This window comes from Barbatula barbatula (genome assembly GCF_947034865.1).
Source record: "Barbatula barbatula genome assembly, chromosome: 20".
NCBI classification, from domain to species: Eukaryota; Metazoa; Chordata; class Actinopteri; order Cypriniformes; family Nemacheilidae; genus Barbatula; species Barbatula barbatula.
The window spans coordinates 13698651-13842829 of record NC_136783.1 but is presented as its reverse complement, the minus strand read 5'-3'; the positions used below and the strand labels follow the sequence as shown (position 1 = coordinate 13842829).

Below are 144179 nucleotides of genomic sequence, written 5' to 3'. Positions count from 1 at the left end.
CCTGAATAATTCATGAGCAATAAGTCATTTTTTGCTGCCCTAATTTTGAAAGGACAATCAAATTGGCTTTACAAGTTATTTCAACTTACTATTTTAACAGGATGGTTCACCTAAATGAAAATCCTGTCAGCTTTTACTCATCCTGTTGTCATTTTCAACCTGTATGACTTTCTTTCATCTGCAGAACACACAAGTAGAGATTTTGAAAAATGTCGGTAACAGAAAACCATTGGACCCCCTTGACTTGCATTGGTTTTAATACAATAGAAGTCAATGGGAACCAACGGTGTTCAGTTACCATATTTTTATAAATATCTTCTTTTGCAGAACAAAGAAAATCACACAGGTTTAAAATGACAACAGGGTGAGTAAATGTTGACAGGATTTTCATTTAGGTGGTGAACCATTGCTTTAATATTTTACATTACTACACATCAAAATTGGTTTAGAACTTTACATTAGTTCTAAGTTATAGCAACAAAATTTAATTTTATAATAATTTAGAGTGTTTATATTTTATAGATTTACATAACCCTATATATCATTACTGGAGGTTGCCCAAACACTCAACTATCTTTCTGTCCTAACCCAAATAGAACTGTCACATGCTGTGTTCTTATCTCATTGTTTGGGAACGCCTATATAGAAGAAGGCTCTTGAAAGTGAAGTTTTCAAAGTGTTGCTGTTCTATATCTGTTTATCAGAAGAGTTACGGTCCTATTAACCTTCATATAAGTGGCCAGCTTTTTTGAGAACTTTTTTTCAACTCTGATTGTTCCAAAACGCATACTGTAAATGCATATACCAGAGATCTTGGCAGGGTTTTGGGATTAATCGAGGACATCTCTGTTCCGTGTGATAAAATGCTGTTTGCTTCAATAACAGATGTCATCATGCACCTACTTATCTGATTTGAGGAAAACATCTGAAAAGATCTCTCTCCTGATGTTTGGTCTTGATAGTTGCAGTTCACGAATACTCTTCATGAGCTCTTTGTTCCTCTGCTCCAGATGAATTATTTCCTTTTAAAAGAACATCGATTTTTTACAGTTGATCAAACAGTTATAATTCTTTCTTAAAAATATTATACTATGCATGTGTTACTATTCCTTAACTCAGAAACAATGTAAACAAGCAATTACTATAACAATTCTATCACCTGTCTGTGCATATGGATCTCTTCCCTCATCCTGTGGTTTTGTGAGGCCATCAGTTTGACAACAGGAGGGACATGACATGCATGCTTCTGAAAATTAAACCACAAAGACATTTTCTAGAGATCCTAAAACATCAAATAAATGTAAAATAAGAGTTTCAAACAGTAATGGCTCTTCACCTCAACAAAAGCAGACAGAACTCCCTGTTCTTTTTCTTGGCGACGTCTCTTTAAATTGACCATTTCTTTCTCAAACACCAAACTCACATCTTCCTTCTCATTCTAAGAATATAAAAAAAGAAAACAATAAACATTATTAATAACTATATTTATTTAATAGAGGATTTTCAAAAGTACCTGATTTGTATTGATTTTGCTTATTTTATATTTATTAAATGTAAACTTTCAAACAGCACTTTGTCCTGTCAATATATACCTGCTGCACATCCCTCAGTCTTTTCAGCTGTCTCTCCATGTCTGCAATCTGCAGGGCCTTGACTGGGAACTTCATATCTTTGTATGTCTTCAGACTGTGCAGTTGCTTTTGAGCCGTCATCACTTTTCCTTTCACTGTATCCAGCTGCCCCTGCAAACCTGTGCTCACAAAAGATACCCGACTACTCGCAATGGTTTGGTGCTGTTTGTTTTTGCACAACAATTAATGACCACTGAGTGGCAGCAGATGTGCACTGTATTGAAACAAGTCCTCCCTGCTGGAAAGATACGTGTATTGAGGCTTGCTGGTTACTCTAGTTAAAAAAGCTTGCAGGGGCAACAGAATACAAACAAAAACATACACTGGGTGACATGTAATTTTTTTTCTTAGCAGGGATCATCAAATTATTTTGATGTAATATATTACAATTCAATTCAATTTTATTTATATAGAATTGAATTACAGTATGGTAAACTAACCAATGAGACGTGTATGTGATGTTTCATTTGCATCTGTCAGCTCCGCTTTGATACTTCTAATTTGACTGTCACTCCATCGCTTCAACACTACCGTTGATCTCTAGATGGAAGGGGTAGAAACGATTAGTCTATAACCTAGGGGAAAAAATGCTTGCAATTGAACACAAAGTATTTAAACTTAACAAAATCAAAAAATTTATTTCCACATTTAAACAGAAAAAATAAAGAGATAGACTTTTATACTTCTTGCTCACCCTCGTTTGTTCTTGCTTGTTAAGCAGATCTTTATCTCTAGAGAGCGAGTTTCGGTCTGTATCCATAATGCTCCTGGCTATCTGTTGGTTCATCTCTTGAAGTTGCTCACAGTGCTCCTGCAGATCTTTTATAGCCTCTCTTCTGGACATGATGAGTAACTACAATACAGTAGAATGGATTTCATGACATACATGCAGTACATAAGAAAAGCAAACATCTGCTTTCTTGTGGTACGCACCATTAATGTTTTAATATTTTTGGTTGTGGAAACTTGATCTTGCATCCTTGTTTCAGTTCCATTGCAGATAGTGCTTTGTTTGGGTTTTCCTGTGCATACAATTTAAATGAAAAAAAACCCCAATCCATTAAGCAGACTGTTAATCGTTATTGTAACGCTTAGCTTATAGTTATATCTTACCTGATGTACCTGTCTTATGTTGTCTGGTTACGAAAGTCTCTTTGTTATTCTGTCTTGCTAGTATTGGTTTGTGAGGAGCTGCCCAGAGCAGATGAGGTTCAGTAGTTCGCTGCCATTTGCTGTAATCCTAAAAACATATATGTAACACTTGTAATACTTATACAAACAGTGACCTTCAACAGGAAAGTAAATGTAGTATAGTTTACTTTTTCAAAACTTCTATAAAATATTGTGCCACAAACATTATTTTTCGTTTTAGTTGTAATAAAATTAACTGGTTATATGGGTAAACAATTCAATCATAAAAAGAATCATACCACCGGAGTTAAGTTGCTTGCACGTAATCTCAAGTTCAGTGTCATGATATCGTACTTTTAGCTGGTTGAAACAAGAAAGTTTCCATGAGTTTGCCATGGCAACCGCAGGTCCATGACCGCATACAATATGTCTGCCTCCATCTAGTGGACATGTTGAGCGCATGCGTTTTGCGATACATTTACTGTTTAAACTTCCTGATTTTTTTACCTTCCAAAACAGTGAAAAAATTACTCTATTAGAGTCAATAAACGTTTATTGTTGTATTGTTTATTGATGCATTTTCAGCTCAGATTATTTGTCATACTGAAAAGCAAGTTAATTGAATCACAATGTACAAAACGAACAGAAAAAATGTAAGACAGGTTCATAAATAGCATCATGAAATGATATAAATATCTTACATTATCAACTAAAAAAATCAACATTAAGATTTATATTAATTTGCATGATAAATTCAAAAAGCTGTGAATCAAGCAAAGTTTCCCCAAATAATTTATATCATACCGTTATTGTAAATAAACCGAATACCTTCCACTACACAAAAAAAATCAAACGTAATAAATGTTTTACATACACACATATTGAACAGCCCAGTGTATTTTAAATGTTTGTTGAACCAAATACAGAAATATCCTAGATCTCTTCCATGGAGTAAAAGATCATACAGAAAACAGATGTTTTGTACAGTCGTCTATAATAAAAAAGGTAATCATGTTAGCTGCAGGTTTTTCTGGAAGAAGGTTTGTATTGGCACAAAAAGCATCGGTGACATCATACAGTGTTGTTGTTGTTGTTCATGTCCATGCGACTGATCAACTCGGTGACAAGCGTTTGCAGAATCTCTGAGCGCATTTTGCTCACTTCAAGCACGGCTTCATGATTGACAGTCTCGTTGTCCTCATAGCTTTTCACAACTTTGTTAGTGATGAGAGAAAGGCCGAAGACTTTCATTCCACAATGACTGGCAACCAACACTTCTGGAGCAGTGCTCATACCTTTAAAGGCAAATATTGTTTTAATGAATAATGTGATGCATCTGGCTATCAACCAATATGACTTCCTTCTTAAAATTGGACCAAATAAACATGACCAAATAATGTAAATATAATGTAAAATTCAATTGATTGACAATATCCTGATGATATGATAATTAAATTGAATAAATGAGACATGTTTCTTACCCACTGCATCCACCCCCAGTCTGTGTAAAAGGCGGGCTTCGGCTATACTCTCAAAGTTGGGCCCTCCCACCATGCAGTACACACCCTCCCGGACATACTGAGAGACGCCCATGGTCTTACAGATGTCAAATGCCATCTTCTGCAAGCCTTTGTCGTACACCCCAGACATGGGTGGAAATCGTGGACCAAACCTTGGAAACACAAACAAACGATTACAATCCTTGTACTAATCTAAAAATGAATGAAAAGTTTCAATACTGCCTTGATATCAAACAAATAGGCTTTCTCAACTCACATCAGTCTTTTCACAAACAGATACTCACTTATCATCATTCGGTCCATTGAGTGGGTTCAATCCAGCTAGTCCAGGGAAGTTGATGTGGTCACGGATGATCATGAGATCACCACAGCTGTAACTGTCCGCTAATGATCCAGCAGCATTAGTCACAATGAGGGTTTCAACGCCCAGAAGTTTGAAAACTCGTACTGGAAAAGTGACCTGAGAAACAAACAGATTTTATACAGTATGTGTTGAATACTGTGTATCAAAATCCATTTTCACTTACAGTACATCATCACTAATCATCATAAGCTTGCTGCTGTACTATAACCCATATTAATCTAACCCTGTGTTATGCAAACCATACAAAAGTTTCATTGAATGCTCATTCGTGCTTTGGCATACAGCATGTGATTCAGATCAGCATGATCGGCTTGGTTCAAATGAAATGGCATTAAAACGGAAAAAGGAATCTGCCAGCTCTATCTTTATTTTGGAATGAAGCAGATGACACGGCCTGATTAGAGTGTGGTTTTGTACTGCAATGTCATACTGTATTGACTATTTGTAACCCAACATGACTTGACTTATCAAAGTGGACTACTGTCAAAAAGAATCATTCATAGTTTCGTTGTTTAACATTTGGTTTTAAAAAAAGGCAAACCTTGCTTAGTGAGTGTCCTTCATACATGTGAAATCGTCCCTGCATGCACACACAGGTCTTCCCTTTAAGCTGCCCGAAAACCAAACGTCCAGCGTGGCCTTTTACTGATTGCATAAACAACAGAAATTGTAAGACCTCTTAATGTTCCAAAAGGAGGAAATTAATGTATGGTTTGCGCTGTCTCACCGGTGCTTTGAGGAAAGTTGGGGATGTCTGAATATTTGAAGAAGTCTTGGCACTTGAGGGCATCTGCCAGCAGACCCAGTCCAGAGCCACAGATGATGGCCACTTTAGGTCTGTGTTGTGTATGGGAGAGCAGCCAGTCTGCTGTTTTCTGGTAGTCCTCGTGGCTGGAGATGACAAAGAACTGAACACTCACTCACTGTCTATATTCACTTAAAAATGAGAGAGCATTTATCCAATTTTAGCCAACAGTGACTGCATGTTTGCAAGTAAGACCAGGGTTGAAGCAAAGAAAAGATGAAAGAACCTAAACCTAAAGATGAATAAACTAATGAACAGAGTTACGATGTGAAAAAGTTGACCGTTTTGGGTTAGTCAGATGAGTGCAGAACGGGCGTGTCTTCATGTGTTTCATCATGGTTGGGATGTACTGCACAGGTTGGGCGGAGTGCTAATTCCACCAGAGAGGAACAGTAAGTTTTGTGGATAAGAAATTGCTCATGTAGAGATCATACAATGGCAAGAGAGGACTTAAAGGGATAGTTCACCCAAAAATAAAAATATTGCATTATTTATTCACCCCTTAATGTATTTTCAAACCTGTTTGAATGACTTTCTTTGGCAGAACACAGGATGTTGGTAACCAAACAACATTGGCCTCTATTGACTATGGTAAACAAAACCTTTTTGTTCTAGAGAAAAGAGTCATATACAGATTTTAAAAGACATAATAAGACATAATTTTAATTTAATGAGGTGAACTATTGCATTAAAGATGAGTGAGATAAGAGGGAACTATTAAATTGAATGCATGAATTATTCAAAAACGTACTGTTAGACGATACAGATTATCTGCGGCACACTGTGGTTCTAAACATAATAGTACGTTTTGAAATACAGCTGCAGTACCCAACTGTTGCATTGTTAACTGAATTCAGTATATATATATTCAGATGTATATAAAACCCTGTGGTTGTGTTGGTACAATTGGTTTTGTCATTCTGTCAAATTAAACGGATTACAATAAAACACTTTTAACTGCTGTATAAAATAGAATGGAAGTTTTAACCATGATTACAATTTCTTGCCTTAACAAATCAGTTTTCAACCTTTCCTAAAATAAGAAAATGTAACTTACCAGATCTGATCCTTATGCATGTTGTTCTGAGATCGTCCTGGAGAAAGTTTTAAACTGAAGACGTGATCCTGAACATAAGCAGCTTGTGGATGACAGAGCAGCTCTGTCCTGCTGCTTTATGTGTACCGAATGTCTGACATCACTAACACACACAAACCTTCTGATTGGTTACAACTCAGTGTTACAGTTTGTCTTGCCAAATCAAACTCCTTGTAATTTGAATGTTTGTCACAGGTTAAATATCAGAGAGGGAAATTTAACTTTCAACGTGATTTGGAGCAAGTACGCTTTTATGGATTTTTTTACATGCTTCAGACAAGGCTGCAAAGTTTAATCTCATTAGTTGTGACATTTTATGACTTTATGGTTCTCATATGCCAGTAATAATAAAAAAGTTGCTAATTATAGCAACAACATCAAACAAAACAAATTCTCTGGAATTTCTGAAACTGCCTTCCTTTTATGCATTTTTTTGAGCAGTACCAAATAAAAATAGTGGTTTATATCGGTTTGAAAGAGAACAGATTTTCACAACTGTTTTGATCAGTCTAATCCAGCATGTCCTGTCTCATATAATAGATCATTTGATTTAACAATAGATGGAAGATTAAAGAGTTTATGCATCAAATTTTAATCAACTTTTTGACACATTTGGTCTCGCTTTAAGCTGTTTAAACACATAATGTAGTCTTGTCTTATAAAGCATGTAGTAGTAGATCAGACTTGTGGAATGAGCTGCCAATGGGTCCAGATCATATTCTGCCACAGGACTCATGGCATGTGAGGCCCATTACCGGGGCGACAGACTCCACCCAAAATCTAAAGCATGGGACCAGAAAAATTTAATTTGGGTACCTCACAAGGTTTTTCTGATTGAAAGCAACTAATCACTTTCAGATGGACCAAATCCAAAAATGCTCCGGACATTATTGCAAGCGTAATATCTCAAAGAGTAGTAGTGTCAAGCTTCTATTTACTTCCTTTAGACTAGTTTCCATTTTTACTCAAGAGTGAAAAGTGCCAGGAACAGGATACTTAAGGAATAATATGAAGTCAACCATGAAATGAGGTCATATTGCCCCATTGCATAACCAGATAAATGTATTCACCTTCTTGTCCTTTCAAATCTGTATGACTTTCTTTCCTCTACAGATTACAAAAAAATATATTTTGAAGAACGTTGTTAACTGGGCCCCACTTGAATTGGTTTTGTGTTCATACAATTGAAATGTATGGGGGCCACTGCTGTTGGGTTACCAACATTCTTAAAAATATCTTCTTCGATGTTCTGCGCAAACACATGTTTGAAATGACAAGAGGGTGAGTAAATGATGACAGTATTTTCATTTTCGGGTGAAGTATCACTTGCACAGCTATGTGAAAATTGGGGACAATAGTCAATAGTACAGTTTGACGTCATTACACAAAAACATTTGACTGCAGAATTGAATAATTACAATCGTTTAGTGACAAGAACATCACATTTTTAAGGACAAAACTAAAAGATTCACCATAAAATGAAAATCTAAAATTATATTCTAGCACTTGATATCACATATCAAATGAAATACAATAAAACGATTTTACTGTGAAGGTTCTTACAAAACATTTATCTAGCAGTTTCACAGAAAACATTCAGCTCTGGACAATAATATTTACATTTTTGCCATTGCTAGCTCACATACCGGCAGTCTAGCAATGCTGAGGGAGTTAAGATCTGAAAACCTTTTGTCCCAAGTGGACGTTGTGGATCATGCATACCAGGTCACATCTAACTGGGCTCATGTGAGGGATACAATGTAATCAGAGAGGAAGACAGTTAGAGAGATAGACAGAAATTGACAGGCAGACAGTGTGTACTCCTTTCTCTGTAACTACATTAACAACGAAGAGTGCCAAGTATAACCAATACATCTCTCGCTCTCTCTCAGGTCAGAATAATCTGTGGCACATGAGACACATGTGATTTTTACCCACTGGAATCTCAATTCAGCCATTATAAATAAATTCTGCAAGGTAAACAGAGTAAAACATAGTGAAAGACTTTCAGTGCTCTAAAAAATTGATGTGCAAAGTAATTTTTTATCTGTGACTTAAATATTGAAAAGTCATAGTAAGCCACTGAAACAATAAAACATAAACGCATCACCCAGGGCCAAAAAAGCAGCAAAAATGTCCAAGACAATAAAATTAGCTGTATGTCGAATTAGAAAAAACTCCCTTCAAGAGGCAAATTTTGTAATGTAATAAAGAAAGAAAAATGTGGACATTACAGCTTACAAGCAATCTTATGCCATTAAAGTAAATATATTGATATAAACGTGCACAGTGCTACAGATCAATTTCTGATGTGCGAGACATTTCACATTCTTCACAATACTCACTCTATGAGCTCAGGCTGGCCGGTCATGCGGAGGTGTGCAGTAATTGGAGTTTAGTGAATCTTCTGGGAAACTTGTGACTCGTGGAATGGTCACGTATGATCAAGTCCATATCCTCACCCCTCACCTCTATTTATTGTTTGATGAACCAATGTAGAAGGGTAAGGTAAATATAACAATTGTGTTTATATATGGGATATAACAATGTCAAAGGCAGATTGCATTCCTGTCTTATTACTTAAACATTTACAGTACGTGCACAAAGTCACGTACAGTGTATTTAAGATACACATTTTCATGACATGTCCTGCTTGGAATGAAACCTATGAGCTTTGTAGAGACAATTTTCTATCAACTGAGTTACAGGAATGTATTATGAACAATATGCGTTGTTAAAAGGGCAGTACAAATAAACTTTAATTGCAATATGTATGCTAAAATATAAAGCTAATAACATTCTATATTATATGATGAACATTAATTTTTGCAATATTATGTTTTATTCATACACATTTAGCAATTGTTTTGTATATATTTGTTATATATTTTCCATGAATTCATTATTCATACATTTTATCGAAAGTATTTCTTTGTATTTTTATTATAATCTAATTTTATGTTTACTGTTGTAAAATTCAAGTCAGAGTATAAAACGGTGTTAAACATACAGAGAAAGAGGTACTGTTAATGTACTCCATTTAACAAGTTAAATTAATGAATTCAACACTTTTGTCACATGTTTTCATGTTCGATCATTCATCTTGATCCATTCACATGAATAATCTGTATGGTGTTGAAATTAAATATTGAATTTGAGCTGAGCATTTCTGAATCCCAGCATGCTTTCCATCAGACTACATTATGAGTATTTTTTAAATGACATGTTATCTTGTGAGAATAAGAGAAAGACTTTGATCAAGTTTAATGTTCATTTATCGTGGAGATTTTTAAATATATAAAAATGTTTGTTTAAAAAAAACATCAACTAGGCAACTTGAACATAGATGCTGAGTAAACATAACTTTATAATATGCAACCAATGTACATATTTTTTTATGTTAATTATACAGATTTTTGTGCAAAAACAAAAACAACACATATTTAGTTTGATTTCTCTTTAGTTTCTCATTTCATTTTAATGAACATCTAAAATGACACCAGCAGCTACAATGAAGCATTTCGTCCTGACATGACCTGAACGGAAACACTCCTCTCCCCTTTGCCCCTTTCACAGGCCATATGAAGGTGTGAGCCGGTCTGGGTCTGAATCTTAAGCAGCTGACCCTAATCCTCCAGAACACATACGGAGCAGGGTCATCCATGTACATCTGGCTACGCTGCTGGGTGCCAAGAGCCAAGGACAGCCAGCAAACATACATCACGACGATCAAGGGCGAGCTTTTGGAAATCACCTCCCAGGACGTGTGGGCCCGTAATGGCCTCTATTACTGTTAAGAGAAAACTCCAGTGTGCAGATTGATACAGTATGTGTTTATATATGAAAGTCACATACAGTATCCTTCCCCTTTAGTGACACTATGATTAAGTCGGCTTGATTAATGTGTTATTATAGCCCGACGCTACAGAGCATGCTATATTATGCAAATCTGATTTTAATGGACCTGCATTGATAATCGGCCATGTGAAAAGGACGTAATTGCATTTCAGAAAGTGAAAGGGAAGTTAAGAGACGCTTAATTGACCAATTCTGGAGAAATATAGTACACTAGAGGGGACACGATCTCCTGTGTACAGTAACAGATGTAATTGAGGTATAAGAACACAATTCACCTCTACAGTAGATCTCCTAGCCTTTGTGAAGCTCCCATCAAAGTGTGCTGGAAGTAATTGCCTCTACTTGTTGCCATGGCTGTCAGCCCTTCTGTTGGGGGTCTCCGAGATACAGGGCAAAGTAATGGCATACATCCACCGTCAAAATGCTCAATACACATCGTCAATAGCAGACACAAAAACGGGTTGAGACACGAGCTGCCACAAACAGCTCAGCGATTGCAGTCCCAAACCATATGTGACCTACTTAATTTGGGCGGGTTTCAAGGTTGACAGTCTATCCTCCTCTGGTCCCACGCTCACAAACCTCAACACACAGTTCAGTCAAGATATGAGCAAAGGCCTTTGTTTAGTGGGTTGCCAGAAAATGATACTTATTATCCCACCCAATTGGGGGATTTGCACTGGAGTTTGAGTCAATAGGATTTGTTTTGTATTACTCTGTAGTGTTGCCATTAAAATGCTCTCAAAGCCAGAGAACTCCCCTGTGTTGCCCCTCGCTGCCTAGGTCTGTGGATTATTCTAGATTAGCAGCAGTGGGCATTATCTTTTGCACAGTTTGTATGTTAACGTGGAGGTGGAAGGGCTTACAAGGGCACACCTGCTATCTCGCCTTGCACACACACAACCCAAAACAGGAATGACAGGCCAGTATTGCTCCTGTGGGAACCTTCTGTGGCCCTGCTGGCTAGCAGACGGGACTTGTTATGAATGGAACATGCTAGAATGTCAGGAGTAGAAGGAGAACATCTTCCATTTTATTTTTGCTACAAGCCTGAATCAGTGTTTGAATTACAGTGTGGTTTGAAGTCTGCCAATGAGATTTGTTTTTATTTTCATTATAGTTTTATTAAATACTATTAATTAGATTTTATTATTATATTGTTAGTTTAATTTAACTTTTACCATTTTTGTTGTGTGTCATAATTATTATTAATTTACACTGATATCTATGTTTAATTTATTTTCATTTCAGTTTTAGTTTAGTTTTAATTTATTTCAACTAATAATTTTTCTGCCTTAAAAGTGCTGTTTTGGAGGATCTATTCACATAAATGCAATATAATATACATAACTATGTCTTAAGAGGTCTTCAAAGACCTTACATAAAGCGTTATGTTTTTATTACCTTGATGATGAGCTATTTCTATCTACATACACCGTGGGTCCTCTTGCATGGATTTCGCCATTTTTGTTTCTAAACAGACAAACTGGTCTGTTTCATAAATATCTTCTTTGGCAAAGAAGTGAAAACATGATTACATCTTAGTCCTGTGTCAGCCACGTAGTGCTTAGAAAGGGAGGGGCGTTAACTAACTAACGTTTTAGTTTTATGAAACTATAATAACCTTGCTGCTAATCTATAAATTGAATGAGTTTTATTGGTAAAATAATGCTTTTCCTCCATTTCCATTGTTTCCCATAATGTACAGTCCATAATAAAAAAGAAAAAATATTTAAACCGCACTAATACTAAAAATTTAAGTTCTGTAGTTATAAAATCACAAAACTGGCAACTATAGGTTGTTTTTTTACAATTCTATCCATATATTGTATTGTATTGAACTGGCACATTTGGATTCTTCATCCCTCATCTATGGAACAAATTAAAATGAAAAATGATCATTTTAAATGTGATTATAACATAACTTTTAAAATATGACATGCTTTGGTTTTGAAACGCCCTTTCATGAGTGTATCTGTCAAGAATGTCTATTACATATTTCATTACAGAATGCCACATTAACCAATCAGAATCAAGTATTCCACCAAAGGAGCGTTATCATTCAGCCTAATGCATGCTTCATATGGTTGAAATGAAATAGAATTCCTGTTACTGAATATGGCTCAAAATTTGTGAGCAAAATACACCTACAGACACAGTCCAGCATGCACAAATGTGCACAAGCTGACTTAAGACTTGCAGACTTACCGAATATATCTCTGCTTAAACGCTCAGTTTCGTTTCCCCAACACCACCTCAGCTGGATCTGTGTATCCATGTGATCCGGTCAGCGTAAATTAGGAGGGGGCCGCTGAAACTTGGACGGCTGAGCTCAATAATGGGACCCCTGCTGTGAGGAAGGCCGACAGAGATGGCGTGAGGGTCACTCATGGCTACACTTAGAGTAAAGGGATATGGCGCTGTCACTTAGAGATATGGAGACATTTTTTCAGACCTCCATGATGTCTGTAAGGGTGGCATATAGCTTTATGACAGACGGGTAATTTATGGTAGTCTGCCTAAAGCAGATGTGGACATCACAAGCGGGTCAGATTATTATAGCTACACTTTGAATACATCTGTATATTTGTAATTACTTGACTTTTGTAATACAGAAGCCTGGACCTCTTCAGACTTAACCGACTGTGCCCACTCATGCATGACGTGGTTCCTTGTGGCACCTCCACGAATCACCAAAACCTTTCTACAGTATCAGCAAGAGTTTGCTCCATTAACTCGCTGTCCAGTCTGTTGGATCAAGCATCATGCTTACATCTGGTTTGTCTTTCTCTTTGGTATACTCTGTAGTTTACACCCTCACTTGATAAAATACTTTGTGTCATTTCACAAGTCATTTTTTTCATATTAAAAATAAGCATGATTAAAAAAGTTACTATACCATTGCCACTGAAACATATTAGTGTTTATAAATATTATCTGTTAAAGATACATAGCCTATTAATGATTTCCATCATTGGACAGTAGATGTCACTAAATCTCAACTTGTTATTTCCAGAACTAAGCCATGCACCTGCCACATGTGTCTGCTCTACATCTACTGTACACACACTGACGGCATGTTGTAAATGTTCAACGCATAAACAGGATTTTGATCAGAATTGTTGTTTATACTACATGAAACTGCATATGGATAGGTTCATGAGCTCATGCTGATCCAATCAGAGCTAAAAGCTTATTTCCTGGTATAAACAGATATGGCATGACATACACACAGTGTTCATATTATGTGTAATTGAGACTTGGAACACAACACATATGAACCATTTGAAAGCAATATCACATGCTCCCCAAATCAGACAGTTTTACTGAGACACGCTGTGCTGTAAGTGACATCACTCTTTAACAATAAACTACAGTTACTGGTATTACAGTTTGTTTATTATGCCTTATCATCACACCTGACTGACCGAAACAAACATTTTTTATATTTGCAGACACCAGGATCACACTTCACTCCGTTCTGTGATTTGTCATTAATATTTCATACCGGTGCTGTGACTACATTAGCCTAGATATGCGAGCGTCTTTCATATTTCAGTTTCTTGTATTTACTGTATATGACACAGCTCATTTCTACAACGCGATACATTATCACAACACTCTCTAAGTAAATAAATCCAAAACAACTTTGGCATTTACGGAACACACAATTTTTCCAGAGACAAAGCAGGGTTTCATCATATTTACTCTCTGTAAAAGTGTTCTTTAAAACGCTTTCAGCTGACAATATGAATCACAATTGATCAAATGCGCATTCTTTATGCACCCATGAATAATTTATCATCAAATGGGTGCTTGATGCTGTTTTTTAATAATTCATTAGACTGAAGGAGCCCGGCATCACACTAGCTATGATTAAAAGAAAAGAAACTATATCTGAATCAATCAATAGTGAGCAGAGTGTGCTTTAGATGTAGAAAACATGCACATGCCACCCAGAACAAATCCACTGCTCATGAGATTATAGATATCTGCTAGAAAGTTGTGAAAGGATGAATTTGTGTCTCAGTGACAGGAAATCAAGTGCAGACAGCGTCTGGCACCTGTGGTACCCGAGTTAAGGCTCTCTAACTTTTACTCTGGGAAACAGGTGGGTTTTTATGACAGTGCTCGGTCTTTTGACGCCAACATATTTTTAGTACAAACCAATATCCGTTGACTTGCTGCTCTTTGCAAACTTAAACCAAAACAAGCAAGATATGTTTTAGGGGATGATGAAAAGCATTTAAAGATACCATTTCTGATATGTCCTTTTGATAAAGATAAAACTTCAATGAATTACACTACTAAATAAAATAATTCATGTACATACTATATGTGGACAACTTGTATGTGTTTATATATATATATATATATATATTAGGACTGCTTATGACAATTGACTTTGGAAACAACATGTATTTGTTGAATAAAATATAACAAACAAATATAAAAGAATTCTAAACAAATATAAAACAATAGCAAAAAGATAAAATAGAGAATAAATAGCCCTACATCAAATAGAAAGTATAGGAAACATCCAACACTAATAAATTAGATCAAATATGTTGATTTGACTGCGCAATAAATAAAGACATAAAACATAGTGTACATACATACATTATATAGGACACAACTATAATGGACATTCTATCAATTTTCCATCCTGAAGTTGTCAAAGGAATACAAGGTTAATGGATTCTTCAGCAGACTGAGATGTCTACAGTGGTGACGGCACATCTGGCTGTGGTCTAGGCCTCCGTAATGGAAGGCTGGCCTCGATTCCCCTCTCAACCCCAACCTAGTCACCGGATCCCTGACCCTCACTCCTGCACAGACCAGCTTTATGTGGACAAAGACCAAAGCCTGGAGAGATTGGACATGTCCTTCACCTCTCTTTAATCCCAGTTTCACCTTCCTAGACCAGTTACACTAACCCAGACCCCCAACTCAATTTAAGAATGATGACCGGCACACTGATGCTTTAAACTAAGCTTTGAAAATGTACCCTGCTGACCTCCGGCAGTGTAGGAGAACAATGTACAATAATCAATATTGTTAATTTCTACAGTTCAGTTCTCTGTAAAAAAGATGTGTTCTGAACTGTGATCTCACATGCTTGTTGTTTTGAGGTTTGCAATATTAACACTTGGTTGAGGTCATGATACTTTGGACACGTGGGATTGGCAGCATGTGGGTTGACAAAGTGAGGTTAGCGCACTCAACACTCGAAGTAACTCCACTCCTGAAGAAAACTGGAAACCTTAAAAGGAAACGCAAGAAAACATTTTGACATGCATTCATAGATTGTTCAATATTTTAAAATCGAGTCATGTCCAAGGATTACAATTTTGCAAACCACTGAGCAGACTTTCTGTAATCCCCACAGTCTCGTTTTCATTCATGGTAAATAAAATCTGACTAACGTCCAGATTGTCCACAGAGAACAACAAAGTCATTATAATACTAAACTGAATGATGTAATCCCACGAAACAACATGTAAGGCTATCGAGAGACCACCCAAGTCCGTATTACTTCAGTCCTCTCAAAAGATCTGTGCTTCCTCTCTTTTCTTTTCATTATAACAAAATCATATTTTATTATTTGGATATTTGATCAACTCTATTTTTTTTAACAGAAGTCAACACGTTCCTGCTGCTGGGGTGCAGAAGTATGCTGTGTGGCTTGAAGGGTGTGACGGCACACCGCACACGTGCACCCACTCTTGGGAGTAAATCTGCGGTTAGCGGCCCACCTTTAAAGACAGAACCCGCTCAATGAAGGCAGGAGAAGCTTCACGCTGCATTCAATATTTTAACAGCTATTTTGCTGAGCAGAGTGAAATGGAAACAATTAGGTGAGTGAAACGCTGCATAGATTAACAGGATGGAACCTCCCAGGGTCTTCTCCAGCTGTCATGGTTTTCACAATCTATCTGCCCCAATTCCTTTCCAAATCCCCCCTCGTCTCCCCACTTTTGGCTGCAGGGGAAAATATAGGGGATGGAGGTGGGGAAGGGGGTGCAGACGGCAATGGGGGAACTGCCCGTGTTTTGAGGACGAGGAGGATAGGAATTGGAGTCTTGCCATCTTGATTCCCTCTTGCTTTTTTCTGGCTGACTGAGTTCCAGTTCATGGATCTCAGCTACGGATGCTTTGCAAGACTGGGAGAAGGAGATGACCGGAACACTATGGCAACAGTGACAGGGAGAGACAGAGCGTGTGTAAAATGGAAGAATTCATCAGTCTGACATCTGTTTTATAAGTATGACTCACTGAGGTTTTAGATACTTTGTACAACCTTGAATTTCACACATATGCAAACGTGCGACTGCGTGGAAAGCATCCTCCCACACACCCTCACTGTCTTAGACTATTGGAATTAAAAAGGGCAAACCACAACAAACACATCCTTACCTTTGGGATTAAAAAGGGCAAACCACAACAAACACATCCTAAAAACACATAACAAGATAATGGGTGGGTGCTTTCGTTCCTTGGTGCACATAAAAAGTTAGTCAAAAGTATTTTGAAAAAGTTGCAGCTTTTCTTGTCTTCAGCAACCTTATCTTAGACACTAGATAAAGTTTTTTTGTATATTGGCCAATAACCGCCCACTGCCACGTGACAGACGTGTTGAACGATCAATAACAGTTTGTTTTGCAATTTAGGGCCGGGGTAAACAAGAGATAAAATTCTACCACAACCCTGGCATGAAGAAATGTATTATAAAGAAATGTACTGTATAAAAACAGACTTGCAGAGACACTATATACAAGACACTAATATATTTGCCAAACAAATATGCACTTACTAAATAAAGAAATTCCATCTCAGTTTAGCTTGTTATATTCTTTAGATTTTTAGTGAACGGACTGTGGGCGGTCAGTATACTGTAGAGTTTAAGCAAAATAAGATCATGATAAGAAACAGTATTTGCTAAAGCAACACCAGTCAGTCTGGATCATTCTCTGCACATAAAAATCAAACCTTTGTGACTCACATAATAAACATCTGCACATCATCAGTCAGTGCTTCAAAAGAGATAACAGTGAAGTTAACACCCCGGCAGTGGGTGATACAGGGCCTCACATATCTGCCTTTTAATCACAATGTACCGTTCTGAGAATTATTAACATATGACTTAAACTTTATTCATACAAGAAATTTATTTCTTAATTAAATTTTTAATGTTATGCTTTGGCTAATATGAGGCATTGGCTTTTGGCTGGAAGTCAGAGGACTATATTAAGCAATCTGAAGATAAAAAGGATTAATTTAAAACGAAAATTATTTTTAGATCATGAGATTCCTGAAAATCCAAACATATCTCAACAGAACATTACGGTTTAGCTAGAGTTTTTGCTTTTATCATTTTTATGAGTGTTTCATGTATCATATTTTGATGGGTACCATCAAGCTACTGAGGGTTGGCTTCCTTGATATCTCATGAATTATTCAGGTGAGGCAACGACTGTAATGCCAGGAGAATGAACGCTGTGGGGTGTAAAATTTAGACTGATTTTGGTGCGTACAGGGGCTGTGGGGAAGCAAAATCACGTATAAGGCTGCCAAGTTTTACCACAGGGATTTTATTATATTAGGGCAAATCACACAAAATAAAATGTCATTTGGGTATTAAAGAAAATAAAGTATGGAAGTGTTGAAGTTTCTTCTGCGGAACCGATTATTCATGTGACATTTAAGCGATACAAAAGTGCTTATATTTATTTATTGTTTCATTCTTAAAGCCATTCCAGTATCTAGGGCTATATTCATGGCAAGAACTAGTCAATCCATATACAAGTCTGTTCTATACACAAGTCTATCCATACACAAGTTGGGGGGATGAATCAACCTAGCCTGCATGTCTTTGGGCTGTGGGGGGAAACCGGAGCACCTGGAGTAAACCCACGCTGACACAGGGAGAACATGCAAACTCTACAAAAGTGTTTAAAAGTCACACTGAGATACTAAAGATGGATGTCTGGAGCCATAATCAAAGACTCGGTGTGTGACAGGAGAACTGTACGGATGCTCTTTAAATGAGCCCCAAAAGTGCTTAGCCCTGCATCTTTCCTCAACTTGGTTATTTTGCATTCAGATTCAGATACTGTAGACCACAGATGGCTGACAGCTTCTTGGCAGCAGGCTGTCTCCCCGTTTCCCCAAAACTGTGAATTCAAAGAGACATTCGTGCTGTTTTTCTATGTGACAGGAAAAGGCTGCTTCTTCAATGTCTTTGTTGTATTATAAATGAACTTGACCGTTTTTCATGTATTCATTTAAAAATTGTTCAGTGCATTGAAAAAAACTAGAGATAGAAGTACAAAGACTAGCACTATATGGTCTTTTGTATTATACAGTTTAAAAATGGATTTCTCATGGGTTTCTTGTGTAATATTCAAAGGCCAGTTATCCTTTAAATATCAAATAAAATATACATTTAAGAATATTATAAAATATGGGGGAATTATTCAAAGTTGTAAAAACTGTAAATGCACTGAAACTATATTCAGTTAAATTACAAGTAAGATGATTTAAATGCTAAAGGTTTCACTGTTATATATTTAACTAGGGTCTTTCAGGGGGCAAAATAAATTGTTCATGACACCAGTACACATCCCGTACAGAAATCCATTGTCATATAAAATGATTTTTTTTAAATGTTTCTTCTCTTAAATTTAGTCCCAAATGCTAACAAACAAATGCATCATCTAGACCGCTCTGTGCCCTCAGGTGTAGAGAGCTGCTCTCTGCTCCTCTGCATCGCTTGTTCACTGTATAGATAATCCAACCGGGGATCAGTCGGAGTCTGCCGCAATCAATCTGACATTTTTTTAATTTTTTTGTGATTAGCTGTTCTATCACGGCTAACAGACTTGAGGCGCCGTGTCCCATCTCGGGCACATGGGGCTTTTTACACGGAAATGAATTGTAATTACTGTGCTGCATGGCGGTGATATTTACTCAAGCTATAAGTGAATGGCATGAGATTTAAAGCTGCTGCTTTTCAAAGGCGCCGTGTCAGGGCCAGAGGAAGCGAGAGAAAGAGAGTGACATGGGAGGAGGGAGAAAAAGAAGAGCAACCATAGTTAGCAATGAATATACTGTAGTGATGAGTACAGTGCCTGCCAATGGTAAATAAGAACAAATATCAGTTAAGAATCATAATACTATATACATATCAACAGTCTTTAGATAATTATAATCGGAATATTCTATAAATCGAGCAGGTTGTTATTTTGCTTTTCTTTTTTTTTGAGTCCACTCCAAACACATCTGTTTAAAATGAGGCAGATCCAGAGATTAACATAATTGGGCAAGATATAAACTATAACATGAAACATCCAAACCTAGTTTTTCGCAGTCTAAGAGCAATGAAACATAATCCTGACCGAGGTTGTCATAATTTGATCATGAAAGGGTTAAAATCCATATTCTATTTTCATTTTTTAAATGTTTTTGTCCGGATAGAAGAACTTTGATGAGATATTCAAAATTCCAATAACAAAACATTGATCAGAAAGTTGATAATGAGGTGAATGGTAAATTATTGATTTATTTGTAAGACAGAACAAGGCAATTCGACAACGCCATAATCATGACCTACACGTATTTAATATTATAATTTCGGAAAGGATACCAGAAATCCAGATGCTGTGTTTACTTTAAAAAAAGGTATTGTGTGGTAACAATGGATGTTAAAAATCTTTTACTACTCTTAAAACACACATTAGCGGAGTGTAAAATCCCGCCAACGTGTAAAAACAGAGTGAGTGAGTAAAAACCGTGAACGAGAAGAGGTCGACCGGTCAAACAGCCAATCAATATATAGAACAGGCTAACCGATGTCAAACAGATTATCTGATGCTTGAGCTACTCTATAGAGTACAACCCTAAAGACCACAACAACACTGGTTTGTGAATCCATACTAAGGCGTGTAGCACTGTTTACACCTCGATATGATTTACTTTACATGGACTGCTATAGCAACGTGGCACTGTATTTAATTGGCTGATGCTGGTGACGTCTGCCATTTGGATGAACAATCAAAGCTTATTAGACACTTATTCCATTGAAACCAACTTTACAATGACAGAAATACTGCGTTTAATGTCAATTATCACACTAGCGTACATGCTAGCGCGTCTGGCAGTGGGACACCTGGGATTAGCAGCTCGAAGTGTGCCATCTCAAGAGAACGGAAAGTGTTTGTTGTGGGGTTAACAAGCTCCTTGTGTTTCTTTTTGTTAATTAACACATTAATCTTATGAATATATGCAAATTGAGACTTGATGGTATAGCTGCGCGTTGTGGTCTCTGAACTACAATCATCAATCACGCGTAGCAGGCGCAGCGGTGTGTACCACAAGAAATGATGGGATATCTGGAGACAGTTCACATTTAACCTTTACAAACAGATGTCATATGTGTGCTCGTATCTCAGAGGAGAGAAACGTTAACATACCTGTTTACTGTAAATGAACAGAAATTTCCCTAAGCATTTAAGAGAACAGAATGTTAATAAAATGCAGTATTAAATCACAAGCAACCAGACAGATAAACGTTTTTTACTGTACAGGAAGTCCAGCGACAATTCAATGTAGTTGGAATGTACTACACAACAACGTCGATATGACGTACCAACAAGGACTTTACATTTTGAACCTCAAAAACTGCTTTGTCCTTGATACGGGCCCCAGGTGAAGTCCAACTAAAATCTCATTAAGCAAACCTCTCCCCCCAGCCTGACCATTTGGTCCAGAGATCACCGGCCAACTCCATCAATTCAAATCATTGGGGCAATCTGTCAGGTTCATCTAGTGGCACTGTGCCTGGATTTCGCCTTAACATGACTGATTATTCCAACTGATCCTAACTACATATTGCCCTAATCCTTAAGATGGATGGGGTTTAGCCTTTTAATGCTCATGCGAATGTAGTCCAATTGGGAAAGAAAGGATTCAATGCAAAGACCATAAAAACAACGAATGAAAAACCAAGTGACATTCTTTTAATTATATTATATTATGTTAATGAGATTGATGAGATAAAGGGTTCAATGGATTATCATATTCATTTAGTGGCGATGTCATAGGCACAGAGTGCTAAAACCAGACACAAGTGTAAGAAAAAGACAAGAGATTGTGCCAAACTTGTGGAAAGCGAACTCACCAATTGTAACTTAAAGGGATAGTTTACCCAAAATCATCATTTGTTTATCCTAATTTGGTTCAAAAGCTGTATATGACTATGACACTGTGGCACACAAAAGAAGATATTTTGAGAAATGTCACAGTTTTGTGTCCATACAATGGAAGTCAATGGGGTCCAAAGCGGTTTGGTTACCAACTGTTTCCAAAATATATTTTGATATGTTCTACAGAAAGAAAGTCATACAGGTTTGGAATAAAATGAGAGTTACTGATGAAAGAGTTTTATTTATCTATCCCTTTAACTGCAATGTGTAACTTTGGACTATATATATTGATATCCCTGTTTGAAACCTAAAATTGCACGTTACTTTACATCTCTTTACATGGGTGAGGGAGTCAAATTACATCAAAATGACATAATGTCTTACAAAATTGTACATGAAAGGTCAAATTATAAATCATTATAAAAAGCTTACTATTCCAAATCTGGATTATGTAGAGGATAACCTTTATAACCTTGCTCATTATCCGATTTTTTCAACAAAAAAAGTTATGCATTACAGCATTAAATCACCATAAAATAAAAGAAGATCATCCTAATTATGATCCTGGTTTATTGAAACCGATCATTAAGAGCCTGTTTTTCCAAGATAAACAATATCATTAAAAATACGGTGCTTTTGTAATCCACTCTTCCTCTTATATGGCTTTTATGGAACGTTAATTTTAAACAATAGCCAAAAACTATTAAGTCATTTTAAAAAGAATTTTAGGTCAAGGTCATTATCACCACTTCTGCTTTGAAGGATACCTACTTCATATTGCATATGCTTTTTTAATGCACAGCTATTTTTAAACAGGCCTCAAAATTAAATCCAGTTCTATTTTAAACCGTACACAATGAGAGGGACTCGTGTCTCGCTGCAGATGCACCCTGCTGATATGCGATTTCAGCGGACCCACATCATCTGAAGGAGTACTCCCTATGGGAGTCACAGCCAAACACGGATTCATAGATGCAAAGCCATTCTGATACGACACAGGACAAACTATTACTATGTGCATTATAAAGTATTGACCTACTTTGGATTTATACAAAGAAAAAGATACAATTTATCGAAGAAATAAATACAAATTCAGCAAACAGCTCTAATATGTTTTGCATTGCAATGATTCGAATCTAAACTGACAGATATGAGGAAATTGCATAACACATCTACAGATTTAAAAACACAAGGAGAGCTAACATACACATCCCTACTACACACCATATATACTGAAGACCCACATGCATACACCATCAACGACTAGAGCCATCTTTTCATCTCCTCGGGTTCATAAACTTTCTTCCAAGAGCTACTGCACTCTAACATCTTCTACCACCTGGAGCTCTGATTTTACCTTACTGGAAACGTCAAAGGCATTAGGGTTATGTTTTCCTCTAGCTCAAGGAAAGCTTTCTGGGCAAGACGGTTCTATTTTCCGGCTCATTAGTCCTAGAAGCAATCCTCCACTGTGGCTCATCCACACTTGCATCCAAATAAATCAATAGTTATAATGTCAAGACAATATTTATACATCAGGCCACCACAAGCCTCCACTATTGCCATTTAACACAAAGTTGCGGCCCATATTAAAGTTTGGGTTATACTTTATATGGAGTAAGCAATCTCTGATGTCTCTTTAAAAATGAAACTCTATGACAGAGGCACAGAGAAAGGTTATGAATGCAGACATTATTTAACCATTTAAAAACTTCAGAACAGACAAAATCCTCATTTCATAAAAGTATTAATAATTGATGATTCCAACAGCAGAACAGTGCTATTACAATGGAAAAAAGAAAAAAGTTCCTCTTACTGCCTTATAACTGCATGCGTCATGTCAGCATCTGTGCATTGAAATTGCACTGCAGTGGTGCAATGACACAGTATTTTTTTCCAAATATGAAGTAGTCCCTCCAAAAGGTATTTGGACACTTAGACCAAGCTAAAATGTAGACCTTTGCATTTGACAACATGATTTTATACTTTATCAAACCCAGTGGCACACTTTTAAACATTTAAAGGTTAAATAAGGTCTATTTTGGAGGATCTATTAACAGAAATGCAATATAATATGAGCTGCTTCTATCTATATACACCGCAGGTCTCCTTAAATGGTATTCAACATGTTTTTTCTACAGTAGCCCTAAACCGACAAACTGCTCTACAGAAGGTGTTTCATGAATTTCTTTCGGCAAAGAAAACATGACAACATTTTATTCCTTTGTCAGCCACCGCAGTGCTTCAAAAGGGAGAGGGGTGTAGTGAGGCGTTGGATGCAATGTTCAACCTCACCATTGGAATGCCGCTAAATTTCATACACTAGACCTTTAACAAAATGAAACTTGTTTTTTAAATAAATAACAGATACTTCTGAAAAGGGTCTTACATCATCCGTTTGCAAATGCCAACAGATTTGATAGTTTTATCTAATGCATTAAATGCAATGACATTTATATTTAAACAGACTTAAGTATCTGTTCGTGTGTTGATGCATTTGTGTGTGTGATATGGTGTCAGGTCTTACAATCTAGATAAGATAAGGTCCTTCAAGCTTGAACTTCACATCAGAGCTTTTCTCCCCAGCATGAGTTTCAGTTTTGCTTCATCTGTTCGCCCTGACGCTGGCATTTCACAGGTCACCACGCGCACAGCAGGACCCTAGCGCCATTAAAGAGCCTCTGACGCAACGGCACACGCCACCAACTGAGGGACCACATCACCGACACTGAGGAAGATGTGCACAGAGAGAAAACTTGACCTGATGAAATCAATTAATTCTTGTGTGAGAAACATCAAAAAGATGTTTAACTCTTTTTTTACACTCCGTTTTACTTTTCAAAGTAAGAAGGTTGAGGATAACCTAACTCCAGCATTCGTGAAGTCAGCAGAACTTACATTTGGCCCGCCATAAAAGTCCTTATGCAGTTTTCCAAATGATTTGAATATCTTAACACTTGGAACAAACATGATTATGTGCAGTCGTGCAAAGTGTATATAGATCTTACGTGATGAACCGTTATGTTTGCATTACCTTAGCGATTTACTGCCCTTTTGAGAAGTATTACAAGGCGCCGCTCGTTTGCCGAACGCAGGGTTCTTGATGGGGTGTAGGAGTGTAGTAGGGTGTGAAAGTATGCCGGTGCAGATCCAGTGATAGTCCTGTAGGCAAACATCAGTGACTTGAATCTGATACGGGCTTCAACCGGTAGCCAGTGGAGAGAGGTGAATAGGGGTGTCACATGAGCCCTTCTGGGCTGTTGGAAGACAAGGAGTGCTGCTGCGATTTGAACCAGCTGAAGTGGTTTGATAGCCTTTGCAGAAAGACCAGCAAGGAGAGCATTGCAGTAGTCCAACGTACTTGTTGTCAGATCAAACGCCTTTAACAGTGTTGCTATTTACTGTTAGCTAGCTCTGCCCTCAAACGTGCTGTGCAATGCAAGCATGAAATGCTTAGCTTTGTCAAAGCTTAGACCACGCAAATAATAATGCAAATAATAAAATAAGCAAAGACGACACTATATTATACAAGCACAGCAGCAGGAACATATTTTGAACAGGGGTGCTGTGATTTTTTGCCAGGGCAGAAGTTATGAGCGTGCCATGGGCGAGCCGCTTAAGTTTAATGTTCATAAATAACGGACGCAAAAATGTGTTGCTGCCGAGAATAAAGAAGGATGTCAGTGTGATTATAGGATACAGCATAAAAAGAAACACATAAATAATAACAGAGTGTAAATCATTATATTTATGCAAATTATTAAAATGATGGCAACTGATTGAGATATTAAACCCCAATACCCCAAACCTTGCCTTAAACTTAATGAATAAAAATGAATTCTAAGTCTGGTTCAATTTTATTGAAAACAAATGCAAGAGTTTGATTATAACCGCGGTCTCCTGTGTCACACTATACAGACACCTCATGCCACTTGAATCACTGTTTAAAATGGCGTCATTCTTACTCTTTCTCTATTCCAATCACATATCGGTGGGGGACCTAGTGCAAATAGTCTCTGCCTTTATTTATTTATCTTAGACATTGTTTCAGTTACTTTCGCTCCACTTCCCGCGGTTATGTATACAAGCAGCACACTGGTTTCAGATAAACAAATGACGCTTAAAATACTGCTCCGTTATACAGCGAATAGTACAACAGCACCATATCTTGGTTCTAACAAACAGAAAAAACAAGGTTACTCACATACTGATCCGAATCAAAGCAAAATTTTTAGACGATCTTTCTTTCCAACATCTCTCTGCTGGAAAGTATCCCCATAGATATCTATAAGTATTTCCGCTAAAAGCCTAATTACCGCGGGTCCTAAAAGTCACTAAACTCACCCCTAGTGGCCGCCATAGATCTCACTCTAGACCTTTAAAACAAGTGCAAGTTTATGAATGTCACAAAACCTGAAAGTGTTTTGTGTTTCTTATGTCTTAACTGTTGTCTTTTTTCATATTTTCATTAAGAACATCCAAGAAAAGATAGTTAAAATGATGGCAGTGCATTGCGATTGTATGAATGTGTGAGTGGGAGAGTGTTGATTGAGCTGCTAGATGATGTTTCAGAGCCCACGGCAGTCATGTGTTTCTGTACTGATTAGGGCACTGCATCAACAAACAGCTGGTGTTCTGGTGGAGGGAAGAATTTGAAAGAACCCTATGAAAATAATCCTTTAAAGTATTCTGTTGAGAGAGAGAGAGAGAGAGAGAGAGAGAGAGAGAGAGAGAGGTGGGATAATCTTACAAACCTGCAACGCAGAACAAATGAGATTCTCAATGGCGTTCCACTAAAATTGGGGTTAAAAGTAAGTGGTCCGGTCTTGGCACAGAACAGAAACAGTGCGAAGGTTTTCACCATCTGACTAGACCATCTGACCAATCAGACCAGAGTAGGCTGACAGAAAAGAGGGGATTAGACAGATGAATCGCCGAACGAATCATAAATTATTAACAACTACCTATTATTAGACAATAAAAGTGTTTTTACACCTTGTATATATGTAAACTTGTTGTTGAACACAACTTTTCTAAATACTTACAAATATTACAGTTGTATTGTTTTAACTTACTTATTTGAGGTCTGAAAAAATACAGAGCATGTTTTCTGTTATTTGGTTCATTATCAATATTTGAACCAACAATATTTCTATTTAAAATTTGGGAGAAATATTGTTAGTAGTTCACAAAACAAAAAAATTATAATTTTACCCATACCTAGGAATATTAAATTCAGAAAAAGTAACTTTGAAATGGTCTCTTAATTTTTATATTATATATATATATATATATATATATATATTTACATTTAAAATGTCTATAGTAGGTCAACTAATGACATGTTCAAAAGTGACAACCTACCCCATATCGTGTGATACAATTTTCCCACTATTTGGCCTCAAAATACTGGTGCATATTTTGTTACATATTCACATGCATATTTAATTTCTAGACAAAACAAACATTCAAATATAAACAACTGAAACCTGAGAAATGTTCATGCAAGTCAAAACTGAGATAACTAGCTGTTGTATTTTCACAGATGTCCCTGACCTTCACTCTTCTTTCAGATCCAGTTCACACCAGGCCACATTTTCGACATTTTAATATCAAGATTGGACTGCACATCAAATACTTGCAATAAGCAGCGTTGATAAATAATTAATGCTCCGTTTCCAAAAAAACAATGGGCGGGAAGGTCTAATTCCTCTAGGGGAGTGCATCGCTGAAGCTAAGTTTCCCATGAGACCAAACAGATGTTTACAATAGTGGCATCAAAGCGACATCTCAGCCAGCTCTGAAGACGGCTGCCGGTTGTCAGAACTGTCCACTTTGTTTTGTTGTTTGATGGTTCTGAATTCATAATCATTTCAAATGAGCTGAATCCAGGAGATACAGAGAGACAGTCTGTCTCCTAGCGGGGTGATTTCTGTGCTGACTAACACTAGAGAATAATCTTGAAGAATGCATTTTGTAAGCATGCATTTTTAGGATAATTTTGATCAAATATGTGTTTTAAATGGTAACATATTATCAGTGGTTGAGAGAACATACTGGTGGGGTTTTGCTTCAATCATTTTTGTCAGTGATTTCACAAAAATAACAAAATCATAAAGTGTCAATCATAAATGGTGAAATAAGCCTGGGCATCATAAAAGAATTGATAATCCACAACAGTTACTCAAATACGCATACTAAAGAGCAGCATTTAAATAACTTGGCCATCAGAAAAAAAGGAGGGTGTGATTTAACACGGCTGTTTCGGTACCCCACACCACCCATCCTTCCTGGCTGCCACATCCTACTTCGAAAATTAGCATTATACCCATGAAATTAAAATGCAGTTCCCTTGAGATAGCCATAGAGATTAGGGTGTATACTGCAGGTATTTAGAGATACACATGACAAGGCAAGTCAAATTAATTTCATGATCACAGAAGATTTGAAAGGATTTCATACCAACGTGTCTGGCACGTATATTGTACGTCCATTAATTGGTATTTCCGTGTCTGAGGGTGTAATAAATCACTGTTCAACAGACAATCCATCTAATACTGCGGAGGCTGTGCACCTGCCATGCGCGGGTTATACTGCAAGAAGACCGACAAACATAAAACCTAAATGATGATTTACTCTTTCTTGCATCAGCTGTTCTGAACTGTGATTATGAAACCTTCATAAGTGCTATTATGGAGTTCTAAAATAACCCTATATCACCATGATGACACAAGATGTGAGAAGCTGTCAAATCCTAGACTTGGTAACATGGTTATGATTCATAACAACGTGGAGTTTGCACATGCAGATGTTACACAGAATTAGAACGCCTGTCAAGATCTATATATTCTACACCATAGATAAATATACACAGGTGACTCGTAAGAAAATTACTCTACTACATGGAACTACATGCAAGTCGTCTGCCATTACCCAACAGTCAAAGCCAGTCCGTAAACACTCGAGAGCAAATTGACAGCATCTGCAAGTGTAGTTATACACATACATGACTTTCAAATGTAATGTGCTGTTGCGTAGACCCAGATATTATAATTGCTAAACTAATCATTAGTTACCATTAGCTAACACAACACAAAACCATATACAGTCAATACATATCAAATATCATACATAGCCTCTCAATAAAGTACACCTTTGAGAAGTTGTCCAATACAGTACTAACTGGAATGCACAATCAAAGTCATCTGTTTTTGCAAATTAACTCTGTGAATACATATCTTTGCATTAGCTGCCTAATTTTATATTTTGGCTATTAAAAATAGGCTTTAATGCTTTAAAATATACATAAGTAGTTGATACAAATAAATGTGAACATGTGGCCTAAAGGTGTGACAGCTAAATCTAGAAAACTACAACAATAACTAACTATCTATCTAATAAAACAGATACATTTCTCTTATGGTATTATATTATAAATATTAATAATGTCATATTTTATAATATTAACAGTTATTCTACCTGCTAGCTGTCACACCACAGGACACACGGTTTATTTGTCAACTGCCTAATCCAATGCATTTGATCACATACTTGAATTTGAATAACACATTTTACCAATCCATTCCACCCAATTCAATACATTTTCCCTATACTTTAGAAAGAAAATTGACCTATTCCGCCTAAAGGCCATCTGAATAGGAAGTCCTCACTAGTGAGACATATTAAAGTAATTTTCCAATAATAATATACCTATTTGCTAAGAGACTACTAGCAATTACTGTGATTGGTGTTATCGTGGTGATGTAAGTGGTTTTTAACAGGTCTTCGATTTGGCTATCTGGTAAAATATTGAACCCATTTATCAAATAAATGCACAGGATCTCAACATCCTCACTTGATTCAGTCCCTGCAGTTTCAACCACTGGCTGTTTTCCATCCTCATCACTCTCAGTATGAAGTTATCATCATTACCATCTACTTACTTATTGCGCAGTCTGAAACTGCTGTCTGTCCCTACTAGACCTTCCCAGAAAAGTCAGAGGAAGAAAAACCCCATAGCTGAGACTGTGTCTTGCATTTAAACGGCAGTAAATTGCCCCTCTTTCCCCTTGCGGCTGCCGTTTCACATGTAACGGTGTCTGATGGGAGAGACTGTGATTTTGCTGTCAGGGCTGGTGCTGGATTTTAATGGCATGAAATATTAATGAAGTTAATGAGACACGAGTTTTATAAGTAGGTAGAGGGAACAAAAGAGGGTGTGTATATAATAGGGCTGTCCTAATAGATATTCGCGATTAATCACAAACTTTTCGTGTGATAAACTGCGATTAATCTCACACGAATAGTGATATTAAATATATACTATTTATTTTGTTTAATAGTTTTTTTTATCCATTGACAGCACTAAATTTACTAATCTAATCAGAACCAGTATTTATGTTTTATAAATGTTCATTTACATTCAAATAATTTCACATTCTATCTCCAAAATTATGTAGAAATAACACATTTTTTGACAGCATCATTTTTGAATGAAAGCCAACATTCTAATATTGTTGGCATTGCAACTGATGATATCTTGTTTTTTCTATTAGTCAAACCCATTATAATCCAAAAGGTAGGAAATATACAGAAAATAAATAAAGTTCTCAAACACTTTACAGCCTTTACTGCTAAATACATATACATACATTAAAGCTACAAAATCGCATTGATTTCTTCTTTTCTTTTGTTCTTTGATCAGCAATAGTGACAGCAGTCATAGCACGTTTAAGAACGCGTCCCCTTTAATAGCTGCCGTTCAGACCACCAGCTACACCCAGTGACATGATTCCATTCATTTCAATGGAGAGCCAGCGACTTCCGGCGACACAGGCGAAAGATACCGTTGGCAACAGGAAGTGGGCGTGTCTAGCGATGCGCCAAAGTTGAGATTTGCTCAACTTTATGCAGGTGATGAGCGCCATTGTGAGTGATTTACAATAGAAGTCAAGCAACGTCATCCATCTCTCATCAGTTACTGCAGAGTTTGTTTATAAATGTTACTAGAGCAACAAAAGCTAAGAACGCCTTCGAATAACCTTGTAGCAAGAGACTAGCGACACCTAGTGACAGAGTCGCTGGCAGTGTGAACGCACAGGTAACGCGTTAACGTTGAAATCCCTAGTATATAAAATAAATTGTATCCAGCATAACAAAACACAACATGCTAAAACTTGCCAAACATAAGAAAGTCACAAAAACAATTTCTAATTGGCTACTATGGTTAGAAAATTCCCAGAATGCATTGCATAAATAAACCATGCAGTTTCAACTACTAAACCCTATTATTTTTTTGTACTTTTTGTTATGAAAGGCCATGTTGCACTGACCCAATTCAGTCTGTTGGGTAATATAAATTGTAACTGTAATAATGAAACTATGATATCATCTTCATTCCGCTCCGCAGTGATACCTGCACCGTTAAATCAAAACACTACTGCAGCTTGAGACAAAAGAAAAAACTGCATTCTACCACAGACTTTACAAACAGTATCCCATAATTCAAGCATCAGCATTAAGCACAGTGCCGGAGGCCGAGGTACAGAGGAGTTTTTAGCAAATAAAACACTCCCGTAAAACAAGATGTCAGACATCAGCAGAAAAGGATGCAGGCTGAGCCCGACTCAGGGGGAACTCCTGTAGGCCAAGCGCAAAACATGCTGTGGCTCATTTGGATTTTTGGATAGAGATCAAGAAAGCGAGGCAGTACAGGTGCAGAAGGTCCCGAACGGACTGCACTTCCCCACTTTTATGACAAATAATATCAAAGTGCTCGCAGGCAGAAAGTAATTGGTAAGAGACTGTCACCTCCACCTACTGTAGCTAAACAGATGATGCCATAACATAAGATATACTGATAATAAGAAAAATTAAGTAAAATCATGCAGATTTGGAATGAAAAAGGGTGAGTAAAAGAAAGAAGTTTTATTTTGGGGGAAAAATCTCCTTGTAAGACTAGTCTTAGCAGTTTATGCAACCGGCCCCTGTATTGTACATACTTTGCTAACATAACTTCCTGCTTTGGTTCCATTTTTGGACTCTCAGTCTAAAAGAATTTCATAAAACTCTTCAGATTTATTAATGTGGCAGTCCAAGACAAAGTCATCATTCTATATATCCATCTTTAACGCAAATATATTTGAAGACATAAGAGATTTTTTGAGCCATCATCAAGAAGTCTTTCGCGGCCAAGGACCAGGTTTACAGTATTAATGGGGCTCGGATAAAAAGACAACGGCCTTGTTTGCTCTCTACACACGAGAACCGTAGTTGACAACAGCAATGATGGAAATAATGATGAAGAGACCGAGGCGGAATTAACACAGACACAATTTAGCCTTTGACATAAAATGTCATTCGAAAGCAGTGCAGTTTGTATCTTGCAGCATTTTGCTAATCTGGAACAGATTGTTTCGAAGGAAAAACACATTTCCTGCTGATATTACACAGATTATTTTCATTGGCTATGAAAAGACAGATGTCATGGAGAAAATCTCCTTGGCCACGAGTAACATTTTTCTCCAAGCTACTCAACTGAACCAGTAAGTTACATCAGTTGCTAATAATCCACAAATCCTGTCTGCTGCTTTGATTTACTTGATTTTCCTCCTGACTATGAAAATGATATTTATCTTGAATATCCATCACAGGCTTATTGAGAAGACAATGAGAATAAAAATGCTTATGGTCTGTGAAAAAAAGAGAGTCAAGGAAATTCTGATGTTCAGTGCATGGGACCCAGACAGGAAGATAATATAAATGTCAGGAGTGTTATGTTCATAATGATGGAGTTGGGGAGTCTGGATCATGCAGAACAACATGTACCCTGTCCTGCCCTTCACTCCAAAGCCCGCTTTCTATGGCTTGCCCTCCTCTGACAACGTCAAAGCCAGATTTGTGATTTGTTAAAGGACACTGTGTAATGTAAACTCTACATATTCTACTCACTTTTCATCGACCTCCATTTTCAGTCTGCTTTCTCACATGAATCCACCCCCACAAAAAAAGAAGTTGTCGGTGCTACAGCATTATCAAGTATTTTTTATCTCATTACAAAGTATTTTTTATCTCATTACTATACTAAAGAGTCCATTCCTTTTTTATGGAAACTTCACTCCATTTCAAAGCACGCTATTTTACAATTTAATCTGCTACATTCCTTTCTCATTTCTTGAGTCTGTTTCAGACGGTAAAACCCTTTCATGACGTGTGGGTGAATCTTGTGAGGAGAATGTGTACGACTCTGCTTTCATACCGTTATAGCCACTTTGGGAGATGTCCAGAAATGAATACCCGCATTTTCTCTGAACACAGCTTATTCCAACCTGACAGAGGGAAGATGCAGCTAATAAACAACAATATATGGTTTGTGTATGGAAAAACGCTATGCTATCTAATGCCAAAGGCTACATAAGCTATTAATGATATATTTTACGCCTAACATGTTTTACACACATGAAGTCACACTGTAAAAATGGTAACTCATTTGGTATAATTGATATTTAAAGTCCCCGTGAACCGGAATGTTGTTTTTGCTTCCGTATTCTGAGTGTAACGGAATAGATTCATCCTATACAACATTAGGAAAATGAGACCTTTCCTACCGGAGCACTCTACGCAAGTCCTAGTCCAGGCTCTTGTCCTGTCCAAACTGGATTATTGCAATGCTCTTCTGGCTGGACTTCCTGCTTGCACAATCAAACCTCTGTTGCCGCCCGCATAAAGTTCAAAGCTATGCTCCTGGCCTACAAGACCAACACCGGATCTGCACCATCGTATCTCCACGCGCTAACGCAGATCTATGTTCCTGCCAGATCACTGCGGTCTGCAAAGGAACAACGACTAGTGGTACCATCCCAAAAAGGAAAAAAGTCACTCTCCCGTACCTTCTCTGGATCTGTTCCACATTGGTGGAATGATCTACCTGCTGCTACAAGATCAGCAGACTCGGTTGCCATCTTTAAAAAAAGCCTAAAAACGCATCTCTTCCGTCAACACGTCGCTGATTGAGTGATGTATAAAAACAGGTGTATTTTGAAATGAAACTAGCAGCAGACTGACAGTCGAAGGGGAGGAGTTAACGGCTCTGCCCTGCCCAAGCCGTCTAACTGACGTCATCTGAGACGGAGAGCCACTAGAGGGTTTAAATGCATTTAAGATTATGAGGGAACATGAATTTTAAAAAGTGGATGACCCACACTGATAAGCCATTTATAAACAAACACTGCAATATTCCATGAATAAATAGAAATTGTTATTTTTAATTTCACCAGGACTTTAAAGCTCTGAGTGTTGGGCATTTTCTGTTAATAACAAGAAGTTATTTCCAAATGATAAATGTTAAATGTCTGCATACACTCAAATGTCTGTAATAACGGACTATAACTGACTAGTCGACTACTCATAATATCTCATGTTTATATCAGATTTAGCTGTAATCTATCTTTGCTCTGACCATTCAGGGTTTTTGCAGCATTCTGCAAGACCTCCTTCATTTTAAGTAGTTTGAGCAGATGGACCACATCAAAAGGCAAAGCATACTAAACTGTGGGCTTAATAGATCAGTACTTTTTTCTTTTGATACTTAGATATAGAAAAATATTTCATCAGGGTATGAACCTTCTATTATGTATCGTATTACTTCTATTCATGGTGTATCAAAATTGTAAAGTTGAGTACACTTAGATCTTCTTAAGACGTACTAAAACCGTTTTTATATATTAAGCAAAACATTTGTGTGTAAAAGTAGAGCATCTTTAACACATTTAAGTGTGTTATAGTGCATGTTGTACACCGGGTCTAACACACAGACAGAATTCATTCATTTAATCCGCAATTGGAATCTTACACATACGTATTTACTAGCACTGATGCTTCCAAGCTATTTCCAAACTAAGCATGTAAAGAGCATATGTATTTTATATTTATATTATATTATATGCTAGAATCCCAGATCTTCTCTCATGAATAAGAAAACAGAGAGGGTGGGCTATGATGAGATATGAGTTCATGAGGGGGACTTGATTGTATAAAGTGCTCAGATGCAACCTTTTAAGGCCCTGGCCTGTCACTGCCAATGCACACGGCATGAGTCCCCTTTATTTATCTCATTCTATCGCACCACTTAGACAGTGACCCCCGAGAGAAGCATGACCCTCACAAGCCTGCCCTCTTATTGGACAGAGCTAGGTCAGCAGTTGAAGAGTGAGTATCTTCACAATGACCTTTCACTTTGAGGGGGTCGAGTCATGCTTATATCAGCATTTGGTCCTTTGAGGGGAATAATTAAAAGCAACGCAAATGTTGTTACTAAAATATCAAAAACATATTGTATAACACATAAAAGGAGAAGATCCCCATCCACTTTTATTTTTTTTAAACTGTGTATTCTTGGAAATTTGTTTCGATGGTCTTGTTTTTTATGTTTGTGTAAACTATCCCTGAAAGTTTCTGAATGTACAAACAGGTTGACAACTGTACGGTTAAAAATAAACTGAAGTACACTTCAAGTATGAATCTGTTTTCTGAATGCCTCACAGCATATGACTGTTTAACCAAGTATCTGCAGAAAACTTTCTATAGCCACATGAGAACCTGATATGAGTTTGTTTGATATATCTGTGTGATATAAGGGTTTGATTTAATTTGGGGGAAATCGGGAATATTTATCTTCTCCCCTCTGGGGAGATTAGATTTACACACTTACTAATCTCTGCTTGAGTTCAGACCGAGTTTTTCTCCTCAGAAATGGTTGGCTAAGATGGTACGTGGGGGTGGAGGAGCCTTAAACAGGTCAGAGGTTGTAGTCTGGGATGGGCGCTTTCACGTTCGTTTCTTTTGCTTCTGTCTGACATGGGTCAAGGGTCACCTGCGCAGAAAAAAACAATAAGGGGGTTGGAGAAGCTAAAGTCAGAGTTGTGTCTACCAGTGCAATCTCCTATGTGCCAAAACAAAAACAAACACAGACACAACACATACACACACAATTTTCTGTACGGTCACCCTTGACCATGGAGGAGTATGACAATGGGCCAGTAGTTCAATCATACAGCTCGTACATAAAAACGATAAATCCTCAAATGCTTTTATAAATGTAAAAATACAATGCATGAAAAGGTTTGGACACAGTGTCTGGTAGAAACTAAAGACAAAAAACGTTTTAGGTTTAGCTGTTTATTTACACGACAGCTGCGTTTTTGAGTACCTGAAAACAAAACCTTTTGAAATAGGGTCTCAAAGTGCAAGTTTTGTAAAACCATACAATCGTTTCAAAATAAAATACAAAAACAGGAAAATTGTGAAACAGTGATGACATGCGCATGCATATTACTTTCTTTACAAAGTGACAACGCTAACTACTTGCCTGGCATGCATAATACACACAATACCGTGTTTTTAGTCATTTTCGCAGAATAATGCCAATGGAAATCAGTTTAACAGCATTGTGGTCTATGTAAAACATTTCAAAAATGCACTTTTTCATCTTTAGTAAATGTAACCCAACACTGTGTCTACACCAGATACGGCGCAGCGCGACAAAAGACAAGAGAACGCATTAGAACCCTTTATCATTTAAATTTTGTGGCGCGTCTGGTGTAGAGACAGTCTTAGATTAGATTTTTTACCAGACTTTTTTAAAATGACAGGACAGTTTAAAACCATATCATGTCCTGTTTCACTAGCACTACAGTGGCTTCACTGCTCTCATCTTTTTCAGAAAATGGAACAGCAGTGAGATCAACCAAAGTCCCCCCCCTTTGCCCCATAATCCCTGAACGATGATCTATGCCCCGCTCTAATGCTCGCCCAGGCTGGGCACGGAAGAGGAGGAGGCCCCGTCCTTATCAGCCAGACAGACACTCATCCCGCTCAGGGGGTCCAATCCTCCCTTTTCTGCCCGTTCCGTAATTAGATGATGTGTCTAGGTCTAGCCAGGGATTTGGCCGGGATCTGAACTGGGTCGGTGATAGTGTTGTTGTCTTATTTTCTTTTAACACCCACCCCAATAAGCCCCACCCTATGCTCCCTCCTAGTGTCAAGCTAATGTCGGTTTTATGTCAAATGAATGTGTCTGACACACCATGACGCTGCCGAGATCATTACGTTAAGTGCTGAAGGACACAGAGCCTCGATGTACTTACGCTCACTACGAACTCGACACAATAGAGCATGCAAACATATCTGTAATTGGATTTCATTATTTTTGCTGATTCAGAGAACAGGAAGAGAAGATAACCTGGCCCGCACACTTACATCAGAAATACACGGTTCAACTGATGCATGACTGTATGGGGAATATATAATTTGGCAGATGAGATTTTGGACAGTTGCCCATTATGTGAAAATACCCAGAGAAATGCAAGCTTGCAGTTCAGGCCTCGGGTTCTGACGACCGCCCCTCATTGATTACTAAATGTATATTACCATTATTGGCACTTTAGTGACAGTCTGCTTTAATTAACTGTTTTGGGGCATTTCAGCATGTATCGATGCAAAGGCGTATTGATGCGGTGACGCCGACCATATGGATCGGCTGACATATTTCGCTGAAGCATTAGTGGCTGTATCTATTTAGATAATGATAGCTCATTCTAATCATCAATTTTGAGGACAGATGTAATGATGTCATAGCATATGCTTTTAGATCTTTTTATTTAATGTTCATAATACGCCGGGCTTATTAGATGCTATCTATACTCCCTAGGGACCTTCATTTACATTTGTTTTATTTTCAACCCTTGGAGAAATGAATGTGAAAGGCGCTTGACGGAGAGAGTGCCCACTGCATCAATGTCCAAGATGAAGAGAAATATGGATTGGGAGTAATATATCTGTTTGTCCACTTAGCTATCAATCTATCATGATCATCTATAATGTTCCATAACATTTTAATGATGATACGTATTTTTCATTAATAGAAAAGGGTAGTTGACGTGACCTGCTACATGCTACAACTGCATCAACAACTTGAAACACCATTTTGCTAATTCTTTATATATGAAAGGAAATGAAAATTCAGTCATCATTTACTCCGGCCATTTTAAACTTTTAGGACTTTCTTTCTTCCGCACAACACACACAAAAAAGAGAATGTTGGTAACCAAACAACGGCGGTACACATTTACTTCTATTCTATGGACACAAAACCAATGCAAGTCAATGAGTACTGCCATTGTTTGGTTAGCAACGTTCTTCAAAATATCTTTGTGCTCTGCAAAAGAGGTCATGAAGGTTAGAAATGACAAGATAGTAAATGATGACAGAATTTTCATTTTTGGGTGAACTATCCCTTTAAGTTTAATTCTTAAATATTACACAATAATTCCATTTTATCCTTCAAACACCCATAAACTTATAACCATAAACTGATATCATGTATGCATTGTGATTTCTGTACCATCACACATGAATTTACATGAAGGTCTTTTCCTTATTAAATCTTTTTGTTTTTGCTTGTAGCATTAACATCTCTTTAGTTAGCATCTCTCTCTCGCTCTCTCTCTCTCTCTCTCTCTCTCTCTCTCTCTCTCTCTCTTTCCATCCGCTGAACCGTAGCTGCGCCTCACTGCATGGAAACTTTCACCCCCCCCATTCCTGACAGTCACACACGCGCACAAACACACGCCGCTTGGCTGAAAGCAGTGGGTGGAAGGGGAGGAGACTGTGTCTGGTAAGGTTGAGCTGTTTACAGCGTGGGTTTATAAAACAGCAGACGGGGGGCCGTCCCTACAAAGAGAGGGATCAGGGAGGAGAAACGCCAGACAGGGATAGAGAGAGTGACAGAGAGAGAGAGCACGTCTGAGAGAGAGGGTCTGCATACAGCCTACCCGGGACAGAATGATAAAACAGCCGGCAGGCTTTGGAGAGTAAGCTTTTTTGTCAACTGCCTAATAACACAACTGCGACATCACAGAGGATGCTGATGTGAGGAGAGCAAGAACTCTGCATTGTACCACAAAAGGGACTCTCTTTGTTTGCACAGTGAGTACTTCTTTATATACTATTTTATTATGAATTTGAGTTATAGTGCTGTCTCATTTGTAAAGGACTTCATTTAAACAATGCATATTTAAGGACATAATCTAAGGGCATACAAAATATTTATATTATTAGAGTGGTCACACAACTTTGCATTCAAGATGAATGAGGACGTTTTCGTTTCTCTTTAAGGAAAAGAGCAGGAATTGATGAGTTCTGCATCTTAGACTGTCTAGTCATGGGTGACCGTAGGGAACCTACTGAATAGATTCCCAGTGCTGCATCATGGTTCAGCACAGGAGCCACAAATATTCATCAGTCATGGATGGCAATTCCACCAGAGAGGCGTTTGCGGTACTGGCAGCAGATGATGACGCTGAGGTATTCGGACACGTACTGCCCAACAAAGACCCCAACTGGTGCAAAACTCCTACTGGGCACATCAAGAGACCGATGAATGCTTTTATGGTCTGGTCTCAGATTGAAAGACGAAAGATCATGGAACAATGGCCTGACATGCACAACGCTGAGATTTCAAAGCGCCTTGGAAAACGTTGGAAGCTACTCCCCGATTATGAAAAGATACCCTTTATTAAAGAGGCAGAGAGGTTGCGTCTCAAGCACATGGCCGATTATCCCGACTACAAATACCGACCCAGGAAAAAGAGCAAGTGCATCACGCCTGTGAAACTTGGGCAGAAGCTTCCCCTGAAATTTAGCAAGCCCCATTCAGGAAGATCTCCTGGGCTCTCCGGCAAAGGGCTCAAAATCAAACCCCGGAAGCATAAAATGAACTTCAACAGCAATAAATACAAGAGCTACAGCGAGAGCGACGAGGAGGGAATGGATGTAAACTTAGACTTAAGTCCAGGGGTGCTACAAGAGGATCAAAACCGGTCGAGTCACTTTGTCCGTCACCAGCAGGCTATCAACTCCTCTGAGGACCAGCAACCAGTACCTGAACTCAGGGCGAAAGTGGCCATCTCCCAAACCAGCAACATCCGGAGTCTCCCTTCTCATAAAGAGCCGACCATTTGCGAGCCAAGAGGGTCGACCTCAGGGAGATCCTCTACGCCGACCTCCACCAGCTCCTCCTCTTTAGTGTCTTCGGCCTGTTCAGACGAAGAACTGGATGAGGAACTCTTGCATATCATATCTAACAGTTTGCCTATGGACTGCTCCACTCTGGACAAAGACTTTGAAGCATTTCATGCTAACTCAGGATCCCATTTCGACTTTCCCGATTACTGTACTCCAGAGGTGAACGAAATGATTTCCGGAGACTTGCTCGTGCCCAGCATCTCAGACCTGGTGTTCACTTACTGAAGTGTAATGTGACTGCCTGCATAGCTGCCAATTCGAAAAATCAGAGGTCTTGAAAACATTTGGTCCATGTCGTACTTGGAAGATTCTTTTTTCCATGTTTATTTTTCTCAATGAATTCCGTAAGTGCTATTGGTTTTCCGTTCCAAGCATGTCACATCTTGTTGGTTTAGCTAAGAGACACGCAGGGCTGCACGGGAGAGGAAAATGTTCAGTTTAAGCGTTTTTTTGGAAAGACATTTTAGAAGCAGTTGGGTGTAATTTTCATTGACAGGAAACAAAGTTTTAAGAGCTGTCTTGATAAATGTTTTAAAGCTTACATTAATGTCTCTGAGCATATGATGGTCAGCAGTAAAGCTCAAATCAGTTCCAGACAAAGCTCTGTATCTAATTAATATCTAGCCATGTCATTTTCAGGACAGGTCATAACATTGATACCGCTGTGTTCCATAATCCCTAAATCTCAATAATGTCCAAGAAGCGTCTATGAGTGATTCCGAATTGATATATCTGCCGGTTCCGAGGCATTAATATTCAAAAATCCAATATGCAAATGATGAAAGGAAGTGGAGTGAAAATCGTTCATGAGAAGTTTATTAAAATCTGCAGCCCTTGTAAGTCACACGGTACAGCATCTTTAATGTGGCAACCTAGCAGAGAAAATCATGGCAGGACACAATTCATATCATATTCTTTAATTAGGTAATAGCACTTTCATTGCCTCACCATTGCCGCAGACTTTGAGGAACACGTGTGATTTAAAGGCAGCTCTGTGTCGGCCCTGCGTGTATGTGTGTGTGCGAGTCTGTTGTGCCTAAACTGTTTGAACTGTGGACAGAGGGTTTGGGGTATGGGGGTTGGGATTGGTACTTTCAGGAAACTGTGCATCTGTCCAAGCAGCTTTTATGCAGGGGTCGGACCCTGCGCTCACTGAGCGTCTGCTGGGGTGGGCAAGCAGGGGGGGACCTCACGGACCGGTTTGCACGTTGTCTCAGCAGCCCGGCTGCAGCTGCCCCGATCGGGGCGAGAAATCTGTGTCTGCCAGCTGGCCCCCAATGACTCTCTCAGGGATTGTTTGTCTAGGTCCTAGTGCCTCCCGTAGGTAATTCATCTGTGATGATCTGTGTGTCTCTCTCGCTCGCTCTCCTGGAGAAACCATCTGAAGTCAAGCGAGGTGACGGCCTGATTTCTCATTGGGTTTTCAACAGGATTCATTTTTCACCAACAAGCACTTAGTAATTTCAGAGACTGGCATTATTTACTTCCCACCAACAGAAGAGACAACAAACCCTGCAGCTCATATCTTACATAAACTGTTAATCCTCCTCGATTCCTGAACCCTGGTGGAGATGCAGCGTCAAGCTGTGCAGCCGAAAGTTGGGAACCTAAAATGAAAAGGACCTGCTGTGTGTTTGCTCTGGGTTTAACAAACACAGTTTGGACCACGAAATGACTGCTTTTGTGACAACGACAACAGAGGCACAACTAGTCTCCATCTTGCTGTGTTCCTTGCTGTAGCAAATAATTGACTGAGCTAGTTCTTAATTTTTCTACTTTAGAAAATCTTAGTTTTACAAACTTGTTTTTAGAACATGCTGTTAAGTGATGCCACGTTATGAGATGAAATTACACACAATTCAGGTATCTGTACTTCAAATGAAAAGTGAAATGTGTGAGGACAGGAAAGGGAAACATTCTGTAAAACACGAGGCCTTCTTCATCAAACACAAAACTGAAAGGAATGCCTCTACGCTTATGTACAGTTCAGAATGATTTAGTGCTTTAAAAGAAAGGATAAAAGGCTAGGACATTTAAGAAATCTCAAGTTACTGGACATTTTCATTCCTGTAAGGCCGAGGCGATGGACAGCATTCATTTGTGATCCAATTAGGTTAGTTGTATTATGGAAAAACCAAAATGATGTTTGCATGTGTCATTTCAAGGATAGCTAATAGAATAAACAAAACGCTTAGGCCTCCAACAATCATCAGGGAAATTATTTCAGGACTGCGATATTTTCAAAGATTCTGACCAAATCAGATCGCCACACCTGAAGTTCACACACAGGGACAACTTTTTGCATTAATACGTCAAACCTCAATACATACACTATTGAAAACTGTAACAGGTTACACACTGAACGAACACCAGCAGTCAAAAAACGGACTCAGGACAAAATACATCAGCCTACTGTGGATCTGCTTCTATTCAGCCATTATTAAGTTGTGCACTCTGTTTGGCCATTGTACGGTATTGTAGATGATCTGCAGAATTATTGTATGTAGCATCAAAGGTCAATCTGCAAGGTTGTACGTTTTGAAGTATTAAATATTTTAAAATGCCATATTTCTTTGGGGTGCATTTTTCAGCTGTGAATAAAACATTTATTTAAATGTGATAAAATGGGCATTTTACAATTACACTCTGTCACGAATTTTTGTTTAGTTTGTTATGCTCTAACAATTCTGATGGTGTCATTCATATATTGAAAGTTTTAGAAAAAGCACAAGAAAATAGGGTAGACACATCACAGATGGGCTCAAGCAAATTAGTGTCAAAGTGATAAATGCAGAAAGCTGTATATAACTGGAGCGGTGTAAAAATACCCATCTGGTCTGCACCTCCTACTCTGGGCTGGCGATTAATGAATAGCGTTCTGTGAGACTGAAAGCCAAGGACAATGCTAATTTCACACAGGCCAGACTCAGCTTTGCGAAACCTGTCATATGTGAAGCATGTGATTCGCAGAGCAATACATGTCTGTCAGAAACCTGCTGTCAATGGGCTGCCAAAATCACCAAGAGCCCAATGATCTGCCATCAGTGAAATGCTGGACACAACATGGGCTGAAGATTTTAACAGCTCTATATCAAAAAGCTGATCTATAAGGAATCTGGCAGAAGATTTAAAACAAAATAGTGTTAAACAAAATTAAGCATACATTCATCATGAGCTTTACTGTTTGCAGGTCCAAAACGAATTTATATTCTCAGCAGTGGTGCCATTTCATCTAAAACAAAATGTAACATTAGCAATCTTTTATGTCTGATCCCCTTTGAATGTGACAAGGGTTTGAGATTCTCAGGTAACCCTTCAACAGAAATTATATGTGACCAAACTACAGTCTTGTTGCTTCATTTATGTAAACCCTGTTCTACAACCTATTGAGGACTGTCTCCATAGGCAGCAGCCTTTCAAGACACTGACTGTTTCGAAGCAACTAAACTCAGCAAGCAACACAAATAGTGTTATGCATGGGAGAGGAAAACTCAACTCAAATAATTTCAACAGAATTTGACATTACCATGCAGATAAACAACTGAAGAGATACTCCATTAATAACCATAAACATGCATAACACACCGAAACATTTGGTAAAATAATGTAATTTTCTTTGTAATAGATACAAATACATTTGTATAATCAACAGTTATATTCCATCATTTGGCAGATTAGATTCATAAATTTTTTAAAGTGCATTATGGGATTGCTATCAATATTTGCTATTAGTATTTGGGAGATTGACTCAATGCCTCAAAATGCTGCCTTGGTAGGGAGCTAAATAGATTTTGGAATAGAGCGCTGAGTACAGGTTTTTTTTGTTATATGACAATTTCTGGGAATTTGGTATAGAGTGAATTGTGTTTCCAAAGGAAATGTTTATTTTCCATTTATTTTCCTTCACATCATATACAGTAAGTTTAAAAAAAATATTCTTAGTATCGCTGTCAAAAGCTTATTTCCTAAAGGTCATGTCAACAGCCAATAGCTGTGATCCATAGTAAATTATGGTTTCTGAAAGCTTGATGTGTTTACCCGTAATTACATTAAAACAATAATTCATAATCATGTTACTTCCACATGATTGGCCAGAACACCTGCCTAATGTCATTAGCAAACGGTGCGACTCTGTCCGTCACACTGTCATGTGTGTGAACAATGTCAAAGTGTTAAACTCTCTTTCAACGTCAAAGTTAACACATTTAATGAAATGTAAGTTAATTCTACACATGCAGTAATGGGTGCTGACATGGAGGTATTGATGCGCATGATCGTAATCTCTTTGTTTAGGAAACAGTACTTCTATCCTCTATAGGGGACTGAATTGTTTCCTCTGCCGCTTTACGATAAAAGAAAAATGAATGACAAAGTTTGCGTGACAAAAACCATTCTCCATATCCAAAAGAATCTTCTTTAGCTTAGTTAAAAAGGGAAAAATGCTGCTATCTTCATGTGTATGTTAGATCCTGAAGTAAGCTATAGTCTGAGCGGCGCAATTCATTTTGATGGCGCTATCACTGTAATGACACGCTCATCAATAAACTGCTTGAGATGACGTTTGACCTTTCTGTCTTTCTGTATGAGTGTGCAGAGTGTTTGAAAAACGTGCAAAGTCCATGTCATTCTTTTGACATATTCTGTATGTTAAGCCGCTTTTTGGAAAAGATTTATAATGTGGATTAAGCATGTCAAGCCATCAGTACGTGCTTGACAGTTTTCGAACATGTATTTGACACAGACCTCTCATGCATGTGTGTTTAACGCTGCGGGTTTCTCCCACTCTGCCTGTGACGCGAGTTTCAGAAAGGATGCAGATGTTCTTGTGGTCAGAGCACAGAGGCATGAAAGATTGCAGTCGTCCTGTAACTTTACGTGCACACAGACTCAGCCCACGTGACATGTAAAGAAGCTTCAGCGATAACAACCAACACAACAACTACTTCTAGATTTACATTCAAGCATTTGGCTTGAATGTAAATCTTTCATCCAAAGCGACATTCAAGTATTAGGTGTTCTTGAATCAAACCCTTGACCTTGACATTGCAAGCATCACGCTCTACCACTTAAGCTACGGTAAGCCTCTCGCAGCAAGTGAAAGATAAAAAGGGTTTTGATTGAAATTCAATTACGGTGGTTTACAACATCCACGGTGCTTTGAGGAAATATATATTGACTTAAAAGCTGAGCTGTGGGATTTCGGTGCCACTAATCAAATCGACCGATCATCAAATAAAGAATATCCCCCCAAAATCTCCATTTACATTTATAATACAGTCCCACCGCAAACTGATTGCAATAATTTTTAGTCTTTTGAGACAACCAGAGCAATGCCATAGAGCGACAATGTGTACGCATTTTGGGCAAATACCTTGTTTTCCAAGTTTCCTACATATTAAGCTTGAATAAAGCAGAAAGCTTTTAAACCTCTCGAAAACACATTTCAGCTTTAAGTTCATTTCTGATTTGATTAGATGACTAAACCGCAGCATAGACACCTATATGACACGTGTCGCAACGTTTCCAGGTTCCTCTAAAAACAGCATACGAGAACCACATGGCCTCTCGCTTAAGGCACCGTTTAACTTGTCCTGACCACAGATGATGCCATTTTTCCCCTAGTGCCCCTTCTGAACATCACTGCATGCCTACTGCGTACCACTGCTACACAATATAACAAAAAATGACAAGCACAATATCAGATTTTCACTACATGATGATTGGCAAAACTGACAATATTATCGTGACACCTAAAAACATATTTTAAAAAAAATATAACAATACTATCAGTCAAATTAAACTTTATTTTGTGTAGTTTTGTCTTTTATATGGTCAATGCTGAAAATACAGATTGGGTTTGGGGTCTCACTGTGACTCTTAAAAGATTCAGGCATCATTGACTCTAAAACTGTATGGTTTTCTTTCTTCTGAAGAACACAAAAGAAGATACTTTAAAGAATGTTGGAATCCGGACACCAAACAATGGCAGTACCCATTCACTTGCATTAGTGTTGTGATCATTCAATGGAAGGTCGTGCTACCGTTGTTATGTTACAAACAATATTTAAAATATGTTCTATTGTGTTCTGCAGAAGAACGAAAGTCATACAGGTTTGAAATCATAAGAGGGTGAGTAAATGATGACAGAATTACATTTTTTGAGGTTCAAAATTTGAAATAAGTGCTAAATAGTTTATCATGTTATTACAATATGTGTGAATGCACACGGAAAGGGAAGGGGGTTTGATTTGACCTTATCATGGTTATTGTCATTGCTTGTATCTTGTGAATATGAAAGTGTGTCATTTTGAGTGAGAGGCAGAACAAGCAAACCTGCCTTAAATTAAAATAAAGTCACTTTGCAATAAAGCAAGTGTCCAATGCATTAATGCTTATTAAATAATGATCTCAAATATACCTAACATACTTGTGTACATATTGACTTGTTAGATGGTAAAACATCTTGCAAAAATAATGACTTTCCCAAACACTTGGAACAATGTTTCGAATGTGCCAAAGTGTTTATACTCCGGAGAAATTGACCTTCGAATAGCTTACTTTATAAATTATCTTAGGAAATTGAGCAGAACACTGTTTTGAATAATGTGGCACACCGTGGCAAATGCAAATATAGCTATGTGGCCTTTATAGCCCAATTTTTAAACTCTATGGGCAGAAATCATGTTGAGATATTTGTCTTTATGAAATGTAGCACTGTCTTCTGGGCTGTCAACTACCTTTTCACTACAGTACATTTTTGTGTATGGGAACAAATAACTATCAATATCAAAGCACCAGTTTTCTTAAACAAACAAACTCTTCTCAAAATTTGCCACGGCGGGTGTTTGACAGATTGGCCTTGATTCCCTGTCACCAGCAAGCTACATTACCTTCCTGTAAGTAATACTGCACTTGAGAAGATAAGCCCGACTACTGACATCAACTTTCATCCAGCGTTTCAAGAGTACACCACATTCAAAGCCTAATGTCTTTATAGATAATGCCTCCCTAGGCAAAAAACAAACGTGAGGCCATTATTGTCCAATCGCAACATGCCAGGTCATCCCACAATGTGTCGCTTTCACTTTAATGCCTGCTGAGAGAGCACGCCATTTATTTAATATCGGCAAACCAGTTCGACGGCACAGCTTCGTGATGGATGCCCACAAAATCTGTGTCCAGTAAAAGCCAAGCCTCATCTGCGGAACAACTTATTGAATTTCCTTGGCTGCTTGGCTAAGCAGTTAGCTGTTTTACAGTGTGAATAATTGGACTCTTATATTTCACCTCAGCCGGCTTTCTAGCGGCTTGTACGGGCAAATTTGACAATAACGGCAGGCAGTTGAGACGCTTTCTGAGAGTGGGAGACTTAAATGTCCCGTTCTGCCCTTGCTGATTTATCTGGCGATCTTTCTTATACAGGCTGCAGATGGGAGAAGAATTAGCCGTATGCTAAAGTGCAACGTCAGTCTAGCGCTGTCCATACTTGGATCAATTACACCTCACTAATTGCTATACCTCCAATTATACGGTGATAAGCAGGAGATGGAATGATTAGGAAGGTGAGCGGGAACTAAAGATCTGGTCGGGTGAATTAGGGCTGAGGGAGGTTGGGTGGAGGGCGTCAAAACATGGGCTGTTTTTTTTAACTTTCACACATGAAACGGACAAAAACACCCAGTTTTTCTGTGCTGTGCAGCATTCTGCTGTTTCTGTGACCTTTTTTCGCCCCTCACTGTTGGAGATACGGCAGGCTGCTCTTGTGAGTCAGCATCTCCACATAGATTCAGCAGACCAAAGGGATTCTGCACTGCTTTACATGTCACCGCAGACGATTGGCAACAGATTTTCTCTCGTCTCCTCATTAAAGGATTTTGAAAAGATGGGTCGGAGATAAGCATGGCGAACTTGAGTTTAGTTAGAGCCGAGTAAATTGGTCTTGAATCAGCTTTCTGCAAAGGTTGTCATGTGCTTCTGCACCAACACCCTCTTAAGCAGGGATGTGAGGGGCCGTGGGGACATGCAGACGGACAGATCTAGACTGCTTGTCCCCTTTAGCCATGTCTCCAGACAGCTGGACGGAAAACAGTGCCAGGAGGAAAGTGTAATGAGAGATTTAGAGAGGGTGCAGTTGGCCCCTAACACACTTGGACACACATCACCTCAAAAACACACAGAATTGATTTAGGTCTGTCTACTGGTCAGATTTCTCTAGTCAGTTGTTGTGCTTAATTTTTGTATGTCTTTTGTATTTTTTAGTAATAATTCATTCTCATTTATGTCCTATTTTCTTTTTTCTTTATATGTTTATGTTCTAATGCTTCTGGCTTCTACACAATTTTACACAAAAAGGATGTACATCTTCTGTATATGCAATTTCATACCACATACATATAATGATAATATACATATTTGCATTCACAGTATATAATAATGCGGGTTTTCTGTTTTGCAGTAATGTGGTAAGAGTCTCAATAAGGTTTTGTGTTAAGACAGATGCACACAACAGACCAGAATTGATGCTGTCTTATGATGTGAGGTTGAAGGTTGGAGGGGTTGTAGAGTAAAAGAAAGTGATAACACAGATATGAAAGATATAAAAATGAAATATTTACGAACATCAAAGCAAACAAGAGTAAAAAAAAGGAATATCTAAAACATTTTATAATATTTGTGCTAAAACCATCACCTTATGCTCGTGTATTCTGTGCATTCTTTATTTTACTTTTTACTAGAGTAACTCTTGCCTAAATGTGTGTAAAGCTGCTTTGCAACAATGCAAATCTGTGAAAAGCGCTGCATAAACAAAACTGAATTGAAATGAAACTGTTTTAAAGGTGGAAGTGCATAATATGCATGCTATACATCATGACAACTTCCTCTTTTAAAATGTCACGAACTGAGCCGGTTTTCATTTCCTGAGGAGGCAATTTCACTTTTGACACTTTCCTATTTACCAAAATGTGTGAGAGCGCTAGTGTGTGTGTATGTGTGTGCATGCGTGCAGACAACAGTTTTATATAGGTCTGTTTCACTAAGTTAAGCATTTCTCTCCGTCTCGAACGTGTTTAATGGCAACACATGCTGGACTTAAACCAGATCAAGTCTACAAAAAAGTTACAAGATTCCCTTACAAGACCAAAACAAAATTAGAGTAGGCTACTGAATGTTTGATATAAATCTGGCTATTTAATTCACACCAAATGCACATAAACAAAATCGTGTGTAATTCTGGTCAGAGACGAGGGAAAAAACGATCATAAAATTGCACAAAAGTGTTTTTGCTAAAAATGATCTCGATCGGCTCCCTAATAAATAATAAATTGTGAAAAAAGTTAAATAATGAAAAATTGAGATTTGAGGGAGGTGTCCGCTCGACAGCCACAATTTAATACTATTACTGTTCAAATACATTACATTCCAAAGTGCAGACTTCCCAAAATAGTCCCAATGCATCACACTTGAGTGGAAATGTTAAAGGACAGGCTGGTAGCTTTTACATTAGCATTCCCTGTCTACATGTCTACTTGCGTCCTGCGTCAACAGGATGGAAGCATCAAATCTGGCAACATGCTTCTGGCACTAACCCAGTTATTCCTCTTCATCTCTGACTTTGCATCTGTATAGGCCATTTTCAGACAGAGGCTCACAATGCTAGATAAATATTCACACGCACGCTGTCAGACAATTACACATGTTGAAATACAGACAAACAAACATGCTAAACACTGGCGATGAATGAGGGAGCAACGCTCTGCTATCATCGTTCAAAACAAGTAATTCACATTAAAAGTCCCCAGAGTGGATGTTCATGTGATTACTGTAATGTCCGTGATACATAAGGCCAGAAAGTAGAACAAGGTGGCAAATTCTCAAGGGCGCTTAGCAAGACAAATGTACAGTATAACCTCTGCGAATCCCTGACATGCGTATAATTGTTTATGGCGCGATGACAGTTGCGCTAAGGAAATGTTGATGCGCGTGTTCATGAAGGACTGCATAGTCAGTCTGGTGAGGTGATGTCTGGGGATCGGCAGGTTTTTAACGCTCTCTCACCACCAGATAGGGTGTGTGTTTGGATCATTTAAACGCATGCAACCCCCCCACACAAACACACACATATCCTCTTCACCTGAGTGGCTGGTGCTGCTAAAGAAACAAGCCTGACTCTGAGAGGTTTGTAGGCCACAGATTATCTGTCATGCACACAACCCTTTCTGAAACACACTTAACAACATGTTCCTTTCTAAATACACACGCTCTCCCTGTGGTTACCAAAAACGTCACCAAACGGTAGTCCTGAAAGCTTAAAATGAGCCTTTCTTTTCCAACAGAAAGTTACTGATGCAGTGGCACGTTTTCTATTTTTATAACAAGATATAGTTATCGACATTGAGAAATCTGTTTTAGCGGTTATAAGACAGGCCTAGTTAGAACTACGTTGGATATCTAGCGCTAGAGTCTATTGCCCATGCTGTTTGTAGCTTTTTCCGATTCCCCGCTAATCCCTTGTACTCTGTTGGATTGATCTCCTTTCTCAATAGGTTTAAGCTAAAACGCAAGCTCCGGATTTCCCTAAACCAGGTTTAAGCCTCTATAAAACCGATGCTTGAGTCTTAAGAGTCTGAAAGTTCTCCACTGGCCTTAATAATTAAGAGTTCAGCACAGAAAGAGGGTTTTTTAGTTTGTGTGATGAAAGAGGGACACACAGGGTGTTTATGTGAATGTATGCTGTTATATAATGTGTCTCATTTCTCCTCTAGGTTTTCAATCTCGCAGCAAGACAGCATAGGTTTAGAGAGAGGCAGATTAACCATCCACAATACTAAATCCTTATGACAACTACCTGCTAGACAGATCAGAGATCACTGCCTTGTGTGAGACATTAGCCTGGATGCATGTGGTCATGTGTCAGCCACTTTGCTTCGAAAGGAAGGGGTGAGTGGTGGCGTGCGCCGTTGGGCACAATTCACAACCTCACCACTAGATGTAGCTAAATTTCATAAACTGGGACTTTAAAGCAAGTGACATAAAAGTGAAAGAGCTTATGTTAAGAGCTTATGTTACACCAGCCTTTCATTGATTCCACACCATAAAGTACATGCTGACATGTGATATCGTGATATGCCATTACATTGGTTACGCATCAGTGTGAAATAACAGTGTAGTAAAAGCTAAATGAAAATAATTTGATTAAATATTTTTTCTGCACATCACAGATGAATTGATTTACAAATATACATATTTGTGACTTAAACCTATTGTGATTTTGGGTCTATGGTTGGTTTTCCAAACTGGTCACTTGGTTCCAAGAGTGAGTCATGTCTGAATTTTTCTCTACTATACTTTCCTAATAAACTTATGAGCATGGCATAACACAATTTATGCGTGAACACATTTTAATGCCCGTCTGTACAAAAAGTATAAAAAAATGAGACGCCAAATTACCCCACTAACAAAATCAATTAACCCTTTTGCGGGATTTAATACAATAAACATCACAGGATCGAATACAAGCGTAAATGCTACAACTTGTGCACTTGGAAACAGATTACGTCTGGTATAATTTAGATTCCCGCATATCAGTCTTCTGCTTCCACTGTAGGTTACAACAGACATTGTAAGCTTGCGCTCCGGATCCCTGTGAGTGAAAAACATTGCTAAAGAGAGATCCAATTTGAGCTGGGGATTAAGGTTTTCTGTCACCGAGAACCTGAGCAGAACGTGAGCTGAGGACAAGTGCAATGCCAAGCTGCGAGCGTGAGCTCCCTAAACTGGAACAGATCTTTAAAAGCAAGAACCAGCTTGTCTGGAGCAAACATTGCTTGCATAATGTTTAAAAAACGCTTTTTCTTTTTTCCCTGGCAAATCATCCTGCGCTTTTAAATTACAAAATATCTGCATTTCATCACTGGTCTCTTATGTGAATGCGGTGAAGTCATTTACAATGCTATTCCAAGCAAAACCATACAATAAACATGCAGACTCGCAGAGTTTCCACGAAAGCACTGGCTGGCTTTTGAAATATCTGTGCCACATATGCGTTCAAATTCACCAAAAATCTTCAGACATGGTAATTTACCGCAAGAGCCATTCGGTAGCTGACTCGCCCATCATGCAACGTTGCTGTGTTAATACTTTGTAATTAAACACCCATCACATTTTTTGCAGACCCGGCAAAAACGATCCAAAGATGGGATCGTTCCAGTTCATGTTTTCTGAACCAATTTCATGCACAATTTGCTCTATGTTGGATGAGAGAGGCGTGGAGCGCGCCGCTGAATCGGTGGCCTGTCTTTCTGACTGAGAGGAACCTGTGTTTTACTGTATTACTGAGCTCTCGCAGCACTGCGGATCTGTTGTGTGAAGATCTGTGACATGAAAATGACTTTGGGTTGGGGTTGCTATAGGTTACTTATAAATAATTGAGATAAATGATGCAGATGGTGAAGGATTTGTCATTATTGAGTGCTTCAGAGGGCACACAAAGCTATCCAGTGTCATCTAAAACTATTATTAAAATAGTTTAATAAATCGGGTGCTTTTAAATTCCTCACCACAAGTCTACTGTAACAGTAACACGTGTTAGCAAATGTGAAATGGATGTTATTTTATTTTTAATACTACATATTTATATTTTTCTAAATATATAGATATATATATTCTAAAATTTTCTAAAACTAATTCCTTATGTATTTGTATGTGTGTGCACTTGGCAAATAAAGCTCATTCTGATTCTGTGTGTGTTAGTTGCCCCGTCCTATCTGAGCGAATAGAGAAGAGAGGGAGGGTGTGTAGTTTTGCCTCTGTGCTGTTCTGATGAGAAGGGGAAATCTCTCCCCTCTCCTCTCCTGTTCAGCAGCTGCAGCTACAGAGTAGGGGAGCACACAAGCAATCTGCTCCTAACACACCCTAAAATCCCAACACGAACACACACACACAGGTCCATTAAATAAGCCTCTTCCATAGAGCCCACCCCTCATTTATATTTTTATCCCCTAAAGCAGAGCTACTAAAGGGCATCTTTTTCCAATAACACTGAACTGCAATCCAGACAACTGCAGAGCTCACTCTTATTAGATTCGGAATGAAGAAGGAATTCATACTGAATGTTAAAGGATGTCCAGTACCTGCATTACCAACATGACTCGGTTTGTCTGTAAAAGACATTTCAAACAGATTTAAGAAACATACCTTCTTTTCAAAACTTGGGTAACAGAATATATATTGGGTTGAATATGGTTAAAGTGGAGGTATCATGCTATGTCATGCATTCTGACTTCTTTACACTGTTGAACACGCTGGCTTCTCATGCTTAACATGGTCAACTTGTTATAAAATGAGTTAGAATTATGACGTAGTGTTTCTGTGCTTGATACACTCCCCCAGCACTCCAACTCGTTTCGGCAAGTTTTTATAATTCTGGGTCCATGGTGTCATCACAGGGAAATGACATCGGACGGATTGGTGCCAGACCCGTTATATTAATTAACCCTTTTTATATTGGACCAAAGTTGAATAATAAAACAAGCAGATTGACTAGGAGACATTTGACAATGTAGCTGGAAAGAGTATTGCGTTAACAACGCAAGGTTGTGGGTTCGATGCCAGGGGATTGCACATACCTATGTATAAATGTATAAGATAATGCAATGTTGAATAATAGCATCTGCCAAATGTAAAATGTAAATGTTAGAGTCATGGAAGCTGCTATTTGACCGTTGGTTATCTTAGAATGTGAATTCTTATTACCAGCTGTAGGACTGATGAAAGTAAACTTGGCTATGCGCCTAATCACTTTTCGGTGTTTACAATCTCTGATTACCACACACTCCAGCGTCTCTTCTCTAAGGAAGACCACACCCCTTTTTTGGCGTATCCCTTTGGGCAGAGGTTATTCAAAAACTCGGAATAGTGACATCATTTACCCGGGAAGCAAAGGGCTGTAGTAACTGTTCCTTTATATGAAGACTATGCAATAGTCATGGAAAGGGCAAATAACCACACAGATACAGAACACTGAAGGTTAGAGTAATTCAAAGGGCTAAAAGACCTGTATCATGTAAGACGTTATGCCACATGGATGGTGGAATAGAGGGTGACAAGCCTACAATTAGGAGCGATGAGCACAGTTCCCAAGTCATTCCCCTTGAAATCCCCCTTTAATTTATCACAAGACTGAGATGTTGGAAGTGCTGTCATGACAAGTAATGAATTATTGTCTCTCCCCTTAAAAAAGACCTCACCTTGCAATGTGTTAGTGGTTTGTAGCATGTGGGGATGATTTGGACAACAGGAAGAGGCCAAATACAGACAAAGGATGGGTCACAGGCGACATCTCTAGGGTCTATTTCTGCATTGTGGATTTACTTCCACAACTCAAAACATTTCCAGCGATTTTGGTAATATTCTGCATTCCAACTAGGTGCCCCGATTGACCAAATGACATTGATTTGTCTGATGGGTGTCGAAGACAGTTTTAATCACACCACTCTCAGGACGGGTTGGCCGGATCGATGCAGATTTTCCAATTAGTTTTAATTAGTTCCTCTTAATCCTTTACGAAAAGTCATTCAGTTGCAGAGCAGTAAATCGTGAACGAAAACCCCTATTCAACAAAGTGAGTTATTCAGGAAAATTTCCAAGCCTCTAGTATAAACTCTTGTAAAAATGAGGTTGACAAGTCTGGGAGGAAAATCTGAAAGTCTCACATGATTTGCTGTAGGTGCTGCTGATGAATTTGGGTTGTTTGTAAGCTGTTTAATGTCAGCATCTGTGTAACACTCTCCTGGCTGCGTTTGGCTGAATTCTGCACAGTAATACATTTTTACAGTTACGCTCCACTGTGTTGGAGAACCCATTTGGTGCAGCATTATAAATACTTGCTCAATCCCTCCCTTTCTCTTTAACTGTTTATACTCCTTACGAATGGTAAGGCGTTCTATGCATGTGGACGAGAGAGTGAGAGAGAGAGAGAGAGAGAGAGAGAGAGAGAGAGAGAGGGAGGGAGGGAGGCGTGAGAGAATGAGTTCATCAGTACGGTCTGTGCTAATGACAATAGCATCCTCTAAAGGTGAAAATTGTTACTTCATTTAAATTGACTACGAAGAAGGGGGTGAAAGTGAAGTACTTGAAGTTTAAGCTTTAAGGTTAATTTTAACACTTCGATTTTGAACACTATAGGACATGAATGATACTATACCTAAAACAGTGAGACTTGTCGAGAAGAGATATAGCCACTTTAAGTGATTCGACTTTTCAGCTGACAACAAAACTCTGTTTATTTATTTCACACATTTATAATACGCTTATATAAACTCAGTGAACATTACAGTGTCCAGGCTCACTTCACAAAAACAAATCACTGTCTGGCCATCTGGGATTTCCTTGTGGTGATAATGGTTAGCATCATGATTTTTATGTAGTTTTACACCACACTGTGAGTGTGTATTAGTATATTGTTAGTTGTTTATAGCTATAATAACCACCCAGAAGTGGTCCAAACATCAAACTCAATGATTTGGACCAGTAGGCATCACCGAGCAACCAGCCAGCACACCCTAGCAGCCACACAGTAACTGCATAGCAATGCCCTTGCATCACACACACATTCTACCATATTATTTATCAGCAAGCACAACTTACACACACACATATATATATATATATATATATGCAAATAAAAAATATACACATCGTTCCAAAAACACTTTAAAAGCCTGAAGGCCTATTTACACCAAGAATAATAAAAGATCATTAATATTATAACTATATTAGTGTTCTAAATGACACTAAAAAGGGCGCAAGCGCTTTACATTTTATAGTTTTGTTTGCCTGTATTATCATTCATCAGCAAGAAAAAAATCATTCTGAAAGTGATCCCAACAACTGAATTTGTCGGTGTTGTTTCAAAATCCATTTAAGTCGTGTCACTCGGCAGGACTTCCTTCGCTACAGCCGCCATATTGAGCATTGCATTCCTCGCCATTCATTATAACGGCAGTGGAGCATCTTTTAATATCTTTTTTGTTTTTCCTATAGTTGTGGTATGGGCAATTCTCTTAAATTTAAAACTATTTTAAAAACATTATCTTTATAGTCATAGCTAATGTCCTTGATATGAACAGGCCTTTAAGTGACACATTGTCAAGAATAGGTTTAAAGAAAGTGAGTCACATAAGAGGTTACAGTAAATGGCAGTCTTTTGCCTAGCCTTCCTTTTTTCAGCATCCCAACATTTATTATAAGTTAGATGTTGCTTTTCATAATTAAGGGTAAAGAAACAATATTCATTACAGTACAAGGGACACAGCATGTTGATTTTAAAACTAAGACAGCATCTCAGAGGCCATAATTAAATAAAACACTCATTAAACACAACCTCAATTACGCAACTCTTTGCACGACAATAATGAGAGCAAGTGCTATGGAGCGATTTAGTCTCATTAATTATTCACGCGTAAAAAAGATACACACATGCGTAAACAGTTTTGCATGCATGAAACCTAATTTACGTGCACATAGTATATATTTACATTTACGAAAAGCAATTCACGTGCGTAAAGCAAAACTATTTTCTCACAAAGTACGTTTCGCAAACATACAACTGCACACAAAACTTTCGAAAGGTTAAAATGTACACGTTTGCATTGTTATGCAAATGTCCTAATCGTCACACACGTGTGAATCGCATTGGACGTGTGCGTGTGTGTTTTTTGAGACTCTCTTGGCAACGCAACCCCTACCGCTTGGGTTGTCGTACTCTTTAGCCAATCAGATTCAAGCTTACCATTCAACCAATCACAACCCGCTAAGGGCGCAGGACTCAAGGAAAACGGCTCTGCGCAGCTTTGGTGCAGGCGGCATATTTAGTTTTGTAGGCAAACGTTACATAGTTGAACCGTTCACGGCGAGTCTGTTTTTATGTTTTTAAATGTTGCTTACGTTACCATTACGATGTGTTTATGTGGTTGCCAATCCAAAATAATAGAGTTGTAACATGAACATAGATGATTTTGGTTACATGTGGAATAAATTATTTTTATCGACTGCAAATCTTCAGTTTCCTCCCATTTTGCGATTCATTGCTGTATGGCATGTCTATTTACCTTACCGTGTTTCTATCTGCGGTCAGTGGTATTGTCAAAGACGGTTTGTGTCGATTTTTTTATTAAAATCTGATAATACTAGTTAACTTTAAATGTAGTAATTTATTAGTATGGGTCTATATAGGCTAATATATCTATCCATTTAATCTAAATTAGTAAAATAATTCCTTCAATGGCGTTTACAGAAGCCAATAAGGAACATAACACGTATGTCTAACTAGACTATATTAATTTACATGAAGAAAGAGCTACAAAGTCAGGGGAAACATTACAGTATTTCAAACTGATTTGACAGAACGCATAGTGAAATGAGACCAGGTGGACAGCAGCGAAGTAAATTGAGTATTGTATTTTATTTAACAGTAAAAAATATAATAAATTGTAAGCGTGGAAAAGATCGTAATGTGATTAACGTGCGGTGAGGGTGATGCGTCATTTCCGTTCTATTTGAGCCAAACTGCACTAAAGTTGCTCAGAGCCCTTTTTCTTGAGTCCTTCGCCCTCAGCGGGTTGTGATTGGTTGAATGATAAGCTTGAATCTGATTGGCTAAAGAGTACGACAACCCAAGTGGTAGGGGATGCGTTGCCAGGAGAGTCTCAAAAAACACACACACGTCCAATGCTATTCACACGTGTGTGACGATTAGGACATTCGCATAACAATACAAACGTGTACATTTTAACCTTTCAAAGTTTTGTGCGCAGTTGTATGTTTGCCAAACTTTGTGAGAAAATAGTTTTGTTTTACCCACGTGAATTGCAAATATATACTATGTGCACGTAAATTAGGTTTTATGCATGCAAAACTGTTTACGCATGTGTGTATCTTGTTTTATGCGTGAATAATTAATGAGACTAAAATCGCTCCATAAGTGCTGTCACGCGTACGTCCATCACCAGTACTAAAAAACGGGAACTCTCATCAACATTTACACAGGTAACGTGAAAGGTTAATGTGAAGCCGCTTAACTAATTAACTAACCGTTTGACTTCCCTGCCTCACCTTTGCTCGGCTGCAGAGAGTTCTTCTCTCACCTCATGCCAAGGTAATTTCACCTGCCACGCAACCAATGAATACATAAATGGGCCCTCGTATGTGGAACAGATTGCACGGTCCTAGTAATGAAGGCACCATATTTGCCCATAATGGACATGGGTTTTGAGTTATCTCCAGATATTTCTTTTTACGTTATCGTAATTGCTAAACGGCACCAGGGGAGCCATGGCACCTCTGCAGAACCTTAATTGAGAAGAAGCAAGGTCACGCTGACAAATGAGTGCGCCAGCAACCGCTGAACTACAAGTCAAGTTCACATCCTGTGTGAGATGCTGAAGTGTTGGATGTTTTGATGTTTTGTCCAATTTTTTTCTTTACAGTCACTGTCTGGCCCTGCAATGTGATCACTACATCATTTGTGGAGATCTGGAACAAGGTCGTAAAAAGAAGTTATGCTTTTATGCGTCTTTAATTTGCTTCTTATTAGAACTAAGAAAAACAAATGCATCACAATTGGAATAATTGTATTTTTTATGTCTGCTAGGTGCATGCTGTTTCTAGCGTTCATCATACACACACGTGTGTGATGTCATGTGTCTAAGTGTTCCTCAGGGCTTTATCTAGTGTCACCAGGCATCAGACAGACTAGGCCGTCTCAGAGCCGTTCTTTCGCCCATATACACCCTGATTAGGCCTCCCCCATCTCCCAAATGTGCATACTGACAGAAAGAATTGGAAGAGGTCGCTGGATGTTACCATGACAACCAGACACGCAAGTTGGAAGGCTTCAAAGAGATCTCCTCCCATGTTTCCTCCATTAAAGCTCAGCTTGCAATGTGTGTGCCTAAGGTAAGATAAAAAGCCAATATTTAAAAATATATTCACGTATTAAATCCCTGAGGTGAAAATGTGGGTCAAATCCCCCACTCCCACCCCACGGTACACCACTTTCAAGTAAATACACTGTGTTTTTCCTCTGTGTGTGTGTGTGTGTGTGTATGTTTGACTACCAGCGAAGCGTCAGATTAGAGTTGATGCCCATGTCAGCCTTGATGTGATATATGGAGCCAATCTGGATTGAATGTGTCACAGAAACTGACTGATACAGCACCATTCACTACACATAAACCAAACAACTGTCACTTAAACTCAACAACGAGTGAACACAAAACGGTGCAATAATGTTTGTGCGAATAAAATGTCACTTGAAGGAAAACATCTGTCATAAAAATGACTTGACAACAACAGCCTTCTGAACTGATGCAAAGGGGGCCAACCATTTGAGAGACCATTTGAAATCTAATTTAAAGCCAAAAATGGAATAGATTTTTACAGTGCATTGGGTAACAGCTATTTTTACATTCTTTTTTGTAAACTCCAGTATATAAGTGTCAGATTTACCTGCTTCCCCTAAAGCAAACGCATTTTGAAACATTCTCAAATCTAGCTGGAATCACACAAATCATTCGATTTTGTGGAATCCAAACCAGTAAAAAAACAAGATACAAGAAAATTATATAAGATTTTTTGAGTGGTCTCAGACTTTTGGACATAACAGTATGTGCCAATAAAGGTTATTTTCATCATGTGCCAGAAGATACACAAGCACACACATGAAAAGCATTTGACCAAGTAAAAATATCCAGATTTCGTCACACCAGCGATTGTGGTTGGACTGCGAGTTTTCCAGCAGTCATGCGGGGAACGGCTCCATGGGTTTGATCGCTCCAGCACATCTCTGAAGCCCGACTGGATTTCAGAAAATTTTAAATGACTTTAAGCTTTATTGAGCCTGAGCTGCATTTCCTCCCATTCTGCTGGTGAACAGCGTGCTCCATTATTTAAAGCTATTACTTCACGTCTGAAGCACTCGTCTAAATGAATACAGGTCTGCAAGGACAGCCTGGAGTTGGATCCAACAAAATAAGCTATTAAGCAAATGCCAATTCTGACAATTCATTAGATCCGCAGTCTTCTGACAGGCATTAACACCATCATCATCCACTGAAATGCAAAGTGTCAGATATACCATGCAATGTACTAGGAAGTCGTGTTTTATTTTCATGCCTAAGAAAACCATCTTCTGATACGTCATTATTGTGTTTTTGTGGTGACCTCATTAATGATCTCATCAGGGACATGAGCCTGATCTTGACTTTCTTTTGACACCCGATCAACAGAAAACGTGAAACTGAAGTCCATAACACCGACCATCCTGACCTACAACACAGATGAGCTATATCTATACATTTTAAACTCAGTATCAGCATCATCCTAATCTGTAAAACTAAAAAATCTAAATCTGACCATCTTGTCCGAAGCATTTTATCTCACATAACCCGAAGAAAGCAAGACTGCTTCCCTCACTTTCGTGTTTCATATCTAAGGAGCTCATTGATTACTTTATTTCACTCTGGATGCAAAAGCCTCGAACACGTGATTTCACGTCGATTTGATTTTACAACTGTCACTAACCTAAAAAGGGGAAAATGCTGGAAATGTTTTACCCTTTCTGAATTTACACAATCACATTACACAGGACTACATAACACACGTTAAAACTACACGCTACATACCTGTTATTTCATGTTAATCTGTTTAAATCCAAATGTTTTGGTTCTCGGGAGGAGACGCGCGTGTCGTCCCATGTTGCTGTGGAAATAGTGCCACCATGAGGACTTCCTCGTGCATACCCGGCGTGCAAACACTTTAGAAACTTCATAGCTTACTGCATAACTACAGGTTACTTGCTAGTCACCGTTACACACATTTTGTGTTTACGCTGTTTGCTGGGCACGTAAACTCGTGGTGGTTGTAGTTCTTATTTATGAGACCACGTGTTCAATGACGCGAATGCCTTACATGAATAACTGATAACTTATTATATAATTTTATATAATTTAAGGCAGTACGACAAATGCCATTATGATGCTGCACAACCTCGTGAGATTTACTCATAGGAACGTGTTTTTGACGTCTATTCCGTGTAATGCCACGAGATGCTAGACTGCGGTCTTTCTAAACGGACAAAGTGGCTTTGGATGAACACACGGGATGTGTATTGTCAACAAAACATCGATAAATTACAAACCTTTAAGGATAATTTCAGTTTTTCATCAGATACTTAAAGAAAACGGACACTGACAACATTTCTTAACGTGCAGAGTGCAGCACTGTTCTCTTTCCAGCACTAGATGGCAGTGAATGCAAGATAATAAGAATTAAGACGTGAAATCTTTACTCAGATGTAAATTCCTAACATATTTTTATTACATCACACAATGGAAGTTTTGTTGCATGTAGACACAAACAGCAGAAATGACACAAAAACACAGAATTACCAGGATTGGACAATTAAAAGGCTTCTAAAACATCTTTAAAAACAAACAAATTTCCCAAAGGCAAGTTCTCATTTCTTAAATACTCCAGCACTCATCATTCCTCACCCCCACCCTTCTAAAAAAAACAAAAAGTGTCTGCTTTGCACTCCATCCCAGGGTCTGCTGATGCCTTTGTGTAATGAGAAGGAAATGACAGTGATTCATTTGAAGGGGTCGGTATTGAGTTGAACTTTGGATGCCCATTTTCCCAACTGGCTTCCCATGTCAATAGCGAAGCCTCGGAGCTCCTTCTTATAATAACACACACACTCACACACACAAACACATGACCACACACCCCTCACCACAGCCCCCACCACATCCTGCATCCTGCTAAAGACCGCCCGCTCCTGTCAGGAAGTAGCTCGCTAATAAGCATTAAAAAGTCCTAGGGATGAGGGCAAACTCTCTCTCTCTCGGGTGGAGAAGGGAGGCTATTGCGTTTAAAGTGAATCATCATCCTGTGATAACAAGGGATTTGTTTCCGCCAATCTGATATTGATGCTTCACGATGCTGTAATTTTGTTGCATCAGTGCTTTAGACTGATTTAGAAAACAAATCACTAATCTCGCAGACATACTCACTTCCCTTGTATAGGTGTATAAGGATATTGGAAATGATGACCCGACACAAAATATAAGGTTTTCGGTAACAGGGCATTAGGAATGTGCTAAAGTCACACAATAATAGGGCCATTATGCCATGAGTAGCAGTGAACCGGTGCAGGCAGGAGAGAGCCGGGAGGAAGCCAGAGTGATCGAGTGAGCATGTACAAGAGTGTGCAAATGAGTGAGAGAGCGAGTGAGTGAGTGTGTTCTGGCTACACGCTGGGCCAGAACTGCACATCCTGTGCTCTGTTCCGCTCGCATTTCACATGACCTGAGAGGATGTTGAGCAATCCACAGGCTCTGCAGAGGTACAGTATAAATACCCACATGTGCACATTCATCCGATCAAAAACACACCACACACATGTGCAGGCAGTAGAACATATGGACACATGCAGGTCTGCTAGCATGCCACATCCACAATTTCAATAAAAAGAAAAAACATTTAGACGTTCCCTGGAAAACATACCTTCAAGGACGATTTTCCATGAACACCAAACCTGGCAGTTCTCCCAGTTTTAGGCATCCCGTCTCAACACACACACACACACGTACAGTATATTACTAAGCAAGTGCGTAATTGTCCCCGCAGTGTGACGGCCATTATGTCACCTGAAACTATTTAAAAACTAATTTGTGATAGCATAAAAATGGAGTTACCTAAACCTTGATACAACTGATGAAAATGTAAAATAATTTGACTGCTCAAAGGATCTGATGTTTATCTTACACGGAGATTAAAAAGTGAATTCAAAATTTGAAATAAGATTTGGAAGAAATGTAAACCGAAAAATATTCTGTTGAATTAAAGGAACAGTTCACCTATGAATAAACATTTGGTCATCATGTGGTTTCAAACCTCTGTATGAGAAATGTCTCACTGGTTTTGTGTCCGAGCTCCAATGTTGTTTATCAACATTCTTCAAAATACTCTTTTGTTCTGTCGAAGACAGAAGGTCGTAGGTTGGTAATAACCATAATGAAGTAACTGTTAATTTGGGGTAATATATAATTTATATAATGAAATGTAATGTAATATAATATAATATAATGTAATGTAATGTAATGTAATGTAATGTAATGTAATGTAATATTTTTTAAATAATAAAAATTATAATCTGATAATCTGATCACTCATAATACAAAGAGTATGCATACACGTTTATAAAGTCTTTATGCTTACATTTTAAATTGCTGAAAAATCCACAAACATTTTTATTTGTCCACAGTGAATCGCCCTTCAGCTCTAAAAACGAACTCAAACATGCAACATTTCTGCTATCTGCATTCCATAATCACTCTGAGCTCTTTTGAAAATAGAATTATAAAGAAACGTCTCATGATTACAGATTAGATTACCTGCAACCCTTCAAAGGGATGTTTCTGTCACACGGAATAAACACAAGCCTGTCTACAAAGCTGCAGTATGTGCACATTACACAATCTTGTGTTTGTGCGTGTGGAAATTTCTCTAGCAGGCCAAGGGCAGCATTTTGGTCGACCACAAATAGCATGTCGATTGTTTCACAGTGAGACACTTTACGCTTCTGGCACAATCCCTCACTGAAAAAGGAAATTTACATCATGACCTCATCCACCAACTATTCTCCAAATGCCCTATACATTCACACAAAGTATATAAAAATGTTGTTTCGCCTTTCAGGCTGAATGCATTGTACAGCCTTGTATACTAGGCACAATAACACAGCGTTTGCGCATTTCATTACACTTGAAACATCTATTTCCTACAAATCAGAAAGGTTAATTCTAGATCTATTTACAGATGCGCAGAAGTACAAACATGGAACTTGGAAGGAAGAACATCAAATAAAGAGACACAACAGCATGACAGCGACAGGGAAATGTGACATGTTTAAACAGTCTGGCATTGTGTGGCTTTAACCCATGGGACACAAACCCCAGCAGGGAGAACTGAGTCTTAGGCAATCCTGACTCAATGAGCCATGACAAAGGTGGCTTTGTAAGCAGGAAGGACACTCACGTATTGAGTGATACGGCACAGGGTGCGTGCTGTCTGCCGTGTGGTCCGACGTAAAAATCAGGTGGTGTTCAGGTTACAGGGGACGGGACAGAAAATACACCTTCACCCCCAAATCACCCAAAAACTCCCTGTCATTAGATAGCTACTGCCCCACCCGTTTCCTAGATCACCCCAAACCGCAATTCCCCAAACCCCATTTTGAACAATAGCTCCAATGATACCCGCCCTCACTCTCTTGGCTTTCATCTGCCGGATGATGAGAGAAAAGAAACTGTTTTACTGCACAACAAACAGCAAACTAAGATAGTCCTCCAAAGGGAACGTTCTGTGAAGAACGCACAGTGCAATAATTGAGATAATAGCTCTATGAAGGGTACACCAAGTCTTATTAGTAATCTTAATGTGGGAGGACAAACACATTAAAAAAGGCAAAACATGCCTTGACTCTGAAAACAGGTGCCCTGCTTTTGTAATAACAACGATGGATATGAAAAGCATGGAGAATATACTTAGCCCACAGATGGGTGTGTGATAAAGCAGACAGACATTAGCAAATGACTCTCTTGTCTAATGACAGGTCACATGCTGAGTTGTTGCAACACTGTCATCATACTGCCACAGCGATTGCACTATTCTCTCAATCACGCCTGAAATGTCTTTTTTACACAATAAAAGAATTTTAAAATGCGCTGGGGGTTCCAGCTGATGTCACATGTTGCTTTTGCAACGCGACTGTAATTTATTCAGGTCAGCTACCTTTGTCTACACTTTCTGTGGGATGTTTACAAAGTTTCGATGGGTGATAAATGGATTGGGTAAGTCTTCTGCGTGATCTGGGAACTAGGAAGTCCAACACGTCCATGGGGTCAAAGTTCGTCGTACTGCACACAGCCGACCTTCTATGACACAGTGAGAGTGTAGACCGCTCAGCTTCCCAGTATGGGAAACACAAAGCTTCTTTATTAATAGCCCGGAGCGGAATGTGTAAACACTGGCCCCCTTCACGCTGTGTGTGTGTGCAAATGTTCAAAAATTGCAGAGTTAAGAGTACACGACACTGAATTCGATGACACGCATGCGTATATTCCCATCCTGCACTTTTTTGCAAAGAGAGTAGGATTACATCGGTCATGTCAGCTCAGGAAATTCAATCCCCTAAATGGACAGACATCCATAAAGATCCATTACCCTCAATGGGCCTTGCAGTCAATGAGATATCAATGCACTCCTCCATTTACTGGAGGTTCTTCAAGGTCACAGAGAGGAAAAGAATCCTTCCTGGAAGCGGATCAGTGCTTTATTGACAAATTAGCCTTTGGGAAAATGGATTAAGTGATGGAAGCAGAACGATTTGAAATTTGCTCTAAAACCCGTTCGGAAGGAAAGCCGCGGTTACAATCTCACACATGAGAATCGAATAAACCTAGACATTCTGTCTATCAAGACTTGGCACTTTCTTTGAGAAACTCAATCTCTCCAGAATGAGCTGGTATTACACGGCAAGACATGTTTAGAATCAGGATTTACATGCAAAATAGCCAGGCCGAATAGATCTCGAAAAGACACAAGGAACAGTGTACACCATGCTACGTCTATAGGAAACCAGTTTCATGAATACGTTCAAACAAGCTTGTCTTATCAAGACATTCTGCATCAACAGAGAAGTTTCCCTCTGTGGAACCAAATGCTTTACACAAGTGAGATAAACAGATTTAATCATATTGTTTCTGTATCTTTGCAAAGGTTTTCCTATGTCGGTTTCACTTTGAGTCACATGTACTCTGTGTTTGCGTGTGCGTGCACCTTGTGACAGAACAAGCCCTACGGGTGTTGTGTACCGAGTCTTATTTGAATGTTACCGTGCGTCTGCAAACACAGCAGTGCCACATTCTACACTAATGCGATACACTGAAACATTTAGAGTTCAACGATTCTGTTCAAATAATGACTCATTCGTTTAGGCTGTACCGCGCAAATCACAAGCTGCCATCTTAAGGAAGGAAATCCCGATCTTAGAAACAAAACAACGCCATAAATCAAAGCATGAGACACGTGAAACGCAAGGGTGATCTGAGGTTTAACTCGCTCATTCCCCAGAGCCAAACCCAGAGTCCAAAAAATCTGCTGACTTGCAGTCATAAAGAGTCATTTTAGAAATGATCCAGGAAATAAAAGTCTAGGAAATAGCCACAAATTGTGATGGAGGTCGCCTAGGGTCATCAAAGAGGAAGCCAAAGGTATGATTATTCATCCAGTATTATGACACTGCAATTCGTGGAATGACGAATGCTTTCTGACACGCTCAGACAACGGCCCACATAAAACTCCTTTGCAACTTTTTTCCAGTGAATGTGACCACAAAATGAAGCCAGCCAGATTTAGACATGTCATTCTTAAAAAAGGGGAATACCAACAATTGTCTCTTCATAAAGAAGCTTGCTCAGGCTTTGTTCATGAGAATAAGGGAAACCCTGAATATGTCTTCATACTTCCTCTTCTTGACAACTATTGGAGAAACTGAAAGGCCTGTGAAAAACAGGTAGAGACCATCTTTCCATCACTTGTAGCTTGAGGTGAACTTCGTGTGTAGCTTGTGCTGTGTGAATGACTTTCTAAATTACCTCCTGTGTGGTATTGCTTCACTTTGCCACAAAAGCAAAGCAAACAATGCCAGTAAAAGTCTGCACAGTAATCATAATATAAAGTTACTTTTTTAATCATAATCACATCACTCACATTGAGCAATGTTCTGACTGCAGAGTATTAAAGACACTGCAAAAAATATTTTTAAAACCAAATATCAAATAAAAAGTATATTTATGTATAAATAAATATATATTTTATTATACAGAATATTAAACATTAAAATAATATGTATATTAAACAATATTCAAATAAATACATTACAATATATAAAACATATATAATTTAAAGTACTTTACATTTTATTTTGAAAGTATTTTTTCTTGCATTCTTGTTTTCGTGGAAAATAATTAACTGTTAAACAAGCAAATTATAAGATATGTTGTCTTCAGAAAATATTTATTTTTTCTCTTTTTCGACACATAAATATATATCAAAATGAAATGAGGTTTATGATGTTAAAGTACTGTATATTGAACTATATTAAAATGAAATATATAGAAAACAATTGAGTAAATATGTATTTTATTTTATTATTGTTTTATGAAAATGGCTAATATTTCTCTTTATGACTGCAAGTCTTAAAATCTATATCTGAAAACAACTGGCACTTGACACATCTACAAAGGATTGCATCTTGTTTTGAGGATTTTTTGCTGGGACTTCTTACAGTCTCCGGACCTCCAAAACCACAGATCTAGGATCAGCGATGTGATTCCTGAGCACAGCTACCGCTCTCAAGGGCCACACACCCACCCACTGACTTCAGAGCAGTGTGTCAACATCACTCTCACCTGACTTACATCCTGCAACTCCCGTGCAATCCATTAAAAAGCGCTTTCACCACGAGAAAGCTCCCTGTTGTTGGGTTTATCACATGACTGACCCTCCTCCATTTATCAGAGTTGGCTGGCTTCACATGAACGTGCGGAGAGGTGAGCGTTAATGCTGTTGGTCATCGTTGCACGGTGATTGCAGATCATTACGGCATGGGTAAAAACAGGCCCGCTTTTATTGCAGTGAGAGACAGCGCGATTGCCTGGAATTGCATATGATCACATATTGTACAGTGATATCTGCCTGTTGTGTCATCAGACGGATTTAATATACGCACGCTTTCCCACCCAAAGCACTTTTAGGTCTTTTTAGTTTGACATACTGTACAGCAAGTGAGTAGTTTTGGGTGTCGTGCCGAATGAAAGTAGGGCATTCAGGTTGGATCTCCAAACCGAACAGAAGGTCCGATGTATTTTTTTATAGATAGATTAAAGTTGCACAAAAAATACCTAATGACTTAACTCATCTTTTCATCGTTCTCTCTCTCAGCCTGAAGGTTTCCTTTCAAATCTCTTTCTCTCTTTGATTGCCCAACTGAGAGCTGATTAAAGCTCATTGGTGTACACCCATATTACCGTCTCCTGTAAAGGCATCAATCCCCCCAACCCCCCAGCGTACGAGATTCAAAGAGCAGCTCCAGACTGTTGATTGTGCAACCCTTGCCCCTCCCCTGCGCAACCCTCAGGGGCTGGAGACACTGTATGTACACAGCATTACCTCACCTCCGCTAGCCGAATGTCTCGCGTGTCTAGAAAAGCTTGACTTACAGGCACGAACTGAAAAAGAGAGGGAGGGAGAGAGGCAGATCACACCTGAGAGGGAGAAGGGGTTACGCAATGGCCCTGGGATTGCTCAACCATCTCCCTCTCACTGCCTACAGGAACTGTGTCGACACATCGGGCTGGGAAAAACAAAGCACAGGAGAGAGGTGACTATGGTGACTATCGGTACACAAACCTGTGATCAAATATTCAGATGACGCCACTTGGCGCCCACTCATGGATGGCAATGTGTGCTCTGGAGTTGAAGGAACAGTTCAAATGTTACATATCATTATTATTTCACACAGGATTTTTTATGTACTTGGCTTCACTGTTCTATGCATTTACGATGACTGGAAACCAGCGATTTTGGGTTTCAAAAGAATGCAAAGCACTATAATAGTATTGTTGAAGGAGTTCCCACTCTTTCCAATACTCATAGTATTAAGCAGTATTTCGATGTAAATCACAAAGTGTTTAATTTTAGGGGCACTGTTCCTTTAAAGGGATAGTTCACCCAAATACAAGAAATTACTCACTCTTTAGTTGTTCCAAACCTGTATACATTTCTTTGTTTGGTTGAACACAAAGAAATATATTTGTACAAACGCTTGTAACCAAATAGTTCTCGAACCCCATTGACTACCAGGAAAAATTACAATGGTAGTAAGAAGTGCCCCAGAACGGTTTGCTGTCCTACATTCTTCCAAATATCTTATTTTGTGTTCAACAGAACGGAACAGAAAAAAGTCATTCTTCCTATTATGGTAGTCAATAGTTTAAGAACTGTTTGGTTACAAGAATTCTTCCAAATATATTTATCTGTGTTCATCAGAACAAAGAAATTCATACAGATTTGGACCTACTGGAAGGTGAATAAATGATGAAATTTTTTTTTGAGGGTGAACGATTTCTTAGTTAAGGATTCATCATGCATTACGCCTATTTTATGGCTTAATGAGTTCTTTTGTAACTGGGGATGTCGTGGGGCTAAAAGGTGTTGAGTCAGCTGCCAGTCAGCCTAGGTAAATGTTCTCTGGGTTGAAAGTTGAACGAGACATTTGCACCGGGTTTGTTATGGACATGTCAGACCTTCACATCCAACTCGGCCTGTGTGTGTTGACAGCTCATTGTGAAACCACCCTGGTTCAAATGAGGAAATTACTGAGAAGACAACATCCTGGAAAAAGGATTCCACACATCGGAATGATTGCAGGTTATGTGTGGTATTTCCGTGAAGATTTCACAAATGATTTTTTAAGCGTAATATAATTTGGCTTAAACATAAAAAAATTGGCATCTGTCTTTCCCTGCTACAAGCAAAGAAATGCAAATCCCATCGTGTTGTTTTGATAGTCTCTATCACTATCGGTTTAATCTCGCCGACACAATGATATTTGGATTGCATCATACAAGTTGTGCTCTCTTATCCCAGCTGGAATGCTACACTGGAAACAGTGTGTCTTTGAGAGCATGAACCCATTCAGATGTCACAGGCGTGCAATTTTGATGAGCTGCAATGGGAAAAGCAGTATCGTTCAGTGGGTGACAGCAAGCACAAGACAGTTATGGAGAGAGAGAGAGAGCTGAGGAAAAACAGATTGGAAATAGAGAGATGGAGCATGGCAAGAGAAAGTAAAGCATTCAGTATTAAAAATATCACTGTGAAGCGTTACAGAGAGTTTCATCAGAGACAGATACAATGTACCCGGCTGCCATAACCTTAAGCTAACAAGCTGTCTTTGGACACTGGAGAAGCTATGATAAAAGTATTATGTAATTCTATAATAGGGTTGAGAGGTGATGAAAAATATCATGTATCACTTCTTCATTATAATTTAGCTGGCACGGTCTTGTTTATAGTAAACAACTCATTTATGAGTCCATGGAGGTTTCCACTGGGTCTTCTTCAAAACCTCATCTAGCATTAAAAATAGATCAACATAAAAAAACTAAATAATCGCAACGTTTCAGGCAGATTACGACTACTAGCTTTTAACCTCTGACCTCCCATTTAAAAGAGAAAAGCCTAAACCAGCCTAAACTCACATTCAGCTAAGACTGGCAGCAGACTAGCAAACCAAGCAAAGCTGACATGTGTTTTTTTCAAGCATGACATGTTGGTGTCATGAATGTTTGGCATGCTCCAAATATGCACTAGATCCTCTGCTTGAGATCTACTGCTAGTCTGGGATCTGTGTTGTGTATCATTTATCAACCTCACATACAGATATAAGCACAAGCAACATCCTTCCTCTTCTTCCTCCCGATTGGCCGACAGGATCACACTGAAATGACATGACAGGAAGAGATTCCACAGATTACAAAACAAACAACATGAGCAGAACCCTACTGATTATAAACACATCCTGTCATATAGGAAGAGAGTTGCACACAAACATCTACATGCAAATCTGATGCAAACTCGATTTGACTTTCATTTGTAATCGATTTGTAATGAATTGTAATTCTAAACGAATATGTGCATTGATACAAAAGATTATGAGCTGGTAAATCCGAAAATAACCTTTTGTGTTGATATGCATCAATCATTGACTAAGGTGCCAGCCAAACATAGTGGCATAACCTGCAAGTTAGCTTCACTTTTGTTTTAGACATGTTGTAACTCAGGGTTGCAAACAGGCCTATCTTTCTTTTTTAGTGCTGTCAAATCGATTAATCGATTCCAAAATAAATTTAATCAAAAGTATGTTTATGCAATATACACATGTGTGTTGTGTGTATTTATTTTTATATAAATGCAAACTAATACATGTATATGTAATAAATATTTGCATGAATATATATAAAACCATTACATTTAATTATCTATAAATACATATTACACATATTTCTTAAATATACATGTATGTTTATACAGAATATATAGATGTACATGCCACACACATATAAACACTTTCTTTGCAATCGTGATTTGATTGTAAATTATTTGATAGTAAATTATTTATTTATTTTCTGATCCTGCAATTTTTACAATTTATAATTTTTAAAGCAAAGTGCAAATATGAGCCGAAGGCCCAGAGGACTCTATAAGGCTCCTGGGTTCCTGTTTCCCACTGAATCCTGTCTTGCAGCACTGAAGGAAATCCTTGTTCTCTAGGATGGGCCTGACTCTGAGCTGGAAAGCTTGATAATTGTATCCTGAGTCCTGGCTGCTCGTCCCTGCCCTGTCTCCTGGGTTCCCATTGACAAGATCTGATCATTTCCCAAACATTCCTCTGCTTGAGTCAATATGGACATATGCCAGGTTGTACTATATGTTCAGTAGCAACAGAGCAACAGATCACATAAGCTACATGTGCAAATAAAATGATATGCAAGCTCAACAGGGAATTTCCAAATGACTGTAATCAACCTGAGAAACCGATACTTATTAAACATCATTTTCACTTTAACAATAAACAAGAAACTGTTTTGCAATATTGCAGATCCAAAATATGCCAAGAACAGAACATAAATAACCAGAAAAAAATCCCTTTTGAGAGCATGTCGGCGTCAAATGTTAAAATACACACATAGCGGAAGAGGTGGTTTCCCTACATTCTCAAAACCAAAACCACCCACAAACAAAATGCCAGAGAGGCAAAGCCCGTTCCATGTTCACACTTCTCTAATTTCCCAGAATTGCCGGTTATCATGTTTAATGATGGTAAGGAGAATTGTTTGGTTTGCAGAAACCACAGATGAAATGAATTCTCTTTACACTGCAAAGCAGTACACTTATACTGTTTTCTAAACAATATCAATGTCCTATTTTGTAAAGGGATAGATTACCCAAAAATGAAAATTCTGTGTATAACATTTTTGGTCCTGTTGAACACAAAATACATTTTGAGCAATGTGGGAAAATAAACGGTTCTGGGGCACTATTGACTACCATAATAGTCTTTTTCAGTACTTTGGAATCAATAGTGCCCCAGAACTGTTTGGTTACAAACATTCTTCAAAACATCTTTCATAGTGTTTAGCAAAACAATAAAATTTTCACAGGTTTGGAACAGTAAACGATCACAGAACATTCAGTTTGGGGTGAACTGTCCAATAAGATAATAAATTAATATTTAGTTTCATGCTAGTAAAAACATATAGTGAAGTTTAAATAGTCATTTTATTTGTGTTTTCAATATAATAAAATATATATTATCAAATCTAATTTGTTATAAGCATGGTTTGTAATGGAATGCGTTACAAAATACTCTTTTTTTTTGCAATAGAGACACTTAGGCCATCGGTAAATTGCGGGATCCTTACACACTCAGTATGTGATACATGTGCAGTAAACATTTTGTCACTGGTAAGTCAAATGTCCAAATGTCAGTTTTATATATTATACTTCTGTAAGCTAAGCTTTAAGCTGTAGCTATCTGACAGTATATGCAGCTTGTTAGAATGTAGATAAAGCAGAAAGCTATGCAGTAACGTTGTTTGTGAGTGCTTATATTACAGCTCTCGAACAGCTTGTCCCCTCATTGTTTTAGTAAAGAAATGACAATATGACCCGTTGAGTTTTTAAGCTTGTTTACTGTACAAAGCAGTTTTAAGACATTGTTCAGATTTTTGTTATAAGTCAGAAAGTCAGAGGCAGCTTCCCGCAATAGGCTATATGCATGTGTTACTTCCTCGTTTCACAGTCAGAACACTAGGCAGTTTCCGGTTGGGAAATGTAATAATAAAAAATGTGATTATAGTTACATTTAGGAGATGCTGTACATTGCGGCATACATTCGTGGAATAAAGAAGTGCTTTTCTAACCTATTTGAAATGATTCTATAAGTTAACATTTCCTTCTAAATCAGTTCAAGGGCACATTGTTGACTGTAACCACTAAACCACACCTTCCCTATGTCTCTCCCACATCTAATGCTGGGCATGAAGGACAATCACATGAGCTATGTGTTGTTTACAGAAGGGATTTAACGCTCAAGTTCAGTCGGAAACACTGGTGCCGTTCTCAACCTACAGCAGCTGAAGCTAAAAACCCTTTAGTGGAAAATTAGTTAATGTTTAAATCTTCAAAACAATTAACGTCCAAGTTCATTTTGAGATGTGGACATGATTGCACTTTCTTTTGCTGCCTTGCAGAAAAAAAAGGCAAAAAAGTCATAGAAGATTGCAAAGTAAAACTGTCAAGGGAAAACTGCAATTAATGAGGATGGGATTGCTGGAGAAACCCTCCCATGCTCCTTATCTCAGAGGGGTTAAGCCAGGCTGTAACCGTGACAACAATGGCTGCTTCACGGGTTCTCCAGCTGAGGGGTATTAATGGGTTTCTATATCTCTTTCAATGCTTTCCTTCTCTATTCATTTTATTTTCTCTTGTTTTGTATCCTCGATCTTTAATGTCAGGCAACGTTTGACTCATTCGATTTGGCCTCTGGTTTCATCACATACATTATGAAAGGCACGTTATTCAGAGAGAAACGGAGCTGACTCAAAAAAAGCTAGTTACGTGTTCAGGAGTGGGATGGAATTTGTAATGCGTCTCGCTCAATATAGCCTTACAGCAACGGCCCCTGAAAGCAACAGAATGGGATAAAACAACACCAGTGTTATTGCGTTTCTGGGGTTGAAATGCTGTTAGAACCTCAGTTAAAGAACTAATAATCTTGATTGCACATAAAGTTGGCCACATTGCACTGGGAGGACAATGAAAAGACATTGATCATACTTTCACGAGGACTTAAACTTCATAAACGCATTGGTGCTTGTTACGTATTGAAACGAAAAAGTAATAAAGAAAAGTATTGGATTATTTTAATTGCCTTGATGTAAGAAACTGGCTGACGCTTCCAAGAGCAATAATCTACTCCTGCGCTGAGTGAAGGAGCAAAGCCTATTTATTTACAATTACACGTGCACTTCTTTAAAATGAAACAGAGAATATAGACGGTTTCATCGGACGTAGGTGCCTTGCCCAAAGTTAACTTCCGGTCTGTATTTGGTTATAATATAACAATAACTGCAAATTACTACAAATTCTATTAATATTTGAGTGTATCTTAATTGTATTACATTCAATTAAAACTACTCAAAACTACCCGCCTAGGGTTATGTTTGGGCCACATAACATTTATGTTGCTGCGGCTGAAACCGTCTATATCAGCGTCACCAAAAAAACGTCACCAAAATTCTACTGAAATTTACTTTGGAATCAAAAATAAAAATAAGACATGATAAGAAATAAAAATCAATCCCTATGTTAATTTACATTTTAAAGTTTTTTTATATTTCTTAATCCAATTAAGGTTATTTATGGTTGATTATTTATATTAATCAATGGACTTGTTTGTGACCTGAATCTCCACATATAACCTACCAAAGTCTTGGCATATACCATATTTTGAGCTTATGCAACAAGTGGGTAATAGGGGGCAATCACAGAATTTTCCATAACCATAAAACTTTATGTATTTTCAAAAACCCTTGAAAAACATATCATGCAAAACCAGAAATAGGTCACACCACAGAAAATGCATGACACTATTAAAATGACTCAGCAAGCACGGATATGACTTTCCACGGTCTCTCGCCCCTGTCCTGTCTGATACGCTAAGTTTAAAAAAGTTTAAAACCCCTGTGTGTTCTGGTGAGACTTTCAGTTATTTCAGACACGTTGCTATGAAATTCAAGTGGAAGAAACACGTTGCGTTGAGAATGTTTGAGAAAATCTCTGAGGCAAGCGTTGTGTTGTCTGCTGGAAGATGAAGTAATCGTCCAGCTAAAATTTCCTCTAAACGGAGACTTTCTATCCAGAAAAATGAGAAGTTAATCAATTAGGTAATTACAATATGTGTGACATTTCTTTTAAGCGATACTGACTATGCAAGTTTAGGAAGTTTCCCAAAGCCTACGAGGCAACTGTGAGCAAACACACAATGAATATAAATATATTACTTCAGTAGCCTTACAGTTACAAGTCTGAGCTGCTTAGACAAATGACATGCTCACAATTTAGCTTTTGAATATGCAATAAATGATAAAGATCTGCTGGCCTTTACCTTGCCATTGGCAAATACCTGATTAACTAACTAAATGCCACTGTTTAAGGGTAAACAGTTCTGAGATAAAAAACTAACCTTGCATTTGTTTCCTCGCACATACACCTACCCACCACATGCTAAACACCAGTTTTAACCCACTCACAAGATTACTGTGCAAATGACTCCAGCTGTGTTTACTGAGAATATATTGAGGGTACACGTATAGGTGAAGAAAGGGACTCTATAGAACCTTACTGTACAACCTTACATTACAGTAAAACGAAACAAATGCATCCCCAGTTTCAGATACGTATCTACTGAATGCATTTTTTTGAACCTGTGACATTCAAACAAGAAGCATTACCGCTAAACCACAACCCATCTCAGCTCTTAGTCCGCTGAGCCCTAAAAAAACCTAGACTCGCCCTGGTGAACTCTATATGTGAGTTGACACATGCTTTTGTTAGTTTTGAGGCTGTCCAAATGAGCTCCAAACTAGAGCTTTCATGCTGCATGAATGTTCACATCATACACATTAACATTTAGGGTGAGGTGCTTTAGTGACTTGCAGGCTGTGGGCACCTATGCTTCGACTTAGTGAACATAATCTTAGAATACAGACAGACCTAGTTAGCAAAACTTGAAGGCACACAAAATGAAGTGGAAACTGAACTGTACTTTTTATTAATACTTACTTGAGGGAAACATGTTTCCCCACCACAAAGACTTTAATCAAGAAAAAAAGACGAACTTCCAAGGCTACTCGGGAAAACTCCACCAAGTTAAAACCTGACTGACATAAGGTCAAACAGTAAAACTGAACCATGACCAACTTACCGAAACATTGTGCAACATACATGAAAGATGTTAATGTGTATATTTAAAGTTATGCTTTGACAATTTAAAGCATCTGTTTTAACCGTGCCAATAAAGCTAGAATCTTGAGAGGGGGGCTGGGGTACATGAGAGAACGCCCAGACCCAGACGGAAGTATTCAATTCATTCAGATCTCAGAACAGCTGTTGCCAAAATAGCTTAGTGTTTAAGAGACCAACGGCTTAAAAGGACCAAATCTTCCAGCGCTTCAAAATCAGCTGGTGCTTACAGTCAACAGACGGCACAGAACAGGCGATATAAACGTTGATTTTGTCATTATTAATGGGATTGTTTATTTTAGTCAATGTTATTGTGATGTTTCAAAAGAGTTACTAAGGATTGTGGAGTACACCTAAAAGAAACCACTGTATGAGAGTACATGCAACTTGAAATGTCTTTTAGAGTGCTTCTGTTTGAATACAAGTTAGCGTATTGATAAAAGAATCACGTCTCAATGTTAACAAGCTTACATAAGATTCTGTTCAGGAATTATTCCAGACCTCAATGGAAAGTTTGACGAAATACATGATCATAGCATAACAATGAGACAAGAATGTGAATTAAAAAAGCAAGAATATACAAATATTCCCATAATTAAGAAAACAAAACATCTTTTAGCCGCTCCATTAATGACCCATTAAGAGTCGAATACAGTCAATACACATTGAAGCTTTGAATTTAGATAGGCCTGTTGGGCCCGACTAGAGAACGCTTAACTGCTGGAAATGAAAAGATTTACCACTAAAGACAGGGTGGAGCTGTTTACAGAAGACCCCAATGGAAATTTATTTAAGCTTAATTAATCTGATCTCCAGAGTAAAAAGTCAATTAAAAGGCCTTTGAACTTGAATGATCGCTTCACAACAGTACTTGTTATTACAAAAAGTTTGTTTTAGAAGAATTTAATAGTTTCTTTTTCTTACAAAGAATTATTAAACACAGTAAAACAGGAGCGCGAAGCCATTCAATGTGCATTAAAGGCTCTGAGTAACTTGTTTATGTAAAAGGCCTCTCACGGCTGTGGAATTCAGACTTTCACAATCTTTCAAAAACACTGTGGTTGGTCCAGAGTAAGGCTTAAAAAAGGAAATAACCTGCTGACTACTCTCTCACTTTCTCTCTCTCTCTCTCTCTCTCTCTCTCTCTCTCTCTCTCTCTCTCTCTCTCTCTGTCCACAGCACATGTGATGACAGTTTTGTTGAAAGAGTTAAAAGTGTAGCATGACACAATCTTCCAGAAAAGTTTTTTATTTACAACCAATTTGCTAGTTTACACCAGGTCCAGGACAAAAGCTGTTCACCACTCCTCTCCTTGTTATGCCGATGGGAGAGTATTTTGGTAGTATTGGGCGAGAAATAAAACGAGAATAATCATCACCCACCCATGTCCATTCTCGCACCATTCTAGCTTTACAGAGAACAGTCAATAACACTGCCTTTGTTTTATTGTGATGGAGAGAATTAGGTGTGACTTTCAGCTATGTTTGTTTTGGCTCATTTTATTAGCACTGCAAAGCGATCTTAAATAAAACAAATATTATTATTATATACTTAGTCATATTATTATTACCATCCACTAAAAGGGACATTCCACCCAAACATAAATAAATCTGCCATCATTTACTCCTCCCCCTTGAGTTGTTCCAAATCTGTAGAAATGTATTTTTATAGACATTTTGTTGAATGCTTGTAACCAAACAGTTCTTGGCCACCCTGAATATACCATAGTAGGAAGAAAATACAATGGTATAGTCAAAAGATCCCCATAACTGTTTGTTTTGCTACATTCTTCAAAATATCTTATTTTGTGTTCAACAGAACAAAGACATATTTCCTACTATGGTAGTTAAAGCATGAGACAATAGGAATGAAACGTTTGTCCTCGTATGAGAATGTTTCTGCTGCCCTTCTAAAAAAGGACAATTGTACACAAACAACATACAAGGTTATACAAATAAAGTTTACATAGTCTCTTTTAAGTGTTTGTGTTATGCTAATGGTATTGCTGCTAACAAGATTACTCTGTTTGTTGCAGAAGTGGTGGAGCCCATCCTAAAGAGACATCTGTGATCTTATAACCCACTCGATCACACAGCTAATCCAATTAGACATTGATTTACAAGTCTGTCTCTCTTCGTAAACTAGGCTAGTTAGGTTACACATGTACATCTGTGCTGAGAGACAGATATAGGCTCAAAATAAAGAGCAGGATGCCTTTTTGACATGCTATCATCAAATGAGCCTTGTTCTCAGAAGGCTGTCATTAGCTGGTGAAAACAGATGGGAGGATATTCACAACTTCCTGATCACACTGGACCAGTCCTTCCATGGTGGTTAACCACCATTAATGTCGATCAGGATGAGACAGAGCCTTTGTGAGGACATTGCCTGTTCCCATGGTGACAATATAGAATGTGTGACATCTGTGTGGACGCAGACAGGAAGATTTCTTGGAAACGGAATCATCCTCAAAATTCCCTGTAGAGAAATTGTATTTTACTTTGAACTTTTAGATGAAGATATCAAATATCATAGAATCATTATACTGTATATTCTCATGATACACAATTTATATATTACATCTCTCTCTATATTTAAATTGGTACACTAACATTCAGCATTTTCAACAGCTACATCTGGTTTCCAAGGGACACCGGTGTGGAATGATAACATGCACTGTGCAGCAGAAATGTTTCCATTTTAAGGAGTGGTTGGTCACCCACTCAGGCCTGTGATGGTGGAACAGCCCAGGAAACCTCTTTCCACCCACACACTAATGCATGAAACCTCTGACTCAACTTGAAACCATGAGAGCTGTGGAGGCATCCTATCGACTGACTGGTGCACCCTTTCTTAGGTTACACTGTCTGTCTGTCTGTCACTGCAACCTGTTTACTGTAGGTCACTACAGTCTGGAATATAGTAATAACCAGGCAGTGGCATGGGTTGGTGTCATGAAATCCAAAATGCACTATACAATTTTGAGTTAAATCATATTTTTGTCATTTATACAATTGCATGCATGCTATATGGTACATGCAATGTATTTTTTTTATCAAAATGCACATACATTTATATGTGAAACGAATTATAATGTCATAGTACAGCATTCTTTGGCTGACATGAAATGCATGTGCGGTATATTTTGCTAAGCTCTTGATGTTTAGTCTGTTTCTGTCATCTACCTGCACGTTGCCCCGATACACAACGTGCAACGTCAACGTTACTATTGATACACAGGGGTGGGGCATTTATCTTCACAACGGCAAAAAGCACAAACCTAACGTGTATATCGACATATTTCGCTTTTCTTTACATGGCTTCTATCGCATTGGTGTATGCACCCCTGTCGTTGAACGCGGACGTTCCTTTGCGGACGAGCCGTGTTTTTGGACACTTAAAATATAGGCTACCAATATTATGTTTGCTGTATCAAGTTATCGATCACATTTACTTTCTCGGCACGCTTCGTGTTTGTGCAAACTTCAACAGAAGCGCGTACTGTTGCGAAGCCCCGTACTGGATGTCGTCAGACCCGGGGGGCGGAGCCAGGATGTCGCAATATTACTAAGAACGGCATCATCGAGTCAGGCTGGTGTAACACACTGAGCATATTAGACGTGCCCAGCCAAATTGAGACTTTACAGTCGGACGGTCAGGCTAGGGGGCCACGTCTGATTTGATCTTACTGTTAAAGGACCCTTATTTCAATTCACAGGATTACGCAGCAACTAAAGACCGACCGACGGACTACTTTTGGCCGGTTTCTTACATTTCTCCGCTGACGAAAAGTCGGACGCGTCATCCAGTTAAACTTTCTTTGGACAATTTCTCAATCCGTCTCATTTGAACTTACAGTTAAGTCGCCTATACTCTTGTTTTTGTATTTCTTCGGACCACGTCGCGGATGATTCTAAACTTTGTCTAGCACCCGAGGGACGGTGAACCCAAAATAAAACATAAGAAGAAATATTGTCCATGCAGGACGCGTTCATTCAGCGGGAATAAGGAACAAAGACATTCGTGCCAACAACAGAAGCGCTCTCCGGTGTTGCCGCCACACTCCACGGATCATTTTGCGCACTGGCTTACAGATGTAAAGAGGACAAAAAAAACTAAGTTTGCCACCGCTAGACGCCAAAAGTGCATTATATGCTATTTATGCACAACACTTTGTTTTGAAGTCAAATAGCTTGGATACAAACTACTGTATAGACGTCATTACAAACTCACTCGTTTGGGAAAATATATTTTTTTGGTGATATTTAACTACACCTTACAATTTCCTCGTCACCGTTTCATCTGATTGAGCGTTTTCCTCTTTGGACAAGAAGTGCACAGAAGTGAGTGCGCCCGTAGTTTTCATTGTTCTATTTTGGAGAGGAGCGGGTCCTTTGTCTACAGCAGCGAGGTAAGGCGATCACCTAAACCTTTGACTTACTGTCACATTAACCTCCGGAAAACACCGCTTGCTGTTTTTCTAAGTGTCCCGATGATTCGTGTCAATTATTGATCCGCGTTCCCATTTAAAAGATTGAGAAATAGTTTGATGGTTAAACTTTAGAGGGAAAGTGATGGTGCAACTCCTGGTACCTCAATATTGTTTTAACTTTGTCAAGACGCATTTCACAATGTATTTTTTAACCCAACCGTACAGAAGCGACATGTAAGAGGATAAAATGCGTTTTTTTATAAATAAGTTGAAAAGTGTAGAAGATAGGATGATGTGGAGGAAACTGAGCTACGTCATGGAATGACGTGCACTTGAATGTGTAACTTAACAGTGTATGACTCATAGGCGCCAAGCAGCATGTCGAAAGCCAGCAGCAACTTGAGTCAGTCTGTTCGAGTCAATGTTGTTCATCACACAGTTATTTATTAATTTTAAATTTCACAACATTAATAAACATCCCGTCCTTGTTTAGTTTGTGTGTGTGAAATTAATCCATGGTTACTGTGCGTCTCAGTGGAGTGTGTTGTCAGGTGCAACACTCCTGCGATTTATGTGCAAGTCTGTGCATCACTTTGAATTCTTCTTAAGTCACAACGGCATGAGCAAGTGCTTTTTTGTCTTTTGTCACAGATGAGTATGAACCTGTCATCTCCTACACCACTGCGACTGAAGCGCTTAGACTTCGAGGATGCTCACAATACAGATACCTTCAAATGCAAGCGCCGCAAACTTAGCCAGCCCCCTTCCCCGGGTCTAGCGCCCTGTCTTCGACCCCTATCCCAGAGCCAGGAACAACCAGGGTCAGAAAAGCACAACGCGTCACGTATTGGACCCTACGTTCTGCTGGAGGCGTTAGAAGGAACACAAACATTCAGAGCAGTTCATCAGGTTACCGAACAAGAGTACACATGCAAGGTGAGCATTGGGTTGATATTTTACTTAATACAGATCAACTAGTATGTATGACAAGGGTTCAATAACCAATTCCGTATGTTCCCAACAGGTGTTTTCAATAAGAAAGTATCACGAGTTCATCGCACCTTACACGAGGCTGCTGCCTCACGACAACATTTGCAAGATTTCCGAGGTGGTTCTGGGGGAGAGCAATGTGTACATATTCTTCGAGCGTAACTATGGAGACATGCACTCGTACGTGCGCAGCTGCAAACGGCTACAGGAGGACGAAGCCGTGCGGCTGTTCAGCCAGATGGCAACCGCGGTCGCCTACTGTCATGAAAACGGCGTCGTTTTACGAGACCTAAAACTGCGGAAGTTTGTGTTCACCGATTCACAGAGGTCAGTAACTCAAAGCAACCTTTATTCTGTTTTCCGGGTTATGGTTATTTTCTGCAATGACAATATGGTACATTCGGATGACTTGCATAGGTGTTACCGGGTCTTGCTCATCGGGCAATTATTTTCAATTCATAGTGACTGATATATGTTCTCTTTTCTTTCCCAGAACAAAGCTGGTCTTACAAAACTTAGAGGATTCGTGTCTTCTTAACGGCAACGATGACTCGCTGACAGACAAACACGGCTGCCCGGCTTACGTCGGTCCAGAGATCTTAAACTCGCGACATTCATACTCGGGGAAAGCTGCCGACATGTGGAGCCTCGGTGTTGTTCTGTACACCATGTTAGTAGGACGTTACCCGTTTCAAGATGTGGAGCCCACGGCACTGTTCAGCAAAATACGCAAGGGTGCGTTCACCATACCAGAAACTCTTTCGCCCAGGGCGAAGTCTTTGGTGTGTTGCATGTTGAGGAAATCTCCCTCTGAGCGTCTAGAGGCTGGAGATATACTTCTGCATCCTTGGCTGCACTGTAATAACAACATAACCCTCAGCCAACACTCCAGCACCAGACACTCGATAGATCAGGTGGTCCCCGATTTTGAACCAAGTGAGAATGAGGATTGTTAGTAATTCCAAAAGGAGGAATCCATTAGATTTATTTGTTCCTGTTTGCCTCCCTAACTGGAGGAGTGGACTCTACGGAGAGATTGCCTCATAAGGTATTCAGAGACTTCAAGGGCATCAAGTAATGAGGCAGATTCATGGCGGCCATAGCAAAGAGATGCTGAGCTGTTCGGGACTGCAGAAAGACTGAGCTTGTGGTCATTTACAGACATAAATACGTAACTGTGTTTTGTTTCCTGTCATAAAACCCATCTGTTGTTGTCACACGGTGGGTGATAGCAAAATCTGATGGGTTGCTGTACACAAGCTACTGGCATTTCCTAGTGGATTCGGTCCAGAAAGAACACAATGAGGCTTGAGCACACTTTCGATTCAACAGTATTGTCAGTGCATGGATTGGAAGCAATTTTTTTGTAATTTAAAGTCTGATACCTCGAACTTAAATCCTGGATACTTGATGCACACTTCGTGCCTTTATGTACTGTTTACATTTTTTTTTGCAGTGGAAAATTCACATAAGATTATTTAAAGTGCCTTTTCCAGTGAAACATCTGTTGTTTTTGGATATATTGAAGTACCAAAGATTTTTCCCCCAGTCTGCATGTGTGTGGATCTGCAATGGGTTGGCAGCACAAGTGCTCGTGTTTCCTTTTCATGTGAAGAAAGGGTTGTTTTTTTTCCGCCACTTATAATTTTCTTGTAAATGTCTCTTCATCTGTTAAACTATGCATTTGTGCAGTAGAGCAGGTTTGACCCTGAAGGGATGTGGAGAACAAGTTGACATGCACCACAGGAAATGTCCATGTAATGGTTTAGCAGTGTGCCTGTTGAGCAAAACAAAGGCTTTACATACCTTATCGTATCGCCTGCATGCAATGACCCTTTTTTTGTTTAAGTACTTTTGTAGATATGTTTTGTTACTAAAGAGAGTGGACACTACATTTGTTGTTTCCAAGGTTGTCGCACCTAAAAAATAAAAGTATTTTGTTGTTGCCAGTACAAATAAAAAGAAAATCAAACGGTACTGCTTGTTAATGACTCATAATGGTTTAGATGATCATTGTACCATGCACTATTCATATACCGGGCGGGCCAGTATTTTCAGGATGTAAATGGAGAAAAAAAATCTATCTTGACATTCAAAATTACAGAAAATGTTTAACAGCAATGTGTATAAGTCAGTAGATGTTTATTTAACAGCATTTTGAAAATAATGAAAAGGCTCCATAAATGTAAATAATCTAGAATTTAAGCTGTCAAGAAAATGTGTATGCATTGATAGAATTAACACGCATCTGGCATATTTTAAGTGATGAAATCATATAGAAATCTGTTTAAAGATAAAACACTAGACACCATCTTTCTCTTTGTCTCTCTGCTCGAATCATGTTTTTATACCAATACTGTGCTCAAAATGAAAAGCGTGGATGCATCTCAGTAAAATCTTTAACAGACAAGGAATTTAGAGTAATTTCACCAAGTCTTGCACATTTGGCCAATCTTTAGCGTGACATGATATTTTTGACATTTATAACAAAATTTACTTTGGGAATTTCACACCCAATTTCTAAATTAAATCATATCGGATATCTACCACATAACTTTGTAACAGCCTCAGGGTAATTTAGCACATCACAATCTCTGAATGAAGAATCATTTTGCCCCGTAACAAAACGTGTTTCTAGTCAATGATCAAAAAACACAAACAGCTCGTAGTGAAAGAAAGAAGAGTTACAATGTTTAATTCACTTTATACACCTCACAGATAAAACCAATGACAATGGAAATAAAAAAAACAAGTTACAACAATAAAGCGATGACAAAACTTAAAAATTAGCTACACTTTGTCCATAAAGATCAAATGTAATAATTTACCCGTCACATTTCTGTTATTTTTGGGACAAAACTAAAAATAGGGAGCTAATCTACAATAACAGATTGTAGCAAGGCCAACTCACTTTCCCTCAGTTGCCCTTTGATGTTTATGCCTTAAACATGTTTTGTTTCAAGACTTTCAATACTTTGCATTAACATAAAAATTGACAAACGGTAAAGAAAAGGTAAAACGTCATCTGCACAATGTCTTTTTAAAATGAGTAATTAAATGTGGCTGGCAGGTGAGCAGATATCACATATGAATGAAAATTCAATGAATCAAATGTATACATGTGAACTATGACATGTATCTCTCTTAATTTCCTTTCCCGTTTATGCTTGAAATGCCTATTTACTGAACATATCTGTGCAAAGTAACCTGAAACATGACAGAATAATGAAATGTTGAAAGGTGCCACCTAGTGGAAATACTTTTATGTGTGCCTTTTATGAAGCTAGATAAAAAGCCAGGGAAAGAGTTAAAACAGACTGCGTACTTCAACCTGCATTAAGAAAAAGAAGAGATTTAAAAAATATCAGATCAATTTTGTTTCCTCGAAGGCCGGCCCAGAAAATGTCCTTAGAAAGTCCTAATGAATCTTTATGTGAAGTACACACAAAATATCCATGTGATAAACATTAACAGTTAAAGTGCAATGAATAGAACTTACAAATCTCTCATTTCTGACAAAAAACAACAATATAAAAATAAACACAGCAGATGAAAAAAATAGGGATTAAAAACTCAGGCAAGAAGTTGCTGGCTCCGGGGGGACAGGACTGAGAGACCCAATTATCAGGCACACAGTGCACCATACCTGTGGAAAAATCCATCAACACTGCTTAGAACACAAGCTCATGTGTATCGGGTTGGTAATATCAGAATAGCATAGTGTGCAATTACACTGCAATTTTACTTTTGGATTTCACTAAAAAATTAATTGTAAATAAGCAGTTCATTATGCAAATAGTCTCTCAAATCTTAAAGGAACACCCCAAAATAATAGTGTTTTAATGTCCTGATTAAGTCTGAAAGCCCCCATTAAATGTAAATGTGTCAAAATGTGTGAAAACCATAACCTGTGCTCAACAGAAGGCAGTTATATGGGTTTTATTTTAACACAAGTAAATGACTAAATGGGTGAAGTGTTCCTATAAAGATGATTTTTCACCTCTCCTCATCCATGTTCTCCTCTTCCTCATAGCTGCCCTCATCCAGCTCCAGATCCAGCTCAGTGCCGATACCAGAATCTCGTGGAGCCATGAAAAGACTACATACCACAATGTGTCGAAAATAGAGTCATTAGTGGATTACAATAATGTAATCTCAAACTTTAACAATTATATGTTAACCTAGATGCACACTCTGATCTACAGATCCTCACCTGACAGAACGACATGTAAAAAACACAATCCTCTTCAGTCTTTTGTTATAAAAGAAGTAATTGAAGGACCACATGTTGCCCTCTTCCCCATAAGGGTCTGAATCCAGGTCTGGATTGTAACTGTCACAAAATGCAGAAAACACGTTTACGTACATGATAATGGAGTACTTTATTAATCAAACAAAAACTATTTAAAACATGAGATTTCTAATGAATTGCAGTTTCATCTACCTGTATATGTCACATTCAGCAAGGCTGATCTCCTTGTCTAAAGCTTCCCATAACTGAGGCTGTAGGTGACTATAGGCCTCACCGGCAGCAGGAGACAAACTGCTGTTTACGGCGTTAACAACCTGTACAAGAAATCTTTACTTTTAATGGTATTTAAACATTGTATTTCTATTAAAACAGAATATGATGATATACTGCTGTGTTCTACAGAAGAAAGAATGTCATCCAGGTTTGTGAGTAAATGGGTGAGTAAATGATGAAAGAATTTGATTTTGGGGTGAACTATCACTTAAAATAGTATTATGAACACATCTGCATCATATCAGCCACAGAGAGTTACTCGTGTTGACTCATTATTCCTGTCCATTTCACAATAATTTCAGCAATGTATCTCAAAAAAATATCCTCTTACCCAGTTAACACTGGGCTCTTTGCTGAAATCATGTCCTTTGGTGCGACTGAAGTCATAGTCCGGCCGGAATGACTCATTGAGCGTTGCGATCAGATAGAAAAGGGTCTTTCTGCTGCACTTGTCTGACAGCGGACCTTCACCCTCATCCAAACTCTGACTCATTCTGAAAAAAAAACATATTTGAATAAACTCGAAGCAAGATGTTTGTAGAGGTCAGATAACTGCAAAATACTTATCGGTGGTAGAGAAACACATTTGGACTGACTTGTTGGGACTGATTCCAGAGCTCTGCGGAGGAGACAATGCTTCCAGCACGTGCGGCTGACCCTCCTGACAAAACTGTTTAAACATCTGCTTGTCATCGCCTGCCATCTTACAGGAATAGCTCTCAATTCTAGTGGAAACAAATCAACGGACAGAGACGGCTTACAAAAGATGTGGATAGTTGGTGTGACATTAGGAGAACCTGACTAGTAAGTTGTTTTAATGTCAATTTTAATGTCAATGAAATGCGTTTAAAAGGGCAAAAAGTATTTTGTACACTTACCGTCCAATAATCTTACAGTCGCCCGTCTCAATTGTAAGCTGACTATTTACGGCCTCAAAACTTGAGTTCTCCAGGAGCTTCATGTTTTTTAAAAATATTTTTGTTAAGACTGCAATAACACTTCGCTACCGCTAGGTGTCGAACTTTATGATAAACAACCGTTAATCAAACCAACGTAACGTTAAACCAAACCGATGTTAGTTTTGCGAATATGAGATGTTAAGGAAAATTATTAGCACGAAACTGGTTGCCAATATTAGTTCAATACCGTTTATTCGATGTGTCCAAACGAAGCTCATTTAAAACACCTTTCAATTTCGAGACCAAATGGCGCGCTATTTCCAAACAATGTAAACACAATCTCCTCTCGCGGGGTTTTACGATCGCGTAAATAATCTTCGCCGGTTACTTAATGCACTTATATGTCTAATAAATATATCTTCCTTTTTACTGTGAAATTTCCAATACCTGCCATTAAACAAGCTAAAATTCAGAGGGAAATTATGCATCCCAGCTATTGAATCAGAACTTGAAGAGAATTCAAAGGCTTATAAAAGCCTCAATCCTCGATGAATGGTCGTCTATTTGTGTAGGAGAAAAACAAAAACAAAAACAAGAGATGAGCGTTTTTTTGCAGATCCAGTCGCAGTAATGCGCAGTTGTGTCCTTCCTGTTTTTACGCTAGAACGTCATAGCGCTGAAAGATATACTGCCACCTACTGGCCCGGAAGTTCTCCTCACATGTAAACAAACGACACAAAGGGAGTGTAGTTCGCCCGCCAAAAGAAAAACTTCTGTCATCGTTTTCTCAACCTCTTGTCATTTCAAACCTGTATCACTTATTTTCCTCTGTAGAACACAAAAGATATTTTGAAGAATGTTGCTAACCAAACAACGGGGCACCTGTTGACTGGTTTAGGTCCATACAATAGTGAAAAAGTACAAAAAGTGAATGGTATCGCCATTGTTACCAACATTCTTCAAAATATCTCCCCGTGTTCTACAGTGGAAAGGAAGTGATACAGGTTCGCAATGACAAGAGGGGGAATAAACGATCATTTGTGGGCGAACTAGGTCTATAATGTAACAATACACAACATTAAAAGGTTAAACATGCTGCAGTTTAATGTATTTGTTGTATTAGTCGCTTTACAAATGACTGGCTTTTTCTATTGTATTCTACGTATATTTTTACATTCATTTTTATTTTCTGATATGTAGGAAGAAATGAATTAACCCCCTAACACCCTGTTCAATTATATTTTTCTGGCATTGAAACATCTTAGTAAAATGCTTTTCAATTCATAAGTATCAGAAACACTAATATAATGCAACAAATATTTTATTTACAAAAAATGGTTTTGTGAAGGAGCAACATAAGTAAATGTAGACATCAGCAACAAAGTACATATTGATATTAAGGTGGAGTTAAACGAAAGAAAAACAACTGATGACAAATATGAGCAATATTCTAAAGAAAATATCATATTCAGAAACATTAAGACAATATCAAGCAAAGCTGAAACATTTTCCCTGAGAACAAATGTCTCAACATTAAAGTTACCGAAGTCAAAGGTCTGAGACGGATGTCGCTGTTAAAATACTTTGATAGTAATTTCCCATGAACAACCTGAGGTGAACTTTTATGGATGGTCACACGGAAATTTCACATAGCATAAAACTTGCTGAATTTCTTCCACTCAAAACTAAAAACAGAATTCCAAGTCAAATAATTAATAAAACAGGAGGAAAACGTTTTCCTATGCTATCTCTTCAGTAAGTGAAATCATCACAGACATTTTTTTTTAATAATGGGCAAAGAAAACTCATAAATACATGCGATTCTAAATGAATATCTTAAAAAATGGTTGCATTGCTGTGCCTATTTTAAATCCGCATACACAGTACACAATTGAACAGTTACTTGTCTTTGTAATACATGATTTGAGTTAGTGCTATTAATGACAACCAAAGTAATTGATATACTTGATGCTGTCTTAAGACAGCTTTTTAAATGTCTGAAATTTTTTCCTTTTTGACAGCTATAAGAAGTCAAATTTAAGATAATTTAGGACAAAACCAGACACTCTAGTTTTTCCTCGAGCACAACTGGACATGAAGAAATCATATTGACATTGATAAAAAAAACCATTAAGAGAGACATCTGGGTTTGCAAATAAAAATAAATCTTGATTAAAATGCTTTAGAATGCATGTAGTCTTTACTGGCAGCGGGCCTTTATGTAGGATGACAATTGCTGATGTCTAATTGTCAATCATCTCTGATAGTTCTAAAAGGAGGTCATCCTCTCCTTTGCCTGAGTCCAAGTCCAATTCATCCCCCAGTCGATCGTCAGTAAACTCATCTAACAGGTCTTCAAAGTCATCCACCGATGAACTGCTAACAGCAGCCCGACCCATTGTGCTGCTGGACCGCCGAGAACGCAAACTAGGTGTTCGGATGACAGAGCTACAAAAGAAAAGTCACTGATTAAAAAATGACTTGTAATTCATCCTATCCACAGAAGTAGTTTAAAAATACTACTTGTACCTTTGGGGGACGGTCTCCGATGTTTTTGACGTTGTACTGCTGGGCTCAATCGTAGGGACCACTTTGACATCCTCTGCAGGTACCATCATAACATCCTCTGCGTGAGAGGACACTTGCTGAATGTCAGACTGAGTGTCTGTCTCAACTGGAGGTGAAGCCAACTGAAGAAAGGAAAAAGTTGTTCAAATCTACTGTCCAACGTTGACATATTTGATAATGAAGTAAAACTAAACAAAACCACACCATTTTCCGCTTGTTGGGAATAACCGGTGCTAAAGGTGTCTGGCGAGCAGCGTTAAGAGGTTTCACTTCAGCAACAGCAGAGTGAAGAACTTTGGAAACTTTCCGCTTCTGGGCACGCTGCGCTGCTGGCTTCACAACTGATGGCTTCACAACTGAAGGCTTCACATTTACCTTGGGTTTTACTGTAATTAATACAAAACAGAAATTATAAGACAAGAGTCCACTTTTACCTACAAGACTAACTAATGAACATTCAATGTAGTACCCTTGGTCTCTGTTGCCTGAATAGTCCCCTCAGCAATCTGGTCTGGCATCAGTGTAGGGGTCTGAGCCTTTGGTGAATCTGAAGATGAACACACAGGCTGCTGTGGGGATTTCTGCTGAGGTAGTACAGCATTCGGGGGAGGTGGAGTCTTGGGTTTGAGGGTTATCCGCTGTCTCGCTGAGGTCTGAGTGGTGGATACAGGGGCTGGTGGTGAGGCAGCAGGTGATTCGACTTCTTTCTGGATAGTGGAGGTGCCCTGCTCCTCCTGCTGCTGCTTGCGGAGCTTTTTCTCTCGCATGATCTCTTCAAACGTCTTCACTTTGATCGGCTCACTCGAACTTCCTACTTTCCCATTTGCCTGAGCCAAGCGTGTTAAATAGAAAAACTGATTTACAACTTTGGTATGCAACACAATCAAGATGCGTGCAACAGAATAGAGCCTAAATAAAAATCAAAACGAGACAACAATTTAGTTGCAACAAGTCTTACCTCTTGAACAGGTTCAGGGTTCATATCAGATGTATCTTGTTTTGTTTGACCCACAGTGTTCATAGATGCTGTAAAATAAAATGTAAGCAGCTAAGTAATCATTCATATTCAAAGACATGTGGCAGTTAATTGGTAAACATTTCACAAGCACAGATACAAAAGCACTTACGTGACGTTTTATTAATGCGTAGAATTCGCCTCTTTGGAGCTCCACCAGACTCCAGTTCACTTGAGTTCGTGCTTTTATCGTTTAACGTTTCCTGAAGCTGTGTTTGCATTCGTGCAGCTTTCTCTCTGCGTATCTCTTCAAGTGTCTTTACTCGTACTTCTCCAGCTGCGCCAGACGCCTTGACTGCAGCTCCAATAGTGGAGGGCCCCTCATTTCTGTCTGGGCTTCCTGCAGCTATGTTTGCTTCCTCTGCCTTTTTATTCTGTAATTTTTTCTTTTCATGAAGAATTTCAGAAAACGTCTTCACTAGAGGTCCACCAGCAGCTTTGCCGTTTTGTTTTGATGGGCTGGGCGCCTTTGCTGGCGATTCTTTCAAGGCGGGCACAACTTGTAGGGTTTTGGCAGCTTTTTCTTGGCGAATCTCTTCAAGAGTTTTTATATGAATATCTCCGGAGGACTTTGGCTCAGAATCAACAGTCGAGACCTCATTAGTCATTCCGAGTCTTTCTCGCACTGGTTTCGGAGCTAAAATAAAGTATGTACACAAACATGAGAATAAATATTTCGAATAAGAAATACCTAAACTAAACAAGCATAATAAAAAATAACATACCCTTCTCTGGAGGCATGTCTGTGGAGGATTCAACTAATCCACCAAGACGTTCAGCAAGGCATCGCTTTAGAAGGATGTCTTTATCCACATTTGCATCTTGAAAAAGAATAAAAAAAACATTGTGTTATTTTGGCCGAAAAACCTTTACAAATGTGGCATAACACGACTACAAACTTAATCAAAATGTAAATTTACCTCTTTTAAAATTTCTTTTACCAAGTCTATCTGCAATTTTTCTTCTTCCAACTTCATTTCCAGAGGTATCTGAAAAATGCATTTGAAAAAGGTTTTAAAAATAAAGGGAGCTACAGCTTTTATGAGTCTTGGAGATTTACAACACTTGTGGTACATACCAATTTTGGAACTGTTGTTTTCCAGGTATGACTGAATGTTTTCCTTTTCAATAGCAGTTCCACTATTTTGAGCAGGGCCTTTGTAAACAAATTCATCTTTAATTAAATTCTGAACAACAAATGACAAAAGAAAAAATGAACGTGAAAAGAGTATGAACTTACCAGCTCTCTTTAAATTCGCAATGAGTGCTTTCCTTAACCTGATCTCTTCTAGCGTCTGGACACCAAAATTCAGAGAATCATCTGCATGATAAACCAACGATTAAACGAAGCTCCCGCCACATAATGAAAAAAATTACAGTAACATCACAAAAATAACATTTACTTTTACTTATGACCAATTTCCTTGGTGAGCCTCCGAGAGATTCATCTCCTTCCTCTGAGAACTGGTCTGCAAATTAACAGTAAGAGGACAGTCAGCATTACTATATAAAATATTTAATATCTTTAATATGAAATCCCAGAAGTACGTGATTACCATCCTCATCATCATCATCCACGGGGTTGATAACCACTGGTGGATGGGTGGGGCTGGGGACACTCTCCTGGGTCTCAGTTCTGATGACCCCTCTGAGCTGTGGGTTAGTGGGGTTCGTAGTGGGTGCAGAGATTTGGTTGAGTTGTTCTTCATGTGGCTCTTCGTTATCGTTCTTCAAAAATTTGGATCCTATAAGGCAATGACCCAATGCCAAATTAGTTTTTTTACACATTTATCTATAAAAACTATTTTGTAAACTGTACCGAAAACTAAATACCTTTGTCTGGGGGGATACAACTCCCCTCAATCATGCGTGGCTTCTTGTGATTGAATGCACAGTGAGGCTTCTGACAGCCACCTGGCTGGGTCTCCCAAAAGCATGCGATTTCCTTGCGTCTTTTCTATAAAAAAAGGCTTGTTAATTTTAATTTAAAAAAAAGATTCATAAAATGACCTCAACATGACTATGGCAAGTGAGCACTAACCTCTATCTCCATATGGCGAAACTTGCATATTTTGCGGAAGCACCTTTGCTCTTGCCACAGGGAGCAAGTGACCTCACTGCCCATGGCGGCCTCACAATGTCGAAAAGGGCAGCTGTCGCCCTTAGAAGAGGAAACGGCAAACATAACAGATTAAAATTAACGTATTACCTTTGCAAAATCATATTCTGCTACAAAACTTTACTTGAAAGGAACGCACTACATAAACAATGAGAATCTAAACTGTGAGCATAGATCATCCATATCAACTGTGTTTGTAGGCTTTTTTTATACCTTGGTGCAGGTTGAGTAATAGTAGAAGTAACAGTCATCTCCTTGCTTGGTCATTCTGGCACAAGTCTGTTTTCTTCCACGTCAGGATCTCTTCAGTGAAGTTGGGATCTTGTCCCAGTCACGTCAGGGGTCCACGTGAATCTCCCTATTTAGAATGTTACAAGCCTGTTCATGCTCCTGTTGATGCCTTGACATTTTCTCACTACATTCTGTCCTGAATGAAGCAAAATGGTGGCGATATTTATATACTGGAGAAAAGCGTTGCAAGAACTTCGTTCACCTGCAGTGGCTGAGATGGTTCCTGGTGATCTCAAACTCTTCTTGAAGGTTCACTCCGTACTGTGTGGATCCTGAAGGAACACTTGATTGATGAGTAAAGACTGAACAGGGTGAGAGGCAACTTCTGGCCTAATTCGCCTCCCTTAGAGACCTGTTCCCATCAGACTGCTTTGTTAACATTGGTAGTTGCTGGAAAATGTCCTTTTATTTATCTATTTTTTTTTTCGTTCTCCAATATTGCTGAATCAAAGTGGTGAGGGGATATGGGGAATTAAAAAAATCCTTAAGCTAGATGTTGTAAAAAAAAAAGAGGGACAAAAATGGGCCACATTTCTTAAGAGACGATGGAAATCTTCTGTCTCCCGATGTCAGGTGGTAGTAGGGTTGAATATTGTAAATGGGGTGGACTGGAACTTTAAGAAAAAAAAATGCCCAATGGGGGAAAAATTGATTTGAAAAAAGTAGCAATCTTCAGGGAAGCTAAATCAGGATATCCAAAATCCAGGTTATCCTCTGGAATGAAGAACAAGTTCTTGCATAACCTACATTTGGAGGAAACAAAAACACTCCCCATAACCTGAACAGGTGGTTATTTGGACAGGTACAACACAATTTGTTTTAACATGTATTTTAAGATATTATACACAAATCCTATACCAGAGAATTTGAATCTTTGACAACATGTCCACATGATTAATGCCAAATTCAAGCTTCACGTTTAGACCTTGTGGTACAGTTGTTATGATAGTGCAATGATGGCTTTTTCATCAGGTTTTAAAATTTGTATTTTCAGAAATCATATTGTGCCAGGTCTGTAAATGTATGGCGCAGTCAACGTTAACCGATGGGAATTTTGTTACATTTACAAAATACTCGAAGGCATTTGTACACACTAAATAATTGAAAGTCGTCATTTTAAAAAATGACTTAAAATCCAGCCCAATACACGATCCAAATGAGTCAGACAAATCCATTTGAACTGTGAATGAGAAACAATTATGTTATAGTTGCTTCGCATTCATGGTGTGAGGCCTAACGTTAAGTTAAGAATCGCACTTCTCTAATTATATATGCTGGAAAATGAGAACACAACGTGCAACTAACGTGTAAACAACAAGGTAAATGTTTATACTAAGCTTAAAAGCTGCGTACGTTAAAACAACAAAGCATCATACGCTTTTCCTGATAGCATGTTGCTAACTCAGTCTTTAGCATGATTGTTGCTACGACAATTATACAAATGAACCAATTAATATGTCTATTTTAGTCACTTTAAATAAAGCGTTCACAATTACCAGTTTATACCGACTGGACTTAAGAATTCTCGATTTGATGACTGTAGACTGGTCGACCCTCCTGATCTGGCCTCTTCTCCACTTCACAGGCGAACAAAATGGCAACTGCCTGGACTTCCTTGGCCGCTTCAGCTAGCAGATAAGTGCAGGCAAAGACGTCACTAGTTGTGTTCGACTTCGTGAGGCGCTGCGCAAACCTCACAAAGTATGACATCAATATACCGCGAGAGTGGTTTTTAATAATTAAATTTGAATCGCTCTCGCGGTATATGGACGTCATAATCTTATCAGTCGGCACAGGGTAATTTACCTTGAAGTCGACCAAACTAAATGCGAGACAGATTCAAGTAACGTTAAACATTTTATGAGTATGTAATTAGGTGTCCATGGCCATGCACCATCGTGGCAAAAGGTTGTTACAGATTTGCGGATATAAACCAATTAAATAGGTTCGTGTGGCCCACATTTCCTATTTAGCCAAATATCTGAGACTTGAAATATCTTTTGAATGTAAAGTCCAAGCTGGAACTTGGTTTCACACTGACACGAGAACATTCTGTCATATTTTTGCCATGAGTCAATACAGAAAATCCTAAAAGTCACCATGAAATGGAAGTTGCGATAGACTTCTTTTCCATATCGTGACGTGTATTCGAGTGAAATGTCTTCTGAAATGAGAAAGAAACGTACCTTTTTGATTGGTTAGGGCAGGCTATGGCTAAAAATGCCTGGCCATTGGACAGTCAAGTATGTCCTACCTCTTTTTTGTTGCTGATGTCATGTGGTGAAGAGTTGTTGTTGATAGGCTATAGGGAAAGGAGCTAAACGTTTTAAGTGCACGGATAAATCATTTATAATAATCACTGCAACACTGTGTAAAACACTTAGAATTTTCCTGTTTGATTGCATGGGGACTTTAATAATGTTTAAACGTATGGCTGATTAAGTATCATCTTTGGTGGATGTCTTAAAGGAGTAGTTCACTTTCAAAATACATTTTCATGATCATTTACTCACACCCATGTCATCCAAGATATTTATGTATTTGTTTCTTTAGTCGAAAATAATGAAATTTTTTGATGAAAACATTCCAGAATTTTTCTCCTATTAGTGAACTTCAATGGACTCCAAATGGTTGAAGGTCAAAATGACAGTTTCAGTGCAGCTTCAAAGGGCTTTAAATGATACCAGACGATGAAGAAGGGTCTTATCTGTGAAACGACTTCAGTAATTTCTAAAATTAAATTGCAAATGCTTTATAAACAGAAATGCTCGCCTTGCTCTGTTCTGCGATGCTCATTCATGACTTCACAAAATACGAAAAAACGTTGAAACGATCACGCTTGATGTAGGTGGAAGTACAGAGTCAGTGTTTACTAATTGAATGTGCAAATTTTCAACGTAATTACGTATTACGTGAAGTCATGAACGTGCATCGCTGAACAGAGCAAGGGCGAGCATTTGTGTTTATATAGCATATAAAGTATTTAAAAAAAGATATATATATATTTTTTTACAAAAGGACCGATCACCCCCTATTATGATTACAAAGTATTTACATTAAGTTAACTTGTGTAATCCAACGAAATACTTACAGATTACTTTTTAAAGCATGCATTTTGTAATCTGTAGTGAAATACATTTTAAAAGTAACCTTCCCAGCCCTGCAGGAGACTAGCTTGCTTTGCCATATTACTGGGTTAACCAGAATAAGAGATCTGTGATTCAGTTCAATGGATATTGGTTTTAGTTCAACATTTAGGCAAACACTCACAGAGACACCTTGACATACTATCTCACAGATAGTTTTATGCTGAATCCACATAATCCACATCTAAAAATTGTCCCTGTTCCCCATTTTACCAAACCTACTTGGACTACGATAATGCAGCTTGCTGCTACATATTATTTTTATGTTGTGTTTGTTAAATAAAAAATAGTTATTTAGACAATAGATACAATACAGACATTTGCTTGCTTTTATTTATTTTGATTCATATAACATATCACATCATTTTACAATATTTAACTATTACAAGGTATTACATTTACATTTATGCATTTAGGAGATGCTTTTGTCCAAAGTGATTTGTTTCTTACTATTATGCAACAACAACAATATTGTTGTTTGCGTTGTTTTCCCAATATAGCCGAATTGTTTTATTATGACAATATTCAACATACATTAGTCAGTTTATTAGAAAGTGATTTGCTTGACAACATATTAAAATAGTTTATGGGTAAATTAAAACAAATTGCATAGCACAGTGACAATCACAAATCACAGTTATTCGTTTAAGTTCGGCACATGCATTTAAAGGTAACCTACAAACTAGATTGTGTGCCCTATGCTAACAGCATATAAAACTTGCACACTTGTTGCAGTTTAGTGTATTCTTACTTTGTGTAAACCCAGTGGATTCTTTTAAAATAGACCACGCCATTGAGTTATAAGACTTACAGTCCCTAATGTAAGGAAAAATATCATCTGTGATGGCTGTGTTTTTCCACGACTGTTTAAAACAGAACTAGGTGTACACCAGGTGATATTGGTTTTGCCTCCAGCGCATCCATAAAATGAGCTCAGGTTGTCTATTCTCTGATAAAATCCATCTGTTTTATTTTCACAGAACTGACTTGTCAGTACCAGAAGAGAGGTTAAATGTTTCTCACATGTTGGTGGTGAAGTAGAAGAGCTTTTATTTGTTCCTGTTGCACAGAAAATAAATATATCATTTAGAAAATGATGGTTTCTAATGACATATCAAACTATTTACATTTATGACAAACTAATTCATGTAAATCTCACCAGTTATTAACTGTTGCTTTAGGTAGGTGACTAAAGGATATTTGCCTTGTCCACAGAAGTGTCCAGAAAAATCATCCAGGTCCAGCGCCCATACAAACGCACCGCCCAGGCTTTGCTCTAGTAAGTATTTAATCTTAACAATGTACAAATAATAAACAGAACTGTTATATTTCATGTGACATTACGTTTGACATAATGGAATCGTGATATTAAATGACCAGAAGTGTACCTTAATCTCAAAACTTCTTAGATTGTCAAAGCCCACCCATTCACTGCCTTTAACCGAGAATGGAACTCTCTGGTCTTTTATCCACTGTATGACGCCCCCATTTAAGAAAAGACAAACCTTAAAAAAAAAGAGAATAAGCAGAGAATAAGCAGAATGTTTTTGTAAAAACATATAGAAAAGTATCAAACCATGACCTCTGTGTTTAGTCTATAAAAATCCTTCAAATCCTTCATTTCCCTTCAACATTTACTTCAAAGTAAGACCAGAGACCCATCTCTTGAGTATAAGGTCCAGGGGAAGCAAAACTACTTGCTGGGGCACCGATTCCAGTCTGAGCGGAAGTGAGGATAAAGGAGCGGCCATAAGTGGCAAAGCCCATTAATAACTTCTCAGCAGGAGCTCCCTGAACTCTCCAGTATCGTAGGGCGAAATCCTACATGATTGTAAATAATCATATTTTAGTGTGATTGCATGCAAACAAATCTAAATCAAGAGTGAGTGTACTGTATGTCAGTCGTCTTACAGCGTTTGAGTAGATATCCTCTTCATAGTGGATACCACTGTACAAAGGACTGTGATGTCTCACAATTCCATTTTCAAACGTGTGAAAATCAAACGTCTTGACATAAATAAGGTCCAAGTATCTGTAGAAAAAAATGTTTTTTTTAAATAATTCCCACAAGACAGCCGTAATGTGCATGACATTATCCACTTACTTTGAGATCTCTGGTATGTTGTAGCTCCTTTCAATAACATCTCTCTGGGCCGACACAGTTGCTGTTAGAATTAGTCGTGAATCTTTGTTTGACCAGCCTTCAGTTACAAATGCCTCCAAAATTTCCTGCAGTTTCACATGTGGTTTGTAGAAACATTACCTCATTTATATACTGTATAAATGTAGATAAATTCGTTTTTGTAACTGTTTTCCACCTTGCAGAGTAAAGTGAATTTATGCTTATCTTCCAGTGGCGTCCCTGAAGTACCTTTGTCCTCCCATTCCAAATCCAGCCCATCAAAGTTATGCTTTCTCAGAAATTCAATAGAAGACTTGATGAACGTCTGTCGGTTTGTCCAATTGGACAACATAATAGAGAATCTGGAGAGACCAAGTAAATGTATGGCTATTGAATACTTCATGCTTATTTAATTTTGCTTACAAATATTTAAAATGGCAACTTCATAGTAATTTGTAAGAAAATCGTCATGATCTTTGTGATATATGAACATATAATGATAGTATGAAAAAACCTGCTACCAGTAGAGGGGAGTAGAGAACAGAAACACTTACTGGCCCAAATCTTGATCTCTAACGGACAGCAAAGTTTTCAACTGATGATTTCTTTAGAAATTAATCAATTATGTTTATTAACACTTTGTTGTCCCACAGCTAGACATAAAACTACTCCATAACTAAAAACTGTAAGTCCAGCCACTTACCTCTTTTTAAGAGCATTGAAAGATGAATAGAGGGCCACATCATTCCATTCACTGCCTGATATCTTATTGGCAAAGTTTATAATGGCAAACGCATAGATTAAATGAGTGCACAAGGTCGGGTCCACATTCTCAGGAAGATATTTAGCAGCTCCTTCTCTGTACTGAGACCAGTTTGTGAAGTAACACACAAGTCTGGAACAATGGACTGAGGAAAAAGAAAACAGAGTCACATGTAGGAATAATGCAGTAGGAATATTATATTGATTTCTAAGCATCTGACATCAATCCCGACACAGTTGGTTTATCATCTTACCAAACTGGAAGAACAGATACAGGCCTAAAAAATAGATTTATTAATTGTAGATGTTTTAAGTAAGATGAGCGTTATTATATCAAAGAAGCATAAATTAAAATATAGACATATTCTTTAAATACCTGTTAAATTTGTTATTGCCGTCTTCATTTTGTTGCTGCTTCATCCCCCTTGAGAACACTGTAGAAAGTAAGCTGAGGAGTGGGGAGAGAGGCAGGGAGGGGTATATGTGTATAACATGACACTAAACATCCCTTCAGATTTTCAAAAAATTAAGATGTATTTCGTGAAATCTAAGATTTTGACTGTTGACCACACAAGATTTGATAAATTTTCACAATACACAAAAGAAGATTTGTGTACTTACTATTGCATTTCATTGTTTATCGAAGATAAATGTTTATTTTCTTAGACACAACGATGTGTCTTTTATGGTGGAAATAAAGGTGTGAATGACAGTGAAATTAAATTAAATGCTATTGAAATTGCTTAAGAGTAAATAATAGACAATTACTGACCTCAGATTGTTTAGAAATGTGCATCTAAATCAGACAAATAATAATTTTGTTAATAGCCTAATAAAAAACGTTTCTATTAATGCAAAGTATTCAGCTTTAGCATTTGAACACAATAACATGTTTACTCTTGTCTTTTCAGAAAATCTTTTAGTCCGACCTAAAAAGATCCCAAGTGACCTGTTTTTAACTTAACCTCAAGCTGTTATTTTTAACAGAAACTCGAATAACGTAACTAAACTGCAGTTTCAAAGCTGTAGTTATCAAATTTCTCATCACAAATATGATATGTTTCAGTGGCTTGCAGCCTGTGGAGATTTGACGTGCGGACAGACAATAGAAAGATAATGTCACACTATCCTCAATTGAATATGAATCCAACCAGCTTCCAGCTATTTATATTTACATTTAGTCATTTAGCAGACACTTCTATCCAAAGTGAATTACAAATGAAATAAACATTGTAAGCAATTGGCACTGCAAGACATCGTTCGTTTGCAGAGCGTAGGGATCTGTATCAGGGAGTGAAGATATGGGGGTTCAGAACCAGTGGTGGTCTTGTAGGCCAAAAAGCTGAGATTTGAATGTGATGTGAGCGACTATAGGAAGCCAATGTAACTTAATGAAGAGAGAAGTGACGTGTGCTCTGATCGGTTCTTTGAAGATGCTCTTGCCGCTGCATCATCTGTGGAGTTTTGGTTGTGCAGGCTGAGCTTCCGTTGTTAAAACTGTACAAGCTGTCATAGCTTCTGTTAGATCACACATGGAAAATTTCAGTGATGAATAACATTTATTTATTGCTCAAAATGTTTATACAATGAAATCAAACCACCATTAAAACAAATGGGTTTGGTGTTAGTATTGGTGGCATGACAAGTGTGAATAAGGTCATACAAGTGTCAAGCTTGTGAGTCAGTTCTGAGTTACATAAGTAAGTAAAACAATAAAGATATGATATTGATATAGTTTTATAGTCTTTTGAATTACTCTTGATTTATACCGACGTCTGCAGGCATATTGACTCAACATATCACAGATTTATTAGCTGATAATGTGCATTTTTAAAGAGCAAGCACTGCTTTTTCCAACACTGAGAATTACGCATTTGTTTACATGGTTACAGTTGAAACTGCTGGTCTCAAATAATGCTTATAGATCAGAGTCTTCAGCGTTTTTCGGGGCAAGGACCCCTTAGATGGGAGATGCAGGGACCACCTTTTACAATATGTGTAAACAGAGCTATTTAAATAGAAACAACCCTTATTGTAACATTACATTAGCACCATTATGCGTGTTATTGTTGCACATACCTTAACATACTTTTCTTTGTATTATTTTTATTGTTAATAAGGATTGTTTGATTATTTTATGGGATTTGCAACATCATACATTTTCATTTTACTGTGAGATGGACATTTAAACATTCACTTGAACATGTCCCTGAATCTAAGTTTTTATTTGGCAGCAACTATTCGCACTAAGTGTGAAAATAGCGACATATGCTATTTACATTTATGCATTTGGAAGACACTTTTATTAAATTGCATTTTCCTCTATATTTTTTTATTCTAATTCTAAAAGTCAATTTTGATGTTTTCTGATTTGCGTTTGTGAAGTGTTATAGGCCACTATGCAAGATGTAAACACTGGTCCAGCATCACTTCTGGTTTCATTTTTAAATAAAAAAAGTATTACACCTATAATAAAATCTAAAAGATATTTGTTTAACATTTTGATTCGGTTTTAAATGCTCTGTTGGTTGTATTTTGCTCAAACATTTGTGCAGTGTTAAAAGGGGCCAATGTTGAACCGATGTTGTTTACGTTGTTTCAACCAGCTTGTACTCACATCACAAAATGACACAAAATAAAATGTTCACAGAACTCTTTTATAGATGAAGTCAGTTTATTAGTTTTCCACCCCAAAGGTAAAAGAAACAGATTATCGATTAAATCATTGAAAGAGAGGCATTTTGCACATTCAAAATACACAAAGTGAAGAAATGCATAATCATTTTCAATTTACTACTTTTATTTGTATAGTTATGAAGTTGTTACGTTTCCTATTTTACTGTTTTTTGATTGCTAGTCATAAATGTAATTGTCATAAGTTTGTACATTAGTGATTATGGGGCCAGGTACAACACTTACAGCCGTCATCAAACTCTGTCCCTGAGCCGCAGTCCTCCAAATACGTGTTACCACCTGCACACTGGTAGTATTTGGTGGGGTCACTGGGGTAAGGATAGAGTCCATCTGGTTTTCCCTTACAGAATCCCGTTCCTGATGGTTTAGTGGTGGTGGTAGTTGTGGTGGTTTTTGATGAGGTTTGACCTGGTTGAGGGGGAGGGGTTGGAGGCAGTGGTGGCAAATCTAAATGAAAAGTATATTGATCAGCATTAGTTTGCATTCATTCATTGATGTTTATTCCTTATTTACATTTTTACATGTTGCCTATGGGTAGTAAACGACAAAACATTTTTAAGACAACAGATTTTGTAATGCTTACCAATATTCAGAAGACTGCGGAGATGGCTCATGAGAGGATATTTCCCCTGCCCACAGAACTGTCCTGTAAAATCATCCAGATCAAGTGCCCACACAAAGGCTCCACCAAACTTTTTGTCTTGCAGATAACGGACCTAGGAATTGAGAAGAAAACGAGTGAACGAGTTGCTGACAAATGGTGACAGTGAAACCCATCCTAGTAAAGGTTCAAATTTACCTTAATTTCAATGCTTTGCTGGTTGTCGAATCCAACCCACTGGCTGTCCTTTGCGGCATAGGGCACTTCCTGATCTTTAATCCACTGAGTCGTTGTTCCTTTTAGGAAGCCACAGATCTGTACAGAAATTCACAGAATTAATAAAAAATATGAGGAGTTGGGAATGACTTTCGGCTTATATTGCATTTGTTGTGACCGTTTTCTCCTGAATGTTTCTTTTGCTCTCACCTCATAGTAAGCCCAGAATCCTGCCTCACGGGTGTAGGTTCCAGCGGGAGCAGGTCCGTCAGATGGAGCTCCAACTGCAGTATTTGCAGAGGACAGATGGAAGGTGCGACCGTATGTTGCAATGCCCAATCTGAGTTTTTCCACAGGGGTACCCTGATCCCTCCAATAGGTCATGGCATAATCCTGTATGCATGGAGTATAGATATCATTATATCTTCACAGAAAATAAGCTCCTTAAATATATTTCAGTATTTGGTCTTACAGTGTTGAAGTAGATCATAATTCCAGCGTCCTTGGACCCTCTGTAAAGAGGGCTATTGTGCCCTGTCATTCTTTCCCAAGATCCATGGAAGTCATAGGTCATGACATTGACAAAGTCCAGGTACCTAGGATGACAAAATAACCACACAGATAGGGAGGGGTAAAAACTATATGACAATATGACGTCATGTCATTCAGCTTACTTGGCAATATTTGCAACTTCATATCCAGCATCGATTGTTCCTTTGCCAGCGGATACAGCAGCACTAAGCATTAGACTGGCTCTGCCAGTAGCTTTGCCCTCAGCTTGAAATGCATCATGAAGTTCCTGGAAAAAGAACCAGAAAAGTAGTTTAGTAAGCATACAAGAAATGACTGCTTAAAACTGGCATTTGGTGGCAATTTAATCCACCTGGCACAGTGTTGTGAATCTTTGTTTGTCCACAGGTGGACTTCCTCTTGTTCCAGGGTATTCCCAGTCTATGTCCAGACCATCAAATCCATAATTTCTCAGAAACTTGATGGCAGACTGGATGAATGTTTGACGGTTTTGTGGAGTTGACACCATGGCAGAGAACCTGAGATGAAACAATCATTGATGTTGATGCATTTCAGAAGACATACACAACAATACATTTGCTGAATCTTAAACCAACATATAAACAAATTTACAATTTAATGTACAAATTATTTTTTTATAAAATACTTACTTTGCTGTACCAAAGTTCCATCCACCAACAGCCAGAGATGTTTTAAGATTGCCATTTCTGTTAATAGACAAATATACTTTTGACAGGACTAAGTAACAAGCTTAACTGTTAAGAATACTTTAATTACAATCATTTTATGTTAAATGTTTACGTTAACATTAATACTTTCACGTTTGAAAGATGTAAAACAAAACAATAAGATGAAGCGTTACATCAGAACTTTAACTTTAATACTGATACATACGTTTTCTTCAGGTCATTGAAGGCCTTGTAGAGGGTCTCATCATTCCATTCATAAGTCACAAGCTGATTGGCACTGTTGATGACTGAGAAAGCATAGATGAGGTGGGTGCAAAGGTAGGGATCCACATTTGCGGGTGTATACTTCCCATTTCCAGGTCTGTACTGGGCCCAGTTTGTGAAGTAGCAGCCCATATCCAAGGAAGATGCTGGTCATGAATAAATAAACAAATGCGAAAAAAATGCACAATGAGTACTTACAACGTCTGTATGTGAATCTCTAAAGACATTTATGTACTGAAAGCGTAAATGGCAGAGTGAAACGGGTAAAGGTTTTTATTTAGCTGCAGAATATTGTACTGTTATAGTTCTTCAAAATAATAAATAATGCTACTGTTTTGTTTTATACACCCTATTATGATGCAGTCATCTCTCTCGGTTCAATAATGCTTGATATTTAGTTACAATCACAAGCTGGATATTATAATTTCATGCAAAAATTGCTCAAAGACTTACCAAGGTGACAGAACACCAAGCCCAGGACTAGACAATGCAACAAAAACAATGTAAATAGTCAATATATTTGAACTAAAAAGTAATACACTAATACAAACCCGTAAAAACAAATATATAAAAACAATACTTTTACCTGTTGTAAGTAGAACCTTCCCCATTTTAATTCCTAATTTCTTCCGAAATAAAGTCTATATGTAACATACAAATATTTATTTATTATTTTATGAATCCAATTTCTCACCCAGTAATTCTCTTTTGTTTTAACTTACCCGGGGCTGAGGTGAAAAGGGTAAGGAGGTGATCAAACCCTAGGGTTTATATAGGTCTTGAGAACACCTGGGTGTTGTCTATGCCACCCAAATATGGCAAGATCTTGGGATCTTGGTGTAAGATATGGTATCTTATGTAAACTATATACTGAAATGATATTAAAGTGAAACTCCTAAATGTCCTCATTAATTTGATTTATGTAAAGATATGATTAATATTTGGGATTGCTATAATAACATTTGAGCCAATGTGAAAATATTTCTATACTGTTGCAGTGTTGCAGTGTGCCTATGTTTTTTCATTACAGTCCCATTGCATGAAATAAAAAGCATAGTCTTCTAGAGCCATGAAGCAACATGGCATTGTGTACCAGGGAAATGGCATCAGTGGTTTTAAACAATACAGTAAGACCCAAACATTTGTATCACTTTGGCAGTATGTGTCTCAGCTGAACAATTTATGGACCCCATGTATATAAAACTAAAACAGAGATGTGGGCTTGTGGAGATGGTGAGTTGTTTTACACTAAAAAACAGTATGAGTGACCAGGATTCTCTTAAATTTGATCTGTTATTTGTTTTCTTAATACTGTTATAAGTAACATAAGAGGATGTACAGAATGTTGTATTTTAACTAAAGCTCAACAAATGTGTAGACTACCTGCAACACAAACAGTGACTAAATGATACATAGAAATGGAAAAATAATGTCAAACTGTGACCTGTAATCAATAACTATAACTATAGTCATCGACTAAAACAACATAGAACTATATTAAACCTTTTTTCAATTAAACCGATTTACCTTTTGTTGCCTTTTGTTTTTTAAAGCATAACTTTATATGAATGAATACAGATGCAAATTACATATTTTTTGAACTGCAAAATATGACAGTTTATTGATATCTAGTTGCTGAAGTCATGAGCTTTGTTAAATCAAATTATGAAATCAACAGTATATTAAAATCTTTGTTTTTGGGAAAGCTTGGTTCAATTTTACCGGTAAAGAAATTGCACTTGGGCTCAACTACATCTTTCTGAGTCACGTCCAATCCTGTACCACACCCTGTCACGGTAACGGCAGATCCTGTAGCACATGGCCACAATCACGGGCTGTCCCTCTTGATCCTGTACCACACCTGTTCTACACCTGTCACATCCAGGCCTCACCTGGTCATGCCGCCCCTGCCTTAGTATCAGAACTTGTAAAGAGTCCTGTTTGTTTATAGTTATTCATTGTTTATTGTAAGGTGCTAATAACACATCTGGAAATTGTTGCATTTAAATGATAAAGGTGTTTTTATTTACACCAAATACACGATATATCAATAATTTCTATAGGCGGAAAGTCTGTTTATTAATTTATGTTTATCAAAAATGAAATAGCAACCAATTTACATAGAGCTCATTCATAGAGGCGTGCAACACTAAAATGGACAGATAACAGTACAGTTAGGAATTTATTTCAGTTTACATTAGCATACATTTTCTTGCTTTACTCTTCATGGATGCTTTAGTCATGTTTCACAAAATTGTACATTAATGATCCCTTAGCGAGTGGACCAAGAACAACACTTGCAGCTGTCATTAAACACTGTGCCAGCAGCACAGTAACTCAGGTATGTTTCTCCTCTTGAACAGTTGTAAAATTTGCTTGGGTCATCAGGATGACTATAGAGCCCATCTGGCTTTCCATTACAAAATCCTGGTCCTGGTGCATGAGTGGTAGTTGTGGTGGTTGTGGTGGTTTTGATAGTGGTCTGACCGGGTTTGGGGGTGGTGGTTGAAGGCAATGGGGGCAGTTCTATAAATACAGCATATTAGTTGCATTAGTTTTGAATGATTAGTGTTTGCTCAGAAAATCTGTTTGCAAAAACAACAGTGCATACCAATATCCAGAATATTGCGCAGATGGCCCATGAGAGGATGATTCCCCTGCCCGCAGAACTGTCCGGCAAAATCATCCAGATCAAGTGCCCACACAAAGGCTCCACCAAACTTTTTGTCTTTCAGATAACGGACCTAGGAATTGAGGGGAAAAGAGTGAGAGTTGCTGACAGATGGTGACACTGAAACCCATCCTGGTGAATGTTGAATCATACCTTAATCTCAAAACTCTCTTTGGAGTCAAATCCAACCCACTCATTGTTCTTTGTGGCGTACGGCACCTTCTGATCCTCAATCCAATCAATTGTTGCTCCTTGTATGAAACCACAGATCTACACAGACAATCACAACATTTTATAACTGCTTTTGATGTACATACTGTATGTGCCAAAATCTCAAAAGCTCAAAAGTGTTATCATTGCGAAATGCTTTTGGTGAATTTTTTCTCTTGAGAGTCTCAATCTACAAATTCAATGGATTTGTCTAAATACTGTATAAACTGGTTGTTTTAAAGCTCTCACTTCATAGTAAGACCAGAATCCAGCCTCACGGGTGTAGGTTCCAGCTGAAGCGGGTCCACTAGCTGGGGCTCCAACTCCACTTTCAGTAGATGTCAGGCGGAAGGTGCGACCGTATGTTGCGAAACCCATTCTGAGTTTCTCCACAGGGGTACCCTGATCCCTCCAGTAGGTCATGGCAAAATCCTAAATTGAAAACGAAGATTGTTGTTTTAGGACAAAGGACTTATCTTTTCTTTTTTTGAATGTCCATCATTATTTGATGGTATCAGTTCTTACGGTATTGAAGTAAATGATGTCTCCCTCATCCTTTGATCCTTGGTAAAGAGGGCTGTTGTGGCCAGTGAATCTTTCCCATGTTCCGTGGAAGTCATATGTCATGATATTGACAAAGTCCAGGTACCTGTCACAACAAATGACCACACGAATCAGAAGAGATACAAATATTTCACAGTATAGCGCCAATAATCATCAAAATGTCCTGTCGGCTTTAGATATTCCTTGATAATTAACATACAAATGATTTAATGTCATTCAACTTACTTGGCAATCTCAGCAATCTCATATCCGGCATCAATTGTCCCTTTGCCAGCAGCCACTGCAGCACTCAACAACAGTCTTGGTCTGCCAGTAGCTTTGCTCTCGGCCTCATAGGCTTCAAGAAGTTCCTGCAAAGACAAAGTAGATTAGTAAACGTAATGAGAAATTGTACAAATCTACAATTTCTCATTACTAAGTTCTCTACAATATTAGTATGCAAACATGAACTGTTGCTGCTGTTAGTTTTACTTAACCCATCCTTGTTCACAGTACATAAAGAATGCAAGTATCTGAATAAACATAAGTTAACTATTTATAATTTTTTTAGATCTGTCAGCTTTACTTAACAAATGTTTGACTGGTCAACTTAAAAAATATTGAGTTTAATTGACTTTTTTTGTTCATACAACTAAAGTGTTATTTGTTCAAATTACTTAACATTGTTGCCTAGAACCACTTGACGCAACTTTTTTAAGTAAATTCAACAAATAATTTTTTTTATTGCAGGTCTACCTTGCACAGCAGTGTGAATTTTTGTTTGTCTTCAGGTGGGCTTCCTCTTGATCCGGGGTATTCCCAGTCTAAGTCCAGACCATCAAATCCATGAGTTCTCAGGAAGCTGATGGAAGACTGGATGAACTTTTGACGGTTTGCTGGAGTCGACACCATGATGGAGAACCTGAGATGAATTTTGGAGACAATCTTATATATTCTGGTTCTAGAAAATGTCAGGAACAAAAATGTGCAGTTTTTTGACTTACTGTGATGAACCAAAGTTCCATCCACCAACAGCCAACAGGGTCTTAAGATGGGGATTTCTGTGAGAATAATGCAAGATCTTTTAAGAGAACAATAACATATTTAAGATTAAAACATAACAAATAGTCAGCAAATAGGAGAATTCCAATACATACCTATTCTTCAGGTCATTGAAGGCCTTGTAGAGCGTCTCATCATTCCATTCATAAGTGACTAGCTCATTGGCATGGTTGATGATTGAAAAGGCATAGAAGAGATGAGTGCAAAGGAAGGGATCCACATTTGCGGGTGTATACTTCCCAATTCCAGGTCTGTACTGGGACCAGTTTGTGAAGTAGCAGCCCATTTCCATTGAGAATGCTGGCCATTAATAGACAAAGATGCACTAGTGAGTATTTACAAAGTCAACATTTGAAGCTCTGATAGTACAGTAAATGTTTTAAAACTTCAAAGTCATGACACAATTTAAAGTGGTGTCTAATAACGCATGAGTACAGTTCTTTAAAAATTTGTATTAATAAATCTCCTACTGTAATACAGTAATCTCTGACTCAAACAACGCTTAGTATTTAATTATAACGATCATAATATAAATGATATAACTGGATTATTATTATTATTATAAAAAGACTCACCACAATGGCAAAGGACCAAGGCCAAGCCTAGAATATGCAATGACATGATGTCAATGACAAACACAGTAGATGGAATACAGAAGTAATACGAATGTGCAAGTAATATCTTTACCTGCTATAACCGTAAGCTTCCCCATCGAAACTCCAATATTTTGAGATAACTATATTTACTGTAACAAAGAACAGTTTGTATGGATTCACAATTAGATTAACTGGAAAAATCTACATCTTATGTTTCATTCACAGTACAGAATTCATGCGATGGTCATGACGTACCTGGGGTTCCTCAGGCTTGTACAATCTGAAAAGTACATCAAGACCCTTTAGTTTATATAGGTTTAGAACAGAGTTGGGATGATTTATTGCAATAGTAAGATACGGTATCTCGTGTAAACTATGGACTGAAATTACACTAGTGTATAACATGAATACCTTTGTCCTTTTCAGCCCAATTTGTGTTAAGCTAAAATCGTAGATAAGATGAAATATGAGACCAGCTGTCATAAAGTTTTTCTATGGCTACAAATCGCGTTCCGTCTAATATGTTACACTGTGTGTAAGGGGAATAAAGATTATGTAATATGTCCTATATTGTCCCCCTAAGTGCTTATATTTATTCAAATAATGAAAATGTTAAATAAATAGAAAACAATTTCTGATAACTACTCAACCTTTCCTCAAATTTAACAAATACACTTAATAAACAATAAAGACACATTTTAATAGTAATTATTAACCAAAATTAACCAAATGCAACTAAACGCCTAAATTAACCAAACCAGTTGAAAACATGCTGTTTTAGCTTTTTACATCTTATAACTACAATTTCTTTTGGATGTGAACAGCGTTGCATGCAATACACCAAACGTTTATGGTTTAACATTATGTTCAGAGGTCTTTGTACAGATAATTTTATCATCTGAGTTTCTTTTGCTATCGGAACATCACACAATATGTTGTTACGGCTCGGCTCTGAAGCTTATCAATCTAGAACGTTTAGATTATATTGAACTACATTCATAAAATTGTTTGCATGTTTTGGAAAGCAGAGTTAATTTCTTCTGCTGCATCAGCAATATTCTCATGTGATCACATACAGAAAAGTATTCATCTTATCATCAAATTAAATTGCAATGTATGTGTTTTTTTATTAAAAGGTTTTTAATAAGAACAAAGCCATTAGGTGGAGATGTTGAAAAAGTGCCAAGCGTATGATGAGAGTATCAGTGTTTTTTCACTTCATATCTTATCACCGGTACATTGCAGATTGATAATGTCAGTAAGACAGAAGAGAAACAGAAACAGCTGAGTGATAAAACCTAAATATGATGTCAATATAAACCTGAATATGATATGGTGAAATAACTCTTTCCAAAACTTGAAAATGAAGGTGTAAAATATTAATATACAGTACATACATACATATTTAGATACAATTGGTAATAATTTAACGGCCAGTATAGTTAATTGGCTTTAATTGTTAAATTGTTATGCTGAAAAATCACATTAATATAACGTTATTATATTTTATGAGGTAGCAGACTAATTCATCGTATTATGCCCTTCAGGTTACTTTAAAAATTAAATTTAAACCCATAGGACACAAAGACCACACAGTTTTGTTTTAACAGTTTCGGGGGCATAGGAAGTACTCTGTAAGTAGTATTGTGTCAGTATGTTATTTAATTAAAGCTCAAAAATAAAATGAAATGTCCCGTTTTTATCCCGTAAATTGTGTTTCATTGTATAAAGAAAAGTCCAAGAAAATTAAACACATTTAGCTTTTAAAATTGACTGATTAAAGTTATAGTAAGAAAACTTTCATGGACACATTTTTAAGTACAAAGGATGTGCTAATTTTAACACACCGTTTGAATTATGCTTTATAACACATTATGTTTAGTTTTCAAAACATGTTGTGTTGATTTTGTGTGAAATAAATGCAAGGGTCAACATGTTGTGTTAAAAGTAACAAAATGTTTCGTCCCAGAATAACAGAGAGATGTATAACTAAGACTTTATATAGAGTGCACCTAATGTTACACTAAAATAAAAAATATTTCTGAAATATTCATAAAATAAGTGTTAAACTTGTTAAAAATGAAATGAAGTAAATATCATCTTTCTTATATGGTGTTCTTTTTTCAATCCCAAACACAACAGCGCCTGACAGTATTGCAGACTTCAGAGGGCAAATTGAAATATGTAAATATTGTCTTGGACAATCTTACATAGACCCTTTTTACACACACATTGGTCATTGGCCAACTACAATTATCATTCATTATCTTTACACAGTCTTAGGTTAGTTCACACATATTCAGGCTTGAGTGCCTTATTGCCTTTATAAAATAGTTACTACATACTGTAATAAAAATATTGAGAACAATGTTATTCCCTGACAACGTAAACAGTAAAATAATATTGCTTTGCAATAAAAAAGGCCATCCAATCGTAAAGTACGTACAGCAGTTGGGTGAAGAGGTCATAGCTGCATGTAGCCTAAAAAAAGAATATTAACCCACTTCCATAAAATAACAAATTGAAAATACTGTAGAAAATGACTATAGAATCTGCACTTACTGTATATAAAATTGATAAAATTGTCTTGTAAATTGTCTTCATATTCTGAATTTTATTACATGTGGTTGAATTTAAAGGGAACCAAGAATTGAATTCTGTCTCATTCACATTAGCTTTTAAATGTTTTGTTTGCTCTGTACATGCATTTATAGAATCATCTTTAATTGATTTCATAAATTTTATTGGTTCAGCCTTGCTTACCTTAATGAATTAAGACTACAAGTTACAAGGTTTGTGTTGTTAGTTAAGCCAAAGTTCTCAGACATTATGTTCATTGCATGCATCACTTTATTAACACTGTCAGACAGTTTCTAAATGTTAATACAAACAAGTAAATATTTCTTTACTATGATTTTATTACAGATGATCAGCTTGTGTAGTCTGAAGAAAATATTATGACCGCTATAAATATTTTATTGAAAGCGTTAAAGAGGATTTTGTTTTATAACAACAAAGACTACAAACTTTATTGGAATTTTGAACTTATTTGGCAACATTACTGTAGATATTGATTGTTTATCTGCTTATGGCCAGTCGCAACATTTACAATTGTCATAATAGACCAGACCTGCCTGGCATTTCTGCAGGTATGTGTTTCCACGGAAACAATGGAAGTAAGTTGTCTTATCAGCAGGGTTGGCGTACAATCCATCTGGTTTAGCGACACAGAATGAGTTCAGGGGATCTGCGGTTGTAGTGGGCCCTGGTGTAGTGGTGGGCTTGGGAGCAAAACCTATAAAGAGAATGACATAATGCTGAGCAAATAACAGCAGACTGAATACATCGACTAAAGATGTCCAATTGCATGTTTTGTCTTGCACAAATGTGCATCATGTGCAAAGTGATTATTTACCTAGAGAGTTACGCAAATGGTTGACAAGTGGGTAGGCTCCTTGGTTACAGAAACGCCCTGAAAAATCATCCAGATCTAAGGTCCACACTGAGGCTCCGCCCAGATTTAAGGCATTAAGCCACTGCACCTACTCAAGCAAATATTTTTTAAATAATCAGAATAACAGAAAGCTTTTTAGAAGTTTCATTTCTCTACATATTTAGTGGACAGAAGTGAATTTACCTTAGCAGTAAAGCTTTCAAGGTTGTCGAAGCCCACCCAGGCTTTTCCTTGAACCAAATATGGGACCTTCTGATCATCAATCCATTCCACCCGGGCAGTTGATTCCATGGGGCAGATCTAAATAACATTTCAGAACATTTGACATTTCTTCCAAAATCAAACTTGAAAAATTTGGATTTGGTGAAGCAATTGTATTAGTGAGGTTTAATAGATGTGATCATAGAACCACTAAAGTGCAAATATAACCAAGCATAAAACCTAATACTTTGGAAAGCTAAATAAAAACGTCCAACTTTTCTAAAAGGAAACACTTTCCATATGGCTCCTGAAGCAAAAGCAGTTGACTCTCAGATCATGGGTTTTAGGTCAAACTTGTTAAAAAAGTTAATTGAAAACCTCATAATAGGACCAGTATCCTGGATCACGTGTGTAGGGACCGGCATCTGCGGGGCCACTGGCTGGTGCACGAAGGCCTGTATTTGAGGTGGACAGCAAGAATGTGCGTCCAAATGTGGGGAAGCTAATGAGGAGTCTGTTAGCAGGAGCTCCACCTTTCAGCCAGTATGTCACAGAGGCGTTCTAAACAAGAAAATTTCATTAAATCACTATTGGTGATTTAAACATATAAACATTTTAATTGAATTTATGGGTCTTAATCTTACAATATTGAGCTCAAGGCTGTTTCCGCTGTCCAAAGAGCTCTTATAAAGTGGACTGTTGTGTCCTGTCACTGAATCCCAGTGCCCATGATAGTCATAGGTCAAGACAGTCAGGAAGTCCAGCTGACTATAATGAAATAAAAAACCTTTAATTTACTGTTGTTGTTTTAGCCTAACAAGACTTGGTCAGGTTTAGAAATTTACCCTGCTACTGCAGCGATCTCATAGCCCCTTTCAATCGTTGACTTTATGGCAGCAACTTTAGAAGAAAGAATCAGAGGTGTTTTCCTTGTGTCCAATGCTTCCTTTTCGATAGCCTGTCTCAGTTCCTGCGAATTTTAACACAATTAAAAGAACGTCAGTCATTCATAGCCACAAATCGAGAAAATTACTGATTTTTTACTACATATGCATCATATGTCAATCATGTCAGCTACAAGAGAAATGAACATGCTTCAGTAATGAACAACACTTTAAGCAGTCTCACCTTGATCAATGCGGTAAACCTCTGCTTGTCCTCGGGAGGGCTTCCATTCTGTCCAGGATACTCCCAGTCTAGATCCAAACCGTCAAAGTTATGGGCACGCAGGAACAACATTGCAGAGCGGATGAAAGTCTTGCGGTTTTCTGGAGTCGATACCATTTTTATAAATCTGCAGTGCAAAGAGGGACTGTCACTTTCTGTATACCCATGTCATTATTCACATTATAGTGATTTGTATAGAGCATTTAGGGGCGGTTTCCCGCACAAGGACTACTTTATTTTAAGCCAGGACTAGGCCTTAGTTAAATTAGGATGTTGACGAAAGCTCCAGCACAGAGGAGAGGGCATTATTGGAACAAAACGAAAAATGCTGCGTATGTCACCGGAATTTAAGACACGCCTGCGTCATTTGCCGGAAAAACAAGCCTCAGGTTGACATTATCGTTAATGGCTGTCAATATGGATATTTCTCTTAAATAAACACGTCGATTCAGAAGACCTATGTTAAGACCACAGAGCCGTGTCAAGCAGTTCTTTGATTGATGGATGCACCTTTTGGAGCTTCAAAAAATTGCCCCCCATTCTCTCCCATTTTACCACTTGGAAGAAAAATTATACGTGGTATTATAACTCAGATTGCATTATTTGTCAAGAAGAAAGTCACATTCAATCAGGGTGAGGGTGAGTAGAACAATGGGAAAATTTAGTTTTTCTTCTGAAATATCCCTTTAATCTGAGAGAAGGCTTAAACCCTGTCCGGGAAACCATCCCTTCGTGTATTAAACAAACCTAAGTATGATGTGTATTGTGCACCACTTACGGACTGATTCCATTTGTCAAACCTCCAACAGACAGCATCGTCTTCAGCGTGGGATTTCTATAAATAAGATTCAAATAATATTTAAAATGGATGTCCATCTTTACAAACACATGCAAATGGGTTTCGTATTTGAATCATAAACCACCAAATCAACTTAATGCTCTACGTTGGCTCATGTAAAAAATCACTATAATGCAATGCAAAGATTCAATATGGCTATTGAAACAGCTTTCACTTACACATTTTTCAGGCTATTTAGTGACTTGTACATGACATCATCGTTCCATTCAATGGTCGTGATTTCATTGGAGGGGCTGATGGTGGCCAGAGAATATACCACATGGGTGCAGAGGAAGGGATCAACATTCTCTGCAGTGAACTTCCCATCGCCAGGTCTGTACTGAGACCAGTTTGTAAGGTGGCACACCAGTTTTGTAGAGGCCACTATGAATAAAAATATACAGTTGTATGTTCACATTGGTCTAGATTTTGTCACTTAGGAATATGTAAAAAAAATTCTTTCATTGTCCATTTAGTGAATAGACATTCTTACCCATCTGAAATGTTAGAAGCAAGCCCAGCCCTATATGCAAAAGACAATATAGTTATGTATACAGTGAAGCAGTATACATTACAAGCATTAAAAAGTAAGCATTATAGAAAATAGCATATTTAAATATTTTAGTTAAACATGGAACATACCTGCCAAAAGAGTTAATTTAGTCATGTTGGCGTTGAATCCTAAATCAAATTCTGCAGAACTGTACACTGAGCTGTAAATGTGCAACAATTGAAATTCAAATCATATTTTGTCTATACAGTGTGCAGTAAATGAAAATGACAGAATTGAATCAACAGAAAAACATTCTTTACCTGTGTCAGTGTCACTGAGAATGGGCTGTTTGGGGAAAACTTCATCCTTTTGTATACTTAGACATTATTAATAGTTCCAAAGTACAGATGATAAGTGGTAAGATCATCAGAACTGAGCAATAAATTAATAGTGCAAGTCATATAACTCGTACATTGTTTTTGATGTTATTATCTTTGAGGTGGTTATGACATGTCATTTCCCGAAAAAACATTAAAATGAAGGTAATGTTTGATAAAAGATTCTAATATTATATAAACGGGCTATGAAAAAAATCTGTATCAGCAAAGAATGATCAGAATGAATCGCTTTCCTAACATAACCTAAATCTAGGGGCAAAATAAAGAAAGAAGAAACGAAAACAAGCAAATTAAAGTTGTTTCAGCTGTTTCAGCAACAAGCATGCTAGCAGGATGACAGGCGACCAGAAATACATGTATGTATATGTACGCATACAAATATTTCAGAGACAGATCCATAGACATGGCTTTTTCATTTATGTTGCTTACCTGTAAGGCAAGGCAATAAATTGTGAGTGCAATAAATAAACCAATAATTAAATAGCATTGTTGCTTCAAATAGTCAAAAGGTTTTTATTGAAGAATATTTACAAGTGCTGCATTATACACATTCAGTCCACAGCGGACAGGCTCAACATTTACAACAGCCGGGGTACATGGTAGTTCAAAGAGACTCGCTGACATCACAACCTGAGTGACCTTCAAAGTAAAACTACTTGCGTACCACTCTCACACAGCCTTTTTGGAAAATGTTGTAAAATCAGATGATACAAATCACAGACCAGTTTAACAGCTATTAACATTGAGCTTTAAGCAATGAAGCCTGGCGATGGAGCTCTGAATGAACGAGAGAGAGAAACCCTCACACAATGTGAAAAACAGCAGAACGATTTCAGAACTGAACTAAAAGATACTCATGGGATTTTTACATAGTGCACACATAACGTCATTACAAATTGCTTTTAAAAAAAAGTACAAAAATTTTGGTTTTGAAGTCCTAACGTGACTTCTCAATGCTTCTACATCCTCACAATAATACATCATAATTCGTGATGGGAAAGCGGAGAATTCGACCGGCTGGTACCAGGGTTGCGAATGAAGCTGTTTATACTTCACAGCTTTTGTCTGACTCTGTCCTAAAAGTCATCGAGTGATCACGAATCAATTTACAGTTAAAAATGCGAATAAATAAGTATGCAAAGTAAAAGACAGTTAAAGACAAAGTGAGCTCAGAATGAATAAATAATGTCACAGTACAATAAAGCAAAGCGATCCTTCACTCACTCCTCACACAGTTATTTACAGTAACAACTTTAATACCACAAGACCCTTTCTGATATAAATATCAGGGGTTTACCATAAGAAATGCAATCCTTTTCTTTAGCTGCCCTCGTCCTCAAAGAGTAAAAAACAGTGCACACTTCAAGTCTATCTTAGTGTGTACTTCATCACTTTGAAAACAACACATTCTGTCTTTACCCAAACACATATGTGTGCCTACTTACAGACAACACATTTTATGTTACTTTTTATTCAACCTCGTGTCGTCCCTTTTATTTATTTAACACCAAATGAGTTAAAAAACCACATCGTTTATGAGAGTGTTTTTTAAGATGTTCCTGGCACTGTATTGAGAAACAAAGGGACATAACAATTGGATTCTTAAATGACTAATTTAGTCGTAAAATATATAAATATAAAAAACGCAAGTAATACAAGAACTTTGTTATTTTAACCAACAAATGGCTTCAAGTGTATCTTGTAGGGATTAAAACACCAAATTAATATTTTATATTCAAGTACAATAATCATTAACTCTTTTGTCCATGAATGTTATCATCAGCATTGTTCAATGTCCAGCGACGTGCTCTTTTAATGTGAGATTTGTGCCAAGAAAGTAAATAACCCAAGAGCATCATTTTTTTGTGTAACACGCAAGAAAACGGACAGAGCATAATGGCAATAATAAAGAGTGTGATAACAAGGTGATAACGCTGGCAAGCCAAACCCACTTTAACAACAAGACAATCAGCTTCTGTTGTACCGCTGCGTTCATTAAGACCTTTCATCTTTAAAAGTGGCACACAAGGGAGAGGCAGAACGCTACGATCATTCGCAGGTCAACACAGATATGAAACATTGTTCAGAAAAAAAATGAATGGCCCGCTCTTGCCTTTAAATACATTGCTTAAAAAAGGTAGACATTCTTTTGGATTGTTTTGTAGTCATGCTGCCATGAAACAGCAAACTTTTTTTTTTACTTCGTATGAAATTCCACCAAGACATATTGACTTGTGAGAGCTTTTATTTACCGATTAAGCCACTATTCAAGTCTGAATTTCCGTAAGGCAAGCATCTGTTGATAAAATGTATAACACAATGAAAAAGTCTTCCACAATGACTCTTTTGTGTTCTAAAATGGCCAATCATCCTTGTAAAAAAAGCCTTTCATACAAAATAATAAAATTAATATCTTCAACTGCTTACATTTCCACAACTTGACATCTCACGCAACTTAAGCATTGCAAAAAATCCTTCCAAAAAATTACCAAAGCCCTGTCCCTTTAAAGGAAAACCTGCTCTAATATCTTAGTGATATTAATACGAAATTTTCATTGGCTAAAATCACAGTCCCAAGGAGCCAATGAGAATAAGCGGCAGTGCAGTTAATATCAAAATTGTTGTGCAGAGAGGATCTGAAGTGACGGCCGTGTTCTGGACCATCATTCCAGTTCCTGTGTATCAAACAGACTGATTTTCAGAAAACATACCATGAAGAGGAACCCAAAACTAAACGTTCAGCCAAAACTAGTTTTTAACACTTTAAAACATACAGTAAGTCTGATGTGTGCTTTATACCTGAGTCTCGAGACACAATGGTCTCATGAGCTGCTCCGTCTCCACCATCTCCCCAAGAGCGGATCTCAAGAACCACATAAGCATTGTCCTTAGGTAAAGGAAGATTGATGGATGTCTTGCCTTTGTCCAGGACCTTTAAAGCAGACTGGCCTTCATGCTTGTAAAGGACCTGAAATAATATTTTACCATCTAGGTTATAAATGAAGTTTGTTTAAGAATGTAACTCTTGAGATCTCTTAAAGGGACAGTTCACCCAAAAATTAGAATTCTGTCATCATTTACTCACCCTCAAGTTGTTCCAAATCTAGTCTAAAAAAGTCTAAATTAAAAAACACAGAGAAAGATATTTGAAAGAATGCTTGTAACCAAACAGTTTTTGGCCACCCTTGACTGCCATTGTAGGAAAAATTGCAATGATAGTCAAAAGTGACCCAGAACTGTTTGCTTTTAAACATTCTTCAAAATATCTCCTTTTTGAGTTCAACAAAACAAAGAAATGTATGAAGCAATTGTCCTGGTAGTCGATGGTGGCCAAGAACTGATTTGTAACCACTTGAGGGAGAGTAAATGAAGACAGAATTCTCATATTTGGATCCCTTTAAGCATTGTGATATTTTTAATTTTCATCATTTATGTTTACTGAAATTAATAGCTTACAGCCTGAGAACAAGAACTGAAATGACTTTGGAAACAAACGGTAAAATTTTGCACAGCAAGGCACAAAGGACTTTTCCAAGCCTTCATAATGTTTTTATATAAACACAATTTCATTTTGCCTGCTGCAACGGTTCATTTAGCTCTCTCATATCCCGAAAAAAGACCTTCTCAAGTTTGTGACCGCGATTTTATGTCACAACGTTTCTGTGCCTGGTTCAAAAGATTATCTCAGACATCAAGATTAATAACAAAAGATTTATCCCAAGGTTTTAACTGACAAGTGATTTTCTAATAGAAAAGTAAATAGAATTGCCGAATTGGCGTATGCATTGTTCTGAAAGCCATTCGGATTAAATGTAACCTTGATTTCTATACCAGATCAGATAGGAGATGCAGTCGTGCCAAATATCACCTTTCTACAGAGGTTAAAAGGTTTATTAGTTGTTTCGCAATTTTTATTGAGTGGTAGATTGATTTCTGATTCTCTCCAATATCAGGCTGCTCATTTATTAAATACTTACCTCAGAGGTATGAAACAATATCGCATGAGTCAAAATGACTACATCTTAACAAATATTTTCAAGACAAACATGCAGTGATATATGAAGCGACACAAACATATCACTTACTTTATAGCCCAGCACAGCAGACTCATTGTCCATGGATTTAACATGATCCCACCTCACGGTAACCCAAGATCCATCCACCTTCCATGAGATGTTACCAGGGGGACGGTTAGGGGCTAGAAATGAAGAGGAAAGATGAACACTGGCTTTCACACCTTTCTCAATGACATGTTTAGGAAATGTTCGTTTTTTCCATACTCTAAGCATTTAATACAACCAAAAATAGATTCAATATTTAATAATTAACACATAGTCATAATTAATTAATGATTGACAAAAATAGGTTAACTGTCCTGATTAAACAACAGTTTACTTTCGGTTCGGGGAAGGATTCTTCTGCTACGGTCATCTTATTTTTAACCGAAGCGACTTGCGCACTACAAACTGGCAACGTAAGAAAATGCAACAAGATAATTCTAAACTTTTGACCTTGATTTATTTAAACAAGTGAGATGAAGCTTTGTGTAAATGTGGTAAAAATTATTGTTATACAAGTGCACTATAAAAACACTTTATTTCTATTTGAACTGGAACGTAATGGTGCTTGCAATGCCAGTCACTCGCCAGTTTAATTCTCATAGACATACTGACAAAATGTATAACTCGAATGCACTGTAAGTTACTCTGGATAATAACGTTTACCGAATGAATGTAAATAAATGTGGAAAAGAGTTCAGCACGAGAGGGGTCTTACGAGGTTTCTTGGTGATGACTGTGGTTCGAGGGGAGGGTGGGCCGGTGCCGGCACTGTTGTATGCCAGAACAGTGACGTGATATAGAGTATTAGGCCGCAGGCCCGTCACCCGTGCTGTGTTCTCAAGCCCTGCTGTTCTCACACGATCCGCTGCGGCTTCCCGTTCATGTTGCCGCCAGTAACGAATCTGTAACCAGTACATGACAGCAAAGACTATGTAATACATATCTGTTAACATTGAAACAACAAGGGTGTGAATTGTAAACTTACATATCATAAAAATGTGTAAACATAGCGTAAATGTTTTGTTTACAATAAACAGATTATGAAAACTTCAAATAACAAACAAATACCCTTTAATGCCATGGAATTTTATAGCAAGGTTTTATCCTATCTAAACAACATGTTTGATAATGTGATCTAGGTGTGCGGATCATAAAAAGCAACAGGCTGAGACAGATAACGCCACTTCTGTCACCAACGTTAACCCCATGGCCAAAGCTCATATATAACTGTACCAATGTTTTTTTTACTATTTATGGGGTTCATAATGTTTAACAATCAACCACACACCGAAAGATATGGAAGAGATGCAATATTAAAGGCAGAATGTGGCCTGGACTGACCTCATAACCTCGAAGAACTCCATCATTGCTCAAATGTTGAATGGGCTCCCATGACACCTGAATCTCAAATGCTGTCAGTGCAGTGGCGTTAATTCTCCGTGGGGACGTGGTAGGTGCTAAGAGGGACCAAAATAAATAGACATGAATATCGCAGATGATTTAAGAACAACTAAGGGACTTATTTAAGTTCTATAAAATAAGTTAATTGAGAACATATGCTTCCTCTTTATGACACTTAAAGTATTTATTATGAAACAAGTTGGTTTCAACAAATGCACTTTTTGGACAAGGGAGCAATTGTGGCACAACAGAAGTTTATAGCAGATTAACATTAATGGTATGTGGTTAGTTTTTATAAAGGTGGGGCAATATTTTATTTTTCTTGTTGTGAACAATTTAGTATATTGCACATTTCATATTATATTTTTCTTATTTTATATTTTATTATTGATGTAAAACTTATAAACAAATTATTTGTTGGCCTTACATTTCAATTGATTGATACTTTATTTGAGCTTTATTTTATATTTTCCCTTATAGTTTATATATAGTTAACCTAAATCTAAAATCTTGTTTTTTTGTGCATTCCAATATGAATCAAACTGTAGTCAAGTTATTTTAATTAAGTTATAATAACAACAACAAATACAGCTCACACAATAACAGTATATTAATCATATCTGTTTAAGAAAAAACATGAATCTTTCTTATTTTGCACAGTCTACAGAGCTAACCAGGTTTGCAATTCATTAAAAGTTCTATACCAATAAAACTGTGTACATAACATATAATCTTGATTCTTAAAACCTAACTTCACATACAACTCATATTTTCTCTTGTACTGTGAAATTTTAGTTGATTACATTTTTTTGTTTCAGGTTTTTGTACACGACCACTGGACAGTAGCATTGTGTGTAATTTGTCCTCTTGTGTATAAGAAATACAGAAAAAAGGATGTTGCTCCTCAGCTAATCACAATGTGATTCAAAAGCTTAATAAAACATGTAATTTCTCACGATGTTACAGTCTGTTCTCTAATAGTGCAAGCAATCTTAGCAACAGCATATAATGCAACAGTGAATTGATGGCATAAATATTATTGTCATGATCCCAGTCTGTGTTCCCCAGTTATTTTGGACTTTTATGTTATTTCCTGTTGCGTGCCATGTTTGTAGTCTTTTGTAGTTTTCTTTTTAAATTGTTTCCCCAGGTGTTTATTGTTTCATTTATTACCCCAGGCTATTTAAACCCTTGTGTTTCCTTATTTGATGTCGGTCTATCGTTTAATTTTTGGATTATATAACATTACATTACATTGGTCTTGTCTTGGTTTAGTTCATTAAATGTTTTTCTGCACGTGGCTCAGCTTCTTGCCTAGTTACTCTTTGATACAATTCTAACCCAGAATAAATTTAGGACAGTGACACAAGACACAAACAATTCAAAATAATACTGAATATCTCTCACCCTCTTCTGCAGAATGCACTACAGCAATCTGGCTAAAAGGACCCTCTCCTTTCTTGTTGTAGGCCTTGATTCTGACTTCAAACGGGCAGTATGCTGACAGAGTCTCATTGCTGTAGACGTATCGTGAAGACTCGACATGTGGTACCCTCACCACAGTCCATGTTGGCAAGCCTTGTTTTCTGAATGCCAGGATATAACCAAAACCATCTCCATTTTGATACTCTCTGGCCATGGGCTACAATTCATTAAAGCAGAAATCGTTAGAATGTTAGAAAGGTGACCTGTGCTCTGTTCACAACCTTTGATCCTAAATACAAATTTGCAAGTATAAAGCAGGTAAAATATGCAACGAGAGCACTGAGATCTATTGCACTTACTGTCCACGTAATGATAAGTTCATTACGGTTTCCACCACCTCCACCAAGTCCGCTGGGTGCCACGGTTGGTGCTGCAAGACAAAATCCACAGTTATTTTTCTACTTCAGTAGAACGCAAATTTTCAACTTCTCTAAATTGACATTGGATGTCAGTTCGATTCAAAAGTCTGATTGTTATTCAATACTAATACATTTGCGATGATTTTCTGACCTGCTTGCTTGGTCCGGACAGGCTGGCAAGGCATACTTGGTTCTCCACTACCCAGGATGTTGCTGGCAATGACAAGGAATTCATAGTCCATCCAGGGTCGAAGATCCATCACACGTGCAGACTCAGCATTTCCTTCAATGTTTGGGGGATCTGTTGGAATAATTTCCATTAGATGAAAGGTAAACATAAATAATGCTATAATAGACAAATTTATATGACAAAATTTGATTTGATCTAAACAGCGGCATCTAGTTATTGCTGCAAATTAAAAACATTAGAAACAAAAAAATATTATACGGGTATAACACATTTATTAAAAATCTGACAAGCAATAATATAAATAAATAAACATGCCAGAGATATTTTTGCAACTGTTTAAATATAAAGCTTATATTTGCTTTAAACTAAAGGCAGAAAGTGCGCTTTAAATGTTAAATGTGTTTGTAAATCATCTGAATTCACTGTAATCTCACCTGTCCTCATCCTTTTCCAGTCATAAGTGTGCACTGAGCGGCCCAAGATAACGTACTTGCCAATGGGACTGTGGTTGTCATAACCACGGCTCCATCTTAACTCAACGGATGTGTCATTGATACTTGTCACCACTAAACCTCCAGGAGGGCCAGGTGGACCTGCAAAGAATGGAAGAGAGAGAGTTGAGTCTCAACTTTTAGTTTAGTGAGAAATCTACAATACTATTTTCTCAGACTTACTTACTGTATATACACACATAGTCTGTAATGCTTTCCATATCTGTATTAAACACTGTGGGTACCAAATCCCAACGTTAAGAATCTGCTACATTTATTATTGATATTAAATTATTTTTCATAGGACGGAGTGTCTAGAGTTATCCAGAGCTAAAAATGTAAGCAACAGAGCTGTGGAACAAGCTGGTAAAATGAGCTTTAATAAAAAAAGTCTTTGTCAGAACCCATCACTCCTTAAAGGGACAGTCCACCCAAAACTGAAAATTCTGTCAAGAATTACTCATCCTCAAGTTGTTAAAGCCTGTATACATTTATTTGTTCTGTTGAACTCAAAGAAAGATATTGAGATGAATGCTAGCAACCATTGACTACCATAGTAGATTTATTTTTTGTTCTGTTAAACAATAAAGATATTTTGAATTATTTAGGACAGTTCTGGGGCACCTTTTACTACCATGTTTTGACTACCCCAGAAATGTCAGGTGCTAACATTCTTTCTCTTTGTGCTCAACAGAACAAAGACTCAATATTCCCGACAGAATGTTTCATTTTTGGGAGGAGTTTCCCTTGAACCAGCTAGAAGTTCTCACCCCTTACGACCAGCCTGGCTGAAGCCACTGCGCTGTCCACCACCGTCTGGGCCGTGCAGGTATACGTGCCGGCATGACTGAGCTGTCCGTTTACTATCACCAGGTCTCCGATCGTCTCTTTCTGTAGAAAGTTAAAGAAAGTGAGAACAGTCCAAAGTAAACTGTATTAAAGAGTAAGGCCACTTCAATTTCACAAGAGCCATTATTGTGTTTTTATTAGGTGTCTAATCTGGGAAAAGCTCAAAATTTGGATTTTTAAATGGACTCCGCTAAAGTGGAAGCTCACATGATCAAAGAAATAAGTCATATAAAATATTACCATATATAAAAAGGATTTACTTTTCAGTAAATCCTATTAAAGTAATCTTTAAAGTGTGAGTGGAGCTGTGGCTGGTAATGGAATACAAATTCAGTTCCACTAATCTTGCTCATTTTAAACGTTAAGGACACAAACAGATTTTTTATATAAAGTGTGATGCTTTTTATTGAAAACCTGAAGCCACAGTGGTTGCCAAGATGTTCGATCTTTGAGTATTAAGGCCTAAGAATTTTATAGAACTACAAATCTTCACAGCATTTGGTTAGAAATCTGGAAGATAAATAAACACTTTTTGTTTACACCAGAGACCAACTATAATTTATTGCAATATCTGAACCCACCTTCAAAAGAAGCCAACAGAGTAAAGTATTCAGTGTTTGAAAACTATAGCCTAATACACAATTCTAACAATCAAAAATGTAGACTCACCCCTTCCATGCGGCGATAGTGTCCCTTAGGTTCCTCCAGGTCCAGCAGAACCCCATTGAAGGACCAGGTGAAGGTGAGATCCATAGTAGGGTCATGTGATGAATGGCATTGAAGGGTGGCATTTTCACCCTGATTGATGTCTGCATTAGAGGGCGCTAGTGTGATTTTTGTGGCGTCTGTTTGGAAAAAAACAACCTTGAGATACACAGCAGACCCAAGAAAATGCAGATTTACAAAATCCACCTCACAAAAAATGATTAAGATTAATTTTACATGCAAATAAATAAACCAAAAATGCAAGAATGGTTGCCAGTCTTAAATAGCATAGGAATATTTGTGGCAATAACCAACAAAACATTGTATGGGTCAGAATGATCGATTTTTCTGTTATGCCAAAGGTCATGTTCCATATAGATATTTTATAAATTTCCTTAGGTAAATTTATCAAATATAATTTTGGTGAGTAATATGCTATGCTTAATTTGGACAACTTTAAAGGCCATTTTCTCAGTATTTAGATTTTTTGCACTCTCAGGTTCCAGAATTTAAATAGTTGTATCTCTGCCAAATATTGCCCGAACCTAAGAAACCATACATCAATGGGAAGCTAATTTAAAAAAATTGACCGATAAGACTAGTTTTGTTATCCTGGGTCATAAATGCACAGATGCATAGTGAGTGCATGAATGGCTAAAAAACAGTCATGCAGATTTCAGTTAAACAATCTATATGACATTCCATCATTTGTATCTAATTCGATTAGTTTGACAATGTTACCTCTGACGGACAGGTGTCCTGTGCTGTTGGCTTTGCCCAGGTAGTTCTCTGCAAAGCAGGTGTACTTCCCCTCATCAGCACGACTGATATTATAGATCCACAGAATCCCATCTGGAGTGACTGTTATCCTGGATAGATTTAATGACATGGTCTTTCTGAAGCTGGCATTCAAAGCAAACTGCATAACCACAACAGAAGTAAATGGACTCACCATCTGATCAAACACATCAAAAACCCACAAAAGCCATTTCTCTGTGTGATTAATAAAATGTGTGTATTACTCTTTGCGTTAAAAGCAGTGTTTAGCAAATGTAAGAACTAGTGCTCTTTTAATTTGAATTAGAATTCACATTTAATGTTAATTTATTTCCTGGCTTCATTTGAAGGCTTTTGGGTAACAAAAGAGCATCAGGTTCAATTATATGTAGACAAACTTTTCAAAATACCCAATTGTGAATGTGTTTGAGGACAATTCAATTAAAACATTTAGTTTTTTTAATTATTCAAACAAACACATATAGATCGTAGTTATATGAATGTTTTAAAGCTTAATTCACATTGATTTCAAATTCAGAAGCCAAAGTGAAATTTAAAGGTCATTCAGGAACATTATGAAGTCATAAACAATCATAAATTATGAATCACGTGGTCTCGCTGTATTACCTGGTGCTGTTGGTCAGCAGCTCTGTGCCACGACTCCAGAAGAGAGTCGGTTTAGGAGCAGCACGAGGTTTACACTCCATTTTAACCTGTCCTCCACGGGCCGAAGGGAGCAGCTTACGCACTGGATTCAACCTGAAGTCTGGTGCCTGGACTGAAGGCCAAAAGAAAAGGACATGAAGGGAAGGAAAGGGCGCACGGGGAGTGCTTACAGGAGAGGTTTAAAGACACATCACACTATGGGTCAGGCATGACTGGGTGAGTGCATTAGGGTAGATAACAGGAGAAATATGTCAATGCTTATGCAATAATATTCTAATCAACAATAAATAATTTTAAGATTGTTTGTTTAAAATCACCATATTATGTACTTCTCTTTTATAAAAAATGTGCTCACCTTGAACACGGAGCTCAGCGTTCGAGTAAATGGTGCCATGTTTGTTTTCGGCCACACACTGATACATCCCCGAATCATCCAGGGCGAGGTTACCGATCCTCAGTCGGCCATTATTCACTTCCACACGGTCCTGCGCGCAGACAAGTGTAAAATTCGGATTCTTCTTCAGTTAACCACAGGCTATGTGCCGTCAGAGATATTCCACACATGAGCCATTAACGCCAGCAGAGGGCCTGCAAAATGTCTCCTCTCCCTCTCTGACATACTTCCAGTTATACAGATAATGAGAAGATTATTTACAGTCACAACCTTGCTGCCCTCGAGACATGATGAGTTTTCTAAAAATAAGATTGCATATTTCAGTCTGACTCCTGACAGCTAGAGGTTCTGTTGGTTTCTGATAACAGACACAGTGTGTGATAAGGGGGTCACACAGTGGTGTGTGTTGTAATAGGTGTGGCTGACCTGTGTGCTGAGGGGCTGTCCGTTTCGCAGCCAGCGGATGGCGGGTCTCGGTTTGCCGGCGGCTGCGCAGCTCCACTGCAGTTCGGAACTGATCTCCACCTCAGAGTCGCTCATTACCTGGAGCCACTCAGGCTGGGCTGTAAAGCGACACACACACACATTCATATCACTTTAATTCATATTCTACACTTCCCTGTATTTCATACAGCACGTCTACTGAAGTGTAACTAGTGAAAGACTTTAGTTAATATGAAAAACATGAAGTCAAATTGTAATAATTCAATCCTAGTCCATAAGAGCATTGTTACACCATTCTGAATACTTTATTTTTATTTAGCATTTAGAGAAATTTCCTAAAGTGTCCCCATCATGTTAACAGCAGCAGATATTAAATAAGCGCCGACGCTATTCCTACCCTGCACAGAGACGCGTCCCTGATGTGTCTCCCGGCCCTCTGAGTTGTAGACCTCACATTCATACATGCCCTCATCCTCAAAGTTCAGTTCAGGAATAATCAGGATGGGCCCGTCTACAATGGCCACCTTAGACGGCAAGACCCCATCAACCTTCCTCCAGCGAGTCTTAGAAATGGGACTAAGGGAGGAACCATAGTAAAGAGGGAGAAAAAGAAAAGCGGAAAAAGGTCTGTTTTGTATAGCTGTTTTTAGCTACAGCATGGATTTAATCGATAGAGATTAGAGGTATAGCTCTAAGCTTAGAGACACTTACTTGCCATAGGCAAAACATTCAAGCTGTGTGGTGTGTCCTGCTAAGGCATAAGTCTCGGCAGGGAATCGCACTCGGATGTTTGGGGCAGATTTCCTGGGGTTTGCTGTAGAACCAGAGGGAAAAAAGCAAAACTAAGCGTGCTGCATTAATTCTATTTAATTCTAAGTGGCTAGGAAACCTATTTGTCATGGAATACAGATGTTTTAAATGTTATTCTAATGTAAGCAGGAGGAATTGAATTGCAAAAAGCATTCAAATGCGGAGCTTGGCACTGACCATCAGAGTAAACAGTGAGCTGGACGGCTTTGCTGAAGATGCTCTTGGTGCTGATGTCCATATTGATGGTAGTAAAACAGAAATAGTTTCCTGTGTCATTGGCTCTGGCATTGGCTAGGTATAAGTTACCCGTCACCTGAGAAACAAACCATCTGCCCTCCTCCGCCTGAATGAAGTTGGGAAACTCGTTGATGAACCAGCGGTAGGACAAAGCTGTTGGACGGAAACGTAATGTTAACATTGGTAGAAAATAAGTTACTGATGAAGTTTGAGATTGAGTGTCGTAGTAGTTTGCAGGCACACCTGGGTAATGAGCCGGTGGCTGGCAGGCAAGGAAGGTTCCAGTGCCTTCGTGGACTGTCTGAGGACTTCTGCTTTCAGGAGGGAAATCATGGAGGTCTAGAAAGCACATAATATAGTCAGTCTTTTTGTCTTTGTTGGTTCTCAATTATTTTTTTGGGTTTAATGCAATAATATAAAAATGGGTACCGCCACACCGAGTTAGAAAGGTCTAGTTATTCAGAAAGGTCTGTTTTTCACACTCTGAGAAAAGGAATATTTTGGTTTGTACTCACAGCCGAATTTGAGGGTAGCGACACGGCTAACAATGGTGCCACAGCGGTTAAAGGCGAGACACTGGTATGACCCTCCATCTCGCCCATTCTGGGGGTTATTAATCACAAGGTTTCCCGCCACCAGGGTATAGTGTGAATCCTCTCCGATAACTACTTCTGTGCCATTTACACGCCACCTGTGAGTAACATCATACTCATTTTAAATGCTTGAACATGGTAAAAATGTACCATAACATTTTTGGTAACACAATTAAATTTTTTTACTTTAAGAATAACAGTAAAGTCTTCAAACCTTTCAGTATCTAATCACAGTCAGAAACGATTGTATAATACAATGCAATGTAAGTCGCTTTAGATAAATCTGCCAAATACATAAATATAAATATAAAATAAACTATGTTATATTTTAGTATCTTCAAATTGCCACCCTTTGACTAGAATTAGCAAAACAGTTTTTTAGGCATTTTATATGCCGTTTTAGGAGGTCTATTCAAGGGTCTTATTGTCTGCTTTTTCTTCTTAATTTGGTCATCAATTTCAAAAATATTTTACAATTATAAAAATGTATATATTGGCACAGTTACACTGTTTATTTCACTTAAGTAATTGATTTTTTTTAACCAAACACCTTCAAATATAAATACGACCATAGAAGCATTTCAGTAACACGTTTCCAAACTTTTGACTGGTAGTGAAGCTCCATTTCTCTCACAATATTTTTGTCTTACTTTTCTGTAAAAATATTCAAACATAACTAGATAAGATCGAATTCGAAACACAAATGTTTGCTCTACATTTTAAGCTTAATTCAAGATATTGTCTCTAAAAACATTTTTTATTGTTAAGCATTGTACTGAAGAACCTGAGGAAACGGATTAGGAAAAGATTTGTGTAACGTAGGACAAATAACTCGGATTAGGTTGGGTAAAATACGATGAGGCATATTAAATAAATTAGGTTCTGTTTTGTTCGATAAGGTGTAAGTGCCAAAAATGTGATCTGAGTACCGGTATATAGCAGCAGGGCTGGCGCGAGCCTGGCAGCTAAGGGTGACCTTGCCTTCTGGCATCCCCTCTGGGTAGATCAGACTAGACGGCTGCTCTTCAAACACAGGCCCACTGTCGTGTCCTGACACACACACATCTCCACCTAAAAAACATCAGACAGAAAATATTTTTTTTATTATTTGTATGTTTTCTAGAGTACGACCATATCCTGTAGCAGGTCAACATTGTTGAAGTGGGTTTCTAGTAAACCCTCTCTGTGACAGTCTTGCTGTCTGGTAGCATAAAACAGTGATGGTAATACAATGATACTTGGTGATACAAATATTGAATTATAAAGTAATATGTATAAAATATAATGTAATTGCAATTGTACAAAAAACTAATTTGTAATTTTTAATTTGTGCTTTTATCCGAAGCAAATTACACTGCAGTTATTACAAGAAAAATCTCAGATCTTTCATTTATTTTCCTCAGAAAGTTTGAACCATCAACCTTTCAGTTACCACTAGTCTATATAACCTTAAATTAAATACAATGTGAAAAATCCTTTGAGAGTAATCTGAAGTATTTCATATTAAAATCTTGTCCATCCCAGGTCTCATTTGACAGCCAGTGTTCTGTGCTAAAGAGACAATCCCTAACAACAATAGCAGAGTATATGCACTCAGAGCGGGAGAGTACCCCACCCTGGGAAACTCAATAGGGGATACAAGCTGTCAGATATAATTGCATGCACTCAGCTGTTTTGACGGAAGAGAGGGAAACTGGGGAGTCTGAAGACACACAGTAAAGTCTCTAGGTAGTCGCGAATGCATCTGATGCATTATGAATTGGGTCAGAGATGAGTTTGGATTATGTGGGACTTGAATGTTTGTTTGCATCTACGCGAGTGCATTTGAATTTCAGATTTTGCTTTTCAAGTTTGAGACCAGAACTTTGAAAAGCAGAAATTTGATTATATGTTTAAGACTGCTGCATATTCTTTGCAATCTGTAATGCTGTCTGGATGTGCCGCATGCATAAACATGTAAGTAGTTTTATGAACTGTATGCTTTACCTGTGTTTTTTCATTTTGTAGTAATTATCTAAACAAAAAACAGATACATTTACAGTAATTCATGTAAAAATACATTAAATAGTTAAATGTATGCTTAATATAAAAAAACACAATTAGCCAATTAGGTAATAAAACATATACCTATTTCAAAATATAGTTTTTGAAATTAAAATTCAACCAAAACATTTCAACCTGATCTTATTGGAATTTGTGACTATTTCACGAGGTGGCAAACCTATGCATAAAAAATGACAATTTCATACAAACTAGCCTACCTCGTAAAATAGCTACAAATTCCCAAGAGATTGTGTTGACCATTTTGCTTCTCCAGCAAATCTTATTAAGAATATTCCGACTTTAATGGAAAGCAAGACAAAAGTAAGACGAACAAGAAAATCCTTGCAATCTAAAGTTTTTGTAGTATGTCTGCAGTTTTAGTGAGACTCTGAGAAACTAGGTCAATAAGATTGAGGCGGAGGAGGAGATTAGGAGGAGTTTGACTCCCCAGGAGGCTTTCTCACTCTGGGATTATAGTGGGATTCAATGGTGTGTTGGCTGCTTCCAGTAATGGGGATAAACAACTCAGAACTGCCACTTAAGTTCCTTTTCACTGAACTCTTTTAGCAGCTCATCACATAAAGCTCTTAGTGTGCTGTGTATGAGACTATACTGCATTGTGAGCCAATTAAAGCTAAACATGTGGTATAATATTGCAAATATGAACATTTGTGTGTTTGTATTTGCTATAATTAAAGGTCCAATGTGCCGTTTTTTGGAAGATCTATTGACAGAAATGCAATATAATAAACATAACTATGTTTTCAGAGGTGTATAAAGACCTTACGTAATGAACAGAATGAGCAATTTCTATTTACTTACACTGCAGGTCTCCTTACATGGATTTCGGCATGTCGGTTCTACAGCAGCACTAAACGGACCGCTTTTCCGTAAATATGCTATCTCCTTCGGCAAAGAAGCGAAAACGTGACAACATCTTAGTTCTGTGTCAGCCACCGTAGTGCTTGGAAAGGGAGGGGTGGTGTGAGCCGTTGGTTGCAAACCTCACAGCTATGCCACTAAATTTCATACACTGGACATTTAAGCCCTACATAAACAACATATCCATAGATGTTTTCATTCTGTTTGTTGCTGGCCAGATTTGGAGTAAAGCAGACAAGACTTCGTTCCGATAGTGAAAGGTCTTGCTCTGTGACACGAAAACAGCTTTTACTCGAGTGCCGTTTGACGAGTTAATTGGATTATGGACATAACTACATTTTTATCAATGTTTAATGGCTTCTGGATTACTTTAGCCGACAAAAACACCTCTCAAGTAAATCAAATCCCTTCTGCCCAGTGATCTAAAATAACAAAATGAATAATTAATTTGAATTTGTGGCCCCCTACAGATGCACAGCCCTAAAACCATGTATGCCAGACACATCACCTGCCATCAAAGTGGCATTGTACATTTCAATGATGTTTTAACAAGCGAATGGTTGCGCACAGGGAATACGACCGGGTGAGCGATAACAAAGTTTGGGGAAAAGGCTTAGTCAGACCACTAAGTATGTTTTTAAATGGCATCCTTAATGAGATGAGATGATAGGAGACAAAGACTTAGACCGCACTTACCCACTGCAAAGCTCAGAGCCAAAGAGCTGATAGACAACAGACACCACAGCCTCTTCATCCTTCTGCTGCAACCACACCCCTGATGAGAGATGAAGGTCTGTCGACTCCTTGGGAGAAAGAAGACAGATGACTCACCCCAAAAAAACATTTAAATAATTACACCCTTTGTCGAGATTCAGGTTATTTGGCTTTGTGTCTGAATACAAACATGTACTGAATTTCAAGTGTTTTGTTTTTAAATATAAACCTACATCTAAAAGATATAGAAGCGTTATGCTTCAAACAGCTTTAAACCTTTTGCCTATAAAATATTTTCTGTAAACAAGATAAAAAAAGCAAAATTGTTTTAAATGATGCTTAGAATGGAAACAACACCCCCCCCCAATGTTTTTTTCTATGCAATAAATAAGCTCTGGTTTTTGAGAATTTTGTCACACCTCACCACAGTGACTCCATCGTGCCTTTTGTTCTGTTAAACTCCCTTTCCTGCTGCGTCCATTTCAAACCTCAAAGCGGAATTCATACCGGCCACTGTGAGGATGCCCAGTCCAGCCCTTTCCATCACAGAAAAACTATGAGTTACTTTGACAGCATATTCCTCAAACTATCTGAAACTTAACTCCATACGTCACATTCACCTCTGCCTCATTTGTCACCCGATGATGCCTCCCTGTAAACCGAGGTTCTATAGAACAAGGTCGGGCAACTTGGCAAATCGTCTTACGGCTGAATTGTCAAGAGATCACCGAGCAGCAGCTGTTTTGCACTGTTCACCATCCTGCCCTCACATCTGCTTTTGGCCAGCAGGGCTGCATCCTCGGCTGTGCAACATAGCCCCTACAGCCCTGTAATTGCAGATTGTAATTTTTTTTCTGGCTCAAGCAATGCCTGTCGCAGCATGGGCAGTGGATCCTGGTAAGCCTGAGACTGCGGGCGATAAAGAGAACCACAAAGAGCCAGCACGGATCTGTCGTGTGAGGTGCTATTCACAGGAACAGCACTTGAGAGCTTCCATTGTGAGAGAAAAGGGACTACCATTAGAGAAATTCCTTAATTATACCATACAAGGCAAGTACTGCCACCTGACTGTACTCTCAGACGCTTTGAAAGGCTTGTTTTATAAGCAATGCTTCTGCATGTTGTCACAGCATTTCAACAACCCTCAGTACAACACTTTAAAAGTTTTTTTCAAACGTTTTAAGAACTTTCAGAAATACAAAAACAATATAACTTAAAGCGTTCTTTGAACGTTCTTTGAACATAAAATCGTTAGCTGGTAGCGGGGGTGTTACCAATATGGCCACCAAAGGACTTTCCCCAAAGCGACTTTTGCAATATACAGTAAATCAAAGCATAACTTGAAAAGCATACATATAGCTAACAACATTCACTACAGCTTTCCCAGCATTTCTACCATGACATATTCATGCCTCAGTGCTTCCTTTTCTCTATATATAAAAAGTCTTGTTACTGGTAGGTCCCAAGGACTGCCTGGGGCAGTAGAGCTTTTACTGTCACTCTGACATCTGCTAATGGGACAAAGTCCCCCCAAAACTGATCTTTCCCAGCATGTGGCCCATTTCAGCCAGCAGTCGTGGTGGAGACTTCACAAAAGATTTTTTTGATTAGCCTTCATACCTTCTCCTGCAGGTTCTTCCGGGCACCTGTATTACAGAATGAGGGGTTGTATACGGGGCTTGGCCATAAAACCCAATCACACGCCGTACTAGCTAAAACACAATATTAAACCATACTCAAAAAGTATGCACTTTGGTGGGAGATGTTTGTTTTTACAACAAAATACATGCATCCTAATGCGAACCGAGAAAATGCGCTTTGCAGACAAATTCAAAAGGCTTTTTAGGTGGAAAGGAGAGCTTTAAATTAATAGGTGTATCCACCTTCAGGATTGCCGTATAACATCAAAGTACCGCAGGAGTGATTTAAAAGTGAGAGTGATTCTCGCAGTATTTTGAGGCTGCTGCACGGACCTACGTATGCCGTCAGCAGGTTTTTTGTTTCTTCACACGGCGGCATAAATGCATGTTGCCTACAAAATGCTTTTTCACCCCGTGGATGAATGAGAAAATACTGAGAGGGCATGTTTGACATAAAATGTAATTACTAAAAGGATTATACACTGTTTGAATGGTAGACATCTGCGTGATTTCTCTTCAGTGCTTGCGATAACTCAGATACGTGACTGAACAGTCAAATACACATCAAATAATATATATCCCCAAAATGCCGGGGTATTTTAATCACGGCTATCATTCATTTAGACACAGAGGGTTGTCAAATGTAAACAGAAAATCAGATATGTCAAAATATTGGATCTGTGTGCATTAGGTTAGACGAGCCTACTGCTGCTGTCTATAATGTTTAATATTAATTGAACAACAAATTAAATCTATTGGAAACCACATGCCTTAAAGGTATATTCATTTAAGATTGCTTTAATAAAGTTACACACACAAATAAATGCAGAGGAAGTGGAAACAATAAATGTGTGTTATTGTCTGTAATTTACGGTGCACCGTAACTTTTTGGCTTGCGGAAACATTAAGTCTCTTTTGACTTTAATAAACACAGGCTAGAAAGTCATAATATCAAGCTATGGTTGTTATTTTCTGTACAGTGTCTTCAAACGATAAATACATAAAATGAAAGAAAACAAAGCAAACCTAATACAAAATGATCTTTTTTTTGAGTGATACTGCAAGAAATAACTTTCAAATTGGTATTCATCGAACCCATCCAAACCTGATCTAAAATGTATGGCTTGGTGTCCCCAAGTCATGGCCTTGTCACTGAATAAATATTCAGTGTCTGCAATCCCAGTTTGCAGATAAAGTTAGCACTTGATAGCCGAGTCTACAACTGGATGGTGGGAGGAATTATAATGACGATCAATGCTGGTAAAGCGCCTTTAAATGTCTTTGAAAAAAGCACTTATTTGAAAAACACATTGGTTTCTGGTTGACTGACTGCACTGTATTCACAAGTGTCTCTCTTTCCAATTCTTTATCAAGAAAATTTAAAAATGTCTAATAAACCACACGATAGTAAATCTTGAGCTATAGGTCTGTAAAACGCGTATTCATGTCATGATAAGCAGTTTGTTGTGACTGTAATTCAGCACATTTGCTCAGCGCAATGAGTCACCGTGAGAGTTTAAACAGTGACACAAAGCTTGAGCTTATTGTTTCAGACTTAAAATCTTGGCCCTATTAAACCTAATCATAATAATGACTGTGCCATTAAGCCAAAAAAATCCATGAAGCACGAAAATAAAGCAGAGCAGTGATAATGATTCAAGTTTAAACATCAGTGTGTGCGGTAATAAACAGATACTACAGAGAGCTTACCAAAGCTCACTGTGCTGTATATTTTTATGCACTGGAATGAATCACAGAGGCAGCGGGAGGTATATTTGATAGTATGCGTTGCCCCTTTGTGCTTGTTAAACATTTTTAAATATTGTATGGGCATTAATAGGGAGCTGGTCTTGTCTTTGCTGCTTTTGTAACTTCCACTGTTCTGGATTATTAGATGTTATATCATGACTGCAGGGATTTGCTCTGTTTCAGACTGTAACAAGAGATATGCGGTTTGAAAGGAAAATGCACTTGTATGTACAGGCCAGTCAAGTTCATCCACACCAGACTTAGTAAATCTCTTTTTATAGATCTCGCTTTGTGCATAGGGGGATCATCCTTCAGAACACTACTAAAACGTTTGTCTAAGAAGATCTGGAATAACAAAGATGTTAATCTGAAGATAGTCTTCACTTCACATGTAGGCTACTAAAGTATTGACGCATTCAGCTAGACTTATATGTTTCTTAAGGAATACTCCGCCCGAAAATGATAATTGTGTCATGAGTTACTCAACTTCAAGTTGTTCCAAACCCAGGCACGTGCACACATAGACATCAAAGGGGGCTTGGGCCCCGGCCCTTTTCTTCCTTGAGAAAATGTGCCCTTTTTTTGAGGATTTATTTATGAATATAACATTCATATATGGGTGTGCACTGGTTTCTATTTCAGCTTTAAAAGAGTATTTACGGTGTATGGTGAAGCACACATGATCGGCACATCTTAGAAAGGCATAGCACAGGCAGAGAACCGCCGAAGTGAAGCCCCACATTCCCGTAGTTTTTTGTCTTGGCGTGCGGTGAGTGATGATAAAAAAATACGAAGCTTCCAGTTCTCGAATTTACAGCTAATCATCCAAAAGATAAAAGCGAAATATGAGTAATTTGTCTTGCTAGTAAGTCATGAGCTACCATGTAATAAGTTAGCTAAAGTTTAGCTTATGCAGCCTTACTCAAATCTGGCTCGCGAGATCCACTTTCCAGAAAATTGGATCTCCCGAGCCAGATTTGAGTAACACGGAGCTAAATGCAATATCATGGGCATACAGGCTAACTTAATCTAAAAATGAGTTCAGAAAAAAAAATCTATCAAATCATGCAAATCAGGCATTAAGTAATTAAAATGCGCTAATTTTAATACATTCGATGCAAGGCATTGCAGATGAATAGGATAAACAAAATAATAGACCAGAATCACCACGGAACTTCCCCAGTTAATGACTTATTTTAAAAGTATTTTCCCTTAAAATGTTGTTAAATATGCATGTAGCTGGTTTTGGTTAATTTAAAATAAATCTACAGAAGCAAACAGATAGTAGGCTTTTAAACACCTTAATTTATATTTTTGTAATTTTGCAAAAGAAGAAATGGAATGTAATTCAATGTATACCAAAATCTCAAAAATGAACACTACGTGAAGTGTCCTGCCTTAAAGGGGTCAAATGACATGATTAAAAACACGATTAACTTGTGTTTATGGTGCAATAAAATGTGTTTTACGATTGAAAAAACTCATTATCCTTTACATACAGTACACCCTGTCCAAACCTTTATACATTTCTTTGTTCTGTTGAACACAAAGAAATATCTTTGGAAGAATGTAGGAAGGCAAACAGTTCTGGGACACCTTTGACTACCATTTAAATTTTTCCTACTGTGGTAGTCAATGATGTCCCAGAAATGTCATTCACGAACATTCTTCCAAATACCTTTCTCTGTGTTCATCAGAACAAATACATTTATACATATCTGGAACAACTTGGGGGGAGGAATTCATGACAGATTTTTCAGTGTCCCTTTAACAAATGTTAAAAAATGGTTCATTATATTATCACACCTTTGATTTTGAACCCAACACTTTTAATGATCTGGGCTGGGTTTCTCGAAACCTTCTTAGTGCTTAATGTAATTCTTAAGTTATACCTTAAGAGTGGTAGCGATATATTCTTAAGAATGACGTAGTGATACGAAGGAACCCAGCCTTGTTACAATAACAAGCTACTTGTTATACTGTAGCTGTCTCCAAAGGTGGCCACTTAACATTCCGGGCCTGCAAATCCACCATTTAGGCCTAATATCACCCCTTCAATCATTTGTCCCTGAATATTTTTAGCTGTCATTCACTGAGGTTGCAAATCTGAAATAATATTGGGGTTGGAGTGCTGCTATACAAATGCAAAGAGCATAGGTTTTTATCTTGAATGAAAGCCTTGCATTGATGCTAATTATTAGGTGAAATATTAAATTGTCACAAAAATCGACCAGCGGTTCTGTGCTTGACTGTGGTACCTTCGCTTGAGTATAAAAAAGAACACTGAAATACCAATTCCAATTGACACTGCTTATATAGAACATTGTGTGGTTGTACAGAACCGGTATAATATATATTGAGCTGTCACCTACAGGATGGTATGATATACCCCAGGACTATTTTCTGTCACATTCACTCTAATTGGTGCCACCCCCAAGGGAAAATGATGCACCGATGCAGAGAAAAATGCTGATGCTGGATACAGCATATGGCCTTAGACAGCAGTGTGGCAGCGAGCAGTGAGGGAAGCAGTCAGCTTAAAATGCTGTTTTTACTTGACTTTCATGGATGTCTGAAACCAGAGCTCTGGAATGACTCAGATTTCACGCATCCAAAGACCAGCGCTACAAATGAAACTTCTTGTGACTGAGCTAAATCAAAATGCATGGTGTTACAATCAGGTTTGGTAAAGTCTCAGTTCTGTGAATTGAGTTGCACAGTGGTACATTTTTGGGGAAATATTATAAAAGTATTTTCTGGTCTTTATTGGAGGTTTTCAATGCTGTGCTTAAAGGGAAATTCAGGAAAATACAGTGGCCTAAAAAGTATTTCAACTAAGTGGCATTTCTTTTAATAAAAGGTGGCAGGAAACTTTTGACCCAACCTGGTAGTTAATTAATAAAATGTTTTTAAAAGATACTGGACACTTTTACGCCTTTCCAAGCACTATGGAGAAGACTAAGATGTCGTCACGTTTTCACTTCTTTCCCTGATGAGATAAAGTATAAACAAAACAATTATCACACACTGGACCTTCAATATTTCAATATATATTCCGCATTTGTCCACAACACTGTGGTTTCTAAAGTCAGTAAAGGCGGTAACAAAGGGTAACACGGATATGACGCCATTGACAGGCGACTGCACAGCCCTGTGTCACTCCTTAGAATGGCGATTTTCTTATGATTTACAAGTATTTGGTAACATTTGAGATATTCTAAGTAGACATCTGAACAAAATATATAACACTTGCCTAGTGTTTTGGGACATTTTACTGAAAAACTGCATCTTTAATTGCACCACATTTTGTCCACATGCCCTGCAGATGGTACATAAGGTTGCTGTCCACGCCTCTAAGGCCACTGCCATGTATCACTCACGAGAGAGAGACCTAAGGAAGACAAACAGCTTCATGTGGACCCTCTAGCCCTGCTGTAACTGAAATATCAACATGATAGTCTGCAAGTGTTGACAGCCTGCCAAGATGAAATGTCCTGTAATTGCTTGGCTCACTTCATGGAGGACAATGACATGCTTGTCCTTTTGAAGGGGGGGGGGCGAGTTTGAAATTTGGTGACCTTTAAAAGGCATATTATAGTCTTTCTCTATAAGTCGTGTCTCAAAAGGATGTTTTTTAAAGGGGTGATGCAACGGTGTGTCATGCATTCTGACTTCTTTACAGTGTTAAACATGCTGTCTTCTCATGGTTAAAACGGTCAACTTGTCAAAAAATGAGTTGGACGTATTACAAAGTATTTATGTGCTCGATACACACCCCCAGTGTTTGTAGAGGTTTCGGGAAGGTTGAAAAATCGTTACGCAACAACTTTTCTTAGTCCCTTATTGGGCCACTTTAATGCTGTTTCAAACATTGATGATCTTGATTTGTCTTGATTATTTATAGAGAATGTTTTGAAAGTTGGTCATATAGCTGTAGGCTTCAATGAGGCCTTACGGAGAGTTAGACCACTTCAGTCGCAAGTACTGTTTTTATGCCTACATTAAAGGTGCTGTGCAACTTTTTGGAGGATCTATTGACATAAATGCAATATAATATACATAACTATGTCTTCAGAGGTGTATAAAGACCTTACATAATGAAGCGTTATGTTTTTATCATCTGCTTATCAAACTGCTATACAGAGCCCATTTCGTAAATATGGCAAAGAAGACAAAATGTGACAGCATCATCGTCCTGTGTCAGCCACCGTAGTGCTTCGAAAGGGAGGGGTGAGTCGCAACCTCACCGCTCGGTTTCGCAAAATTTCATGTAATACAAAAATATTCGCACTGACACATATGTACCATAAAAGAGCAAAGAATAGCACAAGTGCACAGACAATCTGCACAGAAGACTCTCTCTATTTCACTCTCTAAGACCCATTGAAACACATGACTGCACGGCCGTGGATGGCCGTACCGAGGGAAACAGCAATTATAATGCTCAGTGACTTCAATCCTCGCATGCCATGTTCTCACTGACAGCTACGGCATCTGCTGCACTGAATGAACGAGAACAATGGCTGCTCTGAGTCTCATAAGTGCTCATTGCAGGACAAAAAACAGAAGCTCGTCTGTACTGAAGTAATTCACAGAGCAGCGATCTCCTCATTTAAAACCTCCATCTTCACATACAGACCCAGTCATTCTTTCCAATGCTCAGATCTTAACTAATAGATGTTCAAATGTGCTTGACTTTATTGCTCCCTGACAATGACGTTTGACCTTGCGACCTACCCAGTGAACTATTCCTTTCTATTTGATCAGACAATTTTACTGGCACTCCATTTGAAAGGCTGCACCCTCGAAGTGTCCAGATCAAGATTAAGTAAGTGCACACGCCTGAGAATGAACTCACCGCTCACATATGTGACATTTTAATACAGATTTGACTGCAGTAGGCACATCATTCTGATTTCCTGAGCTCACGAGTTCAACGTTCTGTACTAAAATATTTTTTATTAATAATATATTTTATAAATATGTTTTCAGTAGCTGGTCAGGAGCGTACTTCTAGTTTCCACAGTAATCTCATTTCATTTCACATTAACACAGATTCTCACATCACTGTTGATGCATCATATTCTCACTTCCTCCACGACTCATTGGAGGATTACTGCACCCCCTCATGTCTGTGTGCTATCACTTATGTTGAAATACAAATAAAATAATATCAAAACAGTTATACACTTCAACATCAATCTATCTGGTAATATTAAATGATACTTTAAACTTATAACACCAACATAAAATATTTTTTAAATACTCGTCGTGAACAGTGAGTAATCTGAACAATCATATCTGCTCACTTCACAACACAAACAAATGAATAATGTGTCCATTCTATGCGTTTGCGCGCCGTACATTTGAAGAAATCGATTTATTGGTCACAGCAATATCTCAGCAACTAAATTTGACATTGCAGTAAAAAAGCAGCATGCAAACCGGAACGTTTTGAGGCACAGAATCAGAAAATCAATCTGACTTGTTTTCTGCAAGTTCTTCGCAGTGAACAGCATGCACTTGCAAAAATATGATGCAGACCCCACAAAAAGGCCGGACCAATAAAGTTAAAACAGCTAGTGCATGATTTTGGGATCTTCTTAATCTCTTTAATCCATGTTATCGGGCTGTTTGAGTCTTAGCTCAGTCATTCAACCTCATCTCCTTTTCAAAGCAAGGGGATATTTTGAATGCTTCTTGAGGCTGTGTGCATATAGCACACGGCCTAATTCCATTAAATTGCGAAGCTATATTTACATGAATTATTTTAGGGTCAAAAGCCTGACAAAATTCGAACTTGGTTGAATCGTCGTCGCGGGTTGTCCAAGAATCGGCGTCCAAGAGCGGCTTATTTGATCGTAGATTCGTGAAACGCATTTCTCTGATTCTTTTTGTTTGGTTCTGGTCAAACACCTGTGAATATGATGAGGCTGCTGGAAGCCACAGGCACGCCAGCATTAGCAGTCTGCTGGCTGCTTTTTCACAGTGCCTCACTGAGCTTTAATTTGCTGCTGCTTTTCTGTCTGCCGCTATTAGGTACCCCTAGCCATAGCTGTTCCCTGCCTCCAAAACACCCCCGACAGCCTCTCCACCAATAAACCCGAGTCATTGACTATTCATCTAGTACTTTTACTGCTTTCTAAATATGTTTGGGGCCAAGATGACTATTCGTTTACGAAGGCATAGAAAATACTCAGGTGCTCTTTGAGAGGTTAAATATATCTTATTTGCCATATTTATGAGCCAGTTTTGTCTCTCATAAAATGAAAGGAGAAAACTAGACAAAAATGAGGCAGTTTATGACTTTATGACTGTATACAAATATACAATTAATGTAAATGTAATTTCTTAAATAATTTTTTCGTAGAAAATAAGTACTTATATTATTATATATAATATTATCATATATTATTATATAAATTCATATTAAAACATTTTTTTTTACATCGCAGACCCTAGTTTTTTAATAATCTTTATAATGTGAGACTTTTTACGCTACTGAAAAAACATGTGAGGTGATCTAAGAAGAAGACAATATTCATTTTATGTCATCGCTGAACGGCTGAGATGTTTTTCTCTATAGGAGTTCATGCTCAAAATATTTTGGGGGCTTCGGATACAGTAGGATGAAGGAGGAGGGTGTTGCCTGTAGTGCAAAGAAATTTACGAACAAAAGAATGCAAAGACTCATAACACATCCCAGAATAAACATGATACACTGAAAAAAAATTGTTTAATTACTTTCATATTTATGCATACGTGATAAAACTGATTCATTCAGTAGTCAGTAACAAAGCAGCTTTACTGAAGTCCTACAGATGCTACTGATAAGAACAGAAAAAAGCGGCCAGACTTTCGTTCCAGAGGGTTGATTCAAGGCGGTTAATATTAGGCATAATGACCTTGGGGAGCTTTTGTGCATCCATCAGAATTTATGAATTGCAGTTTGTTCAGACTTGCATTCTTTACACCACTACAACAACGGCTTGTAAACAGTTTGTTCTCGTCTCAAAGTTGTTTTTCAACTTACTAAACTAAATGTTTCAGGGATGTAAGTCAAATGTATGATATATATACTATGCAGATTATCTCTGGTATGAACATCATTTTACACTCTTTCTCATGTCACGTTTTGAATTTCCAAAAAGTAGCAACTGCGGTACAGTTTATACAGGTATAAGATGGTGATACCATCGCACTCTTATATATATACGTAGCCTACTTCAGACTATACAATGATACCACAGCACATGTACTTTTTGGTACTTGTTTGTGTTTATAAGTTCACACAAACCTCATCTTATACAGACATGTGGATCTTCAAACTGATATAAAATAGGAGAGTTTGCTTATCAACAGATTTATTTGTTTAATACTTTGCCGTTTGGGTATGGCTGGCTTCAATGGAGTGATGGTAAACAAAACGCTGCCATGTTCATCAAACCACTTTGCAACATTATTCCAGACGAAAGTCATTTTTTAAATACAGGAATCCAAACATCTGTTCGCTTTAGTATGACGGAGACAAGTAAACCAGTCCTAAAATAGGTATAATTCCGCTTGATATCTATTGCGCAATCCCTTTCATACATGATACGGGACGCGTTCATCCTCGCAACAGTCTTTAGACAAAACGCGTGTCGTCCGATACAGACCAAACCTCCCCAGCGAGACAAACACGATGTTAATACAATTGTTAATGGTACAGTTGTGGTTTAAAGGTCTCTGACTGAAAAGCGCTTTCTTACCTTTGAAAGAACTGATATGAATGGGAAGGTGCTTGCAATCTTCCGCTCCCACCTCCGGTGATGCTGCTGGTGCTGAAAGGATGCTGCGCGGCTTTAACGCCCTGCGTCAATAACAGTGACGCCGATTCGAGATGCTTCTTTTTCCCGACCGAGTTTTGCTAGACTACCGCAACACCCGTCGCAGAAGGATGTGTCGTCTGTAGGACTTGATCTCTCTTTCTGTGTCTCTTCCTTTCATAATAGCGCCTAAATCACCCCCCTCCCTCTCACTCCCTCTCTTAGCATGCGCCAATCCACCTTCCCCTCCCACCCACTGTCTGTACGCTTGATACTAATGAAGGAAGAGATGAACAAGCCTACATAAACCTCCCCTTTCCTTGGTGAATTTTAACAAAGAAGGTAGGTTTCCCAAAATGAGGTAAAGTACGATCCCTTCCCCCATCATAACCCCCCCCCCCCACACACACACACACCCTTCACACCTCTAATGAAAACCCCATGGCACAATATGCTCAGCTCACATAAACCACATCTTCAG

General features: G+C 38.0%; 10 protein-coding genes across 14 annotated transcripts in view; 2 read left to right on the top strand and 8 right to left on the bottom strand.

The window, feature by feature from the left end:
* Positions 1-2475, bottom strand: part of LOC306909771 (uncharacterized protein C20orf96-like) — a gene marked incomplete at its 5' end in the record, with an annotated part of 4991 nt that extends 2516 nt beyond the window's left edge. Inside the window, 6 exons of the mRNA XM_079483803.1 lie at positions 904-1022; positions 1160-1246; positions 1337-1438; positions 1593-1750; positions 2072-2171; positions 2326-2475. Coding sequence (XP_079339929.1) covers positions 904-1022; positions 1160-1246; positions 1337-1438; positions 1593-1750; positions 2072-2171; positions 2326-2475 — 716 coding nt within the window. The remainder of the gene's footprint in view (positions 1-903; positions 1023-1159; positions 1247-1336; positions 1439-1592; positions 1751-2071; positions 2172-2325) is intronic.
* Positions 2476-3299: 824 nt separating this feature from the next.
* Positions 3300-6722, bottom strand: pnp4a (purine nucleoside phosphorylase 4a). The gene is made up of 6 exons (XM_079482731.1): positions 6509-6722; positions 5374-5537; positions 5188-5291; positions 4567-4742; positions 4244-4434; positions 3300-4057 (listed from the first exon to the last, which is right to left on the bottom strand). Exons 1-6 carry the CDS (start codon positions 6526-6528, stop codon positions 3834-3836), a joined length of 879 nt encoding a protein of 292 aa, XP_079338857.1. The 5' UTR covers positions 6529-6722; the 3' UTR covers positions 3300-3833.
* A 31576-nt stretch (positions 6723-38298) lies between these two features.
* On the top strand, positions 38299-42333 carry sox12 (SRY-box transcription factor 12). The gene is made up of 2 exons (XM_079482562.1): positions 38299-38592; positions 38782-42333. Exon 2 carries the CDS (start codon positions 38875-38877, stop codon positions 39913-39915), a length of 1041 nt encoding a protein of 346 aa, XP_079338688.1. The 5' UTR covers positions 38299-38592; positions 38782-38874; the 3' UTR covers positions 39916-42333.
* A 36867-nt stretch (positions 42334-79200) lies between these two features.
* Positions 79201-83302, top strand: trib3 (tribbles pseudokinase 3). 2 transcript variants are annotated; one of them, XM_079483628.1, is made up of 4 exons: positions 79201-80314; positions 80987-81271; positions 81360-81652; positions 81819-83302. In XM_079483628.1, the coding sequence occupies exons 2-4, from the start codon at positions 80987-80989 to the stop codon at positions 82279-82281; spliced, it is 1041 nt and encodes a 346-aa protein (XP_079339754.1). In that variant the 5' UTR covers positions 79201-80314; the 3' UTR covers positions 82282-83302. The 2 variants fall into 2 exon arrangements, with proteins under 2 accessions (XP_079339754.1, XP_079339755.1); XM_079483629.1 differs by having other exon boundaries at positions 79493-79760.
* A 702-nt stretch (positions 83303-84004) lies between these two features.
* On the bottom strand, positions 84005-87446 carry maf1a (MAF1 homolog, negative regulator of RNA polymerase III a). Of its 2 annotated transcripts, none has more exons than XM_079483631.1 (7): positions 86729-87446; positions 86447-86575; positions 86182-86344; positions 85770-85891; positions 85539-85658; positions 85326-85424; positions 84005-84971 (listed from the first exon to the last, which is right to left on the bottom strand). In XM_079483631.1, the coding sequence occupies exons 1-7, from the start codon at positions 86809-86811 to the stop codon at positions 84950-84952; spliced, it is 738 nt and encodes a 245-aa protein (XP_079339757.1). In that variant the 5' UTR covers positions 86812-87446; the 3' UTR covers positions 84005-84949. The 2 variants fall into 2 exon arrangements, with proteins under 2 accessions (XP_079339757.1, XP_079339756.1); XM_079483630.1 differs by having other exon boundaries at positions 85594-85658; positions 86729-87421.
* A 608-nt stretch (positions 87447-88054) lies between these two features.
* zc3h11a (zinc finger CCCH-type containing 11A) lies at positions 88055-94375 on the bottom strand. 2 transcript variants are annotated; one of them, XM_079483696.1, is made up of 17 exons: positions 94239-94375; positions 92945-93485; positions 92665-92809; positions 92374-92493; positions 92166-92289; positions 91889-92077; positions 91736-91801; positions 91573-91653; positions 91411-91488; positions 91253-91321; positions 91058-91153; positions 90445-90969; positions 90276-90343; positions 89787-90144; positions 89522-89703; positions 89279-89439; positions 88055-89197 (listed from the first exon to the last, which is right to left on the bottom strand). In XM_079483696.1, the coding sequence occupies exons 3-17, from the start codon at positions 92716-92718 to the stop codon at positions 88993-88995; spliced, it is 2376 nt and encodes a 791-aa protein (XP_079339822.1). In that variant the 5' UTR covers positions 92719-92809; positions 92945-93485; positions 94239-94375; the 3' UTR covers positions 88055-88992. The 2 variants fall into 2 exon arrangements, with proteins under 2 accessions (XP_079339822.1, XP_079339823.1); XM_079483697.1 differs by having other exon boundaries at positions 92945-93014.
* Positions 94376-96541: 2166 nt separating this feature from the next.
* Positions 96542-100557, bottom strand: ovgp1 (oviductal glycoprotein 1; the record flags this gene model as incomplete). The annotated part of the gene is made up of 10 exons (XM_079483802.1): positions 96542-96947; positions 97048-97180; positions 97277-97393; positions 97527-97709; positions 97800-97920; positions 97993-98117; positions 98207-98372; positions 98565-98615; positions 98714-98918; positions 100542-100557. The coding sequence occupies 10 exons, from the start codon at positions 100555-100557 to the stop codon at positions 96664-96666; spliced, it is 1401 nt and encodes a 466-aa protein (XP_079339928.1). The 3' UTR covers positions 96542-96663.
* Positions 100558-101433: 876 nt separating this feature from the next.
* Positions 101434-109151, bottom strand: LOC306909769 (putative chitinase 10). The gene is made up of 22 exons (XM_079483801.1): positions 109105-109151; positions 108941-108998; positions 108829-108855; positions 108349-108553; positions 108196-108252; positions 107948-108113; positions 107438-107562; positions 107174-107297; positions 106898-107080; positions 106592-106708; positions 106379-106511; positions 106053-106293; positions 105536-105678; positions 103709-103913; positions 103465-103521; positions 103167-103332; positions 102958-103082; positions 102756-102879; positions 102494-102676; positions 102266-102382; positions 102050-102182; positions 101434-101913 (listed from the first exon to the last, which is right to left on the bottom strand). Exons 2-22 carry the CDS (start codon positions 108963-108965, stop codon positions 101660-101662), a joined length of 2910 nt encoding a protein of 969 aa, XP_079339927.1. The 5' UTR covers positions 108966-108998; positions 109105-109151; the 3' UTR covers positions 101434-101659.
* Positions 109152-111676: 2525 nt separating this feature from the next.
* On the bottom strand, positions 111677-115400 carry chia.1 (chitinase, acidic.1). Of its 2 annotated transcripts, XM_079483627.1 has the most exons (12): positions 115323-115400; positions 115152-115222; positions 115003-115032; positions 114689-114893; positions 114450-114506; positions 113633-113798; positions 113350-113474; positions 113149-113272; positions 112883-113065; positions 112487-112603; positions 112265-112391; positions 111677-112144 (listed from the first exon to the last, which is right to left on the bottom strand). In XM_079483627.1, the coding sequence occupies exons 2-12, from the start codon at positions 115174-115176 to the stop codon at positions 111936-111938; spliced, it is 1368 nt and encodes a 455-aa protein (XP_079339753.1). In that variant the 5' UTR covers positions 115177-115222; positions 115323-115400; the 3' UTR covers positions 111677-111935. The 2 variants fall into 2 exon arrangements, with proteins under 2 accessions (XP_079339753.1, XP_079339752.1); XM_079483626.1 differs by lacking the exon at positions 115323-115400 and having other exon boundaries at positions 115152-115280.
* Positions 115401-115891: 491 nt separating this feature from the next.
* Positions 115892-143864, bottom strand: cntn2 (contactin 2). The gene is made up of 23 exons (XM_079483625.1): positions 143642-143864; positions 132484-132590; positions 129792-129933; positions 128785-128960; positions 128513-128608; positions 128210-128422; positions 127934-128036; positions 127620-127798; positions 127205-127341; positions 126740-126869; positions 126346-126496; positions 125683-125810; positions 124906-125081; positions 124158-124278; positions 123331-123489; positions 122858-123007; positions 122647-122717; positions 122270-122504; positions 120803-120918; positions 120177-120363; positions 119486-119598; positions 118200-118368; positions 115892-118075 (listed from the first exon to the last, which is right to left on the bottom strand). Exons 2-23 carry the CDS (start codon positions 132539-132541, stop codon positions 117966-117968), a joined length of 3120 nt encoding a protein of 1039 aa, XP_079339751.1. The 5' UTR covers positions 132542-132590; positions 143642-143864; the 3' UTR covers positions 115892-117965.
* Between the last annotated feature and the right edge of the window lie 315 nt (positions 143865-144179).

Coding starts and splice junctions, on each gene's coding strand:
- pnp4a (XM_079482731.1), bottom strand. CDS start 6,528: ATGCATAAGGATCAGATCTG. Junction 4,743..5,187: donor AAGGACACTCACTAAGCAAG/GTTTGCCTTTTT, acceptor TTTGTTTCTCAG/GTCACTTTTCCAGTACGAGT. Junction 4,058..4,243: donor ACTGGGGGTGGATGCAGTGG/GTAAGAAACATG, acceptor TTGCCTTTAAAG/GTATGAGCACTGCTCCAGAA.
- sox12 (XM_079482562.1), top strand. CDS start 38,875: ATGGTTCAGCACAGGAGCCACAAATATTCATCAGTCATGGATGGCAAT.
- trib3 (XM_079483628.1), top strand. CDS start 80,987: ATGAGTATGAACCTGTCATCTCCTACACCACTGCGACTGAAGCGCTTA. Junction 81,272..81,359: donor AACAAGAGTACACATGCAAG/GTGAGCATTGGG, acceptor TGTTCCCAACAG/GTGTTTTCAATAAGAAAGTA. Junction 81,653..81,818: donor GTGTTCACCGATTCACAGAG/GTCAGTAACTCA, acceptor TTTCTTTCCCAG/AACAAAGCTGGTCTTACAAA.
- maf1a (XM_079483630.1), bottom strand. CDS start 86,811: ATGAAGCTCCTGGAGAACTCAAGTTTTGAGGCCGTAAATAGTCAGCTT. Junction 86,576..86,728: donor GACTGTAAGATTATTGGACG/GTAAGTGTACAA, acceptor TGTTTCCACTAG/AATTGAGAGCTATTCCTGTA. Junction 86,345..86,446: donor TCTGGAATCAGTCCCAACAA/GTCAGTCCAAAT, acceptor TTTTTTTTTCAG/AATGAGTCAGAGTTTGGATG.
- zc3h11a (XM_079483696.1), bottom strand. CDS start 92,718: ATGACCAAGCAAGGAGATGACTGTTACTTCTACTATTACTCAACCTGC. Junction 91,654..91,735: donor GAAATTGGTCATAAGTAAAA/GTAAATGTTATT, acceptor TTTATCATGCAG/ATGATTCTCTGAATTTTGGT. Junction 90,970..91,057: donor AGACATGCCTCCAGAGAAGG/GTATGTTATTTT, acceptor ACTTTATTTTAG/CTCCGAAACCAGTGCGAGAA.
- LOC306909769 (XM_079483801.1), bottom strand. CDS start 108,965: ATGGGGAAGCTTACGGTTATAGCAG. Junction 108,856..108,940: donor GAAGCTTACGGTTATAGCAG/GTAAAGATATTA, acceptor TGCATATTCTAG/GCTTGGCCTTGGTCCTTTGC. Junction 103,522..103,708: donor TTCAATGACCTGAAGAAAAC/GTATGTATCAGT, acceptor GTCTATTAACAG/AAATGGCAATCTTAAAACAT.
- chia.1 (XM_079483627.1), bottom strand. CDS start 115,176: ATGACTAAATTAACTCTTTTGGCAG. Junction 113,475..113,632: donor GGTTTACCGCATTGATCAAG/GTGAGACTGCTT, acceptor TAAAATTCGCAG/GAACTGAGACAGGCTATCGA. Junction 113,066..113,148: donor ACAGCCTTGAGCTCAATATT/GTAAGATTAAGA, acceptor TTTCTTGTTTAG/AACGCCTCTGTGACATACTG.
- cntn2 (XM_079483625.1), bottom strand. CDS start 132,541: ATGAAGAGGCTGTGGTGTCTGTTGTCTATCAGCTCTTTGGCTCTGAGC. Junction 127,342..127,619: donor GGGACGCGTCTCTGTGCAGG/GTAGGAATAGCG, acceptor GTCGCTTTACAG/CCCAGCCTGAGTGGCTCCAG. Junction 120,919..122,269: donor AGTGCATTCTGCAGAAGAGG/GTGAGAGATATT, acceptor GGTCCCTCTTAG/CACCTACCACGTCCCCACGG.